The 144,179-nt window shown below is 39.1% G+C and overlaps 2 protein-coding genes across 5 annotated transcripts; one reads left to right on the forward strand and one right to left on the reverse strand.

The window, feature by feature from the left end:
- Positions 1–29,346: 29,346 nt before the first annotated feature.
- RALY (RALY heterogeneous nuclear ribonucleoprotein) lies at positions 29,347–89,602 on the forward strand. Of its 4 annotated transcripts, XM_031953875.1 has the most exons (9): positions 29,347–29,445; positions 77,352–77,616; positions 78,589–78,661; positions 80,764–80,925; positions 81,793–81,950; positions 83,129–83,242; positions 83,741–83,880; positions 86,534–86,581; positions 88,151–89,602. In XM_031953875.1, exons 2-8 carry the CDS (start codon positions 77,361–77,363, stop codon positions 86,576–86,578), a joined length of 948 nt encoding a protein of 315 aa, XP_031809735.1. In that variant the 5' UTR covers positions 29,347–29,445; positions 77,352–77,360; the 3' UTR covers positions 86,579–86,581; positions 88,151–89,602. The 4 variants fall into 4 exon arrangements, with proteins under 4 accessions (XP_031809735.1, XP_031809736.1, XP_031809733.1 ...); XM_031953876.1 differs by lacking the exon at positions 80,764–80,925; XM_031953873.1 differs by lacking the exons at positions 29,347–29,445; positions 88,151–89,602 and adding an exon at positions 86,927–87,314.
- Positions 89,603–101,368: 11,766 nt separating this feature from the next.
- Positions 101,369–120,370, reverse strand: EIF2S2 (eukaryotic translation initiation factor 2 subunit beta). The gene is made up of 9 exons (XM_031953877.1): positions 120,013–120,370; positions 114,134–114,311; positions 112,956–113,059; positions 109,480–109,615; positions 107,153–107,253; positions 106,541–106,689; positions 105,837–105,893; positions 104,369–104,454; positions 101,369–103,597 (listed from the first exon to the last, which is right to left on the reverse strand). The coding sequence occupies exons 1-9, from the start codon at positions 120,025–120,027 to the stop codon at positions 103,422–103,424; spliced, it is 1,002 nt and encodes a 333-aa protein (XP_031809737.1). The 5' UTR covers positions 120,028–120,370; the 3' UTR covers positions 101,369–103,421.
- Positions 120,371–144,179: the final 23,809 nt, after the last annotated feature.

Consider the following 144,179-nt stretch of genomic DNA (forward strand, 5'->3'; position numbering starts at 1 on the left):
TAGAAAAAAAGTTTATAACAGCTCTTTTATGGTGGCAAAGAATTGGAAATTGAGGGATATCCATAAATTGAGGAATGGCTGAACAAATTGTGGTATATATATTTAATGGAATAATATTGTTCTATAAAAAGTTGTTGAGTCATACAAAAATGATCTAAGTCATTATTGGTCAGAAATGCAGATTAAATCAACCTTGAGATAACCATTTTACATTTACCAGATTGGCTAAAATGATAGATTGGGGAAATGACAAATGTTGGAAAAGATAGGGGAAAATAAAGATCCAACCATTTTGGAGAGCAATCTGAAAATATGTCAAAATAGTTATTAAACTATCTATAACCTTTGACCAGTTATATTACTATTCGATCTATTTCCAAAGATGATTAGGGGAAAAGGAGAAGGACATATATGTTCTAAGAAATTCATAGAAACTTTCTTTTTGGTGACAAAGAATTGGAAATTGCAAGGATGCCCAACAACTGGGAAGTGGCTGAACAAGCTGTGGCATATAGTTGTGATAGAGTATTACTGTGGTATAAGAAATGATAAGCTCAATGATCCTAGAAAAGCATGTAAAGATTTAGATGAAACAATGAAGAGTGGAATGAGCAGAACCAAGAGAATACTGGATATAGTAACAACTATATACAGTATATATACTGTATATGTAACTGTTTTATATATATATATATATAGATAGATAGATAGATAGATAGATACATATAACCCAATATTGGGTTTTTTGTTTGTTTGTTTTTTTGCTGAGGCAATTGGGGTTAAGTGACTTGCCCAGGGTCACACAGTCAGGAAGTGTTAAGTGTCTAAGACCAGATTTGAACTCAGGTCCTCCTGACTTCAGAGCTGGTGCTCTATTCACTGCACCATCTAGCTGCCCCAACAATGTTGTTTTAAGAATTACTTTGAGTAAGTTTTTTTTCTATTATAAATACCCAAATTAACTATAAAAGATATATGAAGGCACATAGCATCCAGAGAAAGAAATGATGAATAGAAATATGTATAGAATACTTTTACACACACATTCGTGTGTGTGTGTGTGTGTGTGTGTGTGTGTGTGTGTGTGTGTATAGAGATGGTAGCCATCTCTAGGCCCAGAGGGAAGAAAAAAGGAAATTTACATGATGATTTTGATGTATATTGAAAGAAAAGCAATTTGTGTATAGGAGATTTGCAGTTGCATATATAATCATCTTTTATTGTGCTATATCGTAAAAATGCTTGTTTTATTTCATAAATCAAATTAAATCTAAAAAAGTAAAAACAAAAGAAATGATGAGCAGGCAGATTTCATAAAAGACTTACATGAACTGATGCTAAGCAGAACCAGAAGAACATTGTACACAGTAACAGCAACATTGTGTGATGATCAACTTTAATAGACTTAGCTCATCTCAGCAATATAATGATCTGAGACAATTCCAAAAGACTCACAATGGAAAATACTGTCCACATCGAGAGGAAAAACTATGGAGTCTGAATGCAGATTGAAGCACACTCTATTTTCACTTTTTTGGTTTTTTCCTTTCTTATGGTTTTTTCTTTTTATTCTGATTCTTCTTTCACAACATGACTAATGTGGATATATGCTTAATATAATTGTACATGTATGACCAGATTACATGCTGTCTTGAGGAGGGTGGAGAGGAAGGAGAAAAAACTGGAAATCAAAATCTTATAAAATTAATAAAAATTAAAATAAAAAGAAAGAAAATAAAATAGAAAAGGCTTCATGTTAGGAAATTGTATTTGAACTGAATTTTGAAAGATAGTAGTGATTCCAAGGAACAGGAATGTGAAAGAAAAAAATACATTGTTTTCCCCAAAAATGAAGGGCAGCCTGTCCAAAGACTTAGAGGTAAATGAACATGTACAGGGGGAAGCAATTAGACTAGCTAGGCTGGAACAAAGAGTGCACGATGGGGAATAAGTCCAAAAAGATGTTGAGTTGTTTTTTCAGTCATGTCCAACTTTTTGTGACTTCTTGTGGTGTTTTCTTGGCAGAGATACTGGAGTGGTTTGTAATTTCCTTCTCCAGCTAATTTCACAGATGAGGAAACTAAAGCAGATATCACTAAGTGACTTACCCAGGATCACATAATCAGTTCCTGAAGTCAGATTTGAACTCAGGAAGATGAGTCCCAAACCAGCCACTCTATCCACTATGCCATCTTTTGTTGTTGTACATTTTAAGTTCTAAACTGTCTTCTTTTCTCCTTCCCTCCTTCCACCTCTAGAAAAATGGTCTAGATTAGGGCTTTCTAAACTTTTTCCACTCATGACCCTTCTTTGCCTGAGAAATTTTTATATGACCCCAAGTATATATAATAGGTATACAAATCAAACATTTACTGATAAAAATTATAATTTCATGATCCCACATTCAGTTAAAGAGACCTCATATAGGGTCTCAAACTAGTTTAAAAAGCTAGGATTTAGAGAAGCCCATCATTTGGCACAGATTTATAAATATATGTAAAAACAATTATCATGTGTGCTTCTATTTATTGGTTCTTCTTCTAGAGGTGGATAGCATCTTCTTTCATAGGTTCTTTATATTTGGGTATTTATAATGTCAGAATGACTTGGTTGTTCACAATTGTGTTTTTTTTTTTAACAATATTGCTGTTACTTTATATAACGTTCCCTTGGTTTTGTTCATTTTACTTTTCATTATTTCATTCAAGTTTTTCCATTTTTCTATAATCAACCAGTTTATTTCTCACAGTCATTTTCTTCTCCAGTTTATTTTACAGATGAGGAAACTGAGGCAGACAAGGTTAAGTGACTTGCCCAGGATCATACAGCTAGTAAGGGTCTGCAGCCAGATTTAAACTCAGGAAAATGAGTCTTCTTGACATCAGGCTGGGCACTCTATTTAATGCACCATTTGGCTGCATTAGAAAGACAGGACAGTACCAGATTATGAAGAATTTTAAATACCATGCAGAGTAGTTCAAATTTTATCATAGAAACAGTAGGGAGCAACTAATGCTTCTTGATCAGGCAAGTTTACTTTACTTGTAGATACATATTTTATAGCTATTTGGATTTGTATTATAACCTCTCCATCTCCCATTGTGAACTCTGTGAGGCCAGAAACTGCATCTTAGCTAAGCTTTGTGTTTCCTCCCTTTCCAGTAATGGTTCTACATATGTTAGAGGCATTTAATAAATCTTTGCAAATTAAATTTATTTTTCTATTCCCTTCCAACAATATGTAAGCCTTTAGTCCCTGGGCATGGTAAGAGTGTGCTATTTTTGCTTTGGGGGGATATATGAGATGTATTAGGAAATTTTTATATAGCTTTTCAAGGAGGTATAGAGAAATTCCTAAAAGAACATGATGGGAATATAAGGCATTGACCATTGGACAGAGGTGTCTAATACTATATGGGGAATTTTTAGTGACTGGCTAGAAATATCCAAATTCCTTGATCTGGTTGATTCTGATGGTCAGGAAGAGAGCCAATTTTGGAGAAAAAACTCAGCTACTGAAGTTGGTCTTCACCTTTCCCTTTGAACCTCTTACCAAGAATTACAAGAAGGGAAGAAGAGATTCTTTCTTCTCTTGTCCCACACTGACAGTTATTTCTTGCAACAGAAGCTACAAAGGTTGCTTAGCTTCAGAGTTGAGTCACAGATTCAAAAAAATCATAGATTTAGTGAAAGCAGTCGAGTGCCTAGTAAATGGCACTAGAATTCCATTTGGAAGATGAGAAACTTCATAGTCAAGACTCTCACTGGTCTTAAAGTATGAGCCCCATTTAAAATGTATAGTGGTACCCTAGCCTGGGATGTAAGTTGGCCCCAAACCTGGAGGCATCACTGCATCAAGCAGTGATGCAGTATCCACAGGAAATCATCAGACCAAGGAAGCAATGCAAGAACATCAAGCATTCTATAGCACTAGCCGTATGAGTTACCCCTCCTCATAACTTTCCCCAGTCACTCTGTGGATATTTGTAGGAGGGTGTTTATGGAGGAGAGGTTGTATTGCTATTGTTTTTCCTCTGCCTGAGTTGATAACATCATTTGCCTAACTACTAGAGTAAACATAATGGTACTGGCTGGACTCATGAGTTATAGTTTTAGAAGAGAAGACTCTGAAGTATTTTGAATCTAGGTGTACTTATCCCCCAAGGGACCCAATTTGCAAATAAAAGTGATAGGGAAAGAAATAAAGACCAAAGCAAGTGATACAGTTAGATAGAAGGAAGAGGAAGAGAAGTAGGAGGAAGAGGAAAAGATTTTTCACCCTGAAGTAGGATGAACATACAAGTTAGTATTAATAAAGCCTTAAAAGCAAGAGTGTTGTGAGGCTCAAATTCAATAATAAATGTAAAGCACTTTGCAAACTTTCGAGCACTATATAAATGGCAGTCATCATCATCATCATCATCAATCATTAGCCTTGGCATCCATTGGGCTGATGGCATCATTCAAGTCTTCTACTGCACTTCTGCTGAGTTCAATGTTTATAGAGCAATATGCATAGTAACAACCAGGTTCTGGGTAAGGGGTGGGGAGAGGTGTGCACACTTTTTATTTTATTAATTTTATAAATTAATATATTTAAAATAAAATTTATAAATATCATTAATTAATTAATATTAATGTAATTAACAGTGTCTTAAGTAGACAAAGCAATAAATAAAGTCCTGATTTATAGCCATTGCTGACTTTTGAGGGGTAAATGCTCATACTAAATTTTAGTATTTTTTTTCCAATTACATATCAAGACAATTTTCAGTATTCATTTTTATAAGATTTAGAGTTCCAAAAAATTTCCCCCTTCCTCCTTTCACTCCCTTCTTTTTAAAATGGTAAACAATTTGATATAGATTACACATGTGCCACATATTAGTCATAGTTATGAAAGAAGAAACCATTCAAAAAGGAAAAAATGAAAAAAGATTAAAGTCAGTGAAAAAAAGTGCTCTTTGATCTACATTCAGAGTACATCAGTTCTTTATATGCTTGTGGATAGTTGTTTCCTTCTTGAGGTCTTTGTACTTATCTTGGATCACTGTATTGCTGAGGAGAACTAAGTCATTCATAGTTGATCATCACACAATGCTACTGATAATGCATACAATATTTTCCTGGTTCTTCTCATTTCACTTTGCCATCAGTTCGAATAAGTCTTTCCAAGTTTTTCTGAAATCTACCTGCTCATTAGTTCTTATTGCACAATAGTATTCCATTGGCTTGTTCACCATTCCCCAAGTGATGGACAAACTCTCAGTTTCCAATATTTTCCATCATGCAAAGGGCTTCTATAAATATTTCTTATACATGTAGGTTCTCCTTACTTTTTGATGATTTCTTTGGGTATTGCTGAATGAAACAACATACACAGTCTGGATGCTCTTTGGGCATAATTCCAAACTGCTCTTCAGAAAGGTTGGTTCAGTCCACAGTTCTACCAACAATGCATTAGTGTTCCAATTTTCCTACATCCTCTCCAATATTTATCCTTTCCCTTTTTTATCATATTAATCAAGCTTATAGCCATAAGGTGGTATCTCAGAGTTGTTTTATTTTTCATTTTTCTAATCAAAAGTGATTTAAAGCACTTCTTCATATTCTTATAGATAACTAATTTCTTCATCTGAAAACTGTCTGTTCATATATGTTGACCATTTATCAACTGGAGAATTCAGTTTTCTATGTATTTGAGAAATACTATATATTTATCAGAAGTACTGGCTGTAATAATTGCTTCTCAGCTTTCTGCTTTCCGTGTAATCTTGATTGCATTGGTTTTGTTTGGGCAAAAGTTTTTTAATTTAATATAATCAAAACTACCTATTTTATATTTTCATAATGTTCTCTCTATCTTGTTTGATGAACTGTAATTCACTTAACTTTCCCTTTAAGAATTTGAATGGGGGTAGCTAGGTGGTGCAGTAGATAGAGCACTAGCCCTGAAGTCAGAAGGACCTGAGTTCAAATCTGGTCTTAGACACTTAACACTTCTTAGGTGTGTGACCCTGGGCAAGTTACTTAACCCCAATTTCCTCAGGAAAAAAAAAGAATTTGGATGCTATGATGAATATGGACATACATTTAGAAGAACTGCACACATTTAACCTATAATAGATTGCTTGCTGTCTTGGGAAGGGAGAAGTGGGGAAGAGAAGGAGAAAAATCTGGAATACAAAGTTTTGTGAAGATGAATATTGAAAACTATCTTTGCATGTATTTGGAGAAATAAAATACAATTAAAAATTTAAGAAAAGAATTTGGATGCTGTACCACTAGGTGTATATATTTGTTTAGTATTGCTATTACTTCATTGTCCATAATATCTTTTAGCAAGATGTGATTTCTTTACTCATCTCTTTTAATTATGTCTATTTTTGCTTTTGCTTTGTCTGAGATCAAGATTGCTATCCCTGCTTTTAAAAAAAATTCAGCTGAAACATAATAGTTTCTACTCCAGTCCCTTACCTTGACCATGTGTGAGTCTCTGCCTCAAGTTTCTATTTAAAGTAAAAACAAAAACAAAACCAAAAACATATTATAGCATTCTGGGTTTTGATTCACTCTGCTATCCACTTCTGTTTTATGGAAGAGTTCATCCTTCTTAGGCTATTCTTGGATCTTTACATTGTAAATCAAATTTTTTGTTCAATTTTGATCTCCTTATGAAAGCTTGAAACCTTTCTATTTCATTGAATGACCATTTTCCCACTTGAAATATTATGATTTATTTCACCAGGTTGCAGTGGTTTGCTCTTCAAAGTATCTCACTGAAAGATTCCAAAGAATAGAAAAGATCACAGATTTGTGCTATTAGAGAAATAAAGTGACTGAGAAGTCATCAAAAGCTAAAAATGAATGACTGACTGACTGAATGAAAGAATTTGAGCTCTGCTTCTGGAGTGAAGGGGTCACTGTCTCAGGCTTCTTGTACCAAAGGTTTCAGGACCTGGAGGTTTACCTGGTGCTTATTTTACCCTGAGGCCTATGGGAGACCTAGGGCTGTGCTGAGGGGATAGGGTGGGGGATAGCTGGCATTGCTGCAGGCCATAGCAGTCTGGCAACTTACCTGGTATTGAGCTGGGTCCTAGCGCTGGTGTCTGGCATGTGCTGAAGCCAGTGAGGTATTTCTGCATTTTTCTGGGAGCTACACTAAAGTACACGGAGGTCTGGCCTATGGAGGTTGCCTTTTTTATCTAAGGCTATGCTGAAACATGTGAGGCTTCCTAGTGTTGGAATTTGCCTATTCCATTGTACTGAGTTTCAAGATCTTCCATGGGCTTGCTGAGATGGAACTTGCTATTGTCTTGCTGGGACACTTCCTATCCAGGACTGCATTTACCTTTTACCTGAGTGAGACAGATCTTTCTTGCCTTCTTTCCAAGTTTCTTGGACTAAAAGATTATTTCACCCTATCTTTTGCTTGTTCTACTGCTTTGTTTTGTGGTGATATTTTATGATTATTTTGGGGGGTGAATATGGGAGGATTACAACAATTTATTGCTTACTCTGCCATCTTGACTGCCTCACATTGAATATTAACAAGGGCTCTTCAAATCAGTTAGAGCTGACTTCAGCACATCCCAGCTATGTCTTCTGCTTTCAAGCTAATACAGCCTTTCAACAGGTGTCAAAATGTTCTATTGTGTCAAAATGTTACTAATTATAGGTATTTATGTAAATAGTTTTCCATATTTGCCTGAAAACATGTAGCTTGATAACAATTCATAAATTTACTTTGTTGTAAGTGTTATTTGGTTACAATATTAAACTGTTCCTGCTACAGATAACAATTGTCATTTGTTGCATGTTAGCCATCCTATGTTTCAGTCATCTCCCATCTCCATACCTTTTCACCAGCTGTCCTCATATTGCACCTTCTTGTTCCCTCTAACTTCCTTCAATCTCATCTCAAGAACCAACTCTTACAAGAATACTATCCTGATCCTCTTGATTGATAGTTCTCCCTCCCCCATTACTTTCTTTTAACTTATAGTTTTAGCTTTACATTTCCATTATACGATTCAACTTTATGTAAAGAATTCTGAAAGAAATCTGCGTAACTCCAACCCCCCCCAAAAAATCTATGTTTACTTTACTGGACAGTATTGTGCTTTCTCTCCATTCCTGCCCCATGGCTCAATGTTGTTCCACAGCATCTCTCCCTCTCCCCCCCCCCAAAAAAAACAAACAATTCATACCCTGCAAGTAAAAGAATGATTTCCCTTCTCTGTCCACATCCCCAATTTATCCTTCAATTGTGAGCTGGCTTCCACCCTCCAGAAGTGCAGGACTGCCTCCTTCTCTCCCTCCCTTCCCATGTAAGCTGTACAAAGAGAATGGCCCACTTATGTAAACAGGGAACTGTCTGTATATATTTTGCATTTATTTCTCTGTGGGCCTGTTGAACCTTCCTCTTTTTCCCTCTATACATTGTACAGTTCTTGAGGGTAAAGACCAGTAATATGCTGATAAATGTTTAATAACAGGCAATCCAAAAAAGTTTTTTTTATTAATCTATTACACACTTTTAAATTTAATCTGCATCATTAACTTCTCCATCACTTTCTTAAGTCTAGGAAAATCAGCTTAACATTAAAGCAACCCTCAATTTGTAGTGTTTGCTGATTTCTGAGTGTGAGTAGATGCTCACAGTAAAAATTGAACAGTTGACTATGGAGAGCTGATAAGAATTAGCTCCAGTATATCTCTGGCAATGTCTCTTCATTTGGGGGAGGAGTGTTAGATTGTTCATCATTGGACAACCTTAAAAAGTTTTTTATTTTTAATTTAAAAAAAACTTTAAACATTTTTATTTAATGTTTAAGTTTGAAATTCTATTCCTCTCTTCCCAGAACTCCCTTTCCTAGATGGCAAATAATAAGATATAGGTTATGCATGTGCAATTATGAAAAACATTTCCATATTAGAAATTTTGTACAAGAAGACTCAAAAAAAGACTCAAAAAAAAAAGAAAGAAAGAAAGTGAAAAATAGCATGTTTCAGTCTGTATTCAATCAATATCACTTCTTAGGAGATAGTATGCTTTATTATGTCTCTTTGTTTTTGTCTTCCTAATCCTAGAATCTAGCACTGTTCCTAGTCTCTCATAGACACTTAAGAGATGCTTATTAAATGATTGAATACATGAATTTTGTCCATACAAACTGATCATGGGATTATAGAATAAGAGTTGAAAGAGATTTTAGAGATAACATAGTCCAGTCTCCTCATTTTCAGTAGGGAAACCTGAGAATAGCAACATTAAGTGAATTGCCCAAAGTCATACAAATAGTTGGTAGCTAAGCCAATTATTTTACTTGAAGGGTTTGTTTTTGAGGCCAGGGTGGGAGATGCTATGGAGAACTGAGAAGATGTAGGTAGCTAAACTCTGTGGATCTGCCCTACTAATGCATATATAGAAAGGGAAAGAATAAAGAATAAGTGCCAGGAGTTGTGCTAAGCCTTTTACAAATATTTATTTGATATGAATTGGGAACATAAGGATATGCTCAGAGGGAACATTACTTCTCATTAAACATTGCATGTGGATTTAGACTGGGGACTAGCCAAAGAGGGACCAGTCCTAGGGCAGGCACAAGGGACCCACATGAATGGCAAGGTAACTCCTGGAATTTCATGATGACATGAAATGGAAACGTTCTACTCTACTTCAGAGCATGTACAGATATTCTCTGTCTATTTATTGAGGACATAGAAGGAACCATATCTGAAAATATAAACAAAAGGCTCTGATAAAGAAATTTTTTCTCTGTCCTTCCTGCTGACTATGTGGTATAAAAATGACTCTGAACCCTTTTCTTTCCCCGTCCAGGGATTATGTGAATGGCCTCTTAGGTGAGCCTGTGGGTGGGACAGGACACTGCCTGTTTTTTGTCTTCTTTCCTTTGGTTATTGGACCTAATTAAGATTTGGAGAGGTTGGAGGGCAGAGGTCCACTAATGAGTCCATACCAGAGTCTGCTGATAGCCAAGGCTAGATAAAGTACCTGGAGTGACTTGATTAACCCAGCCCAGGGATCAGTCAATCTGGAAGCCAAGATGTTAGTTCTTAAAGCAAAAGAGTAACTTAACTAGGGGGTCTGGGGAATCCAGAGGTAAACTTGGTGGGGGGGGGTATATGTGAGGGTTGCTTTGTAGCAACTACTTTAAGTTTGATCCCACTCTCTAGGAACTGAGATGGTAGAGGTAAGAATTTCCTACTGATTGGGGTGTTCTGTGTTTTTTTACTTTTTAAAAATTTTATTTATTTAATATTATTCTCATTACATTTAAAACAAAACAAATTTTTACATTTGGTTTTAAAATTTTTAGTTCTATGCTCTTTAGAGATTGTACCCCAACAGCAATTAAGAAACCATGTGTGAAGTATGCGAAATATTTCCATAAAAATCAAGTTGTGAAAGAAAACATATATTTCTCACCCTAATGAAAATAAAAGCCCTTGAAGAAAAATTAAGTTAAAAAGAAAGAGAATGCTTCAATCTTTATTCAGACAAAATACAGTTCCTGTATAAACAGGATTTTTCATCATAAGTCCTTCAGAATAGTCATGGATGATTGTACTACTGAGAATAGCAAAGTCATCTACAACTGGTCATCCCAGAACATTGCTATACTTTGTATATAGTACATTTCACTTTGATATTCTTTGGTTCTTATTGTACTTTCGTAGTAAATTATAATTTTGAAAAAGCTAAATGATTAAAAAAATTTTAAAAGCTAATTGAGATTGGTTGGTTGATAATATGGCAACAATTATTGGCTATTGCTAATGGGGGAACATGCTAGAATGAAAGTTTGAAGTAATAGGGCTAGAGCACCATGATGCATTGAGGTTACCCTTAGAACCCTGAAGAGAAGATGTAGCTAGTCAAACTCTCTGGATGTGTCCTTCTAATGCACATGTAGAAGGAGAAGGAATAAGGATTTATTATTTGCCTATTAAGTGGCAGGAACAGTGCTAAGCCCTTGACAAATATTTATTTGATATGGGTTGGGAACATAAGGCCAGAACTTTACTAGAGGAGTATTCCCAGACTAGTTGAAACCAGATTAAAGGATCATAGATCTAGAGCTGGAAAGGACTTCAAAAGCCTATGTAATCCAACCCACTTATTTTTCAGTTGGAGAAAAAGTCCTAGGAAGGTTAATTGATTTAGCCAAGATCCTAGAGATTGTAAATATCAGAGGGAGGATCTGAATGCAAGTCCTCTGACTCCATGTGAATTGCTTTTTCCATTGTACCATGCTTCCTTATATTTAAATTGTCGGTGTATTCGTAGTGTATAATAATGTTTGTCTCATAAGAAACCATGGCCAGGGGATGGGAAACTGGACAGGTGGCTTCCTGAAAAAGATTGGGGATTCAGGATGAGCTACTGAAAATCCCACTATAGTGATTCTAGGGAATGGAATCATGAAAGTTTTTAAATAATGGAGAGAGTCTATGGGGACATGGATTCATATGGTACAAAAACTGGTAGGACATTTTTTCCATCAACTATGGTTGAAAGAGAACTGTCTTAGAGTTGGAATACCTGGGCCTGCCACTTATTAGGTAAATTATTTTGGGCAAACTTTCTGGTCCTTACTTTTCTCATCTATAGAATAGAAATAATAATGTTCTGACTATTTGCCTTACAGGGCTGCTGTAATTATTACATAAAGTAGCAGTCTAGAAAGAAATTTATAATCACACAATGGAACCCAACTGTCAGGTCGGATTGTTGTTATCATTCCCTAACTCTCTATGCAAACTCCCAGGTTTTTGTGATTCTCCCTGACTCTGGCCACCAGGAATATAGCTCTTTGTGAGGAAAGAAAAAATGAGTAAATCCAGCTCTAGAAAACTTCTTGGAAGAAAAAAAAAGTATTATTAAATCTAGCTTCGAAGTCAGCTCAGGAGCTCTGGGAGCACCAAAAAGAAATATGTTACCCGCGCATCTGGCTTATAATGTATATGAATCCTTGACGTGTAATTTGAGTAATATATGTAAAGTAAAAAATCCAAGCCCTGATTTAGGAGCCTCATTATTACTCTGTCAGCAGAATTCATGTTCTCTTTGCAGAGCATGCTGGGTCCACCATCTTATCTACAGAGGCAGGAAAAGTACAGGCAGTTTCCTGACAACTAGCCTGATGGTTATGGAACCACAGTTGGCAAGCTAGTAGGGGATCCTGATTTCTGAGGAAATTGTGAGGGGCTCACAGCATCTTAGATCCAAAGTGAGAAGATCCCTCAGAGGTCATTTAATCCAGCTCCTTCATTTTACAGGACATATCAAAAGCCAGAGTAGTTATATAACTTGCCAAATATTTCAATGTCAGAGACACTTTATCACTATTATTACTTTATTATTTACTCTGTTACTATCTATTGCTTCATGCTTTCTTAGAGAGGATCACGGGAAGATTAAATCAGCTCATTCCCCAATCCCTAGACTCTAAGAGCAAAATTTCAAACAAGGGTCTTGTCATTCACATTCTGTCATTTGAAAATGTTGTGATCATAGGCCCTGTAATTTAAGATTTTAATTTCATTGAATTCTAAGATTTTAAAAATTCCTTTGTGATTTCGGAGATATAAGAAATTTTAGGTGATAAAAATATCTCTATTAATGTGTTACCTGCTCTGTCTGAGGCACTGTGTGCAAAGTTACACAGACATTAAATATCAGTGGTGGATTGGAATCTAGGTTTTCCTTGTATGGAGATCAGCTTTCTATTCAACACAAAGGACACACCATACAGCCTCTCACTATGTTATTTCAAAATTCTAAGACTTTTGTGATTCTAAGTTTAGTAGGTTGAACTGCTGTTCAGCATTTTGTACTAACTGCCAGAGGTGTGGGTGGCATTCCCACACATAGCACAGGGTTGAGAACCCAAGAAAGCCCACACAGCAGAATCCTTCTCTTCTCGGATAAATCCATTATTCTAAGATTCCAAGGCCCTTAACTTTCTTAATTCTAAGAGATAGTATGTGAGTCTAAGGCTCTGTGACAGTGACTAAGTTCTGAAAAATCCAGTGAATCTAGAGGAGGGAAAGAAGGCCCAGCTCTTTGCATTCACATCATCCCCCTACTCCCTGCTCCTCAATGCTCAGTGGTATAGGGACACTTGGTACAGGGCCACAAGAACCAAAGCACAGCTTTAAGCCCCACTCTCTGCATGGCTTTCAGATTGGCTCAAAAGGTGGAAGAGACTTTTCTCTCCTGATTGTGCAGGGACACGTGATTTATGTGCTTTACGGCATTTTTATGAGCTGCTTTAGCCAGTCACACAGTGTAATAACAGCACAGTAATTGTGTTGGCTGTGTGGCCTGGCGCTTAATTATCATCATGTCATCGTCGCTTGCCAGCCTCCCCCCCAGTAACCTTGCCATATGGCCCAGAGCCAATAGTTAAAAAAAAGATTAAAAATTAAAAGGGAGAGAGAATGAGAAGATTCTCCTCTTTGCCCTCCCAAGCATAATTTTGACATAAAAGTTACATGACATTAGTTGCTAGACAGGAAGTCAGGAGATCTGAGTTCAAGTTCAAGTTCTGCGACTTCTACAAGTAGCTTTCCCTTCCTAGGACTCACTATTTCAATCTGTGCAGATTACACTTAAAGTTATCTTCCGTCTTTTTTTTTATTATTTTATTTTAGTGATCTATAGTTATCTTCATTCTTAAACTTGAGTGTGAGTCTCAGGCTGTCTCCTGAGGGGGAGTATTTGAAAGAATTAAGGCAGAGATATAGCATCAAGATCAAAAGTAGAGAAAAGGCAAGGGGGGAATAAAATAGTAACCTACCTAGAATGGAGCGAACCAAAGGTCAATTGCACCTTTTCAAACCTTTTCTGAGGGCCAGAGTTGGTCAGAGGGGGAAGAAGGCAAGAGAATAAACCCATCCCGAAAACTGGACAGCTTGGGCACAGTGAGCAGAATGCCAATCCTGGAGTCAGGAAGATCTGAGTTCAAATATAGCCTCAGATACTTACTAGTTGTACCTCTCTAGACGAGTCACTTAATCTTGTTTGCCTCAATTTCCTCATCTGTAAAATGAGCCAGAGGAGATAGCAAACTACTCCAATATCTTTGCCAAAAAAAACCCCAATCAAACAAGCCCCAATAGGGTCACAGAGAATGACTGAAATGATTAAACCACAACAACAATCCCCATCATTAAAAGACAGCTCACATCCATGTTCTCCTGATGATGGAGTCATCAAAATTGGGCACTAAAAACCTCCAATACATCATTGATCTCTGATCTCATTAATATAGGTACTTCCATCAATAGTGCATACTGCGAAACATCCATACATTCTTGTCCTGTGTGAATTTCATCCATGTTTTCACATCAATCTTCCATAAAGGAGCTACCTGCTAGAAGCTGGATGCTTTCTTCTGGATCTTTTAATATTCCATTAAAAGTGCTCCACCCGGGCTGTCCATCTATTGTCCTTCACTGCTGATACATGACCTGCCCACCTCTATTTCCTGTCATCTAGCTCTTGAATGATGTCAGGTATACCTCTTCTTTTGTAACTTACTACCCTACATGTTTCTTCTCCACTATCTTTCAGCCCACTTATAAATTGGATTCTTTAGAGATGTGACATTCTATGACTCTTAGTTGAGTAGCATGGAAAGACTATTGGTGTTTTTAAAAAAATTTTAATTGATCATTAGCATAACTGACTTTAAACTTTTTAAACAATTTTAATATATTAACTTTGATTAATTAAATTAATTTTAAGCTTTATTTTTATTGATGTTTTATGTGTAGATATCACATTTGCTTTTGAAAATTTTCCTTCTCTCTGCTATTCAGACTGTCCATTCTTGCAATAAGAAGGGGGTGGGGAAGAAGAAAGAAGAAAAGCAATTTGGTAAGACAAATTTGTCAAACATGTTTGGCAGTATATGTAGTAACCCACCATACCCCCTCACCCCTGACATGAAGGGAGAGCAGCATATTGTCTCATTCCTTTTCCTTTGCAAAACTTAGCTAATTTCATGGGGTTGGGTTTGGCTTGGTTTTACCATTACTTTATCACATTCATTTATCTTTGCTATTTCCCTGATTCTGTGTAAGTACTACATCAGTTTGTATATGTCTTTCCAGGTTTCTCTTAATTCTTTATATTTTGTCATTTCTTATAGTGAAATAATATTCTATTATGTTCAGATACTATAATTTGTTTAGGTATTCCCCAATCAATAGACACTTATTTTGTGCCTAGTTCTTTCACATCATAATGAGTAGCATAACATTATTATATTTCCATGAGTGTGAATTTCTTACACATTCATCTCTCCACTTTGTAAATCCATTCAACAATTTTCAATAATTATTAAGCACTTACAGTGTACAGAGCACTCTGTCCCCTGAATTAGTCTCAGAACCAGGAAAGATAAGTCCTTATACCAATCCATATATCATAAGAGTCATGGATTTCAAGTTAGAAGAAAACTCAGGGATTGTTTGTCACTTTAAGCATGATGCTTGATACACAGTAAATATTTAACAAACTTTTCCTTCCTTAACATTTTGTTGTTCAGTCATGTCCAACTTTTCATTAACCAAGATAATGAAATGGTTTGTCCTTTTCTTCTCCAGTTCATTTTACAGATGAGGAAACTGAAGCAAACAGGGTTCAGTGGCTTATGGGTATCTGAAGTCAAATTTGAACTCAGGCTTTCCTGACTCTAGGTTCAGCACTCTACTCACTATGCCATCTAGCTGTCCTACTTCATTTGGGCTTCTCGGCAACCCTGGTGATAGATTTTATTGGTATTAACCCTATTTTATAAATGAAGAAACTGAGGCTATGGAAAGTTTCATCATCATATATATGGTAAGTATCACATATAAGTTTTCCTGTGTCTAGGTCCTATGTGTTCTAGCTCCATGGGACTCTTCCAATTCTGCTCCAAGCAAAGCCAAATTGTTAGCAGAGGGTTAAGAATCTCTAGGCCATTTTAATATCCAGTGTTACATAAATGCATTGAAGAAATGTAAAACAGAATGCTGGTGAGGTCTGAAAGGAAAGGATTACTATTGACTAGGGAAGGCTTCATGATAGAGAAGAAATTTGAATTGGACTTTAAGGGGTGGGTTAGAATTCACTAGAAGAAGAGGAAAAGAGCTCTAACTAGAGGAAATAGTAGGAGCAAAGGATGAAGGGAAGAAAGTACCTAAATGTATTTGGGGGACAAAGAATGGTCTAATTTGACCAAGACATTGAGTTCCAGAGTGGCGAAGTAATTTATCCAAGGTCACATATCAAATATCAGAGTTATGATTCTAACTCAGGATTCTTGTTCCCAATACAGAGGACAATGTCACCTAGTTCTGCCAAAAAGGCAAAGCATCCAGGCCTCTCAATAATTTAAACAGTGGGAGCATAGCAGATAGAGATTCTCTCTCAGTCTCTTTCTCTGTCTCTCTCTTTCTCTCTCTCTCTCCCTCCCCCCTCTCTGTCTCTCTTTCTTTTTCTCTCTCTTTCTTTCTCTGTCTCTGTCTCTCTCTCCCTCCCTTACCCTTTTCACCCTTGGCAGGATGGTAGGTGTGTTACCATTTCCAATAATTAGGGTGGGAAGCTGCAGGATGAGCCAAAACCCAGAGAAGGTCAGCCGAGCTGCATCTGTCCTTATCCGTCTGGCAGTGATGTCTGGGTGGTATTTTTAGCAGGGCAGGAAGATGTCCTTACTCACGTTCCCAGGAAGGTGGCTGCCTGATATCACTAAATTCTTTCACTGCCTAGTGGACAAGGGGAAACCTGCCCTTCAGGGAGTCTGAAAGTAGAGCTGGAGGAAAGGGGAACCAGAGCTGGGATAATAATGGTAATTCACTATTATGGAATATTACTGTTCTGTAAGAAATGACCAACAGGATGATTTCAGAAAGGCCTGGAGAGACTTACACGAACTGATGCTGAGTGAAATGAGCAGGATCAGGAGATCATTATATACTTCAACAACAATACTATATGATGACCAGTTCTGATGGACCAGGCCATCCTCAGCAACGAGATCAACCAAATCATTTCCAATGGAGCAGTAATGAACTGAACCAGCTATGCCCAGAAAAAGAACTCTGGGAGATGACTAAAAACCATTACATTGAATTCCCAATCCCTATATTTATGCACACCTGCATTTTTGATTTCCTTCACAAGCTAATTGTACAATATTTCAGAGTCTGATTCTTTTTGTACAGCAAAATAATGTTTTGGTCATGTATACTTATTGTGTATCTAATTTATATTTTAATATATTTAACATCTACTGGTCATCCTGCCATCTAGGGGAGGGGGTGGGGGGGTAAGAGGTAAAAAATTGGAACAAGAGGTTTGGCAATTGTTAATGCTGTAAAGTTACCCATGCATATATCCTGTAAATAAAAGGCTATTAAATAAAAACCAAAAAAAAATAATAATGGTAATTCACTTTTCTTTAGAGTCTAAGGTTTATACAACCCTATAATGAGGAAAGAAGTATAACGCAGCTTGGTCCAATAGCAAGAAAGATGAATTTAGATTTAGAGGACCTGGATTTGAACCTGACTTCACCCTTTGCCAACTGTGTAATCTCAGGCAAATCACTTAACATTCTCTCAGATTAAGTTTCTTCATCTGTAAAATGAGGGGGTTCGAATGTATGACCCCTGATGTGTCTTTCAGTTCTAAACCTGGGATTCTATGTTCATCCTTGCCTCCTCACAGATAAGGAAACTGAGACCCGTCTAGGAGAAGTATTGTCTAAAGTCCTGCAGATATCTGGATAGTAGCCACTGGAATATGAGTCAGATAAAGAGGTTAAGTTCTAGGTGAGTAAATCTTGGAATAACCTCTCTAGCAAGGTTGGAATGGAAAACCAAATGGGATAATGTGTGTAAAAGGAGGCAGTGTGGTCATTGAAGCAAACACTGATACTGGCATTAAGGACCTGGCCTTAACTACCACCTCTGTCACTCTTTACCTGTGTAACTTTGAGCAAATCATTTAACCCTTCTGTGTTTCAGTTTCCTTGTCTAGAAAATGAGGGAGTTGGATTAAATGGCCATTAAGATCTCTTCTAAATTTATGTACCATGTAAACTCTAAATATATGTGTATATGTATGTGTAAATGTAACCTAAAAACTATTATTTCCCATTGAGTTTGAGTAGCAGATTCAGTACCTCTCTTTGCTCATCTCCCAATAGGTAGACTACATAATAAAACAGATTCCAGATCTCAAGGAGCTTGAGGCATTGAACAATGTAACAATATAGGACCACATAGTGCTAGGGGTTCAGATAATGTGGTTTCCATCTTTCTAGAGAGGCAGTGTGAGAAAGAGTAGATGAAGTGCTGCATATGCAGTCTGGAGGGCTGAAATTAATAAAACAGGGATAATGATACTAATCTCACCTCCAACATTTACTAGGAGAATGTCATTTAACCTCAAGTTCTCTGATCTGTAAAATGGGGTTAATAATAAAACCTATCACATAGGGTTGTTGCGAAAATCACACGAGATAATGGATGTAAAGTGCCTTGCAAATTTTTGGATTCCGTGTAAATGTGAGCTATTATCATTGTTATTATTGTTGGTCTTATTTGCAGGGGAGGTGGAGTCATTGGCAGTGGGAATGGAAATAGGGTCTTTGCACAGTTGAGGTACTAACACTGTCCTGGAAATTAATTTTCCGTAGAACTGTTTTCTTTTAACTGGGCCCCCATGGAGGAGACTTACTCTGTATCTTTCTTGGCTTTTTAGATTCAGCCTAAGCCTCTCTCTTTCCCAGAGTAAATCTTCTCCCTTAAAAAACACTGAAATGGTTTGTCTAAGAGCGGTTCTGGGACTTAGCTATTTGACAGCCAAGGATCAAACTCCTGATTTATTTCTCATCCTTTCTAAACTGTTTTTTTTGATGATGAGGGTCATCTATAAAGAGATGATCAGAGACTCATTGCCATTTCCTTTTAGAAACATTGTGGAACTTCTTCAAAGTTCCCTCTCCAAAGGGGCATGCCCTCTCCAGACCTCTTTTTCTTAAAAAAAATTTTAAAAATTGTTTTTATTCTGAATTTGATAAGCATTAAAAATGAGTGTTTCCTCATACAGAGAACATAAGAGGATTGTACATAAAACTATAAATCTCATTATGTATGGCTTATTTTTGTCAAAATACATAATTTAAAAAATAAAAATATTTAATATATTCATCACAATAGTTTCAAAGCTATCATGCTCTTTTCTGTTTCCTTCTGAAATTCCTTCTGTTCTGTTCTGAGCCCCCTTTTAAATGCTTCATTAACATTCTTATTATTTTTTCTTTATCACTATCACTACCTTCCTCTGCCTAATTCTCTCCCATCCAATATTTTTTGAAACCTTGTTTTATGACTAAAAAGTATAGTCAATAAAATAAACCCATATATTGCCTACATCTGAAAATATGTGTTTCAGTCTTTGCCTCTGGTTCATTATTTTTTTGTCAAGAGAAGGGAAGCATGCTTACTCATTTGTCATCTGGATCATGGTTGGTCTTGCATTGATCAGAATTCTTAATTGGACTTTCTCCAAAGGGAAATGGCTAAACAGTAGAAACTAGGTCGCTTTCTTTCCCTCTTCCTCACAACTATACCTTTTAACTGTAGAGAATATCACTGAGTATCCATGGGTATAGGTGTATGATTTTCCATTCTTTCTCTGATACCATCTTTGCTTGGGACAGGAGTTGTAGATGATAAAAAAAAGTTCCCATGCTGCCTGGCAGTTCCATGGTTTTGTGGCTCTAGAGTTGGTTGATTGGCTGGGCGGGGGTGGGGAATCATTAAGACTGAACTTTCTTGGGATTTTATGAAGGTGATGCCAAGAGCTCTGCTGAGAGTGGGGGCTATTATGAGCCTAGCTTATGGGCACTGTCCTAGCTTTAGATTTCAGCACCAAGGCCAGAGGTGTATTTTCTTGTGATGGAAAGGAACATACATATGGAGTAGAAGGAATCTTAGAGGTCACAGAGTCAGGAAAGATTAAGTGACCTGGGTCACAGAGTTTTTGACAAAGTCATGTTTTGAATCTGGGTCCTCTGCTCCTTTTGTGACACAGGACTCTGAAAGATTAAACTTTTTAGACTGGGTTTCCAAAATAGATGATCTCATCCCTGCTTGTTGGGAGTTCAGGGTTTTGTACAGTGCAGAACACAATGAAGATACCAGTAATCATAATCTTAATCTGTAGGGCTCCTGGTAGAGTTAGGAAGAAAACTATGTGCTCCCTGGAAACATCAATGGCTTTGGGATATGCTACTGTTTTAGAAACTTGCCAGTCTGACCAAAGGGACATTAAGTTAAACCAGAACAGGTAAAAGAAAACTGCCCACAGATAATGGAAAGCCAAGATCCAGTGAAAGATGTTGGATATTATAAAGAAATAGTAGGATCATAGAAATTAGGTCTATAGTTAGAAGGGATCTAGCCATCTAGTATACCATTCCTTTTTCTTTTCTTTCTTTCTTTCTTTCTTTTTTTTTTTTTTTTTTTTTTTTTTTTTTTACAGAAAGGAAGAAACATACCTAAGGTGGCATAGCTAACAAGTAGAAGATTTGGGACTCAACTTTAGGTCTTCTGATTCCAAATCCAGTGAAGTTTTGTTCTCTCTGCATTACCCTACACTGCCTCTGAGTGTAGGGTAACAGCTGAACTCATTAAGGATAAAAGATGAGGTGAAATGCCTATGGTCTCAGATGTCCATCATCAAAAGCCTAATATATGGTTATTAAAAAGAGTAAACTAGAGATCTCAAGGCAGAATGGTTTAGTGAAAAGAACACTACATTTAAAGACAGAGGATTTGGGTTCAAATTCTAGCCTTGCTATTTTCTAGTTGTTGGAGTTGGACAAATCACTTAATTTTTCTGAGCCTCAGGTTCCTTTTCTGTAAAATGGGTATCAGTTGACCTTTGAGATTTTTTCTAGCTCTAAATATTACAACGAAATTTTGGTTCAGTTTTCACTGAAAGTTGGATTATGAGACTTATGATTCAAACAGGATAATAGAAGGGTACAATTGGTTCAAAAGGAAGCTATTAGATAGAAGGGGAACAATAGAGGATTGTGTGTTAAGGAGAGACTCACTTAAGAGAAAAATCACAAATAAAATTAGGGAAACTTGGTGAAGAGAATTTGGAGAAGGATCAAAAGAAGAATAAATACTGTATTGTCACAGAAATATACAATAGAGCAAGACTTCTTAAACTTCTTCCACTTGTGGCCTCTTTTTGCCTGAGAAATCTTTACATGATCCTGCTATATACATATATAAAATAGGTAACACAAACCAAACATTTACTGATAACAAATCACAATTTTGTAACCATTACATTCAGTTACAAGACCCCAAATGGGATCATGAACCACAGTTCAAAAATCTGGGCTATAGACCACTTGACCAGAGCCAGTAAATGGATGATGGGTTATTGATATAAATCACAAAACTAGTACAAAGGGTTGCTATAGCTGGATAAAGAAGGATAACTTCACATAGGGTATTCTTTTCTAAAAGTACAGTAGCTTATAAATATTTGATTTGCCTTATTGATAATTTAATTTCTCATGAGAGGAACTGCTCAAATGGACTTGATTTTGATCAATTAAAAGGTTAATGAATCAGGGAAGTAAGAGGCCTATGAGAAAAGAAAGTGACCTTTTCATTTTAGAGTTTATAATAGTCAAGGAAGGCCAAATCAAGTTAATGAACATTTATGTTCATTTTACTTGGCATTGTTCTAAGTTACAAAGTGAGATAAAAGATAGTCACTGCTCTAAAGAACCTCATAGACCAAGGGGAGAGAAGAAAACATACAAAGAGCTATGTACAAACAGGATATAGACAGGATAAATTAGAGAAAATTAATAAAAGGCAGACACTAAAATTAAGGGAAAGAGAAACAAACATTTAATAAGCATCTACTATGTGTAAGGCACTGTGCTAAATGCTTTACAAGTACTCCATTTCATCCTCATAATAACTCTGGAAGGAAGGTACTATTATTATTTCCATTTTACAGAAAAGAAAATTGAAGCAGACAGGAGTTAAGTGCCTTGCCTTGGGTCAAAAAGCTAGTAAGCATCTGAGACTGGATTTGAATTAAGGTCTTCTTGAATCCAGGTCTAGTACTCTGTATATCTACCTCCCACAATGAAAAGGCTTTTTGTTTTAATTGGAATTTGAAGGCAGTTAGAAGGCAGAAATAAGAAAGAAGCAATTTCAGATATGGAGGACAGTCACTGAAAATGCCTAGACTAAGAGATGTAGGAGCTTATTCAAGAAACAGCAAGGAGGCCAATTCACATGAGATTGCAGAATACACAAAAGTGGAATGAGGTGTAATACTGAAAAGATAGGAGGGGCTAGGTTATGAAGAACTTTAAATGTCAAATAGAAGATTTTATATTTAATCCTGGAGGTGACAGGGAACCACTTAAGTTTGCTAAATAGAGGGGGTGAAGTGGACATAGTCAGACCTGTGCTTTAAGGATCTCAATTTGACAACTAAGTGAAGGACTAGAGTGAGGAAAGATTTGAGGCAGGAAGACCAACTAGCAGAAATTGTAATAGTCTAGGCATTAGATAATGAGGATTTAAATCAGGATGGTGACAATGTTAGAAGAGAGAAGGGAGTGTATATGAGAGATAAGTGATACAATGAAATTTCTCTCATCTGGAAAACTTGAATACATTCACAGATACCACTTTCTCTTACTATTGCTTTACTTATTGTGAGTTTCAGGTTCCTTTGAGCATTTTTGGTCCTTCTGCTATCCGAAAATCATTTTCACTGACAGAGAAGATAGATGGAAAGAAAATAAAAAAGAATATTTTTTTCTTTTTCACTATGGGTTATTAACATCATCTCACCTACAATGAGTTATTCCATGTTACAATCACAGTCACAATGATTACATGCTACTAGAAAAAATATATTTTTTCAATATCACCTCATTCAAGAGCACCCTATGTAGTCAAATCAATCTCTTCATATGCATCCTCCATTTTCTCTAATTGAAATCATTCACAACTGCATCCGCAGAATTTCTGATTCCTTTGGAACCAACTTTCCTTTTATAATTTCACGATGGAAGAAAAATTTATCCTTTCTCTGAATTCCTTAAAATTCACCCTTCACTTAAAGTATAGGGTTCTCCTTAGCCTTATGCTAATCTCTGCTAAATTCTTTCTTCTTCCTAATTGTTCTATTGTAGTGGAAGACACCACCATCCTCCCAGGTTTGCATCCTTAGTGTCATCAATAATTGCTCATAATTCCTCACCCCACAATCCAATCTAACATCAAATCCTGCCATTTCTACCTTCAAAACACTTCTTGTATATAGATCTCCTTTTCCCCACTAGTATCTACTATCCTAGGATCTCTCTTTATCACTTCTCAGTTCGTCTATTGCCACCTTTTAATTGATTTCAATATTTCATGTATCTTTCCACTCTGATCCATCCATGATTCAAATATTTTTCCTAAAGCACAAAATTGACGACATCAGATCCCTTCCCTCAATTCCTAATTTAATAAACTTCAATGACTCTTTATTAGCTCCAAGACCAAATATAAAGTTGTCTGTTAGGCATTTAAAGTTCTGCATAGCTTGTCACTTTCCTACCATTCCAGTCTCACACTTTTTTCCTCTCCTTGCACTCTATAATCAAACTACACTGGCCTGCTTGTTGTTCCTCAAATGCAATACTCCTGGGCCTTTTCACTAGCTGTCTCTCATTCTTGGAATGCTCTTCCTCATCACTCTGACTTCTGGCTTCCTTTAAATGTTAGCTTAAATCTTACTTTCTGCAGCAAGCCATTCTTGGCCCTATTTCCCCACCCATTCATCCATCCAAATACCTTCTTTCTCAGATTATTTTCCATTTATACCATTTTTTATCATGTATATTCATGATTATTTGCCTCCCCATTAGAATGTAATTCTAGAGGACAGGGACTATCTTTCTAAGCACAGATTCTTATCTTTTTGATTTTGCCATCATCCATGTTCATGAGCTCCAAAATTGCCCTATTTGATCATGATCGGTTGACTTTCTACTTTCCCTTCTGCCTTTCAATATTAAATCCTTCTTTTCATCTATTTTATGATCTCTAATCCCTCTACTTCTCAGGTCTCTCCCAGACCATCTGAATAAGTCACTCTCTTTGTCTTTTCCCATTTTGACACCTTGGTGAACTATATTAATTCTGCATTGTGTTTTTCTTTAAACTCCTTGCCCCATTATTATGTTGGCAATTGTATACTTCCAAGACTCAACCTTGGATTAACCACTATTCCTTGCCTTTATTCCTACACATATGCTATTAAATGGAGGGGGAGAAAAATCATTCAATCCTTCTAACTAGACCTACAAATTTATGTTACATAACCTCAACTGAACTATCATTGCTATTAGGCAATCCTTCTATACTTACCTAATTAATTCATTATCCCATTCACCATAGCACTTTTCCAAACTTTTTCATCTCTCCTCAAATCTTCCATGGCTTGCTCTCCTCCTAACCTCTCAGCTAAGACTCCTTCTTTTATTTTAATGAAAAAAAAATGAGAGCATTCACTAGGAACTCAGTCTTCTCTCTTCTTCTTTCTACTCAAATGTCTTCTGCCACCATCATCTCCTTCTATCTTCATAAATGGTACAATTCTATCTTGTCTGTTCCAGAAGATTGTTCGTCTCTATCATTTCTACTGTCTCACTTATCTTTAATCTCTCCTTGTCTACTGGCAGCTTCCCTACAACCTAAAACATGCCCACATGTCCTTCACCCTTAAAAAAAATTCCTTATTTAATCTTTCCAGATCCACTAAATATCATCCCATATCTCTCTTGCCTTTTGTGGCTTCCTTTAGAAGGGATGCCTCCATTTCCTTTTCTCTTGTTCTCTCTACAACCTGGCTTCTAACCTCATCATTCAATTGAAACTGCTCTCTGAAAAGATACCAATGATCTCTTAATTTCCAAATCCAATGGCCTTTTCTCCATCCTCAGCCTTCTTGATCTCTCTGTAGCCTATAATACTGTTAATCATCCTCTTCTCTTTGATACTTTTCTTTTCTCTGACACAGGCCCTCATTTCCTCATATCTGGACTATTGTAATCATGAGCTGGTTGGTCTGCCTACAACAGGTCTCTGCCCACTCCAGTTTATCCTCCACGAAGTCAATAATATTTCTCCTAGAACTTAACATGTGATTCCTTCCCCAACTTAATAAACTCCAGTGGCTCCCTATCATATGGTCAAATATAAAATCTTTTGGTTTACATTCAAAGCCTTTATAACCTTTTCCTCTCTTCTAGTCTTCCTATAATTTATAACTGCTCTCTCCAGTACATATTTTTGGACCTAGTAATAGATCCTTGTTGTTTCCTGAATGAAACGCTCCATGCCCCCAAGTTCTCTGCCTCCTGGTTTACCAGGATTACTTCAAGTCCCAGATAATATTCCACATTCAATAGGAAGCCATTCCTAATCTCTCTTAGTTCTGGCACTTTCTTTCTGTTAATTATTTCCAATTTAATCTGTATATAGCTTGTCAGTTGTGTGCATGTTGTCTCTCCCATTAATTTGCGAATGAATTAAAAGTAAAGACTATATCTTGGCTTTCTGAAAATTCCTAGACCTCAGCACGGTGCCCATCACATAGTAGGTGATTAATAAATGCATACTGACTGATTGAAATTGCTCAATGAATAGATGGTCCTAAATAGTCTTGTGTTGTTTATCATTATTTCCTTCAGTCAACAAACACATTGAGCATCTGCTATCTATAATGTACTATGTTAAGTTCTGGATACAACAGCACACTTATATAGCACTTTACAATCACCAAAAAATTTAAAAAGTCTGATTTCATCCTCCCAGCACCCCTATGAGGGGCATGATCAACAATAATAATGCTGCTGATGATAACAATTCCTTTTCTTGTAGTGTTTTTTTCCTTCCTGAAACAATCTTTTAAGGACCATAAATATCACTCCCATTTAATGTATTTTTATTTATATTAATTTGTTTGTTTATAAAGGCCATTTTTTAATTCAAACTTTCGATATTGATGAAATCACAGATCCAATAAAAGAAATGTGTTTTTTTGGTTTTGATTTTACTATAAATTTAGTAACTATAGACACGGAGGTAAGCCTCAAGGGATTGGGAATTAGGGAGAAAGGCTTCTTCTCACTTGGACATGATCCAGGAAATACTATGTTGGTTCCTCCAAGCATAGCAGAAAAAATTGTAGACAGTTTTCCATCTCCTTGTGTCACAGTCAAATCCAAGTTGATTTGGATGGCCTCATGAAAAAAAAGATTAATCTTCATGACCAAAATCTTTGACATTTTCCCTATTTTGATCATCTAGACATTCATATAACTCTTTAAATAAATTACTTAATATCCTAGGGTCTCAATTCTCTTATCTGTAAAATGAGGGGGTTGAAAGAGATGGTCTCTGAAGTCCCTTCCAGCTAGGGAATTGTGATCTTATGATTCTGTGGCCCCTCTAGAAGTATAGCAAATAAGGGTGTTTGACAACTTCTGTTTTTTCCCCTCTCCCAGCTTCTATTTTCCTTTTTAAGCAGTTGTATATACTTTTCTCTGCCAATAGAGTGGAGAAATCTGTTCTGTTGGTGTCTGGATTTATCAGGTTTATCTAATAGTGTGTTATCCTGAGGATTCTTGCAGCCTTGGCCCCCTACTGGTCAATACTCTGCTCTTTCCTCCCTTTCAGTGTCCTTTTTATTCCTCTAGTCGGGATTTAGTCCTGGATTTTAAATTAAGCAGAAAGGACTAAACTCCTAAACTGGATTTCAGTGGGGCCACCCCTAAATTACAAGGTATTTAGGTACTCTGGGTTATTATTTAGTCATTTTCAGCCACTTTCAACTCTTTGTGACCCCATTTAGGAGTTTTGGGTTTGTTTGTTTTTTTTTTTTTTTTTGGCAAATATACTGGAGTGGTTTGGCATTTCCTTCTCCAGTATATTTTACATATGAAGAAACTGAGGGAAACAGGATTGAGTGGCTTGGTCAGGGTCACTAGGAAGTATCTGAGACCTGATTTGAATTCAGGACCGTTAGTCTTCTTTAACACCTGGAGTCAAAGTATCCATTCGACACCTAGCTGCTTTTCAAAGATGAGTCTTGGCTGGCAACATTTTGAGGAGTCAATTGGGAATGTGTCTGAGAACATATTGGGGAAAACATGGAAGGCAGAGAGGTATAAATGGCCAAGAACATGTGTAGTAATGTTACTTGAGAACATCTGGAAGGAATGTTATAGACAGGGAACAGGCCACAACAAAGTTAATTACAGGTTTAGGAGGAGGTGGGGAGGGAGGGTACATCTGTTATTTGCCTGGGATTCAATTAATTTGAATAGGCTGCAGTAGAAAAGGTTTCCTCATTAGAACAAATGCCACACATCTACAAACCACCTCATTTATATTTCTGTTAATGGTATTCTCCTCCAGCAAGTGAACCCTTAATGTCAGCTTTAATTAAAGCATTTGCCTCTGATTGTGGACTTCCACCCAATGAATAGACTGGGAGGTCACCATAGAGTGGGGGACCCTGCTCTTGTTGATGGGAATTCTGAGGACTTGCAGCCATGTAGGCTGGGCCAATTTGATAACTCTTTAATGAAGATCATACTTTAAAAATGCCAACACATCCTTTGTTTAATAATAATAATAATAACTAATTAGGGACCTCAAGTGAAATCTCAGAAGGAGAGACTTGTGTTAAAGGACCTTTGTTCTTAGCCAGTGCTGTCTAAGCTGGCAGCATTGTTTATTGAGATGAATTTAGGAGAGCAGTGTGAGGATTCTAGATTGGGTCAGGAACGGAAGACTGGGGTCAACTCTGAGGCAAGTGAGTTAGGAATGCTGAGATGGAAAGATTACTACACCTGGATTAAGAGAAGGTGCTCAATTTGGAGTTGAAGAACATAAGGTTTAAATTTCGGCTCTGCTCTTTTTCTAAAATGAAAGAGTCAGACTCTACAGACTTCTAAGGTCCTGTGTACCTTCAATTCTTTGCTCTCATACACTGGGCCTGAGTCTTCAGATACATACTTGGTATGTGTGTTGATATCTTGGGTAAGCCATTCTTTTCTTAGGCTTGCAGGTTTGGGGTTTTTGTTTTGTTTTTCAATCTGCCAAATGAAGATAATCATAAAACCTGGTCTTGCCTCATTCAGAAGGCTGCTGGGAGGATCAAATGAGATAACGGAAGGGGAATTGTTTTGTAAGCTACTGCATGGGGCTCAGTTACATACACAGAATTATTATGGTTACAGGCCTATTGTCTTCCTCTTCAACCTTAGTCAAGTTACTTCCCCTTAGTTTCCCTATCTGCAAAATTGAGGATAAGTGTAAAGAAAATCTCCGCTCTTCCTTCTGGTCCCATATATGATCCTTTCACCTCGGGATTCATAAGGTGCCTGTCTCCAGGGTAAAGGAAGTTTAAATTAGTGTTGGGAGACCTGCCTCTTCCGATCCGGAGCATTCAGGTGCAACGAGAGCAGGGCAGGCAGGGCCCAGGACTAAGCTGTCTCCTCCACTCGCAGCGTCCGGCCTCTCGAAGAGCAGGCGGAGGCGGAGAGCCGAAATGCTTGGGGGATGGGGTCTCCCTCACCCGCTCAGCTCCGCAGCAATCCGCCCATAAACGAGGGCGGGGCGGCTTTGCTCAGGGGAGCCCCATCCCCATCCCCATCCCCAGAGAAGGTGGGGCTTGCACCAGAGGGATGCCCCCTCCCGAAGGCCCTCCCGGGCTGCTCGCGCCCCGCCCCTGGCCCCGCCTTCCCCCGCGAGACCGAGAGCCTTTCCCAAGTCGAACTGAGAGAAGGGGTACCGGGAAGCTTACCCTGGCCCGGCCGCCTCCCGGCCCGGCTGCAACCTCCCTCACCGGGACGCTAACACGCTACAGAACGGAATGCGCTGCGTGGGCGGGGGCGCAGAGGGGTCGAACAGCGAAAGTGCGACTCCTCCTCATCCTTCCCGTCAGTGCTCCCCCTTCTCCTCTCGCTTCAGTGGTGTGGACCGCTAGAACGACTAGCCACAGCCCGACTGGCGCCGCTGTCAGTGCGTCCGGGCTCCCCAGCGGTGTGCGCGGGGGGCCTGCTGGAGGCGGCAGCGGCGGCAACGACGACGACGACAACGGGGGCCGCCAATCTTCTCTGGCCCCCACCCCTGCATTAGTTCCCCCAACAGCCCCCGCCCCTGGGCTTCAGCTGCAGCCTGTGCGAGACTCGCGGGTGCTCCCGCCTCTTGGTCCCCTCCTCCACCCGGCCCTCGCTCCTCCCCGCCTCCGCCTCTCGTTGTTTCTCGGAACCTTTTTTGCTCCTGACCTTTCCTCGCTGGGTGAGTGGGGCTCGGGCGTGGAGCGGTCTCGGGTGGGTCTCGTTTCCTTTTTTCTGGGTGGTTTTCCTTCTTAGATTGCTAAGCCACCCCCCAACCCCCACCCCCACCCCCTCCTATTTTTAGAAACACTTTCAGCTCCTGGAGGGAACCACGTGCTGGCCCGGGACAGAGTAAATACATAAATAAGTAGAGGCGCTCGCGGGGCAGGGGCCCCGAGGCCTCGGCGGGCCCCGAGCTGGCTGCTGGAAACCCTCCACCGAGCGCGGCTCCGGGGCGCCCCTCTCGGGCCTCGGTCCCGAGAGCCGCCGCCCCAGGCTCCGGCTCGCTGCGGGCGACGATAGTGGCCCCTGGGGCTGCTCTCGTGGCCGGGCCTGGGAGTTGGGGGAGGGAGGAGGGAGCGAGCTGGAAGGAGGGGAGGTGGCGATGGCGCCTGGGCTGCTCCGCAGGGACGCTGCTGGCCTCGGACCCTACGGCGGACTGGAGAGGCCCCCCCGGGCCCCGATCCTTCCCCTCGGCCTGCAGCCGCGCGGGCAGACCTCCCCGCAGTGAGACGCGCCCTCCCCGGCTCTTCCGGACTGAGGTTGGGAGGCCGCTCTTGCAGGACGGGGCCCAGCGTGGTGGGGCTGGCGGGAACCGGGCCGCAGGTAGTCAGCTCTCCCGCCTGGGCGAGGACCGAGGCTGCTGCTTCGGGAGAAGTTGTTTCCTACTTCAGAGCCCGCGGAGCCTTTGCTAGGGTGATGCTCCTCCAGTTTTGTTTTGTTTTTCCTTTGCAGTACCCTTGCACCGAAAAAGTAATTTCTGTAATTTAATGCGAGTTATACAAAACTTAAAAGAGGTCACCGGTCCAAGCCCCCAGTCTTAGGTGGCCAAGGAATTATTTCCCCCAGGCCATCGAAAACGCAAAGAGAACATTAAATTAATTTATTTTCAGACTTTTTGTTCCTCCCACTGCCTCCACTGGTTACTCTGGGCTCGGAAAAGGGAACAATAGGGAAGGAGGGATATTTCAGGAGGAGGGAAAAGACAACAATTCTTTCCTAAACCCAACTTGGGGAACTCTGGGGAATTCCTGTCCAAGAGATCGCATCTGGAGACCTGAGGTGGAAAGTAATCTAGCTCTAAATTTACCATCCCGTAGAATGTAAGATCCTTGAGGGCTGGCGTTGTGTTTCCTTTTGTCTCCAGCACTTGGGTAGGCTTGCTGAATGGGATTGTTGGATTGCTGCCATCCTGTTAGTTCTTTGAACTCTCTGGGGAAATTCCTGGCAGGGTGTCCCTCCTGATATGTTTGGAGTTAGGATTGAATGAAAACTCTGGTCCCTTACAGTTCTAGCATCCTGTGTGAAACCGGTTTGGGAGCTGGCTAAACAACTAGAAGGGCCTCTCAGTCCTTAAGAGGTCTCAGCTGGAGATCCTGGAGAGCTGGATGAGAAAAGGGGGCTGGGCGGACTGAGGAATCTATCAGAAGGGAGGATCTGGCGTTTCTTTGGTTAAAGGAGTTGAATAGGAAAGCCGGGTTGGTGGGAGAATAAGGTATCCAAGTTTGGACTTTCAACTCAAATCTTCCCTCTGCCTTTGAAACTCCCAGAAATTATTAGCGTCTCAGACTAGTGAGTGTGACTCAAAGCCTCTCCTGAATTGGATGCAAAGAGCATTAAATATTGCTTTCTCTATGTGTGTGGGGGAAAGAACTCCCAAGTAAGCTGCTTATTCCTGAGGAGTCAGCTGGTAGCGTTCTTCTAGTCCAGTCAGCTTCATTGTATTGAGCAGAATGCATAGTCAGAGGGGAAGTGACAAACCCAAGTAAAGTAGCTAAGATCTGAACCCAGTTTTCTTGACCTTTTAGTCCAGATCTTTTCCTCAGATTGCTTGGGGCCCTGTCTAGAGGAGAGTGAGATCTGAATTAAAAACTCCCTATGGTAGATAGATCAAGAGGATTGCTTAGGTGGATCACCTTTCTAAAATATTGTTCCCCTGACCGTGCTGACCCTGGAGATGGATTAGCTGGGGAGAGGGAAGGATTAGTTCTTGGCAGCTGCAGGAATCCTGATCCAGGATGCTAGAACCCAGTTAGGGGCAGCATTTGGCTGAAAGCCTGGGCCTGTGAAAAGTTCCTCACATTCTTATTTGATATAAACAGGGATTCTAAGGGTGAAGAAAGAAGATAGAAGAAGGGTGGGGGGGAGGCAGCTGATATTAGATGCCTTGCTCTGGGTGACTGAAGATAAGAGACAGGGACAAAGGGAGTTAGTATGACAGTGAACTCCTGGGGCCTTCGGTGACCCAAATAACTGCTCAGGGATGGAGAAACGAGATCAAGATTTAGATAATGAGGATGTTGTGTGATCACCAGAAGAACCTAACAATACTAGTCTTATCATAATGATCTGTGTTGCTAAAAAGGCAGTCTGGCATATTGTCTCACTTTGGACTCACTTTGAGTCCAGAGTTTAAGCTCATACTGTTCTAGTGTTTTGACTATTGGCAAGTCATTTAACATTCCTGAGACTTAGTTTCTTCTGTAAAATGGAAATAATGGAGAATCAAAAAAGTAACTGTAAAGATTTGCAAACCTCTACGAGCTATATAAATACCTGTTATTTATTATTCTTTGGGGCTTTTCTTTAGGTTTCTGGGATAAAATGACAGGAAACTGGGTGTGCAATGACTTAATATGGTAAAGGTCTTTATAATGCAGTAAAAGGACAGGGAAGAAGGTCTGGCCAGGGGATACTCTACAACTGTTTTTCCTCTATGAACTTCAGATTCACTATCTGTAAAATGAAAGGATTCAACCAAAGCATCTTCTATTGCCTTTTTTGTTCAGTCTGATTCTGTGATTATATAAGGATTGGACTAGAAGAATTGGAAGTAAAGAAAAGATTGGTGTTTCTTCCTCCTCCATCACTTTTCCTATCATTACTAATGGCAACTCCTAGGTAGTTTCTGTGTCCCTTTCCCAGAATATTTCCAAGCTTCCCTGTCTACTCAGTTGAATTAAAAGCAGCCTTTATGGGGGCAAAAAGTGACATCCATGGTGTCATATCAGGAATAAATTTGTGGGCCTAATTTCTGGTAATGCTGTTTACTTACTGCAATCTTGAGTAAAGCCCTTCTGAATTACACTTTTCTTACCTGTAGAATAAGAGGGCTAGAATTCCTCCAAATTCCCTCTATATTCTAAATTCTGCAATTTAGGAGATGACCATAGATCTAGAATTGAAAGGGACAAACCATTTCAATCCTTTCATTTTGCAAATGAGGAAACAGGGTCAGGGGAGAGATCAAGGTCTTAGAGATAGTGTCAGAGATGGAAACACGGGTTTTTTGACTCCTGAGATGTTGCGTTGGTTTTTTTCTCCCATCATCCCACAATACCTCCTGAAGGCATGACTAGACAAAAGTGCTTTGTGTCAAAAATCTTGGATTTACAGTGGACTGCAAGCCCCAAATGAGTTGTGTGATAGGGCATTCAGAAAAGCTAATTCAGTAGTGTGCTGCATTAATAGAGGCATAGTATCCTGAATGAGGATGGTGATAGTCCCCTGGCACTTTGCCCAGGTCAGACCACATCTGAGATATTGTGTTCAGTTTTAGGCACCATATTTTTAGGAAGGATTTAACAATCTGGAGCCTGCCTGAAGGAAGACAGCCATGTTGATGAATGGACTGCAGACCATGCTATTTGATGATAAGATGTGGAAAATGGAAGTGTTTTTGCCTAGAAAGAGAAGTCTTAGGTAGAATGTGATCACTGTCTTTATGTATCTGAGAGGCTGTCACATAATTTTATTTTTCTTTGTCCCAGAAAACAGAGCAATAGATAGAAATAGCATACTTAGGTTTGTAAGGGGAAAATTTCCTAACAATTACAACTGCCCCAAATTAAAATGATTGCTCTTCAGTGACTATCATTTGCCACTGATCTAGAAGAGATTCTTGTTAAGGTTAGCTAGATTAGAAGAGCTCTGAGATTCCTTAAAAAAAAGTTTTATTGATGTTCTTATTGTTTTTTACATTACTGTCACTTCTCAGTGACATCTTCTCTTTGTAATAAATGTATTCAGTCAAGGGGGGAAAAAATTGGCCACATTTAAAAATGTGTACCTCATTCTATAGTCTGCTACTTCTCTGCTTAGAGGCAGAACATCTATTTCACTATTGTTCTTGTGAAAACTTGATAGGTCACATCTTGATTTGATCAGTGTTTTGAAGTTTTTCTTTGACAATATTGTGATTGTGAAAATGAGACACATAGTTAACTGAGACCCAGAGATGGGAAGGAACTTGATCAAGCTAACATGTAAAATTCATCTCAGAGCTAGGAGTAGCTTCCAAGATTCCTGGGCTCCTAGAGCTCTTGTTTGAAGCTCTTTCCACCACATTTTTCATTGTTCTCTGAGTAGGAGAATGATCCAGCTAGTCCCACTGATTCACATTGTATTTGGTCTCATTGATGTTTTTAAAATTTACATTTGCTTTAAAGTATTATGAAGTTAGTCTTTTAAGCAGACTCTTTCCTTAGGTCCCAGTGAATCCTGAGCTTCCCAGTTCTTGCTCCATGGCCAGGATTGAACATTGTGAAGTAAGATCTCAAGGAGTTTACAATCTAAGAAGTGAAGAAGACCCCTAGATTTATAGGCAGATGACCAGAGTTTGAATTCATATTCCATATAAGACGTGATGAAATTTTTTCTAGTTCGGACAATTGAAGATTCCACAGACTCCATTTGTGAAGACAAAAACCCTACTAGTTACCTGTCAAGATAAATTCATTACTTCACTCTCACTAAGTATTCTATTAAAAGTTCAAATTTATAAGTCTGCTTATTCATTTGCTGCTGTCTGCTAATAATGTTTATCCTAAAGGAGTTTGTTCCTTGTTTTCTAGTTTCTTGTTTAGATTTTTTTTTTACTGTGGGCTTTTATTTGTATCTGTTAATCTATTTATTTACTTTCCTTTGTAACTTGTAGGGATCAAAAGGGTTCGTTTCTCTTATTCACCTCTATCGGGGAAGGGTTTCTCTAAGCAAGATTTGCCCAGACTATAGTGGAAAAAAAAAAAAAAAAAGCAAAACCATATAGTGCAAATAAGCCAGTTCTGTATTTTGGGACTTTTAAAAGAATATCCTGAGGAGGCTCTAGTTATTTAATTGAACCTCATATCATAAAGACTCACTCTAAAGAGATTTTTCATAACTTTTTGTTCCCTTCAGGCCATGACATGCATTAAAATTACTGTTCAGTCATTTCAGTCTATTCAGCTCTTTGTGATCCCATTTGTTGCTTTCTTGGCAAAGGTCAGGAGGGGTTTGCCATTTCTTTCTCTAGTTCACTTTACAAATGAGGAAACTGAGGCAAACAGGGTTAAGTGACTTGCCCAGAGACTTGGACAGCTACTAAGTGAGGACAGATTGGAACTCTGGAAGCTGTCTTCTTGATGCCAGCTTCAGTACTCTATTCACCGCGCCACCTAGCTGCTTTGCACTAAAAATTAGCTTCTCAGATTCTGTTCCTAGCTGAAAGAAACTTTTAAAATACATTATTTAATTTTGTTCAGCCTTTCCTCTCCTTCCCAAGTAAAGCTCATTCATTTATCAATACTTGGGCCCAGTATTAGGCTGTTCACTATAACAATAACTCATTTATATAATGACTTAGTTTACAAACATGCCTTATTGGTGCTATCTCATTCAGTACAATAGATCTGTGAAATAGGTACTAAAAGTATATCATACTTGTTCAGAGAGAGGTTTACACAAGCTTATAAGTATCAGAGGCTTCTGATTCAATGTCTGTTTACCTGTATCACACTATCATTCTAAAAACAACTCACATTGATTTAGCCTTCTGTGATTTAAAGAGTACATTGTCTCATTTGATATGCTATATAAATGAAATTTAGTCCCTGCCTTCAAGGATATCACAAAAACTGTCATGTTAGGGGATTGGGGGGAGGGGAAGCAGATCACTTTAGGCTTAAGGAGATCCTGGAAGGCTTCCTGGAGGTAGAATTTTAGCATTTGAATTTTGAAGGAAAAAAAAAATCTATACCTGGAATCAGGTCTTCTAAGTTCTGTCTCAGGCATTTGTTTGTTTTATGATTGTGCCCCAGTAAGTCACTTAACCAGAGACCCAGTTTCTTCTTCTGTAAAATGGGCATAAAGAATATTTGTATTGCCTGTCTCAAAAGGTTTTGAGGGGAGAGCATTTTATATACTTTGTAGTGAAATGTGAGATGGTTTGCTCATATCATTCCCATCTATTGAGATAAAGTATTGTCAGGATAGCATGAGATTTATATGAAGGACAAAGAGTAATCTTTTGAGGCCAGACAATTTAGGGTGCATGAGAAGGAAAAGTAAAATATGAGACTCCTGAAAAGTTGGAGCAAAACTATGGGGTCTTTGAATGTCAGCTTTTAAGGTTGGACTTTATGTTCTAGGCAGTGAGGTGGACCATGGAAGGTTTCTGAGCAAGTTAGAGATGTGGCTAGGGCAGGGTATATTGGGAAGATTAATCTAGTGACATATGCTGGATTGATTGGAGACTAGGAGACCAGTTTGCAGCTTGGCCTCTGTTAATGACACTCATTCTAAAAAATAAATTTGTCTCAAGAATGGCCAGTTATCCAACATGTATATTGCAGGAGGATTTCTGCTCTACTTAAAAACAAACAACAACAGTTAGGGTCTATCAGGGCTTCTCCATTAGTTGTATATTTGCTCAGGAGAAAAAAATGCAATTTCTTTGCCTGCTTTTATCCACCTTATGGACTTGACTATCTGTTTATGTTCTGCAGTTTTACCAAATCACTTTGAAGACTGAAGGGAACATGGGTCATATCTTATAGCTTTTCTCTCCTCTTTGTTCTGTCAGTGAATATTAGAAAATGTGCCTTAAATTATCCAGTTTGGAGAAATAAAGCAGGTCTGCCTGCTCTCTGGTACACTTTCATGTTTTACCGAATTCAGGTCAGCTCCTGCTCAATTTGGCCAGGCCAGAGCCTCTTCATATGTATGGGCCCACAACTGTTGTCTGTAAAACTGACTGGTAGATCATAGCTGCAGAGCTGGAAGGGACTTTAGAGGACATCCAGTCCGAACTCCTTACCTTATAGAGAAGGAAATTGAGGCTCATTAAGGTTTTGCTGAAGGTCATACAGGTAAAAAGTGATCGGGCTGGGATTCTAATCATTCTTTCCACTGTACCACAGTGCCCTTTCAGGGAACCAGGACTGACCAGGCACAGAATGCAGCACAATATATATTATATCTTCATCTGATCACTCAGCAATAAATTCTCAACCAACTGCTCTGTGCATGGCTTTGAGCACAGATGAATAAGACTAGGGATCTGTCCTGTAGGGACAGTGATGACACACAGATAAAGGAAAACTCCTATTTCTATAGGACTATAACCAAAGCACTTCCCTTGCAGCAACTCTGAGAAGCCTGCTGCACAAGTATGATTATCATTTTATAGATATAGTGATGCTTAAAGAAATTAATTTTCTTGCTTGAGGTCACAGAGTTATTATTGGAGTCAGGATTTGAACCCAGATCCCTGACTCAGAGGTGAGTGCTTCTTCCTTTACACTGTGCTGCCTCATAGATAAGTGTAATACAAGGTTGCACAGGATAGGTCCAGAACCAAAGCAAAGTACTGAGAAAGCTTATTTTCAGCCAATGATCTGGAAAGGCTTCACAAGGAAGGTGCCATTGAGCAGGGATTTGAACATTGGATAGGTTACTAATAGGCAGAAGAAAGATCCTAGCCAGTCTTCCATCAGTCAGTCAATAAACTTTAACAGCTTATTATGTATGGCACTGGGAGTACAAAGAAAAGCAAAAGTAGAATGTAAGCTCTGCCATCCGAAAGCTTGCATCCAAATTGTTTTTGTATATAATTAGAAAAAAAAGCTTACATTCTAAAAGAAATTCTAAATTCTAAAAGAAATGACCTATAAACAAGCATATATAGAATATATACACAATATCTTTGGTTTCATTTACTCTCATACTGTAGTCAGACTACAGAATGAAAACAGAATATTCTGTTTTCAGAGGCTCTGCTAAGGTAGAGTTGAATCTATTGTTCCAGGCTTACTTCTTGGGTTTCTCTCAGTCTATACTGTTTCTTCATTATGTTTGGCAGTTTTTTCCTGTTTACTTAAGTCTCCAGTCTTAGTTTCTGAACTGGAATTTTGTGCTTGGGTCACACTGTGCTCCCTTATGCACTCGCCTTAGTAGATGAGAATAACCTCTTAAATGTGTTTGCCAAGACTAGTCACCACATTCCGTAAGACTTCTTGGATTTGGGCTCAGTCTTCTAGTGGTACAGTTTGGGCTTCGGTCTTGGACAGCTCTCTTAGTCTCCCTCCCCTTGTGCTGAGCCGAGTTAGTTGGCTCTGTTGCTTGCTGACAAGCCGGGACCATTGTGCTAGTATCAGGCCTCCTGCAGGGCCCCCAGATGCTTTTCTTCTCAAGTGCAATGCTGGTCCTTTGTTCTTTTGCGGCTCAAGCTATGGACTCCCTAGGTGTTGGTCTGGCCTTGTCTCCTGCTGAGCCTTGGGAAGGGCTGCCTATTCCCTGGCCATGTCTCTCATGGTAACTGAGATGTGAACTGCAGGGCCCAACTCTGTTGGGTTTGATGCTTCATTTTCCACCCATCCTGGCTTTTTTCTGCTTAAAGCTTCCATGAAATTTTTGCAGGATTTTGCATTGTGTGGAAGAGCTTATAGGTATGGCTAAGTATTTTTTAAACTTTAAATTATTCCTTTTGGGTATATTTATAGGCGATCTAGGTCCAAAAAAGCTGCCATTTCCCCACAATTCCATACATACAGAGTAGATGGAAGTTTCTAGCAGATTCAAGAAAGAGGGGGGACAAGAAAATCATCCTGCAAAAGGTGACAATTGAGTTGACTTTTGAAGGAAGTCAGGGATTCTGAGAGGCAGAGGTCAGGAGGGAGAATGTTCTAGGCACTGATACAAGTTGGAGTATTTTCTTCATGGGGCAGCAGAGACCATTGTGCCTAGATTGCAGAGTGTGGAAGGGAATAAAGTGTAAGAAGAATTTTCAGTGCCAAATAAATGGTCTTTGCTCTTGAAGAGCCATTGGAGTTAGGAACCGAGGTAGGACATATCCTAAACTTGCGGAAAATCAGATTGGCAGCTGAGTGGAGAAGTGCTTGGAGTCAGGAGAGATGCAAAATGGGAAGACCAAACAGGCTACTATTGTGGTACAGGCAAGAGGTAACGAGGGCCTGAACTAGAGTGGTGGCTATGTGAGCGGAGAGGAAATCATTTATAAAAGAAATGATGTGTAGATAGAATGACAAACTTTGGGAAATGGAAAGGACATGTGGAGTAAGTATTAAAACTGAATGATTGAGAAGATGGTGGTGGTAATAAGGAAGCTCAGAAGAGGGGGGAGCGTTTGAGGGGTGATGAAATGACTTACTCATAGATGGAATAGGAATCTACCTTCCTATAGGGAGTGAATTGCACCAACTCGGCAGAAAGCTTCCATAGTGAATGGCAAGAATAAGTTTGGAATTAGAGGACCTGAGTTCAGATCTTCACTTTTTTTTTTTTTTTAATAGCCTTTTATTTACAGGTTATATGTATGGGTAACTTTACAGCATTCACAATTGCCAAATCTCTTGTTCCAATTTTTCCCCTCCCCCCAGATGGCAAGATGACCAGTAGATCATATTAATATTAATTATTAAATTATATTAAATATTAAATATATTAAAATATAAATTAGATACACAATAAGTATACATGCGGGTCTTCACTCTGACATTTATCACTCATGTGATATTGGTCTAGTTCTTTTTCCTTTCTGGGCCTAAAGTTTTCTCCTTTTAAAACCTCTAGGTTCCTTTTCAACAATTAATCTTATGATGGAATTGTACTACTAGGAGTTTTATTCTGTTGAAATCCTTTTCTTTAAGACCTCAGATGCTGTAGCTCCTTTGTAGCAACTTCCGTAATCTCCCTGCCTTTCTGAGGTAACTTCTTACCCTTCTCCCCTCAACCCCAAATGTCACCAAGTGTTTTGCCTGGACCTCACTTTTCCCCTTCTCTCTTTTTGTATTATGAATATGCTTTTTACTTATTCTCCACCCCACATAAGATCCATTCGACATAAATTTCTTATATATAAATAGAATTTGTTATAGCTACCTTTGTAACCCTAACTTTAGTCACAGTAGTATGTGCCCTGTACATGGGAAGTGCTTAATAAATATTAAATGAATTGATTACTTTATCTTTTGTTCTTATGATTTCTGAATTTTTTTTTAACTTTTTGGCAATTGTAGTTCAGTATAATAGGTTTCCTTTGCAATCCAGTTTATTTTATGTATTTAAAAAGCATTCTTCTGAGAAGTCACATAAAAACTTTTGTTTGTCAAAGTGGTCAAAAAAAAAAAAACCCAACTACAACAAACCAGATTGAGAATCCTTCACTAGATTGAGATCTCTCAATTTGATCCTTGTTAAAAGCCTGATTCCTTCAGGGAGAAAGCCATCCTTTGAATAAATTTTGGGCTCCTCCTGAGAGCCAGTTTGGATTTGGAAAAACTAGCAGGGAGCATAGTGGATAGAGCATGGAACAATGAGTTAGGAAGACTTGAGTTTGCCTTAGACATTTGCTAGCTGTATGACTTTGGACAAGTCACTTAAATGCTGTGTGCCTCAATTTTCTTATGTGGGGATAATAGCACCTACCTCCCAGGATTGTTTTGAAGATCAAATGAGGTAATATATGTAGAGTGCTTGAAGCATTATGTAAATTCTATTAGTTATTATTGTTAGGTAACAGCAGGATTCTGTTATCTGAAGGGGAAGAGAGAACCTAGTAGGCCTAGGAACTGAATTCAGAGGATGCCAATGGGCACCTTTAGAATTTTGACTCTGGAATGATGGACATGGAGCTAAACCAATCTTGTCCAGCTCTACCTGGATTCCCCTCCCTTGAGGGGGCAGAAGTACAGTGATCTGACTACTTTGGGAAATGGCAGAAAAAAAAAATTAAGCCTGCTTGAAAAACCTTCCTGCAAAGTGCTAAGCCAGGGCATTACATCATCAGAGTTTCTCTTCCTCTAAGACCACATGTCTTGACTTTTCCTCCTTAAAGCTCTAAGGACTCATTTCTCCTGAACTGATTTCTTTAGGGACATGCTGCTTCAAGTCACAGGTTCGGAGAGTAGGTTCAGAGTGTAGCTTTTAGAATTTTTGTCTGACTTGGTGGACTTGGTCTGTTCGTGATCTACGATCCTTTTGCTTATCTCTCCTGCCTTTTTGTGCAATTTGTCCCATTGTAGTGAATTAAAGTTTATTCCTTTAACCTCTTTGTAACATAAATCTGGTGAGATTTCTTTCTTTTTGATTTTTCTTTCAACTTTATTTCTCTAGCCCCAGAAATCTGACTCCCGGTAGCCTTCCTTGTATCTGTTTCCCCATCTATAAAATGAAAATTAAAACCTGGATAATAATTCCTGTTCTGCCTCCCTTATGTGGGATGCTATTGGGATGAAATGAGATCATTCATGGATGTGTTTTTCCAGTGCAAAGCTATTGCAGATGTGAGGAATAATTATACCAGACAACCAGAAGGAATCCTTTCTCACTTTGCCACTTTTGAGCTTTGTACCCAGACAAGTTGCTTTACTTTTTCCTCTTTGGATCTCAGTTTCCCCCTCTGTAAAATGAGAGATAGGACTATGTATCCTTGAGCTCCTCTCCAATTGTGAATTCTAATAATCCTATGATGATGGTTATTACTTAATGACTTGGGGAATGGAATCTGAGGAACTGAGAAACACTCAAGTGATTTTTTTCCAACTCCTTCACTCAGGTAATTGCCCCCCCCCCTTTTTTTTTTTTTTTAAGACTAAAGGTATTTTTGTATTTGTAGGACTGAGACCTGTTTCCTTAGAGGAGCTAACAATACTGCCTCCGGCAAACCTCCCTCTCTTCCTACTTATTATTCATACCTCCTTGAAAATGTGTCACTCACTCACAGTGACCTCTAGGCACAAAAAGATCATTTTTAAACAGTACACACCTTTCTGTATGGATGTTCTGTAACCAAATAAAAATTGTTTTCTTCTATACTGAGCCACATAGCCAGGTCAAGAATAGCTCTAGCCCAATGAATTCTAACATCTCAATATCTTTCCTTAGGGTTCCTTCTCTGCCAGGCTTTCAATTGGATTTTGTCCTGTCATCACATTTCCTGCATTGGCTCCAAGTTCCTTGTACTTGGCATATACATTCTTTATTTCCATATGTTGGAAGTCCTTCCTTCTCTTCTTCCTTTAAGGAAAGTCTGACTCAAGTGCTGTTCCCTCTTCCTTCACCTTTCTAGGTAAAAGTGGCCTTTTCTGTCTTTTTTTCCTAGAGTATGTTTGTATATAATCCCCTCCTAATAATCTCTCCTTTCCCCTGTCCCCCCAATAGTTTGTTAATGCTTTGAGTGTGTTAATGCTCTTTGGGTCCTGAGTAGTTTTGGGTCCTGAGATGCTTAACCAACTTGCTGGGAAAGGAAGTGGTAGATTGATGAGAGCTAATGCTCAAAGTTCAGCTTCTGCTCCCACCCTTCATCCTGTGGATTCTATCCGAGTTGTATAATTCTACCTGACTGGTCTTTTAACTCATCAACTAGATCTTGCCTTTGACAATCTTATACATATGTACCTTCTTAAGCCTACACCCCTGTCTTTATGTCCCTTCCTCTCCTAATATTTACATGTTCCTGTCTGATCAGCCCTGGATCAACTTTTGGGTTAATTCAGAGGGTCATAGACTTAGAGCAAGGAGAGGTCTTAGAGGTGATCAAACCCTTCATTTTACATATGAAGAAACAGGCACTGAGAATTCTCTGGGATGATGGTCAGGGAAAAAACTGATGCTTTTTCCCTCTGGAAAGAGGACTGGAAAGATGTCCTGGAAGCCTAAAGGACCTTAGATGTTTACTATAGTTTCTCCTCATCCCTGTAATTTTGATTTCTTTTGTTTTTTATTTTTAATTTTTTTTTCATTCCCTTTTTAAACCTCTCCTCCTTATTAATGGCCTGGAACTCCCTCTGGAATCAAGATCTAAGGCAGGCCATAGTTCATTGCTTCCTTGTTTCCATTCTTTAAATCCTCCAAGCCACAGGCTTAACACCATTAACATCCACTCCATTTTGTGATTAGATACAAAATGTTAACATCAGCCCTTGCATTGTAAATATTAAACTCTGGTAGGACACTGCAGAATAATTCAACATTGTTAATCTCAAACCAATTGACTGGCTAGAAGATGCTTACATTAGTACTATCTCCACTGTTACAAAGTGTCATAGTGCTGGATTTCTAAACTTCTCAGACTGCTGAAGCCCCTACTTGGTCATCACCAAGGATTGATTTTGACCCTGTGTTCCAGAATCTTTTTTAGCTAGATAGCTCGCCTTCCACTTGAATAGTAAGGCAAAAATATTTTTTATTTCCGACTTGTCTTAGTCTCAAAGTTCTGTGTTTCATTCCAGTTGTACTTCTTTCTTTTTCCAATAGAACATAGGCCTTAATAAAAGTATCTTAGATTTAGAATCCTGAAACCTAGATTTGAGCTCTGGCTCAATCACTTATTAGATATATAACCTCAATTCTTTCCCCTCTGGGTTTTATTCCTTCACCTACACAATGGGAATAATTACACCTATGATATCTGTCTTCCAAGGTTGCTTGCTGTGAGAATGAAATGAAATGAAGGATGAGAAAGAGCTCTATCATTGGAAGATACTATGCAAATGAGTTATCTCTATTTCAATTTCACTTGTCCTTTCCCTTCCTCCCACCACAGTAGAGGTGGAGATAAGCATTTATTAAATACCTGTTATGTGCCAGATCCTGTGCTAAGCACTTCATAGATATTATCTTATTTGATACAATAACTCTGGGAAGTAGATACAATTATTATACCTATTTAACAGATGAGGAAACTGAAACAAACATGTTAAATGACTTGTGCAGGATCAAAAAGCTATAAGTGTCTGCAGCTGATATTCCTGACTCCAGACCAAGTTGCCTAAGTGGCATCAGAGAGAATGCTAGTTTTGGTGTTAAGAACTGAATTCAGCCCCTTCCTCAGTCACTATCTTGGCAAAACTCTGATTTCTTGGAGTCTCAGTTTTCTTATCTATAAAATAAGGAGGATGGTCTGGATACTTTCTAAAGCTCTTTTTAGATCCTAATCATACTCTTACCATTCTTCCACATCTAATACCTCTCAATTTAACTTCCTTTTTACATATCTTTTTCTATCAGCCCACAGCTGCTGCTAGATTAACCACAAGCAAGGTCAGCAATGCTTATATCCATTGTTCTTATGAGAAGTGAACCCCATTTAGACTGGCAATCCCCTACCAGAGTACTACAGATGGGATCAAAAGACTTTTTCATTCCTATGGGTCCCAGGTGACTATTCTTTTTCCCCAGGAGAGAGGGCAGAAAGAAATTTTCTCCTTCACCCTGTCTCAGGTTATCATACTTCCTTCTTTCTATAGTAAGTATGAGGTGTTATTCTGTTTCCTTCAAGATTCTGTTATTTTGTTTTTGTGAATGCTTTTTTCAGTAATGCATATCCATTTACTAAGCCAGGGGTCCCCAAACTATGGCCCGCAGCCCAGATGTGGCAGCTGAGGACGATTATCCCCCTCACCCAGGGCTATGAAGTTTCTTTATTTAAAGGGCCACAAAACAAAGTTTTTGTTTTTACAGTAGTCTGGCCCTCCAACAGTCTGAGGGACAGTGAACTGGCCCCCTATTTAAAAAGTTTGAGGACCCCTGAATTAAGCAGTCAGAGGCTGGGGATTGTAAGGAATTGCGTCTTATTTCCAACTTCCTGATTTTACCAAGGAGAAAAAAGTCCTTAGGCTGAGATGATTAGCCTGAGATCACACAGGTAGGAAGCAGCAAAGTCAAAATTCAATTCCAGATCCTCTAACTGCAAATGGTAAAAGTTATAATTTTAGAGTTGCTTTAATTTACATTTTCCTAATTAAGTGATTTGAAATATTTCTAATGGGGTTGTTGATAATATAGATTTCTTTATTTGAGGACTTTTTGTTCATATCTTTATTTGTTTATTATTTTTTGTTCCTATCTTTATTGGGAATGACTCTTTGTCATCTTCCCTACTTAAAGGATCATTTCTTGGAACCAAGAAGGAAAAAGGAAAAACCACTTCACAACTTACACATATGTCAAAAGAGATTGACAATATATGTAACTCTTCTCTATAGTCCCTGATCTCTGTGAGAAAGGGAAAGTGCATTTATTGACTCTTCTATAGGATCAAGTGTCTTGATCATAACATAATTATAACCATATAAAGTATTCAGTTTTTGTTTTTTTTGTTGTTGTTGTTCTGTTATGTGTGTATACATATATATGCTTATATATATATACATAGATTTTACTTTAGTATATATTAGTCTGTATATCTTTTAATGCTTCTCTGAATTCTGAATATTCATTTTTTTCTTACATCACAGAAATATACCACAACTTATTTAATGATGCCTCAGTAGACATCTACTTTCTAAATCTTTGCTACCCCCCAAAAGTGATGCCACAGTATTTTGATGTACATGGGACTTTTCTTTGTGTCTTTGACTTCCACTGATTATATTCCTGGCTGTGAGACCTCTGTATCAGAGTATGAGCACAGTCGTCACTTTTCTTAAAGTTCAGATTGCTTTCTAGAATGGTTAGACTAGTTCACAGAATACCAGCAGTTTATTAGCTAATCTCCCTGGTAGCTAGTGCCTTCCAATTAAGGTTGCCTTCCTTCTGCAATGTTTTTTGTCTTGTTGTGTTTTCCCCCTTATGATGTAAACTCCTTGAGGGCAGGGACTATTTTTGCTTGTTTCTTTGTATCCTAGGTGCTTAGCACAATGTCTGGCACATAACAAGCCCTTAATATATTCTTATGATTGGTTGTCTTTACACAGCCAATTCTCCATCATTGACTGTCCTTATATTTTGTCTTTTTTGTTTATTTGTTGGATATGATTATAGCTTCTGACCCAACGTAGGCCTCTGCTAAGGGGATATGTACTTTTCAGCATCCACTCTGCAATGTAACCGCTGGATGCTGAGAGTTGGTCCAGTGGGTCTGTGTGGCTTTGGACTTTAAAAGTTCTTCTCTTGGGCCCCCTATCTCATCCAGGAAAGACAGCATCAGGGTCTGGGGAAAGAAATTATTAAAAACAATTTAAAATCAAGCTAATTTTACTTTCCAAGTTAGTCCCTGGTCTGTTTCCTGTCTCACCTCCAGAAACTGGGCAGTCATTCAAAAACAAAAACAAAAACAAAAAAATAGCTCTTACTTTCTGAAAGTATTTGCTGAATGAAAAGCTTTTCTTGATTACTGTGTTCCACATAGTATTCATGTGTGAAGCATCACAGTGATCTTCATAATAACTGGTTCCAATTTCCAAGATAAAAATGGGAGGCTCATAATCTTGAAAAAGGCATGACTGAATGAATCTTCTCTCGTGACACCAGTAGAATCACAGAATGTTCCCTTTAGAAGGGACTTTAGAACAAAGCATGCCCTCCTACCTTACTCAGTGTCTTAGAAGCCTTATCTAATTCTTTTAAAACTGACCCTTCAGTCCCCATCAGAAGGAGGCTTAGCCTTGATGGCCAACTCCAAAAAATACCTTATAATAATGTAAGCTCCTTGGGGGCAAGGATTTTTATTCTTTGTTTCTCTAGCACCAGACCGGTACATACTCTTAATAATATTTAATAGATGCTTATTGGTTAGTTGATAGAATTTCAAAACTGAGAAAGACTTCACAATGCCACTGTCCTTGATAAATAAAATATTATCTAATCTAATCGCATGATTTTATAGATAAGAAAACAGGCTTAGGAAAGAAAATGACTTGCTCATTGTCACAGATTAAAAAAATGTCAGCTGGAATTTGAGCTTTGACATTTATTAGGCTACTTTTTTCTTTATACTACATTGACTTCAGTTTCTCTCTTAGTTCACAAGTTCAAAAAGAGACCATGATAGTTTTTTTTTTAATTTTAATAGCCTTTTATTTATAGGTTATATGTATGGGTAACTTTACAGCATTGACAATTGCCAAACCTCTTGTTCCAATTTTTCCCCTCCTTCCCCCCACCCCCTCCCCCAGATGGCAGGATGACCAGTAGATGTTAAATATATTAAAATATAAATTAGATACACAATAAGTATACATGACTAAGCCATTATTTTGCTGTACAGAAAGAATCGGACTCTGAAATATTGTACAATTAGCCTGTGGAGGAAATCAAAAATGCCAGTGGGCAAAAGTATAGGGATTGGGAATTCAATGTAATGGAGACCATGATAGTTGCAGAAGGTTACATGTCTCCTGCTTCCTGTGTCTAAAGCTGATGATGTGGATCCTAAATTTGAGTTAAGAGAGTTCTCTATTACTAGAAAACACAAGCCTTCTGGCTACTCAGTCTTCTGCTAACCCCATGTGTGAGACATCACCTAGCTCAGTATTTTCTCCTACTTCCCTGTGTATTTACACAGTAGTATATTTTCTTTTTTAAAAAAATCATTTTCTTCTCACTGATTCCCTCTTTTCCTCCCAAATAATTTTCTCATGTAACAAAAGAAATGCAATTGAGGAAAAAACAAACCAATCAACAAAAATCCAAACCAATTGTCCATTTTGGAAAATGTGCTGCTTTCCACACCTATAGTCCACTGTCTCTGAGAGAGAGTGATTTGAGAAGAGAGAGCCTTGAAGTTATAGTTGGTAAATGTTATATCCATTGTCTTAGCTCATCCAAATAGTCCTATGAAGAAGAGAGGGACAATGATCTTTATCCCCATCTTATAGACAAAAAAACTCCAAGGCCTAGAGAGGCAGAGATGGGATGAGGGGGTAGACAGCTGCCTGAGGCACAGTATTTAGGCAGTGTATCCAGAGATTTTTTAAGAGGATTCTTATAAATGCACATATTTTTAACACCAGAAAATCCTACTCTCCTATGCCTGGAGAAATTTATTTTGTGATAAGTCAAGTCGCATATGTTACTGTGAAGGCTCAAGGTCCCTGGTGAGCAGTAACACACTATTGCTTGTACACTCCAGTGAAAGAGAACATGCTTTATCCCACCATTCTCTTTGTCTTTCATTGTTGGGTGCTTAAGTGGGAAGACCACTCACCTGGTTTAAAACCTGGTTACAGCAGTGCCTTGCCTCCTGAAAGGAGGTTATGGTTTCTCACACATCTAGCACTTAATTCTGCACTGGCTAGTCTGGACTGAGCTAGAGACCTCAAGTAGCTGAGGAAGGACTGGATTGAGAAAAGAGGCTATATTTATAGAGCCAGAAACCCAGCCCAAGTCTCAACACAACAAACCAGCTGAGCTTGTGCCTACTCTTTTGCTGCCTGATTGTAAATAGCCTGCCCCTGTGGAATTCAGTCTCTGCACTTTGTATAGTGACATCTCAGGGGCTCTCAGGAAACAAGTTTGAGAGTGTTACTGACACAAGAGCTCTTTCTGGGGGGTAGGAAGGGACAGAGAGCTATAGTCCCAAGACCAGAGTTCAAATCTTAGAGAAGCAGTAGCCAAGTGTGTCTCTTCAGACTGCAATTAATCTGCACTTCTGATAGTTGAGTAGTTCAGGGTGATGTCTGCCACAAGCAATAGCAGGCCCAAGTTATTTACTATCCATACTAGAACAGCTTCCTCTGCTCTTTGGGGCTTGGATGGCTAGGATGACAAGAAACCTCGGGTCCCAAGTCATTTGATTGGCCCCTGTCTAGTTTTATCTTTGATGGGGTCCCGAATGCATAGGAGAGGCTGGGAAATTAGAACCCTTCTCTCAGCTTTGCCAGATAAAATATGCCTCAAATACTAGTGCCTGTTGAAGCTTCTTGTTCTAAGGACTTTCTGTCTAGAATGCAGGAAGTCTTCCATGTATACAATGCAAGAGTTGAGACAGCCTCCTTGGTCCTAGAAAGGATGAGAATGTTTTTTAGTTTCACTTGGCACAATTGGCTGTACTAAGCCTAAGTCTTAATACGTAGGAGTTATTTCTGGAACATGCATGAAGGTGACCTTATTCCTTTGCCTAGAGAGATACTGAAGACTGACCCAGTCCCTAGGAATCTTAATGCTGAGTCTGTCTCCTTCCTGTCTCCCTCTTTGCTTCTTCCTCTCAAAAAATCCAGAATTGAAGGGTTGGAAGGAACCTTTAGCTATCTAATTCAATCCATACCTGAAAAAGAATCCTTTTTGCAATATGTTTAACAAATGGTCATTTAACCTTTGCTTGAAGACCTCCAGAGAGGGAACCCACTATCTCCAAACATTCTTTTCCATCCTCCTCCTTCCCTTCTCCCAAATCAATTCTTTTTTCCCTTCTCTCTCTTCTTCCATTTGTCTCATTATACTCTTTTCATTCTCATCCTTCTTTCTCCCTTCCTGTCTCCATCACATTCCTTCTGTTTCCTACTTCCCTCATTTTTACTCGTGTCTCTACTCTTCCTACTTTTCTTACCTTTTCTCTTCTCTCCTTTCCTTTTCTCTTTTTTCCTTATTTGCTGTGCGTGCTTGCTCATAGAACTAGACTTCTCTAGTGTTAGAACCAGAAGAACCTTAAAAAAATATGTTCAGTCCCTTCATTTTACAGAAGAATTCTATGATGCCCAAGCAAAAGAACATGACTTGCTTAATGTCAAGAGTTGGAGGCCCTTGAGAGTCAACTAAAATGCTAGTGAAAATAATCAACAACTTTATCTAAGTTGCAGGCTATGAAATAAACCCACACAAATCATTAGCATTTCTATATATTATCAACAAAACCCAGCAGGAGGGGATAGAAAAAGAAATTCTATTTAAGTTAACTGAAGACTTGAGAGTATAAAATACTTGGGAGTCTGCTTGCCAAGACATGCACAAGGAATTATATGAACATAATTTAAAAACACTCATTATATAAAGACAGAACTAAATAATTGAAGAAATATTAATTGCTCACAGATATTCCAAGCCAATATAATAAAAATAACAATACATACCTAAATTAATTTACTTAATCAGTGCCATCCTAATCAAACTCCTAAAGAATTACTTGATAGATCTGTTAAAAAGGAATAACAGAATTCAACTATGAGAACAGAAGGTTAAATATCAAAAGAATCAATGAAAAAAAGTAAAAGAAGGCAGCATAACAGTCCAGTTCAAAGTGATATCAAAATAGTTTGGTACTAGATAAGAAATAAATTCACCAGTGGAATGCATTAGGTACACAATATAGAAAAGGAAATGGGCCTACTACCCTAAGAATTTGATAAACCCAAAGATCCCCAACTATTAGCACAAGAACTCACTATTTAACAAAACCCGCTGGGAAAACTGGAAAGTAGTCTGTCAAAAAAAATAAGCATGGACCAATATCTCACACCAAATACCAAGAGAGAATACAAAATTGATACATGATTTTGATATTAGATTGATACAAGTAAATCAGAAAAGCATGGAAGAAATTACCTGTCAGATTTATTGAAAAGGAAAGAATAAATGTCCAAACAAAAGATAAGTTCTCAGGAGGTAAAATGGATGATTTTGATTACATAAAATGTCTAAGTTTGAAATCACGTTTTTCTGATAAAGGGCTAATTTCTCAACTATACATAAAGCTGAATCAAATTTATAAAAGTGGAATAATTCCCCAATTGATATGTGGTCAAATGATATGAGCAGGTAGTTTTCAGAGGAAAGAATCAAAGCTATTACCCAAACAAACAAATACTTAGAGAACTGGGCCTCAAAACCACTTAGAGGCACCACCTTAAACCCCTTTAGATTGACAAAGATGACAGGAAAGGAAAGGTGCAAATGTGTGATGTGTGAAAGTAGATAACTAATGCACTATTGGTGGAAGTTAAGCCATTCCGAAGAATTTTGTAAAGATGCCCAAAGAGTTATAAAACTTCATACCCTTTGATTCAGCAATACCACTACTAAATCTATACCTCTGGGAGATAAAAGGAAAAGGACCCATATATCAAAAGTACTTATAGCTACTCATAGTGATATTGAAAAACTAGAATCTTAGGGGATGCCCATCAATTGGGGAATGGCTGAACAAGTTATGTTATATAAATATGATGGAATACTGCTATACTATAAGAAATAATGAAGGAGATGACTTCAGAGAAACTTAGGAAGACCTATTGAACTGATACCAAGTGAAGTCAATGAAACCAGAACAGTCTACACAATGACAGCAATATTGTAAAAAAAAATAAATTTGAAAATTGAAAAGAAAATACTTAATAAGTGATCAGTACAGTGACCCACCACGATTTCAAAAGATTCATGTTATCTATATTTCTAAGTAAAAACTGATGAACTCAGAATACAGATTAAAGCATTTTTTCTTCTTTATTTTTCTTGCCTTTTTCCCCCTTTTTCAGTAGGTGACTAATGAGGAAATGTGCATATATATGTATATAGTATGTGTATAATGGGTGTCATATTTCTTACCTTCTTAATGGGGTTTGAGGAGGAAAAGAGAGAGAAAATGTTCAACTGAAAATAAAAATAAAATTTAAATTAAAAAAAAAAAAAACTTAAATCTTCTAACTCAAGTCGAAGGCTTTCTTCTGCACAGAATTTCTTGTTAGTCCTTATGCTATCACAGCAATATATTAGATCAGGATGGAGAATAGGCTTGGAATTTCTGGTGGCACACTAATGGACTGGAGGGAGAGAACCACAAAATTTGGAATCCTCTGATGGTAGGGGAGTGGAAAAACTCCAGTCCTGGGGCTCCTACCAGTCTCTTGGTTTTATATTATCCTGATTCTGAGTAATATTGCTCTGGTTACTGTAGTTATAGGAGATAGAGGATCCTTTCACCTTGGTAGACTCCTGTGAGCCTTCAGGTTCAGCGATAAAGAGCAATCGACAGAATGTGAATCCTGGTTAATCAGCTAATTAAGCTTTCCCAGTCTGATAGCTGAGCTCCGGAAGCTCAAATGATCAACAGGCTCCAACTAATTGTGTGGTTTGGAGTCCATGCAATAGAAGGGAATGTTGAATTTGGAGTTATCAGGCAAATCAGTTACCAATTGAAATTTTTAGATGAAACTTAGTAGCTGTGTGATCTTAGACAAATTGCCTAACTTCCCTGAGCCTCCATAGAGATGATCAGTCTTGTACATGCTTCCTTCCCAGTGGTATAAAGGGTAAAGCAGACTGAACCTTACAGGATTATGGGCCTAGAAGTGGTTTTTGGCTATTCTCTTTCACTCCTCACTCTCGTCTCTCTTTGCTTAACTCCTTTCCTTCCATCCCTCCATTTCCTCAATCTACTTCATTGAAAAAATTGTACATTGACTATGTGTAGTTCCCTCAGTTTCCATTTTTCTTGTCTCTTTGTGAACCAATAGAATTCAGTAGTTGCCCTGACCTCACAGTTACCTGCTGTTCTTAGGAAAGAGCAGGCTCTAAATAGCTTAGCCCTGTTTCTGGGCCTACCTGCTAATCAAGTATGGACAGAATTATTCTTTTTACCTCAGGCCACACCATAAAGCAACCTTAAAGACACTCCTGCCAGCCTTCCTTCCCCTGCCCTATGCCTTACTGTTTTGTCTGTTTTGGAGTCCTTGATTTTGAGCTACCTCTTTCAGGACTAAGGGGGGCCACGGCCAACCCTAGGAACTCGGGAGTTCTGTCCCTTGGCCTCAAGCCTTAGAGGAGATAAAAAAACAAATAATGCAATTCAATATACATTTTCTAGGACTTTACTATTTCTTAAATGTTATGTTAGGAACTAGGAATACAATGACAACAATTAATCTCATTTTATGGAGTCAATTAGGGTCTCATATCCTTCAGTTTAGCACCTGAAGCTCACAACATCTAAAGGATCCAAGGCCGGCAAATCCAACTGCTAGTTGATATCTCTGTGTTGTTAAACACAAAACTTTATGTAACAAGCAACTTTCATTTGAAGACCTCAAATGGTGGGAGACTAACAGACTGCTTTTGGAGTCAGATGAGACTGGGGGAACCTGAGTTCAGATGTTCCTGTATTTATATAACTATGTCACTTTTAGCAAGTCACATCCTCCCAAATTCTCATCTTCCTCATCTATCAAAGGAGGCATTGGATGAGATGGCCTTTAAAGTTCCTTCTAGTTGTAAATATATTATCCTGTGGACTCACTCCTCCTGAGAGCCTCATCCTTTTTTGACCAGCTGTAGTTTGTTAGGAAGTTTTTTCTTAAACTTTTAATTTATACTTTTGCAGCTTCCAACTGTTGTGCATAAGTCTGCCCTCTAGGACCAAACATTAGGTTCTAGAATGATAGACTTAGAGCTGGAGGAACTGGAGAGATCATCCCGACCCTTTCTTTTGCAGATAAGATAACTGAGGCCCAAAGAGTTTAACTGCTTTGCCTGGGGTCACAAAGCTTTGGTAAGTATTTGAGGCTAGATATTCTTGGCTTCAAGCTAGCCCTCACTCTATTATACCTCAGTTTCTTTTAACTGAATGAGAGCACTTGTTATACCCCTTCTAATCCTAAAACACAACTATCTTGTCTCCTACCCTTCCCCCAATCAGTTTTTCTCCAGACTTTGGCATCCCTTCTGCCTCCTGCCTCACCAAAAGCAGTGGATGAGGGTAGGAACGGGCCCATGTAGTAGGTATTAGATTAATTCATTCAACAAACATTGAGCAGTACTTGCTCTTGTAGGGCTAATGAAGATCTAAAAGTGAGTAAGATTCAGTCACTGTCTTCAGGGAGCTGACTGTCTAGTTAGGGGAGGGTCTGGTGAAACATTGGCAAAGATCTAATAGAAAAGAGAGTGTGATCCAGGGAATAAAGACTAAAGTGCTCTAAGATTAGAAGGGAGAGGCTACGGAAGCACTTGAGATAGGCTTTGTATGGACTGTGTGAATCTGGATTTAAGGTCAGGATAGGCTTTGAGCTTCATCCAGGCTTTTTCGCTGCTCTGCCCATGGTTAAGACTCGGTATCTATACCCAGTAGGTCTGCATTGTCCCCCGCTGCTCCCAGAAACTGGACTCTTCAGCACTTGCTCTGTGTCCCACACTGTTGTGTCAGATTTATCTAACACAAGCTGTTTAAGTCAAGATGTCTCCTTTCTATACACATATAGATCCATGCCTTTCTCTCATTAGGCTTATCTCCTCCTCTCAGTATCCTCTTGCTCTTTCTTCCTCTCCCCTAGGTATTTCAACCTTTCTGAAGGTTGGAGTAAAAATACTGTTCCTGAAACAATACTGAAACAAACACCATCTTGTGAAACTGATGGATAAATAGGAGCATCTGCCTTACCAATAGCAGTGTTTTCTTTGATTTTCTGCTGCAGTGGGTTCATCTCTTTTTCTGTCTGTCTGTCTACACAATGTTTGTAGACATTTTGGTCCAACTTCCTCATTCATTGAGGCTCAGTAACGGAGCTCTGTCACAGCCAGGCCTTCAAGTCCAGGGCTCTTTTGCCTTGACAAGGTTTTTCCCTTTCTCCTGCTTTGCTTCTCTGGCTCTCCTGCATGTGTTTTTCTCTGTGTATCTCTTTGCCTGTCTCTATCGCTTTAGATGTGCTTTTTCTTTTTTTAAATAAGTGTCAAAGTGCCGGTTCTAATGAGAAATATTTCCAGACAGGTTTGCCCCTCAGTGGTAGGTAGGAGCCTCCTGGCAAAGCTGGAGCAGGATGAGTCAGAAATGTGCCCAGCTTCCTCTGCCTTCTGTACACCTCCGCATAGCTCTCTCTCTCAGACACACACAACCCATTTTCCCTCACATACCTACACAAGGGCACATGCTGCTTCTCCCCATACCCCATAGCTGCATCTCCAAAACTTGAGATAATAGGGCTCTTTCCTCAATGAGGAGTAGGCTGGGAGTCTGGAGACCCTTTTTTCTAGGCCCTTTTTCACTTTGTTAGAAACATCACCCAGTAAACAGATTTAGTGCCTAGAATCCGGGACACTTGACACTTGTTTAGATGTGATGGGACCCTGGGCAAGTCATGTAAACTTTGTACCTTAGTTTCCTCACTTGTAAAATGGGGATAATAATAATACCGACTTCCCAGGGCTGTTGTGAGATCTAAAGGACAAAATATTTGTAAAAATTGCTTAGGGCAGTTCCTGGTATGTAGTAGATGTTATGTAAATGATTAGTCCCTTTCTCCCTCTGTGATCACTACCCATGGCCTACCCCCTCTTTGGGCTTCAATTTTCCCCGGCTATAAAAATAAGGGATTTGGGCTTGATAATCAATAAAGTTCTTTCCAACTCTTGACAGCCGAGAATTCTAAGCGACTAGAATCCCAATTTTCCATCAGGGGATTGTTCTATTCTGCAATAGAATTGGAGTTTCCATCTTCCTTTTCTGGTTGGGAAGCTTTTGCAGTTTAGAGGGCTCCCAGAGAAAAGCTCTGTCTTGCTGTTTTTTTCTGATCTCATCCCCCTCTGCCGATCCTTGTTCACAGAAACCATCAGTCCTTTCTGTTGATCAATGGGAAAACTCTCCTTCAGTTAAGGATACAGAACGAGGATTCCAAAGAGAAGCCTGTTTCAGGGAAGGGTTACTGTTTCAGTAACTTTCAGATTCAAGATAATGGAGAGAATAAGCTTTAGGAGACCTCTAGCAGTCATGGCTGTGTGAAGCCCCTTCAGGGTCAGGGCCTACTCAGTGGGAGGTTGTAGGGGAATGGATTTCAAAGCCTTTGTTATTAACCCTTAGGGTTAATGATCCTGGATTGGAAAAGGGAAATCTTGAAACTGTTTCCTGAGATGTAAAGAGGTAGGAGAATCAAAATGAAAAAGAAATGTAAATATAAAAGAAAATCATAAACTCCAAAATAAAACACTAATTAACATAACCAAGTTTGGCTCTGAAAAAAGAGGAGAAGGCACCTCTCTTAATGTTTTTGTTTGAATGGTTTTTTCACAATTCTCGGTTTTTCATATCCTGTCAGTCAGTTGATATCTTGGTAAGTTTTACTGAACTACTTTTTTTCCCCTTTTGTTACAAGAAATGGCCTTAGTAGTATTAGGAATATTATATGTGAAAAAGAAGGTGCTGTAAAAGCAAAGAATTTCAATGAAATAAAACTAAGAATTAATAATGATGAATTTGAGCTTTTTGTGATTAAAGGGAGGGAAGTTATCAGGACTTCATCTGGGGTAGGAGAAGGGAGAAGGGAAGAGTATAGACCTAAGGGAGGGTCACAGTCTGAAGATCACTGACAAACATGTACCAAACATATCCTGTGCCCATTTCCCAGCCACTAGTTTAAGCCTCAGATATCTTATTTGGCTGAATTCCATGATTTTACTTTGTGATTTCTTAATTATTGCCACCCATGGACATGAATGGTAGGCTTGAGGTTCTTTATCCTAGGAAGATCAAAGAGGATTTGAAATACCTTTTATTTGGGAGATTTTGGTTTCTGCCTTTACTTTAGGCAGTAGGCAACCTAGGGTCAGGGGGAAATTCTTTGTTGCATTGTAGGTTGAGGCACATTTTGACCTTAGAACTACAGTCTTAACACTACTTTGATTCCGATCAAATCCCAAGGAAAATGAATCTGAAAGATAGCAGGGTCCAACCCCAGCCTCTAGGCCTAGAATCATGGAACCTAGGGACAGTGGGGCAGAAGTTGCAGAGACAGATTTAGACTGGATTAAAGGAAAAACTTCCAAATAATTACTTATCTGTAAATGTGATTGGCTATTTTGGAAAGAAATGAGTTCCCCATCATTTTTTTTTTTCCAGCAGAGGCTAGATGACCTATACTTACATTCACTTTTTCTTTCTCTCTCTCTCCCTCCTTCCCCCTTTCCTTTCTCCCCCTCTTTCCTCTCCCTTTCTCCTTTCCTTCTCTCTTCCCTTTCTGTCCCACCTCCTCCCCTCCCCCCTTAAGCTAGATGTTCTTTGTTTAGCTGTTCTTGCTCCGTTGGGATCAGGTCTGCTTGAGAAACTGAGAGGTGCCAGGCTCCTAAGTGGAATAGGCTTTAGTGAAAAAAGCAAAAAATTAAAAAAAAATAAATAAACATAAAATTAGGAATTCTGAAAACAAAAGGAGATAAAATTGAAAATGAAGCAAAAACCCAAACCCATATAGTTTGAATAATGAATAAAACTAGGATCTGGTCTTACAAAAAAGCTAATAAAATATACAAACACCATTACCTAATCCAAGTCGTTAAAAGAGAGCAGAAAACCAAATTACCAAAATCCGAAATGAAAAAGGAGAATTCACAATAGATGAGGAGTCGAGCACAGCTGAGAGGACGGCTCATTAGTACATCTGATAATACAAGCCCTTCTCTGTTTAGAGCCCTTCATAACCTGACTTCAGGTACCTTTTCAGCCTTATTAAATATTACTTCTCATGGTGAGTGTGCTGATGATTTCCATCTCCTCTCTCTCTTTGTGCCTTTCCTTGATCCCCATGACTAGAATGTCCTCTCATCTTCTCCTCTTAGAGTCACAAGTTTCCTTAGCTTCAGTGCCAATTTCCACATACAGCCTTTCCCTGGGCCCATCCCCCAGCCACTAGTTCCTCCCTTCATCCCCAAATTACCCCATGTATATACTTTGTTTACACTCATGTTTCTCTTTGAGAGGAGATGTTGTTTCACTTTTGTTTTAGTATAAGTGGCTGGCATCAGATAGGGTATTAAGAAATGCTTGATAGTTTGGTTGACAGATTGTCTGACATAGTAAACCTTCATAAATTCTTGTTGATAGATACACTGCCTCTGACAGTTACAAACCTATGTGATGTGATGTGAGACTTCCTTGGGCCTCAGTTTTCTCATCTGTAAAATGAGAGGGTTAGACTAGATGGCTTATTAACCTGTGATCTCAATGACTGACTGAGAAGGTGGCCCATATGTCACAAGGAGGCTGGACTGGATTGCATTAAAGACCGGAGGAGAGAAAGGCAGCATTTCCATCTGCCCCTAAAGAGGCCTTTACTGGAATCCAGGAACCCCAGATGTGGGGATGTGTCCCCTGAGCTTTCAGCCTCCATGTTCCAAGTCTTATCTGAGTGAACAGGAGGGCTGCTAGGCGCCTGCACGCCAGGCCCCATAACCAGGCCCCCAGCTGCTGAACAAAAGGCTTCTCTCAGCTCCCAATAAATTGGTCCTCTGGGAACTGGCTCCGAGATTCTAATTGACGAAGGGAAGGAAAAGATTCATTAGTCTACAGACTCATTAAAATGCTCTGCTGTTCACCTACAATTTATTCTTGGCCCTTCATCAAGAAGAATTAAACAAGTTGGTGCCTGGGGAGGCAGTTTGTGCAGCATACATCCCACCATACCCCTTGCTGCTAAGGGTCTTTGACTGTCCCACCAGGCTGGGTGTGGGACCCATGCTTTCCCTAGATCTGGAAGAAGCCATAGAATTTCAGAGATGGAAGATTTCTTAAAGGGCTGAAGACTATAATGTATAAAAGGAAGTCTGATGGAGTTGGAGTCTCAGAACTGAACTTCAGATCCCAGCTCTGCCATGTATTATTATATCTCTAAAATATCTAGTAAGGCACCTAACCTCTCTGGATTTCACGTCCTCATTTGTTAAATGCAGGGATCTATGATGGAATGATCTAGTTCCGCTCCCTTTATGCAAACAAGAAAACTGAGGCTCACCATAGGAAAGGGATCTTCCTCCTGGGTCACACATCAGCCACTTATTGACAGAGCTGGGACTAGAATATGGGTGTCTTGGCTCTTAGTCCTATGATTGGAGAGGAAGAATTTGTTTTCAAGTCCCAAAGGAATAATTGATATACAAAATGTTGACCCTATAGCCCTGTGACAGTCTGGGGATCATTGGGGAAAGATTTAATCGTGCTCATTATACTTTTACTGATCCCTTGCATCTGGGTATTGTGATTTATATAGTTCAAAGCACTTCCCAGTCCATTCCTTCATTTGATTTTCTCAGTAATGAGCAAGGTGAAGGGAGAAGAGACTTGGATGGGGGAATCGGGTGACCTGGGTTTTAGATTCACCTCTCCTTTCACTTACTGGGTGAGTTGGACAAGCTGCTTCTTTCTGAGTCGCATTTTCTTCCTCTTTTAAAAGATGATTCCTAAGACTAGTTCTGATATTATCCCTATTTGTTGGCTGGGGAAGTTGAGTTCCAGAGAAGTTAAATCTCTCTCTCTCTCTCTCTTTGTGTCTGTCTTTCAACTTTTTCTCTTTCCTCCCAAAATTTTTAACATTCATTTAAAAAATTTTGAGATCCCACATTTTTGCCCTCCCTACAGCCTTTCCCCTACCCATTGAGAAGATAAACAATATGGTGCCCCTCATACACGTGAAGTCATGTAAACCATTTTCATATTACCCATGTTGGGGGAAAAAAAGGAAAGAAAAATAGAATGAAGAGCAGTATGCTTCAGCCTGCTAAGTCACACAGTTTAATGGCAAAACCAGGGCTAATCTCCAAGAGTATTTAATTATATTCTTTAGAATTATTTCTCTAATTTGTTAGAAATCAGTAATCTCTCAGTGATGCATAGATCATCCCTAATAAGCATTAGGGGAGGTTATTAGCAACAGATGAAATATAAAGAATGAAGAATATCCTAGCAATTAGAACTATTCAGGTATGAACTGTCAATCATCAAAACATTGATTTTTTTTTTAAATTAAAGCTTTTTATTTGCAGAATTATACATGGATAATTTTCAAATCTTTTGTTCTAAATTTTTCCCTCCCTTCTCCCCACCCCCTTCCCTAGATAGCAAGTAATCCAATATGTGTTAATCATGTGTAATTCTTCTATACATATTTCCACAATTATCTTTCTGCACAAGAAAAATCAGATCAAAAAAGAAAAAAATGAGAAAGAAAACACAATACAAAGCAAACAACAACAAAAAGAGTGAAAATGCTATGAAAACTGAGTTCCCTCAGTCCTCTCTCTGGGTGTAGGTGGCTCTCTTTCATCAGAAGATCATTGGAACTGGCCTAAATCATCTCATTGTTGAAAAGAGCCATGCCCATCAGAATTGATCATCATACAATGATCTCCTGGTTCTACTCATTTCACTTAGCATCAGTTCATGTAAGTGTCTCCAGGCCTCTCTGAAATCAGCCTGTTGATCATTTCTTATATAACAATAATATCCCCTAACATTCATATACCACAGTTTATTCAGCCATTCTCCAGTTGATGGGCATCCACTCAGTTTCCAGTTTCAGCAAAACATTGGTTTAATAGTTACTATGAACAAGGAACTTGTTAGTCACTGAGGTTACAGAGACCAAAAAATCAAAATCCCTGTCCTCAGGGAGCTTAAATTTTATTGGTGAAAGCATGTACACATGTAAATGTACATAATATAAATACAAGTTTAAGTGGGGTGAGGAGGACACCTCCTCACTTATTGATGGAGAATAAGGGCTTCCTATAGATGGAGTTGTCTGAAAAGAATTTTGAAGGAAACACTTGGTTTTTCAAAAGTAAGTTGTTATTCATATTTTCTGTTTCTTACATTACTACAGTACCCATATATCCTTCTCCCTCTCCTTCTGAAGAGTCATCCCATGTGACCAAGAAACATTTTTTTTTCAGAGAAGGGAAAAAAGTCAACATAGTTGATTGATATATTGAAAAAAGCCCTAAAAATGTGTGCAGTGTGTAATACCTATGTACTTCTTACTTCCTTGAAGGAGTAGATTGGGGATATCTTCTCATATCGTTTCAATAGAATCTTGTTTGGGCCTTATAATTTTGTTACATTTATTGTGTGATCTGGGCAGATCATCCTTTCTATTTATATTGTTGTAGTTCCTGTGTAGAAATATTAAATTCTTAGTGTGAAGACCGAGTTTCTCATTACTAGTAGTATTTAAGTTGAGGTGATAATACCACATGAAACAGAAGCTATATAGAGGCAATCCATGCCTTGGCCAGAGAATTGAATTCTAACTCAGAGATCTTATGATTCTATTGAAAAGACTATTCAGTTAATTGAAATGCTCCCCCTTTCCTGTATTGTTAATTGGAGGCTAACAGAGCTGGAAGAAGCAAGGTAAGAATTCTGGCAGCAGGTCTTCAGTGATGGGGCTTCTGGGAAGCACTAATCAGCCAGCATTGTTACAGCTTTCAGGCCCTCCTGTGGATGTGCTTACTTCCAGAGAGAGAAAATGAAGAAGTCACAGAATGTTTGTAAACAGCCAGGGAAACAGAGATGGGACCAGATGGTTTTGGGAAAGTTGACTTCAGGCCTAGGAAGTTTTTCTATTTCTTCTCTTAGGAATCAGAGTTATCCTGAGGTAGTTGAAGTTGAGGTATGACTATGAAGGGCAAGTCAGGGCTGGGTTGTAGTCAAGAATTCAGTTTGATCAAGCATAGTGATATTGGGACTTAGTTGGAAAATAGTTTTATATGCTCTTCGGGCCATCGGGAGATTTAGGTTCAGTCTCAACTTAATGCTTCATTTTGTTTCAGTTCAGTTTTCCTATTTCCTCTGTGTTCTTCTACTCTTGACTCTTCTCCTTAGTTTTTTCATCTGCTAAATCCAGGTAAAAACAGCCTTGCCAACCTCATAGAAAAGATCATGGGTGTGAAAACCATGCAGTGTTGTCAATCAGCAGCAGCAGCAGGTTCAGATTGGAGTGAGCCAGGTCAGGGTGTACCTAAAATATAGGTTCCTAAGAACACAGTTGTTTCAGTAGCTGGTACTTGCATGACTCTGGCAGATATTCCATGACAAAGCCCAGAGGTAATTGGCAGATGAAAGAAGAGGGCAGGATTTGGATAAGGGCCAGTTCTCCCATGTAATGGTGAGCCCAGCATAAAACCAGAGGAGTAGATTGAAGTAAAGCAAGGACAGAGGAACTTAGTCATTCGGAAAGATTGGAAGGCAAGGTCTGATTGGAGCTATCTGAGGTTCATTCTCTTTGAATCTTTACACATGGCTTTTCTCCCTCTCCCCCGTTTAATTTTTAATTAATTAATTTTTGACATTTATTTTAAAATTTTTGAATTTCAAATTCTTTTCTTCCTTCCTGGTCTTTCTGTATCCCTTGAGAAGGTAAGTAATATGATATCAGATATACATGTGAAGTCATGCAAAATATTTCCACATTAACCATGTTGTAAAAACAAACAAACAAACATGATAAATAAAGTAGGGGAAAAAAGTATGCTTCTCTCTGCATTGAGAGTTCATCAGGTTTCTCTCTGAAAGTGGAAAGCATTTTTCATCATGGGTCCTTAGAAATTCATATGGCTTTTCTTACAAATGATACTTTTTTTCTGGACTAGGACTTCTACCTTCTTACCATAATATCATATCATAGCTCTAGAGCTGGATGTGATCTCCGAGAAGGCTAGGCCAGCCTCTTAATTTACATACAAGAAGATTGGGACCCAGGGAGGTTTACCCCTTGGTTGTACTAGCACTAAACAGGAGAAACCAGCTGAACCTAGGTACTCTGACTTCAGAACCAGTATTCTTTCCTATGCTATTTTCTCTGCTTTCCCTATTCTCCCCATAGGCTTTCCTAGTTTACTGTGCCCCATTGCACAGTATCAGAACCCTTCCAGGTTTGTATTATGGATTCACAAGCCAACCCCAGTGTGCTTTATTCCACATGGGTGATTTTGAGCAAGTTACAAAATCTCTCTGGGTCTCAATTTCCTTATCTGTAAATTTAGAGGATTGAACTAAGTGGCCTCTGACATCTTACCTGTCACCTCTGTTGCCATCTGGATAGGTGGCTTATTTCAATGAGAGAGGGAGGTAGGGGTGGGGACCTTCTTTGGGATTTTTCTTTCAGCTTTTACCATAACTGTCAGTGGAATGATTCCCAGCAGTCTATCTTAGCCTCGGTTATTTAGTAAATAATAGGGGAAGAGAAACAGATAACTGGAGAAAAGGGCTAAGAATTTCAGGGTCTGATGAGAACTTAGGACTTCTAGCATGACCTATTAAGATCCATTCGATGTTAGGTTCTAGTATTGTCAAAAGAACACTGGACTTGGAAATCAAGAGACCTGAGTTTGATATTGATGAGCTCTACTTAGGACTGTTAGCAAAGTTTAGAGCCTAAGCTCTTTCATTTGTGACAGGGAGGTGATTTTTCTTACTGCCTGCCTCATAAGATTTGTAGTCAAGATGCTTTTGTACGATTCACAGAGCTTCAGAAATGGACATTTTCTTTCTGTAAACTTTAAAATAGATGAGCTTTTTTTTTTCCCTTCTCTTTGTCCTTCTATAAATCATCCAGCATTTGTCAAGTTTGGGATTGTGTGTCCAGCATAGAAGAGAATATATACAAAGCAGAGTCATTGCCTGTAGAGCTTAGAGAGCTTGAAGAGAAAGAAACAAATGGAGAATATTACAATATGTAATGTAATCCAGCAAAATAATGTTTTGGTCATGTATACTTATTGTGTATCTAATTTATATTTTAATGTATTTAACATCTACTGGTCATCCTGCCATCTAGGGGAGGGGGTGGGGGGTAAGAGGTGAAAAATTGGAACAAGAGGTTTGGCAATTGTTAACGCTGTAAAGTTACCCATGCATATAACCTGTAAATAAAAGGCTATTAAATTAAAAAAAATATATGTAATGTGATCAAAATGACTTGTAAGGTCAGGAGCATTTGTCTTTTATAAAGAAAATTAATTGTTACTAGTATATTTTGTTTTTATATTATGTTCATTTATTAATATATCCATCTCCCACTCCCCAGAGAGCCATTTTCTTTTTTTTAAATAATAAAAGCTTATTTTTCAAACCACAGGCAAAGATAGTTTTCAACATTCACCCTTGCAAAATGTTTCTTCTTCCCTCCTCACCTTCCCCTTCCCCTACACAGCAAGTCATCCAGTATGGGTTAAATATGTTCATTTCTTCTAAACATATTTCCACATTTTATCATGCTGCATAAGAAAAATCAGATCAAAATGGGGGGGGGGGGGAGGAATGAGAGAGAAAAAACAAGTATGCCAACAACAATTTAAAAAAGGTGAAAATATTTATGTTGAATCCATATTCAGTCCCCACAGCCTTCTCAGAGAACCATTTCTAATAGTAAAGGAAAAAGGAAGAGTATTGGGAAGCAGTTCAATAAAATTAATCAATATATCAGTCAAATATAACAATATATACAAGGTTTTATAGACATAGCATCTTGGCTCCTTAACTCTTCTACCTACCTCTTGTGTATAAAGAAGGGAGGGAGATATATTCTCTGTATTTTTTTTTTTGAGGTAACCAAGATTGGTCATTGTAAATTACAAAATGTTCTTCTTCCATTTTTTCCCCATTTGCATTATTGTCATTATATATATTTTCCTTGATTTGCTTTCTTCATTTTGCTTTAGTTCATATATCTCTTCCCCTTAGGTCATTGTCATTTTTCATGGCATAATTCATGGCATTTTCTCCCCATTTATGCACCATAATTTGTTTGGCCATTTTCCAATGGGCATCTATTTTTGTTCTTTGCTACTACAGAAAGTGCTTCTGGAATTGTTTTGGTATATGTAGAGAAAGTTTCTATCCTCTAGGAACTGACATTTTATTGGGGTTGAAAGATGTACACATGTAAAACAAAATATATATAATACATAGTGAATTGGAATGAGAAAAACAGTAGTAGCTAAGGAAATAAACTTTTTACATAAAATCTTTATTTCTCGCTTTGATCTTTTTAGTAGTAGGATCTCTGGGGTAAAATGGGGATTTTACTCACTTACTTTGAATAATTCCTTTTTTGGGGAAGGGGGTGGACCAGTCCATAGCTCCATTAGTGTGCCTGTCTTGCTGTAACCCCTGCAACATTAACTGTTCCCATTTTTGTCATCTTTGACAATTTGCTGAGTGTGGGCTGGAACCTTAGAGTTATTTCCAGTTCTCTTATTAGTCATTTGGAACAGTCTTTCATATGGTTGTTAATAGTTGGCAGTTCTTGTGAGAACTGTTTGTTCATCTCCTTTGACCACTTATCCTTTGGGGAATGTATTTGGGCTTTTGGTTTTCAGGGGGTTTTTTGTTTGTTTTTTTTACTGTTTGGAGTGTTGTCTTAATAACTCTAATTTGCTTGCATAGCCCTTTCATTTTCATTATTTTAAAGAGTTCTTACAATAACCCTAGGAAACAGACACAGCTTCCATTATCACTCTTATTTTACAAAGAAAGAAACATGTTTAAATAGATCTCCTGCCCTCAAAGTGGCTTTTTCACTATATTTTGCTGCTTCTCCCTTTTAAAAGAAGAAATATTTAGAGAGTAAAGTGTTCTGCTCAGATCCCGAAGTGTCGAACTAGTAGCAATGGATGGAGGTTACAGGGAGGTAGATTTAGGCTTTGCTAGTAAAGAAATACTTCCTAACAGAACTGTCTGTGAGTGCAGTATGTTACTCTGGAAAGTAAAAGGCTCCCCTCTCACTAGAGATCTTCAGAGGACTCCTGCTGCAGTATGGGTTGGTTTTTAATACCCTTCCCTTTCTCAAATTTACCTAAGATGGGAGCCCACACACATACACCTTTTTTTGGTTTACAAAACACTTTGTTGTCATTATCTCTTCCTGATCACAGCTCATGTTCCCCACAGCTCTAGACTCACACAGGGGGAATTCTCTTCCATAAATCATCTATGGTTCATTTGTCCCCATTTGGAACCAGCAACTTCTGAAACTAACTCAGGGCTAAATTAGCCATTTCCGGGCCATCTAGCAATCTAGAAGTTATCAATACGTTTAGAATCTGCAACATCTATTTAGGACAAAAATGAATAGTAGAGTTTCAATTCTGCATTTCTTCCTTGTCTAGAATAATTTGAGGCTTGTATCCTTCAAATAATCATGCCTCTAATGTGGAAGGCTTGGACAAATTTTCTGCAGCTAGAAATAAGGAAAGATGGGATTTGGAAGCTTGGCATGTCTTCATCCAATTTGATTCATTTCTGCCACTTTTTTGCTTTCAACAGCAAATATGTCTCCTGTACCTGCCCTGCTTGCCTTGGGATCGGTCCACTGTTGGTTACATATCTAAATTCTTGCTGTTGTAGCTCTCACTTTCCTAGACATCCTCACATCTTGTAGCTATTCTACTTTTGAGAAACTTCTGTCTCCAGTCAAAGGGAGACACAGCAGCCTGGTTGGGAGAGAGTAGAAAGGTCTTCAGCATGTAAAAGAGCCAGGAGAACTCTGGTCAATGGAGACCTTGCTCTTTGCTAATAAACACTTGTATTTTCTTCTTCTCCACTATCCATTCATGTACCCCGGAAAATGTAGTCCTTTCCCTTTTGGGCATGCTCTTCATTTGTTTATATAGTATTTCTTGATTTATATAGTATTGCTTGGTTAAAGCATTTCATATTCATCATCTCTTTGCAAAAGCCCTACAAGGTAGTAGGGCAAAGAATGTTCCCATTGTACAGATGAAGAAATTGAGATTCAGAGAGTCTTGAGTTCAGTTTTTAGTGCAAGCAGAACCTTAACTAGAAATCTGTTTTTTTTTATTACTCAATTCAGTATTCTTTCATGACATCATCTTAAGTACTTTAGGCACCTTTCTTACTGATCTTTAGTAATATGAGTCTTAATCCTTTCTATCTTTTTTCATTTAGTTTTTAAGAGAATTTTTTAAGAGCGTGGGATAGATAAATTAAAAAAAAAAATCCTAAGTTAAAATACAGTTTGTTTCTATCCCTAACTTCTGTATGTTTTTGGACAGGTTACCTCTTTTCTCAAGATTTTGTTTTCCTCATTCCTAAAAATGAAGAGATTGGACTGTGTGGACTCCAAGGTCAATTAGAAGTGACTAACTTGGGTCCTTCTAATTCCAAGTCGTCTTCTTTCTACAGCATCAAACTCTCGCCCTAAGTCAACATACATGGTTGAATCGAACCCAAACCCCCATAGAAGATATTTTTTGAACAGGGGGTCCCTGTAGCACTGTTTTCTATCTAGTAACACTCCACAGTCATTCTAAGGGGTGTCTTACTCCTGAGAAAAGACTGAGTCTTGAAAGATGAATAGAATTTCAGTTGATAATCTATCCAGAATGATAGTGTGAACAAAAGACAGGGAAGGGAAGTATCAAGAGACAAGGATGAAAATGAAAAGATCCTCAAATGGGGAACTACTAAGCCAGTACACTAGAAGTCTTCACTTCTACCCCCTAGTGAAGAGTAATACATGGGAACGGAGCCTGATTTTGCCCCCAAATTTTGATATTTTGCTCCTTTAAAAAAAAAAAAAAATTTGATGACCTCTATCAAGGCTAATCCTAATGGGTAGTGGGATGAGATCTGGGAATTGTGGGTATTCGTTTCACAGACTCCTTTTCTAGAATGATCCCAGCTCAAAGCACTTAACTTCTTAGTTAAATCAGTATTAGAATCCCCAGTGTGCCACTAACTCTGGGTGACCTTGAAGTACTTTGCCTCTCTGATTCTGCACAATGATGGGCTGGATCCAGTGGTCTCTGAAGGCCCTTTTAGCTCTGACACTGAATTTCCAAATTTATGGCTTTGAGATCACAGGAGGCACTTTGGGAATTCTCCTGAATGAAAATCAGCTAAAGGATTGCAGAGGAACTAGTTCTACCTTTACAAACTGAGAGATAGTATGTATGGGCTATCCACCAAATGTTGAACACCACTAAAATGCATTTACTATTCAGAGAGAATCATAGATTTTAATCTGGAAGGGAGTTTAGCCTGTTTGAGTTAAAGTTAGGTTAAGTGATTTGCCCAAGACTACATAGGTAGGATTTGAACTCAGGTCCTCTTGACTCTAGAGTCAGTGCTCACTTTTCTGTTTTCATGCTGCCTTCTCCCTCTGTGGGAGGTCACTTTAACCTTAGTCTCCTTCATCTGTAATATGAAAGAAAAAGATGATCTTTAAGATCCTTCCACTTCTCTCAGGCTTTGAATATTGATGAAAGCCACTGTAGGGAAGGACTCAGAATAAGAAAATGGGCCTGCCTTATCTTCACATGTTTTAGGGCTGTGATCATAACATATGGGTAGGGCCCCAGTGACCTTTGTTGCATGTCAGCCATGAGACAGGATGTGACAATCTGAGTTAGCTCCTGGGGTGAGATTTTTCCAAGCCATATTTATGAAATAAAATCAAACATGGCAGGCAGGGTAGAATCTGATGGATGCTGGCCTGGTGAGGAGGGCAGCCCCTTCAGGAACTTCCTGGTGTTTTTAGGGAGAAGGAGGAATGTTGTAATGAGGAAAATATTGATTTCCCCATAAAAAAGATTTTAATCAAATGCTCCAGCACCCCAGGGAATAACAGCTCAACCTCAGCACTAGATTCTTCCCCTTTCTCAAGATCTCACTGGCTGGAACCCTTTTGGAGGTTCCCACCCCTTATCCATCGCTGAGAGTGAGTTAAGTGAGATCCCAGAGGTGCCCAAATGGTCTCAGTCAGGATCCCAAGGTTTGGGGGTCAAACCCAAGCCTTTTCATGATGGGGCGGGGGGGAAACATTTGGTGTCTGAGAATATATGTAGACCTGACTAGAAAACCCGGAGCTCTCGAGTTTCAGTTTGCTTTTGAGGCTTCCCCTACCTCAAAGCCTCTCACCATATTTGCTGTCTGGTGAAAAGGATCTTAGCTTCCTCATCCAAAAAATGGGCTCCTTTTTTCCCATTCTGCTTAGTAAAAGGAATATCTGGTGGGCTTTGGCTGGAGGAGAGAACTGATGACCTAGTTACCACCTCCCATCTTGTAACCTTGCTCCATAGCATGACTGATTTTTAGAATATTAATGAGCTTAGGAGGGAGAGAGAGAAAATTAAAGGCTAAGAGGAAAAAAAGGAGAAAGAATATGTGGAAAAGAAGAAAGGTAATGATACTGAAAGGGAGATAAAGGAGGGAGAGAACAAATAGGAAATGCAGGAGAGAAAATGGAAGGGAGGTGGGGATAAAGGGAAAGAGGGAGGGAAATATTTGAAGAAAAAAGGAAAGAGAAAGGAAAAAAATAATGAATATAATAAAATACAAAATAAGTGAAAATTCTACTGAAGTTATGTTGGGGTCACAGTAGTAGCTAGAGGGCTGGCTTCTGAGCTACAAAGACCTGGATTCAGGTTAACACCTCTGACAGATTCTAGTTGTATAACTGTGCAAAGCACTTAACTTCTTGGTGCTCTGGGTCAGGAGTGTCAGTTTTGATTAAAAACAGGAATCATTAATCCATATATAAGGATCCATGAGGATCACAAATTGACTTATATTTTGAAATGTAATATTATCTATTTTTTTTCTTTGTGTTTTTATTTTGTTAAAAAGTTCCTTTTTGATACCTCTACTTTTGCCTAGAGCCCAGATATGGTGGTCACCTACCTAGAGGAAGAAGGAGTGTCCTCACATTTGTCAATATTAATAAAATCATAGCTTCAGTTTTCAACTCTGTGATGTATAGAAGGCCTTGTGTTGGGAGAGATACAAAGTTTAGAGAAGTCAAGTGCTCAGAGTGAATCTGGAAGGAAAACATATGATATATGTTATCTGATAAATGCATTTTTTTTTACATTCCTATGATTTCCTCATTATAGGAATCCTTTAACATTCCCTCTGCCACTACAGATTGGCATCATTGCTCCAATTTAGGGTCTTAGAGTTGCTACAGTGCCAAGCGTACTGAGAGAGGTGAGGTCACTGGCCCACAGTCTCAGAGCCAGTACATGTTAGAAGCAGGCCTTGAACTCAGGTCTTCCTAATTACAAAGCCAATCACATTGCTTATAAATTGCCATGCTGAGGGACCAAAAATGCCTTTGGGAATCTCAGGGAAGAGCTCATTACCTGCTGATGGATCAGGGAAGGCAATGAGGAAGAAATGGCTTTCAGGTTGGGCTCTAAAGGGTGGGGTTTACCTAAAAAGGGGGGAAGAGAGGAAGTTAACCCTATTCCTCCTATCCTCAATTATCAGCTCAAAATCAGACATTCAGGATCCTGGTAGGTGAGTTCCTGAAGTTCTAGAGACTGGAATGATTATGGAAGAGATACAGCAAGGACTCCAGCTTGCTACTGCATAGTCAAGCTCCCTTCTGGACTGGAGACATCCTGGGAGGAGGGAGGTGCCTGAGGATCAGTAAATGAGTTATGTTAAAACAGGGTGGATTTTTGTTGTTGTTATTTTCACCCTCTGTAATTGGAACTGGGCACCTCCTGGCCACATGACAGATGAGGGGCCTAGTGGGGCATTTGTCAATGCCCAGCTTCCTAGTGGGAACGAGGCTCATAAGTCACAACTGACAAATCTTTTAATGACTTTTAAACATCATTTGCAGGGAAGAATGGCTGTGATCAAGAAGGGATGCTTTGTGACTAATCATGCCTGGGATCCCTGGCATTCGCTCCTGGGGAGCAGCAACCTCAAGAGTAGGGATTTCAGAGGATAGTATTTCCAATGGGGATAGAGCTGGGACAGTCCTTAGCAGATCTCTTTGTATACAGACCCTCAGAGCTTCCCCTATCTGAAATGCCCTCCCTCCACACTTGAACCCTTAGAATTTTTAGCTTCCTTCAACGCTCAGCTTTGAAGAAAAATTTTTTCTCATCCCCTTAATTATAGATAATTTCTCTCCAAATATGCTAGTCTGTGTTCCATCTTTCTCCCACCCCATTCCTCACTCCCTAATTACAGAAGGTAAGCTCTTGGAGAGCAGGGACTATTTCATTTCTGTTTTTGTATTCCCAGTATCTAGCATAGTGCCAGGTACACAGTAGGTCTTTAATAAATGCTTATTAATCAGATTGGCTTAGAGAGGTAGGGCAGGTAATGTGTAGCAGGAAAGGTAGAAAGGGGATAGGAGAACCTAGAAGTAGAGCCCTGGGGTTAGCACCTCACTGAATAAATATAGTGGAGAATAAAAAAGCTTTTTGGGAAAATTGGCTGATAATGATCATCTGGGCATCACTAATAAGATGACTGAGTCCTGCACTACCAGAGGATTTGAATGAGATTAATAGATGCTCCATTAGCCACAGTTTTGGTAACCAGGCACCTTTCTACCAAGATGCCTCCAGTGACTGAACTACCTAATTGCCTCATTTTCCTTCTAAAATATTTCCTACCACAGAAAACAGTTACTTTTCCAACATCACCCATTTAGGCTTAATGGCCTGGGCTGGTCACACTCTGCTGACCTTGAACTTCTGGCCTTGAGTTCTGAGCCAGGCCAGAAAACCAGAGAGGAAAACATCTCAAACTGAGAGTTAGAAGCCCTGGGTATGAATGCTGTGTCTGCTACTGCTGTATTACGCTATGTGACTTCAGGCAAGTCATGTTCTCTCTATAGACTTCAGTTCTTCCCTCTCTAAAAATAAGGGAGTGGTGTGGTGATGGAGTGTGCCTGTCTGTCATGTATTTCGTCTAACTACCAGCTAAGTGTGACAGACTCATCAACAGAGGTCTGTCTACTGATGACTGGGTTTAAATTTTTTCAGCTATGGCAACTTCTAAATGGATATACAAGACATAAAGGGCCCTAGGTCTCTACTGATAGAAAGATCAGCCACAGTGGTACATGGTCAAAGTATTGATGTAAATTAAAGTGACTGGATGTGTTTAAGGAAAGAAGATGTGTCCAAAAAAATCCTGAATTTAAGTCCCAGTTCTGATGCTTATTAGCCATATGACCCTGGTCAAATCATTTTCCTCTGTTGATTTCATTTCTTCATATTTGAAATGGGGGTGATGGCCTGATTCAGTAAACTTTAAGGGTTTATTAAAAAGATGGTACTGTGCAAGGGGCTGGAGATGCAAAGACCAAAATAAAACCGGCCCTACTCCTAGAAGAGCTTATATCCTAGGAGGGAGATAAAGCCAATACAGCACTCACACGGGGAAGCTAACAGAATGCAGTATGAGGAGGAAGTGATAGCTGAGCTTACCTTGAAAGGAAGGCAGGAGAGGAGGAGGAAGGGGGGGAGGGGAGAGCCCTCCAGGCAAGGGGGAAGATAACAGATACGTGGAGACTGGGAATAGATTTGAGTTCAGGAAATAGCTCTTGTCCAGTTTGCCCTTAAGAGTACATGAGGGAAAGTCATGTGAAATAAGCCACAAAGGTAAGTGGAGGCCAAATTATGGCAAGCCATAAACAGCAGACTGAGTGGGTTGGGATATTACTTAGAGGCAATATAAAGCTACTTGAAGGCTCTTGAGGAAAGGAGGCTTGTGAACAGAGAGCCATATCTTAAGAAGTTTATTTTGGCAGCAGTGAAAAATGGATCAGAGATGGGGGAGAGACTAGAAGCAGGGAGGTCAGTTATCCAGGGAAGGCTATTGTAGGAAAAGCTATAGATAGATGTGTTAGATGTTATTAGCCTTAAAAGGCCTTTCCTGTTCTAACACATTAAGGTGTCCCACTCCATTATGGCTTCAGGTAGGTTGGGTCATTTTAGCCGTGTCTGACTCTTCCTGACCCCGTTGAGAGTTTTCTTGGCAAAAATCTGTAGTAGTTCTCTATTTCCTTCTCCAACTCATTTTACAGATGAGGAAACTGAGGCAAACAAAGTTAAGTGACTTGTCCAGGGTTATCACACAACTAGGAAGTATCTGAGGCTGCATTAGAACTCAGGCCAGCACTCTATCCACAGTACCACCTAGCTTCCCTAGGAGTTGCAGATAAAGGCTATTTTAGGGGGGAGCTGCTACCTTTGCAAGAATACAGTCCAAGTTGTGGAGGTCCTGTGAGATGAATTTGGGGGTTACACTGGGAAGTGTGAAGGATTTAGAATTGATTCTGCAGATATTAGAGAGCTATAGAAGATTTTTAAGGTATCTGACAACAAGGAATAGAAGTAATCGCAAAAGGTAAAATAGATACAAAGTAAAGCAATACAACTAGAATTAGAAAGAAAATAATTGGGGAAATCATAAGGGTCTGATATCCAAGATATACCTTTAGGGACTAATATCCTCAAAACCCATTCCTCAGTGGATTATCAAAGGATACAAAGAGTACTCCTAAGAATTATATACCATTAGCAACCTTGTAAAAGATAACTCCCAGATAGCTAACAATGAGAAAAATAGACTCAAAACAATGCTGATCTCCCACTTTGCACGTGACCAATTGATTGGCAAAGATAGAAATAATGTTGGCAGGGTTTGGGGAATGTATGTAGATTGCTATATTGTTGGTGAAACTATAAATTAGTTTAACAATTATGAAAATTTGGAATTAAATTGAGAGTAACTAAAGCCTTCATTCCCTTTTACCTACCAATCCCATTGCTAGGAGTCCACCCCAGGCTGGTGAAAGATTAAAAAAGAAAGACCCTTTTCCTTAGACACCAGAATACTCACAGCAGCATTTTTTTGTGGAAACAAAGTAGGTGGCTACCTATTGGGGAGTAGCTAAGTAAACTGTAGTGATCAAATGGTGTTGAGATGTTTTAAAAAAAAAAAAAAAAGAAAGAAAGAAAGAAAGAATATGAAGAATACAAAGAAGTGTAAGAAAGGCATGGACCAACTAATAAAAAGTAGAGTAAGCAGAACTAAGAAAACAGTACACAAAAACTACAGTAGTGTAAATGGAAAGAACAAGAATTGGGGGAGGGGAGCAATTGAAACTAAGTGCTTGTGTAACTCTAGTGAGCAAGCTTTGACCCAAAGAAGAGCTATGAAACTAAATCTCCTACATTCTTGGGAGGGGGGATCTATGGGTGTAGAATACTTCATAGAACACCAGACTTGATAAGGTTTTACTGAATAGCATTTTCTCTTCTTTTTGTTCTTATTATAAAGTGGGGATGGAGGAATAAAAGATGAAAATAGAAATAGTAATAACTTTTTTTCAAGAAGGTATAGGAATCTAGAAGAGAGAAAATTAAAGAATGTGAGGCGTGATGTCTCTGGATAGAAAGAATTGGCCCTTTTAGGAGCTTTGTTTTATAGCTCATTGGATTGGGGTGGAGGAAGGACAGAAGAGCCAATATAAAGTGAATCATACAAAGTGATCCCCGTGGGCCCCATATTGACTTGGAAAATCATAGATTAACATAATATATGTTGTACTATTTTGTCTTAAATATTTCGGAGTTATGTTTTAATCCGGATCTGCAGTGGTTCTGGCCAAATGAGTGTGCCATCTCTGCCCTCCCTGAGAGCATCACTGGAATCCTGTGTACCCAGGGTTTCACGTTACTCTGCTACTTCTCTGACTTAGTAAATCCCATTCATTTTTCTCAAGCTGGGTGCTTGTTGCCATCAAAATGGCTAAAATTTCGACTGAGGAAATGGGTTTGTTGGGGGGGGGGGGGTTGTAGCAAAAATGGGCTGTGTCCTATGAACTATAAATTATATTTCAGATTATTCGTCCTATGGGAGTGTCAATCAGCTTAGTTCAGCCAAACTGGTCTAATGGCTGCCCCTACAAGGACACTGACTCCCATCTCTAGGCCTTTGTACAATTCAGTTCCTGTGTCTGGAATGGACTCTCCTCATCCTTAAGAATCACTTGTAGAATCACTGTCTCCATTTCAGTGCTCCCTCCTCCACGGACCTCTCCCTCCTACCCCTCCCAGAGCTCTGTAAGGATGCCTCCCAGTGTGCCGGAAAGGCGCTTCACTGGCCCAGCCCAGGCGCTCAGCCCAAGCTCAAGCCCTGGCTCTGCCAGCAGGAGGCACGTGGGCTGGGTGGGTCTCTGGGAAAGCCTGGCCTTGAAGGTGGTCCCGGACACTGGCTGTGTGCTCAGGCGCCCCTCACAGCCTCTCTGGGCGCCATTCTGCTCATTTATGTTATGGAAAGAATAAAAGTAGTGGAGGGCAGTGCAGTGTGGTGAAGAGGGGGCCAGCCTTGCAGTCAGGAAGACCTGGATTCAAGTTTGCCTCTGACACATCAGCACTTCCTCACTACAGCCCGGTCTGTTAACCTCTCTGTGCCCCAAGGCAGCTCTCCAAGCTCCCTAAGTGGCAGAGGTGGCATTGATCTGTGGAGTTTCCATGCCTGGAGTTCCCAACATTGATGAGATCACCTCCCCCAAAATAGCATTTACCTCACTGGGAGCTTGAAAGGATCAGATGAGATAATGTATGTAAATCCCTTATAAACTCAACTGATGGCAATTCTCAATATGGGGTGGAGGGAAAGAACTTCAAATTTGGAGTAAAAGGACTTCGTTTCCATTCTTGATGTTGACCCTTATAAAACCTGTGCATCTCTGTGTCTCAGGTTCTTTTTTGGTAAAAGAAGGGGATAGAAAATAGATACCTCTAAGATCCCTTATATCTCTAAATCTATAATCCTATGAGCCTATTTTTGTCTGTGTCTCTAGCTCTTCATCTAATTCTGTTTTGACAGTTCTGTTTCATCTCTGACATATTAGAGGTTTAATATGTCTCTGATTCTATTTGTCTCTGTTTTTCAGATTGTGCTCCAAGTTTTATTTGGGTTCCATTCCCTGCTTTAACAAACCAGCTCCTTCTTGCTCATTCTTGCAGACAGGGTGAAGTGACTTGCCCAAAGTTACACAGCTAGTAACCTGAGGCTGGATTTGAATTGTAGAGGGCAGAATTTCACCCAGACTTCTGAGCTTCCCTTCAGATTGTACAAGGCCCCAAAATCTGAAGACCCCCATTAGTCTGAGACCCTGTAGCTTATCTAAAAGTTTTTTTCCCCCCCTGGCTCATCTGACTGCCAAGAACCAGTTGAAGGTTAAAGGTTGCAAACCTCCAGGGATCTGATAGTGTCCTATGAGCACCAGGGAGTTCTCCCAAAGTTCCATTCAGTGTAAGGAGATGTTGGCCTAGAACCAGAGCAGACCTAACTCATAGAGGTGTTCCTTGGCACACACATCCATCTCCCTTTTGGGAGAAGCAGAGGGCATTGTGGTGGTGGCAGTTCTGGGCTAAGGGTGGGCCCTCACCTTAGCCTCCAAGTGAAAGGCAGCATGGCACAATGGAAAAAAACAGCAGCCCTGGATTCCAATCCTAGCTCCACTTCTTAAGGTGTAATTTCAGGGAAGTCAGTCCACCTCCCTGTGAAATGGGGATCCAGCTGTCAGTATGTGTTTATTAAGTACTGCTGTGTATCAGCACAAGAATCAGGGAGAAGAATGAAGGCCTCAGGAGCTTTCTTTTGTTGCAAGAGGCATGTATGTGTGTAAACATATACAGAATATGTATGATAGCTTTTGGGGGCTGGGGGAGGGGCAGCAAGGTACCCTGGGGAGTCATTATCATCTTGGGGTTTCAAGAAAGATTTACTTTCCTCACAGAGGTGATTTCCAGGAAAGTTGTGATTAAAGAAATTAATTAGGTAGCAGACTCTATTGTGGCCTCCCTTTCTTTCTTTCTTTTTTTTTTTTTTTATTATTATTTTTATTTATTTAATAGCCTTTTATTTACAGGGTAAGTAACTTTACAGCATTAACACTTGCCAAACCTCTTGTTCCAATTTTTCACCTCTTACTGCCCACCCCGTCCCCCAGATGGCAGGATAACCAGTAGATGTTAAATATATAAAAATATAAATTAGATACACAATAAGTATACATGACCAAACCGTTATTTTGCTGTACAAAAAGAATCAGACTCTGAAATATTGTACAATTAGCTTGTGAAGGAAATCAAAAATGCAGGTGGGCATAAATATAGGGATTGGGAATTCAATGTAATGGTTTTTAGTCATCTCCCAGAGTTCTTTCTCTGGGCGTAGCTGATTCAGTTCATTACTGCTCCATTGGAAAGGATTTGGTTGATCTCATTGATGAGGACGGCCAGGTCCATCAGAACTGGTCATCATATAGTATTGTTGTTGAAATATATAATGATCTCCTGGTCCTGCTCATTTCACTTGGCATCAGTTTGTGTAAGTCTCTCCAGGCCTTTCTGAAATCATCCTGTTGGTCATTTCTTATAGAACAATAATATTCCATAACATTCATATACCACAATTTACCCACCTATTCTCCAATTGATGGGCATCCATTCAATTTCCAGTTTGTAGCCACTACAAAAAGGGCTGCCACAAACATTCGTACACAAACAGGTCCCTTTCCCTTCTTTATGATCTCTTTGGGGTATAAGCCCAGTAGTAACCCTGCTGGATCAAAGGGTATGCACAGTTTGATAACTTTTGGGGCATAATTCCAGATTGCTCTCCAGAATGGTTGGATTCGTTCACAACTCTACCAACAATGCATCAGTGTCCCAGTTTTCCTGCATTCCCTCCAACAATCATCATTATTTTTTCCTGTCATCTTAGCCAATCTGACAGGTGTGTAGTGGTATCTTAGAGTTGTCTTAATTTGCATTTCTCTGATTAATAATGACTTGGAGCATCTTTTCATATGACTAGAAATAGTTTCAATTTCTTCATCTGAGAATTGTCTGTTCATATCCTTTGACCATTTTTCAATTGGAGAATGGCTTGATTTTTTATAAATTAGAGTTAATTCTCTATATATTTTGGAAATGAGGCCTTTATCAGAACCTTTGACTGTAAAAATATTTTCCCAGTTTATTGCTTCCCTTCTAATCTTGTTTGCATTAGTTTTGTTTGTACAAAAACTTTCCAGTTTGGTATAATCGAAATTTTCTATTTTGTGATCAGTAATGATCTCTAGTTCTTCTTTGGTCATAAAGTCCTTCCCCTTCCACAGGTCTGAGAGGTAAACTATCCTGTGTTCCTCTAATTTATTAATAATTTCATTCTTTATGCCTAGGTCATGAACCCATTTTGACCTTATCTTGGTGTACGGTATTAAGTGTGGATCAATGCCTAGTTTCTGTGGCCTCCCTTTCTTACTCTGCCAGAGAAGTGTGTAAACTTAGACTAGCCTGTGGGTTGTGACCTCACTGAGTTTTCTGTCTTTCTAGGTCATCGCCATGTCTCTGAAAGTACACACGAGCAACATCACCAACAAGAATGACCCCAAGTCCCTCAACTCTCGGGTCTTCATTGGGAACTTAAACACAGCCATGGTGAAGAAGGCAGATGTAGAGACGATCTTCTCCAAGTATGGCCGTGTAGCCGGCTGCTCCGTGCACAAGGGCTACGCCTTCGTCCAGTATGCTAGCGAGCGCCATGCCCGGGCCGCCGTGCTGGGCGAGAACGGGCGGGTGCTGGCAGGGCAGACTCTGGGTAAGGACCAGACTCCTGCCCCCACAGTGTCAGGGTTCTGGCAGACCCTTACTCAACCGCAAAGCTGATCTTACCATAGGTGAAATAGGCAAAAACTACTTGTGGTAGTTGCAATTTTGAGGACTTCTGAGAGGCCTTTCCCTTCGATTCCCACAGTGCCCAAAGTCCTTTAAGAGACTCAACCTTTAATTGCCCAATTTAAAATGTGAAATATTCTTGAAAGGAACAGCTAGTGACTACTTCTATGCACCCTCAGGTGCAGGGGAGGGGGACCCTGAGAATCTGAGGGTGAGTATATCAGAGCAGACAGAGACACCTGCCAGCCTCACACCTGTGTCCAGGTGATGGGGCCCTCTCCCAGCCCTACCCTGATCCGCCTGTGAGATGCCCTTGCCCAGAATGTCTTTTTGGCATGGGAATGTGCGTACCTAGCCGCCCAGTCACCCAGAGTGAACATTAGTGCCAGTTACGGCACGGGAAGCCCGGAACCTGGTGGTGTGAGGGGTGCCTCCCCAGGGAGTGGGGAGGATAGGGGGAGGAACGCCCGGCAGAACCCTTTTTCTGCTAGGCTGGGGAGGGGGAGAGCAGGTACCTTGCCAAGCCCTGCAGTGCCACCTAGTGTTAGAAAAGGCACTCTGGCTATGTGCCTCTCCGTGGGGGACTTAAATCTGAGAGCCCCTGCTTGTGGAGATGAGTCGGGTGTGTGAGCACAGGGTCAGGAATGGGCCCAGCGTGTGTCTGTCTGTCTCTCGGTGAAGGAAACCACGGGCTGTGTTTTGGATGTCTGTGTGTAGGAGGGGGAGGCCTGGGAACCCGAGGCTTTGGGCAAGAGGAGTCTCATTGGGGCATCTCTGACCCTGAGCCCCGTTAGTGTGTGCGGGCGAGCTGTGCCTGTGAGTGCGGGCGCTCCTGCATGCCCGCGTGAGCGTGTGCTATCAGTCCGTCACCCTCCTTGACCTCTTCTTTGTGTAGACATCAACATGGCTGGAGAACCTAAACCCAATAGACCAAAAGGACTCAAGAGAGCAGCTTCTGCCTCCTATGGGTATGTCTGTTTGCCCTTTCTCCTGTAGAGGGCCAGGCCCTGAAGGCAGAGGGACTCTCTGCCTGCTGGTGCTGTGTCCCAAGTCAAGAAGTGGGGAACATGTCTGGGGCCGAAGGTCCAAGAGTTGGGGGGGCTTGGGTAGTTGGGGCTTGGGGGGGCTTGGGCCCCTGGTCCTGTCTGACCTCTTACAGGGGTCAGTGCCTTCTTCAATTCAATCCAACAAGCATCTGTCGGGAGGCAGTGTGGCCCGAAAGAAAAGAGATTTGGCCTTAAAGAACTGGGCCCTGGGCCTGTCTCTAACATAAATTAGCTCTGGTGACTCTAGGAAAATCCCTCATCTCATTGTTCCCCAGTAACTTTCTCAGGCTGCTTGTTGCACTGCAGTTGCTAGACTGTATCCTGGGGCTTTCCTTATGTATGCAGTGAAACTGCCCATTGAAGGGCCCTTCCTCTGCCCACAGCACTCACGAAGTACCCGCTTAGGGCACCTTGCTGCCCTTGTCCCCTCTCCTCCCTGAGACCCCTGGCTTGGATTCTGCCACACCCAGAAGAGTCTCGGGGAGGAGGAAGAGGGGGCTCTGCAGTGAGAAAGGGACTGATTCCAGCATGACCGGAAGCGAGAGGTAGTTCCCAGAGAGAAGAGAGTGACAGTCCTGGTCAGGGCCATGCAGGGAGTGGAAGTAGGCCACCCGCGGGGGGGCAGCTGTGAGCCTGCAGGCGGTTAGCTCTCAGAGGAGTCCCGGGCACCGCCAAGTGCTCGTTGCCCTGTCCTGGAAGGGCTGTTCGGCAGAGGCAGGAAGCCACCTGTATCGTACTCTTGAGGTTTGGCATAGGTGATTTCACAGTACGCTTGGACGTCAGGGATAAACAAATAGCGTTACCCCCATTTTACAGAAGAAGAAACAGTCTCACGGAGGTTAGATGGTCTGTCAAAGACCCCACGGTCGGCAGCACCAGCGTTACCCTCATTTCATGGATAAGGCTCAGACGAGGGGCTAGCAGAAATGGTACAAGTGAATGGAGGCCAGGTTCTTCGTTGCACCCGCCTCCACCACGGGTGGCATCCCAGCTAGGCTGGCATAAGATCCCCCTACCCCCCATGAGGCCCATCAGGACTGGGAGAAAGCTGTGGTTCATTGCAGGGTGTGAGCTGAGCTAATAAGAAAGAAGTGGCTGCTCTGGGTGGTGAAGGAGGATCCTGCCATTAGTAGGAAAACCCTGAAGAAGACGGAGCCTCAGTTTCCCCATGGCTTTTGTTGGGTGAAGGAAGGGACTTAAATCCCCAAATAAGCTTTGAAGACCCGGTGGAAAGAGGTTGGGGCGCGGCTGCCCCTTCTGACTCCTCTCTGCGGTTCCTAAGCCACAGCCCCTAGCTAGGAGACACGAACGGGACTCTTCTTCTTCCCTTGGATGCCATGAGCTTTTAGTGGAGGGGACGAGGCTCCGCGGGGCCAGCGTTTGGACTTGGGCCCTAGGACACCTGCTCCCCATATGACCTTGGGAATATTCATGGCTCCCCGAGGACTTGTTCCTTCCTTGCTTTCCTCCTCTGGGCTGGGAGTGACAGTCCTGTCCTTCCTGCCTCGGGTTGAGTTGATCTCAGGGGAGCTCACTCGGCTGCCATTGTCAGGCAGGAGGGAGCCCTCAAGTTCGGGGGCCTCCCCTGCGTCTCGCCAGGGCCATGACCTCAGCCGTGATTACCGCAGGGAAGCCTTGGGTGAGCGGAGCTGAGGAACAGTGGGCTGCTCTCGGCTAGGAGAACAGGGAAAGCGGGAGGGGAGCCTGCAACTGGCTCTAGGCCCCCAGCTGTGAACCCAGGCTCTGCACACAAGAGGCACCTGATGGATGTTTGTTGGATTAAATTGACAGTTGGGATGTTATGACTGGAAGGCACTTTGACCTGGGGCTGGGAGAGTGCCAGGGCTGCTCAGAAGCCCTCTGAAGACCTTTCCCATCCTCCTCTCTCCAGCCCCGCCCCCACACAAAGCCCAGCAGGCTCTGCCCCCAGACACTGGGGTTACTGACCAGAGATCTTCATGCTTGGCCTGAAGTTCTGTCCTCTCCCCTGTTTCTCTTTCCTCCCCTTCCTTCCCCTGCCCCAGCCCCAGCCCCAGCCTCAGCCTCAGCCTACTCTTGGCTGCCCGGGAGAAGGGGTTTCCGGCTCCCAGCTCAGGAGTGCAGTCAGGACCACTGTCCGAGGGAAGGCATGTGAACCCTGGGTTCTTAGTCCCCAGATCCACCACGGAGCCACTGTGTGGCCTGAGGCAAGTTGCTTGCCCTCTCTGTGCCTCAGTTTCTCTATCTGTAGACCGGAGGGAGTGGGGGAATGGAGGGTGGGCAGGTGGGTCAGGGTGGGTAAAGAGAACAGGTTGTAAGGCCCCTAACTTCCTCCCTTCTCCAGGTGGGTGTCCTCAGGTGACCCTTTTACCTTTCAAAATAATTTTTTCACTGGGTCCTTACCACAGCCCCTGTGAAATAGATGGAACAGGCCTCGCTCTCCCCATTTGTTGTATGGAAAAAACCAAAGCTTCAAGGCTTTGTCACACAGCCGGTTCAACAACACTCCCCTCTACTCCGCCAAATGTCCCTTTTTTTCTTCACCTGAGAGCCCTGCTCTGTCATAAAATCTGCCTTTCATTTTATTGGCCACTCTTCAGTCTGTTTTTGAGGGGCTGCAAATTGTCCAGAGGTTGGAGTTCTTGGGCCTGATTCAGGGGTTGGGAGGAATTGGGGGGAAGAGGCTGGAGAGGGAGGAGGTGTGGAAGAAACTATTGCTTGGGAATAATCAGAGAGAGAAAGAGAAAGGAGTTCAGCATGAGGTTTGGCCTTAGCCACCCTGCAGGCCATCCAGCCTCCTGTGGAGCTTCTGAGAAGCAGGAGCAGCCCTTGGTGGCCATAGTCCTTCCCCAGCTTCCCCAGGCTCTCTGTCCATCCCTCATGCCATTTCCATCACTATAGATACACACAGTTCCTCTCCTTCCATCTACCCTCTCTTGCTTATCCACATTCTGTCCACTCCCCACCCCTCCGGTCCTCCCTACATCCTCTATCTCTGGTTTGGCCATTGGATCCTGGGGCCATGCTGCCTGGGACACCCAGTCTGCAAGTCTGTGTCCTGTTTTGAAATTCAGGCTTTTCGAGCCCCGGGGCCGGCTCTCCCCAGTCCCCAGGGTGGTTCCTGTGAAGCGGCCACGGGTCACCATCCCTCTTGTTCGTCGCATCAAAGCAACTCTGCCCGTCAGACTTTTCGCCCGCTCCTCCTCCTCCAACAGTTCAACTAAGTTAAAGTGTGAGTGGTCTGGGCTTGGGATGGGAGGGGAGGGCAGCAGCTCTTAGAGCCTTAAAGTTCTCTCCAAGTCTTTTAAAACCTCGAAAACCTCTTTGCAGCCCTGGGATCTCTGAGTCCCCCCCCAGCCCTCAATGCCAGGCTGCTCCCTGGGCACCCTTTCCCCACCCAGCTCGAAGCTTTGCCCTGGAGTGCTCTGGGTTCCTTCATGACCCACCAGATCTAGGCACTTCCACCTGTGCCTGAGCTCGAGCACCTGTCCTGAAACAAGATCTGAAAGGGACAGAAGAGAGTGAGGGTTCTCCAGCCAAAACTCGGCCCCAGGGTGGCCAGCCCTGGGAGGCCTGGACGGGGAGGCAGGAAGCCTTCGATGGGTTTGAGTTCGTTGCTCCCACGGAGCTTTCTACCTTGAAAAACCACTTCCCTTAGAAAAGTCTCGGTTTCCCTTCTGCAGAATGGGCGTGTGCCTCCCTGCATTCCCTGCTTCACATGGTTATTGTGAGAAAGGTGCTTTTTAAGCTTAGAGGCATCATGGAAATGGGAGCTTATGATTGTGCTGATGCTGATTATAGGATTTAGAGATTGAGTTAAATATAAGCAATAACTTAAATGCTTTAATGACAGGGCATGTAGTCTTGTGTTCTTACTTACCCATAAAGATTTAGTTAGGTGAGCTAAATAGGAGAAGCCTGAGGGGGCTGAGGCAGGAATCCTTAATGCAGGCGGGTTCCACTCTTCCATATCCAAAAGCTCCAAAGGAGCTACTGGAATCCTTGTCTCAAACAGAGGAGACAGTGTAAGATCTGGCCTGGGGCCCAAGGGAAAGGCAAATCCTGGCCCTGGCAACCGGGGGTGGGGGGATTAGCCTTTGCCTGGTCTCATTCTAGGAGCTAGCCCCAGACGGAGCTCAATTTCCCCCCCAACTTATGACCCATAACCAGGGTGTGCCCGGATGGGAAGTTCATAGCTTAGTACCCTTTTCTCCTCTGCCAGATCTTACTCCCAGCAGCAGTGGGGTCCCAGGACTGTCCCCTCGCACAACTGAGAGACTTTGTGGTCCCCTGGGTTGGATTTCTTCCTCTAGGGGAGCCCCTGACCCCACTTGCCCTAAGAGCAGAAACTGCTGGTTACAGTTCTGATAGCCTCATCCTGGTACTTATTGATCCTCCCTGTACTTCCAGTGAAATGCACCGAGCTGCAGACCATCAAGACAGAGCTTACCCAGATCAAGTACAACATTGAGGCCCTGCTGGGGCGGCTGGACCAGATCTCGGAGGAGCAGAGTCCTAGCACAGGTCAGAGCCCGCTTCCTAGGGGCTCGTTCCCTCAGGCAGCCCAAGGGAAGAGGAGGGGAGGAGGGAGACCGGAGGAAGCTGGAGCCCGAGGATCAGGGGGCTAGCCAGGCACAATAGAACGAATGCCTGCCTGTGAAGTCGGAGCACCTGGTTCAGGTTCCACCTCTGCCATTTACTCTCCTGGTGACCATGGACAAGCCAATTCCCTTTCAGTTCATAAGTCTGTGATCTAATGTTTACAGACACACAAGGTGAGGGGCTTTAAGCCTCAAGGCAGCTCCTAGACCAGGTTAGTTCTGAAACTGCAGGGCTGGCTTCAGTTCAGGCTGGCCATATTTTTTTAAGTGCCTGTTGTGTGTGGGGCAGGAAGGGGACCTTTTAAGGGGTCTGAGCAGGTGCCTGAGGGCTCCTTTGGGGGCCAGGCTCCTGCTCACAATGCCCAGAGGGTGCCACCCTGCCCTGAGCCTTTTCTCCTCCCCTCTCCCTCCACTCCCCAAGATGGCAAGAAGAAGAGTGACAGCAAGAAAAGTGAGGCCCCTCAGGAAGACACGGCTTCTGAGGCAGAGACACCCTTGGAAGAGTTGTTGCCTGGGGATGAAGGTGATGAGGTGCTGGCCCAGGACGACTTCGAAGACCTGGTGAGGGTTGGGGGGACAAAGACTGGGCTCCCAAGTGTCTAACCTCCAGTCCCAGGGGTTGTCCCTGGGACACAGGGACACAGGCTCCCTTATCAAGACACCTCTGGATGGGTGGCTTGGGTGTTTTGTTGGATCTAACATGGGCAAGAAGGGGTTCGCTTCAGAGACTTCTCCCTGTTCCTCCATTGGTTCCTGCTTCCTTCTGCATGCCCCTGCCCCTATCTCCCAGCTCCTGGACCTGGCCTGTGCCTTTGGCCCTTGCCTCTTTTCCGGCTCAAAAACCAAAAAAAACCCAGTCCCAGCTTTTTGCATAGCTGTGTTTTATCTAGCATATCTAGGAATGTAGATAATTATATGCAAAATTAAAAAGTGAATTTTTCTTTGTGGGAGGGGAATATACTGGCAGCTTCGGGGCTCGAGAGCCATAGAGTCCACCAGTCAGGCAGGGATACATACAGATCACCCAAAAGACACTGTCCAACCGCATGTACCCAAAGATACAAATGGGCATGGAACCCGCCTGCATGGAAACTGTTTGATGTTTTGGAGGAGCTCAGGTGCCCTTATGGTGTCCTCTCCTTTCCTTTTTCTTCTTGTCTGTGCTTTATTAAAAGTTTAACATTGTACTTCAGTACAACCAATGAAACTTGCTTAGTATAGATTTATGTTTAAATTAATTCCAGGGCCTAGTTTCCAATAGCATTTCCTTTTAGAAATCATGGAACATTTGAACAGGATAGACTTAATTCAAAAAAGCTGAGCTATAAGAACTCAAAAAAAACAACAACTTATAAATAGCTTTAATAATAATTCTGGCCATGCTGAAAATAACAGTTCCTACTAAGAGAAATACTTTCAAGATGGTATGTCATGTGACCTTGAGCACTTTCCCCATTCTCTCCATGTCCCTCACCTCCCCTTCAAACTTAAAACTCTGAACAATCAGGATTGGAAGTTTTAGAGACTGCTCAAACTTTGGTTTGAGCCTTTATTTCCAGAGAAAGAAACTGAGCTTCATAGAGGAAAGGAATTTACTTTCCCAGTGTCACATAAGGCAGCTCCAGAATTCTCCCCATAGTTTTCCCCTGTTTCTCCTCAAAGTTTGAAGCTGCCCCCCAGGTGTCCAGTACAATGTACATTGGTAGCATGAGCTGCCTTTGTGAGTGTAGCAGAAACTGGATGAACATTTCCCCCTCCTGCCCAATCAGTGATATAAAGAAGATGACTGGATTAGATGAGATCTTCAAGACTACTTCTAGTTCTGAGATTTTTATGAAATGTTTATTGAGAACTTACTATGTCCAAGGCACTCTGCTAGCCATGAGGGCATTGCATCTTATGTCCAGCTGATTTTTCCTGTTTTCATTTAAACCCCTCTCCCCTTGCCTGACTATCCATAGCTAACGTGGATAGCAGAACACCATTGCCCTTGGGCAGTTCCTTTGCTAGAAGGCTATATAATAGTATGCACCCCACATAACCTCCCAAAGCTAGAAGGGCTTCAGAAGTCTCTGTGCTCTCTAGCCTCTCCTTGAATACTTGTAGTGATAAAAGGCTTAGTATCTTTCCTTTCCCTTTTTTTCTTCCTTTCTGTTTATTAAAAGCTTAACATTAATACAACTAACTAGACTTGGTTTAATGACTATTGACATTTAAATTAATTTCAGCACCTAAAATACCATCATTTTTCAGTCACTGCCTCATCAAGATTCTTTGTCCATTTGTTCTCATCTACTTTTTCTCTTTTATGGCTATAAAGTTCCTATGTGCACTCTTCTTCTGGTACTGTTGATTTTTCTAATTTTGTATTATTGTGTAAAGATCTTTCCAGAGTTCCTTGGATTCTTACCATGTGTGTCAACTGCATTATGGTATTCCATTATATCAATGGGACACTTCTTATTTAATTTTTCTCTCATTCTTAGCCACTTCCAGTTTTTTTTACAATTTCATATAATATGACTATAAAAATCTTTAAACAGATATAGCCTTTTTATTTTTGGTAAGACTCATAGGATATACTCCCAGTAGTGGGATTAATTTTACAGCTTCTGTATTACTACACAGCACTCAAAAGATTCTGCATTGTCTGCATTTCTACCAGCAGTGAATAAGGGGAGGAGTGAATAACCCTCCCAGCATTAGTTTTCTTCGCTTTTAGTTAATTTTTCTAGTTTGAAGCATGCGAAGTCTGATAAAACAACAGAAGACTTGTTTTAATTTGTGTCTTTTTGATTTTTGATAATATTGAGAAGGTAGTCCCTCCCTTTGTGGGAAAGCTCTTAGTGTTTTATATATTGAGCCAAAATCCACATCCCTTTTACCTCTCTTCCCTCCCACCATCCCCAGCAGTACACCATAATCCTGTTTTTGCCTTTTGAAGTACAAATTAACCCTTCTTTGTGATAACTCTTCAGATTGTTGGAAGACAGAGATCTCTACTAAGGTCTTCACTTTTCAGACTAAAAGACCTAGGATATCTCAGTGAATCATATGGCCTGGTCTCCACTGTTTATCCTGATTACTTTCTTCTGGAAATTCCATCTTATTAGTGCCTCTCACAAAAATATGAACACAGAATTGAACACAGCCCTTCATATGTGTTAACCTTTTGTCTCCTTCCCTCCATTGTCCTCTCTCCTCTTTTTCTCAGGACAACAGCCGATACACAGAGCTGGATGAATTGACTCTACAGTAAATGGTATGAGGCTTTGGAGGGACTGAGGATTGGGAGGAGGGATGGGTCAACTGGGCTTAGGGTTCGTAGTTTTTTCCCCGTCAAAGGACCTCTAGTTTGAGATCAGTTTTCCTAACACTGACCAGGGCAAACTAATGAGAGCTCTTCCCTCTCCATTCAGCTTCTCCCCAGTCACGGGCTTCCTAAAATGACTATTAAGGTGGGTTGGGGCCTGGCCTCCCCCCTACTCCCTAATCTGACCTTGTTCTACAGGCCTGAAATGATGTCTAGGACCTCTTAAGCCCAAGAATACTCCTTTTCTTTCCCCAAGACATTAACCCTCCCCATCCACTACCTATCCTTCCCTAGGCAACCCAGGATTCTCCCCAAGGATGAAATGTCCTCAGCATCTTGCATCCAACTAAAGAAGCTCTAAATTGCACCAGGAGAAGCCCATTAAGTCTCATCTTAAAGCTAATGGAGAGTCCCGCCCCCCCACCCCCCCTCTATCTCTGGCCTACTGGACAGGAAGGGATCATAGATTCAGAGCATTTCTCATATGAGGAAACTGAACCTCAGAGAGGATAAGTTATACAAGTCTCCAGCAGAATTTGACCCTAGCTCTTCCCGTGTCTAAGTTCAGCTCCGTCCACTGCCTCATGCCTTATTGTCAATGTTCCCTCCCCAGTACTCAGCTGTGCCACTAGGCCACCATTATTATTATTAATAAATAATCGCTGTCATTTATAAAATGCTTGATATAGATTCTCTCATTTGATCTGACGATACCCCTGTATGATGCTATTATTATCTTCTTTTTTTTTTCTGATGAAGAAATTGAGACCAAGCCTAACAAGTTAAATGACTTGCTTGGAGGTCCAAAAAGCCAGTTAAGTGTCTGAGGCTGGATTTGAACTTGGTTCTTCCTGACTCTGCTTGGGGGACACTTAGGTCCTATCTCAGCTGATTCTGGCATCTCGCTTTCCCTTCATTGTAGCAAAACTATGGAGAGAAAGAGAAAATAAACTCCAGCCACCATTTGATTAGGAATAATAGCTGACATGTGCTGTACAGTTTTTAAGTGTTTCAGAGCTCCTTACCCCTGGTCTCACTTGATCCTCTTTAGGTATTTTGTCATCACCCCCAAGTTACAGATTAAATCCAGACATTAAGTGGCTGTCCTGATTGTGTAACTAGTGAGTATCAGAGAGAGGATTTGATTCCAGCTTTCTACTTTCAAATCCCACAGCGCTGATTCCTAACATTGGAGGCTTTACTAGCTGTTTGTGAGATAGGTAGTCTATGAACGATTATCCCCACTTTGCAAAGACGGTGACTGAGGCTCCGAGTGGGAAAGTGACATGCACCAGAGCTCGGACCCAGCTTTCTGGGAGTTCCCAGGCCCAGGCTTTTCCCTTTACTGCATGGCTCCTCAGTGAGATGCAACCTCCTGGTGCTCCCGGTTTCAATCACGTTTTTCTCTCTACAATCAGTGACAAACCCTGGGCAGGATCTGACTCATTCGTATCCTCCAAACACACTGCTCTGTTGTGTTTCAAACCAGTGTTTCTTCCTTATCTCCCATTCTCACAGCGGGATAGGAGGGACTGCAGGCTGACCCGAGGAGGACGGTATGAGGGCAAACCCTGACTCTGGCCCCCCTGAGCCAGGCACCACCCATCACTCCCCAACCCCCCAGGTGCCATCATCCCCAGCTGGGCAGCGGAGGAGAACTGTGGGTCCGACGGCTTCTACCCACCTGTCACCCATCAGTGCCAAATCCAGCCAGCCCCTTCTCCAGATGGACCTGGTACCCTCAGCAACTCACCTGGGCACCTTCCTGCTGCAGCAGATAGCAGGAAATCTCTCCCTATCCTCCCACCCCCTGAACTCCCCAACTAACTGCCTGCCTTCCTGCCTGGGACTGGCCCGGGAAGAGCACAGAAGTTGTATTGTATCCTGGACCAGGACACTGCAGGGCTTTGGGATTTTCTAGGGGTTTGGGGAGGGCAATCCATAAGGAGGGGACTTCACGATGACCCTGATAATAAAGAGTTTGGATCCTGGATGCTCAGGCAGATTGGACGATGCATTTGTCTTCAGAGCTATCTTTCCTACCATTGGCATTAAAGCAGAGGGCTGCTTACCAATCAAATTATTCAAAGCTAGGAGAGAGTCGTTAACGTGCTGGACAATAGAATTTAGTTCCCTGAAAGAGCTCAGCAGGCTGGAATTGTGGACCTGCATAATAAAATGAAATTGAATAGGGATAAATTTAAAGTCCTGATATTGGTTTCAAAAGACTAGTTGCCTGAGGTCTCTAAGGTCCCTTTCCAGATCTATTCCTATGATCCCAAGTACAGGACTGGGGGAAGATGTGATTAATGTGGAAAAACCCAGGTGTCAGACGGGATCACTAGGCTATAAGGGTGACAGGGCAGCCCAAAGTGTTATCGTGACTTTAGGCCCCAGATGTGTATGATAGCAATGCAACATCTAGAGAGAGGTCATGTCCATGTTGTTCCTGTCCTGGTTAGGTCCCACCCTGCTCATTGTGCCCAGGACTAGGACCACATTTTAAAAGAACACTGACAGTGGATCATGTCCAAATCATAAGGACGGAGAGAGGGCCGCAAACTGCCCCATGCAGGGCCTCTGAAAGAACTGGGGAGGTTCAGGCTGAAAACTTCGAGGAACATGGCAGGTGTCTTCAGGTACCAGAGGGAGCTGGGTTTGTTCTACTTGGCCCTAGAGGGCCAAACTAGGACCGACAGTGAGGAGGGGTAGGGGCAGCATCCTAGGAAGCGGTCTGTGGCTCCATTGGAGAAACAGCCGATGGAATGGTTAGTGGCACAGTAGTGGAATGGGCTGCCTTGGTAGGGAGTGAGTTCTCTGTCACGAGGTCTGCGAGCATCAGCCGGACTTGTTAGGGATGTGTGCTGTAAGAGCTTATTGATGCATCGGGCAGGGGATTTGACTTTATTCTTCCAACTTTGGGACTCTATGATTCCTCTTTATTAAAACGCTTATCTTTTGTTAACCCTCTGCTTGACTCCTTTCCTCCATCCCTGGTCAGCTGTTCCCTCTGCCGGGTCATTTTACCCTTGTTCTCCAGTGAGGCTTGAGGACACACACCCTGAGTGAGGCCCTGGCCATGGTAATTGCCTGCGCTCGGCTCCCGCTGTGGGCCAGCAGCATATCTGGGAGTAGTGTGGGGCTGAGGGCTGGTTCACCGTGGCCAACATACTTATTTTCACTTGCATGCGTCGATGCCATCAGCTTTACAGAAGCCAGCAGAGGGGGCGGGGTAGAGAATAGAGTGTGGTAAGGGGGAAAGAGCTTTGGACTTGGAGGTCACTCCCTGGAGCCAGAGGTGGTCAGTGCTTAGAAGACCTTAGAAATTTTCACTTTACCAATAAGGAAATTAGCCCAGAGAGAAGCACGCAATCTGGGACCGGGTTGATCCTTCCCTTTTCTGGGCTGGAGTTTTCCCAGCTGAATGAGAAGGGGGATGGACTAGTTGATCTTGAAGTTCCTTCCAGAACTAGGATTCTGTGAAAAATACTGAGCTGAAATAACAGGGTATCTCCACCAATGCTCCTTGTGAAATCCATAGGGTCAGGGGAGGGTTGACATCTGAGGAAGTTCCTGGACCACAGGCTCACCCTATCTAGGAGCTAGTCCGCCCTGGACCAAACACCACTCATTTGTCAAACTCTGCGGGTGGTCCTTGACTTGTCTCCAGATACTCAGGTAGGTTCACGGGCTGGAGTCACTGGCTCACCAGGACGCTGTTATCTCTCTCCCCCTTCCCCCAAAGTCCAATCAATAACAAGGTGATTCCAATTCAGAACCTGGCACTAGGTTGTAGTGGAGAGTTCTGGGTCTGGCACCAGATCATCAGGTTGTGAATTCTTCTTGTCCCCTTGTGACCTCAGGCAAGTGACTTTGCCATTTTGGGCCTCAGTTGCCTTAGCTTCAAAACTGAAGCGGCTGGACCAGATGACCCTGGAACTTGAGTGCCTTCCAGCTCTAGATTTATGATGTGTTCTCTAGGTGCCTGGGGGGAGCAGAGTGGAGTTGGGAATGATTCGTTGTCTCTTAAAAACATTTTGTTAAAAATTATAGCTTTTTTACTTTGAAAATATATATGTGAATAATTTTTGACATTCACCCCCAATGAATCCTGTGTTCTAATTTTTTCCCTCCTTTGCCCCTCTCCCCCAATCAGCAAGTAATCCAGTATGTTAAACATGTGCAATTCTTCTATATATTCCCACAAATATGCTGCACAAGAAAAATCTCTTTTAAAAACTTGAACCAGAAAACTGGGAAGGGGTTCCCAACCAGAGACCAAGGAATACCAGTGGAAAATGTCATTTTTATGTGACATGTGTGTTTCCCAGGAAGAAGAATTTATCTTTAAAGAATGATTGAAAGCCCTGTTCTGGAAAGAGTTTAAAGGTAATTGTATTAGGTGATTTGTTGTCCTTTCCAAATTCACATTTCTCAATTCTGCCCACCCCACAACTAAAACAAAACATTAATAAAATACTCTTAGTGTTAGTCTTAGTGGAGTGAATGCATAAAAGGAAAAAAGAGAATGTCTGGAGAATGGGAGACCTGGATCCTAGTGCTGCCTCTCCTGACTGACTATGTTCCTCTAAGAAAGTCTTTTCTTCCTCCCTTGTAAAATGGAAGTAATACCTGAATTATCAACTTTATGGATTATGATAAGGCAACTAATGCAAACCTTCAAATTGATATGGAAACTTAATAGGGAAGGAGGGAATAAGCATTTCTAGCATGCCTACTATGTACCAGGCACTATGCTTTCACAAATATTTTCTCATTTGGTCCCCATAACAACCTGAGAGTTAGGCTCCAATAATCCCATTTTATAGTTGAGGAAACTGAGGCAGAAGTCATGGCTTGCCAGGGTTGCACTGTCTCTAAGGCTGTATTTAATCTCAGCCCCTTTTGACTCAAGACTCATTGTTCCGTCCACTGCCTCAAATAATATGGTTATTATTAATTTTCCATTGGTCACACTATTCATCTAACTCCTTTGGGATTAATTAAAAGAAAAAAGAAAAAGCTTTTTGTTTCCCTATAGTACCTAGTGTAAAGTCTGCACGCAGTAGGTTAACATTTGCAGGAAGAGGGCTAGCTTTGGGAGAAATTTCACTGCCATCTTCCACCAGTTGTATCAAGCCTGTTAGACTTCAAATCTGAAGCATGTGATTTTCTGGGTATTGGCTGTAAGAGTAATCTGGAAGCAGAACCCCATAGAATATGGCAGTTTTGCTAGGTGGAGAAAGGTGCGCTGTGAAGCACATAAACCGTAACTCGGGAACAACCATTTGAATTCAGTATATACTGAGCACATGGAAGACCTGGAGAAACTTCTAACTCAGTGTAAACATGCCAATCTACTTTATTTTAAATGCTTCTGTATTGAAAATAGAATTCTTAACAGTAATTCTAGAAATGAGACACAATTATTCCTGAAAAGAAGATGGCAATGGATTAACAATTGATGGATGTTCTAAGCACAAAGAGATCTCCCTTCATAAATCCCACAGAGGAGTCAAAGGTAAGACAGGGTAAAGAAAAGAGCTTCTCGGTCCATTGCCTGCTAGGAAAGTAGCCCTCTATTCCTGTCCATACAGATATTAAAGACATTAATGCCTCCTACAACTAGCTCCATCCTCCCCAAGAGAGGGCACCCCTCCCGTGTGCCCAGGAAGGAAGTGAATAAAAGACTGGAAGTCCCCCGCGGCAACAAGCCAAGCCACATCACATGCTGTTAGGGCCCTTACCGTTTACCTATGGTCTAAGTTCTTAGCTCGAAGGCCCTGAAATGGTCCGGGCCACTTCCAAGGAAAGAGGTTTGAATCCAGGAGGTCCTCCCTGTTCACAACAGAATTTAGGTGTGGGAACCACACCATCGGCGGCCAGGGTGGGCTTGAGGAATGGAACCATCTGAAACTGTGAAGACCGTGTATTTTAAAATCAGCCGGAGTCAGGAATTCAGGTTAGGGGAAAATTGTGAGTCTTTATTCTCAGTGAAGATCAGAGGTGGAAGAGAATGGGCAATAGCAATGTGTATAGCTGAGTCAAGAAGCTAGCTAGACCAGCAGCCACATGACCAACAGCTAGGAGTATAGAACCCAGGCCCAATCTCTCCCAGCTTTTCTTCCTGTCTCTCTGCCTCCACCCACCAAAATCGTCATTTCCTATACAACACATCAGGACTTGCACAGAGAGTGGGTGGGTGCCATTCTTTATCCAAGCATGTATATTAATAGAGTATAGTCCAATTACTATCTAGCCTCACGTGCTTGGGACCTCAGTGCATCAACTATTATATTACATTGTAAGCCTCAGCCCATTACATGAAACAACTAGAAGATAGTGGTTCTTAGCTATGACCAAGGCCATGTGGTACCTTGGGAAGAGCACTGCCCTAGAATCTAGATGTTCAGTTGTTTCAGTCGCTCTAACTCTCTGTGACCCCATTTGTAATTTTCTCCGCAGAGATACTGGAACGGTGGTTTGCTATATCCTTCTCCAGCTCATTTTACAGATAAGGGAACTGAGGCAAGCAGGGATAAGTGACTTGTCCAGGGTCACACAGAAAGATGAATCATCCTGGCTTTAGGCCTAGCACTCTATCTCCTGCACTACCTCACTGTCTAGGATCTAGGTGACCTGAATTCAAATTTTGTCTGCTCCTATGAATCTTGGTTTTCTCAGAAAAGTTGGATTGTTTGGCCTCCAAGGGCCCTTCAGCTATGAATGTTATTCTATGATCCTGTAATGCCAAGAATGGCTAGGCTGAGGAAATCATAAAATAATGTTAATGGAATAAAAATAATTTCATTTTTATTGTCAATGTATTTAATCCTGGGGGGGAGGGGGACAAAAAAAAAAAAAAAAGATAGTCTGGCTTCAGATATTAATTGTATGACTCCCCAGCAAGTCCCTTTACTGTGTTTGCTGTTTTCTCACCTGTAAAATGAGCTGGAGAAGGAAATGGTAAAACATACCATTGTCTTTGTTAAGAAAACCCCAAACAGGGTCATAAAGACTTGGAACAACTAAAATGACTCCACAATAATAGGAAATATATGGATGTGTATATAGACATACGTTTGGAGAGTTTGGCTGTATAAAGAGGTAGCATGAAAGATGGCAGGGATTGTCATCTCTTTGAATGCAAGGCATAGTTCTTAACTGCTGTCTTCCACTGGGCCTAATGGCTTTTAGCATAAGATTTAGAACTGCATTTTGGAGATTATCTGGTCCCAGCTTTTTTTTTTACCTCTGGTTCACAACTTTTTATGGAGTCTCATAAACTGAATGTGAGGATCACAAAATTTATCAGCAAATGTTTGATTAGTATACCTATTTTATATCCAGGGTCATGTATAAATTTCTTGGGCAAAAAAGGTTACAAGTGGAAAAAATTACACAAAGTGGAAAAAGCTCTGGTCCAGTCCAGCCTTTTTATTGTCCAGATGAGGAAACATGTTTGGAAAGTGGGTGATTTACCCAAGGTAATAGGAAAATAAATGAATGGAAAGGCTTTTATTTGCCAAACACTGTGAAGGCCTTACCCTCAGGGAGCTTATATTTTAATAGGAAGAGATAGTAGCCAGGGATGGGCCTGGATCACAGGGATGAGTGCAGCCATAATAGGGACATGAATGACACTCCCTTTCCAGCAGCAAAGGTAATATTGATTTGATTGTGGTTCCAAAGCTAGGAGAGTGGGGCCAAGGATGGGGTAAAATGAGGCTAACTGAGACATCAAAATTATCACTATCACATTCCTGACCAAAAGTTGTCCAGCTTCTGCTCAAAGACCTCCAAAGTGGTGGGGGTGGGGGGTGGGGACTCATCAGTGATCCAGCTGATTGCAACGTTTCCCCTGATATTAGAGCTTTCTACCCTTTGTAGCCCAGCAAACCAATTAGAACCTCTCCTCTACAGGGCAGCCTTTCCAATACTTGAAAGCAACTATCATGCCCACTCCCCTACTCCCTAATCATGGTGCAATGTCAAGGTGGATGGCCAGCTAGCCAGGGTAGAATATAAAACATGTCTATCATCGGCTAGAGTGGGATGCAGGACACTCAATCAGGACAATGCAGGGGAGGGAGAGGGCAATGTGGTATCAAAGCATGAGAGCCAGAGCTGAGAAAAAGTCCAAGAGAGGGAAGTAGATGGTCCTTACTATAGTCTAGTAAATAGTAAATATATAACAAACAGATATGTTTGAAGCCTCTCTATGGTATGGGATAGATGAAAGGAGAATGTTGGAAAATAACCCTTACTTCTATACTTTATAAAGTAGACCTGAATCACAATTTCTGCATTAAAAGAAAAAGCATAAGAATCTTTTTTTTTTAACCATGATCTCAAAAAAAGAGTGCAATGAAGTTCCATTAATATTGTTGATTGTTTGATTAGAGTAACCAGAAAAGAAGATGGGCTGGTTCTATGGAAAGTATAGATAGAATAGGTGATCAGCTGAGTTCTACCAACTATTTAAAATAAAACCAGCAGCTAATGTTGACTGAACCCACTGTGGATGATTTACAGAAAGATATGGAGCACTTCTAGCACCCATCCCAGTGACGATAAGGATCCTCTGGACTACTGGTCCTGCGAATGTGAGAAGAGAGGCTCTCAGCTGGGTAGAAAAGGCCCAAATCCCAGTTAGTTCTTTTAACGCTCTCCTTCTTACTATAAAACTGACTCAGGAAGAGAGAGAGAGAATTAAGAGTTCAGAAAAGCAGTTATGAGCGGGGGTGTAAGTCTCAGGGTCATTATCTAGGAGTCAAGGCAAGCTTTGAAGTATTTGGTTTCAACATGTAATGAATGCCCTTTGCTGGCATTCCAAATCAGGCAATATCTTAGTTAAGCCAGCTTAGAGTTAGAGTACATAGCAAATTCTAGTAAAAACAGCAAACGGACTAAGAGCTAGGGTTCAACTGCCTCTACCACTATAAAATGCAGTTAATAATGCTCCTACCTAGTCTGCTTTAGGGGAAGCTAGGAAGTACGTAAAGCATCACGTCTGGAGTCAGGAAGACTCATCTTCCTAAATTCAAATCTAATGGACACTAGCTATGTGACTCTGGGCGAGTCACTTAGTCCCATTTGCCTCAGTTTCCTTATCTATAAAATGAGTTGAGAGAAGGGCAAAACACTATTTGCCACCAAAAACCCAAAATGGGAGTCAAACAAAATGACTAAAAGTAACCGAACAACCATCACCTATCTGCTTTACTAGGACATCAGTAGGATAACATGACAAAAAATATAAGCTTTATAACCCAGATCATTTATAATCCAAAGAAAAAACAAAAGATCCAAAAGGATTTCATATGCAAAAATATAAAATAAAATTAAAATAACAGCTCTTTTCATTGTAGCCAAATTAAGAGGTTGTCTTCCTATTAGAGAATAGCTAACCAAATGGTGCATATGAATGTAGCAGGTTACTGTCCCATAAAAAAATGATAAAAAGGACAAATTTCTGAGTAAACTGGGAAGAGTCCTCTGTACTATTGCAAGATGAACAGAAGTAGGATGTATATGGTGACAGCATTATAGGGCAAAATAACTGATAGATAAAATACTTTTTAAAGTATTTAAAGGAATTAAAAAAAAAAAAGCACTAGCCAGAAATTGTCTACAGATACAAAAATTAAACAAGTGACATGTGTATATACACATCTGCATGTACATATACATGTCCCAAAAATCATAATAGGATGTCCCAAAAATCTTAGTTTTAAATAATAGTTTTACACTACACTGAGACTTTTGGGACTCCTTGTCTTTGTGTATAGTATGTATGTATACACACATATATGTAGGTATGTGTAAATGTTGATACATAGCTACGTGTGTGTATGTATATTAACTCCCCTCCTCCCCCATTTATGATTCTGTAAGGAAGAATCTTTCAGTGTTAAAATTCCTTCCACTAGTGCAGTTTGGCAATTAATTTAATTTATCATCTTAGGAAATTCAGAAGAGGGATATAAATGACAATTAGTTATTGCCTTGTTAATATACATTAAAATACTCCATATGATAAAAGTCATGGTCTCATATAGTTTTTGTTCTTTGCATATTGAAATGTTGATGTTTGTTGATTATTAAGTTCACATTTTTAAAAAAATTTAAAACATTTGTAAACTATTTTGCAAAAACTTGAATAAAACCCCCTCTTAAAAGTTTTAGAGTTTCCTAGGAAAATAAACAGTTAACTGATTTACCCATGATAATCATATACCTCTGGGTATTAGAGGTAGAGCCTGACTTAAAGACCATCCTGCCTCTTAGTAGTGATGATGATAATAATTTCTAGAAGGGATTAGATCCATGATTTCATTAGTATAGGGAACAAGCTGGTACCTGTTCTGAAATTCATAGTCTTTGAGTTATCTAAGGCCATTAAGACAGGATCATACTGTCAATAGATATCAGAATTCTTGACAACCAATTTGAACCCAAATCTCTGGATTTAAGATTAATTTTTGATACTCTAGCCATGCTAGTTGACTGACACTGTCTTTTAAAAAATAATAGTTAATTAACACATATTAAGCACCAACAACATTCTGAGTATATAAAGAAAGATCAACAGTCCTTGCAGTCACAGAAACTCACTATATACAAACAGGATGTATGTAGGACAAATTAGGGTTAGTTTCCAGAGAAAGTTACTAAGATTTAGGAAGATTGGGAAAGGTTTCTTGTTGAAGATAGGATTAATAATAATAATAATAAGTTTGCAAAGTGACAGTGCCATATGATCAGATATGGTTATCTACTACAATATGCTAGTAGATATAGAATGCTATTATTCACCATTACTAATGAAATATAATTTAAAGTTTGTCATGGAAGCTGGTAAAACAGGTATTAGAAGGCTAGTTTAGGGAGAGTTTTGATCTGTACATACCTAAGAAAGAAAAGGAGGCTCATAGCAAAATGATAAATATTGGTCAACATTCCCAGGTGTGGTGGCTAATTGGCTCTGGGAGGCGCTAGGGAGCCCGATCCTCTAACATGCCCCATAGACACACACATCAGTCCAGGTAAGCCATAGCCTCAGAACTGTAACAAGCAGGGGTTTGCTGAGGACCCTGTCTGTTCAAGAGGCCTCTAGCAGGCTTAGGTTGCCCTCTGGTGGCCAACAGGTGTTTGCTTTTCACAGAGATTCCTAAATTTAAGGAAAAGAAATGAGGCAGTTTTCAGTCCTGCATTACATAAGCCTTCTTCCCTACCTCAAAGGGTGACATCTCGGCTGCCCCAGGGCCTGACACGGCTGTGCTCTCTCCATCATTCCCCCATCCTTTTTCAAACACACAATTTAGGAGGAATTGTGACATGAAAAAATTCCTATGTAAAGACTCTAACTCCCCTTAGCAAGGACCTTTTGCATATTCCTTCTCAGTTTTCCATTTAATTCCCTCTCTCTTGCCACTGCTCTGTAATCAGAACTCTTTATTACAGCATGCCTTGGCTATTGCAATTACTTCCTAGTAGTTCTCACAACTCCTCTCACCAACCCTTGAAAGCTATTTCATGGTTGCTGATTGCCTGTCAATAAAGTTTGAGCTTCATCACATAAGGCTTTTCCAACATGTATCCCCCCACCCCACACTGCAACCTTGCTTCTATTTCCTTGTGATCTGGCCCAAGACCCTCCTTCCCCTACTTTAGCATGTGAACTCAACACATCCAGTTAACGCCTAACTCAAAACACCACCTTCTCTATGAAGGCTGCTCTGAACCATGACTGTTCAAAGGTCATCCAGTCCAACTCTTTCATTTCACAGGTGAGGAAACTGAGGTTCAGAGAAAGATTAAGCTCACTTTTATATAATGCCTTACCAAACCTTCTCTTCACAATTCTTTGAGTTAGATGCGATATTAATTCCCATTTTTCAGATGAGGAAACTGAAGCCCACTGTCTCAGGTTAAGTGATTTGTCCAGGATTCACACAATCAGAAGTAGGATTCAAACCCAGATTTTCTAGACTCCAAATTCAACCCTTCCTTATCCATTATTCCTACCTCTCAAAGCTATTCAATTCATACAGCTGGTATGGAGAACGATGATTTCAATCTACTTCCCATGATTCCAAATCCAGTGCTCTTCCATAGCATTACACTGTCTTTTCTGATCGCATTTGGTCATTTGCATCTAATATATCTCTATCAGTTATCCTGATACTGTGTGCTTATAAAGGCATTTACAAATCCACTTGCAAATCACATATTAATTATACCTTCCTCAGCATCTAGTACAATTTTGCATATGCTGTAGTCACTAAACATCTACAAGTTATAGTTATCCAGTGTTTTGCCTGGAGCAATAATCACCCATACCGTATCTGATCAGTTATTTTGGTGTCAGTCCTTTGCCCCACTTAGCAGTTCCCCAGTGCTTTGTTCTGAACCTTAAAGGCTACTGTGTGGGCGATCATTCATTGAGTAGGCATTCTATTAAGTACCTTCCATGCAACAGGCACTGTACTAGGCACCGGGGGTAAGACAACCATGGAAGTTTGTATCAAGGAACTTGCATTCTAGATAAGGGGTGGAGGGGGGAGAGAGAAAAAATTTCAATATAAAAAAGTAAATACTACAAAATACATACAAAGTAAATACATTTGGTGTGGAGGTTGCAAAGATGGGAGGAAGGAATTTGATTAGGTAGCATGAGCTGAGCTTTTAAAGCAGCTAGGGATTTTATGGGATAAGGAGAAGAGTACACTGCTAGTGTGAGACCCACCTTCAAGACGCGAAAAGAGAGCAGTTTGGCTGGAACAAAGGAGTGTGATTGGGCAATAAACAGACTAGAATGGATAGTTTGTTATATTTTCTTCTACCAACAGGAACAAGTTACTGAAACTTCCCTCCTGATGTGATCAGACAGAACTGTATTTTAAGAAAATCAATTTTGGAGCTGAGGAAAATTGCCTGGAGAAGAGGAAGTCTGACCAGGAGTAATGGTGATGTGAAAGGAAAGAAAAGAAATGATTCCAGACATATCATGGGGGTAAAAAAGCAGTAAAACTTGGCAAACTGATTGGATGTGTAAGGGGTGACAGACAGCAGTCATAAGTCAAAGACCTGAGATTATAACCCTGGGTACCTGAAATGATAGTAGAACCTTCAGCGGATATAGGAAAATTAGTGGTTTGAGAGAGGGTAATGAAGTCTGTTCCAGATGTCTATAGGGCATCCAGGTGATGTCCAGGATAGATAGTGATGTAGGGTTAGAGTTCAGGAGACACTATGGCTAGATAAATTCATCTGCATAGAATTAAGTGAACCCACAGAAAGTGAAATCATCAACAACCCTTTGAGCCTATTTCCCAAAATGGAGTTTAAAACTGATACTTAACTGAGTTTAAAAACCTTAAATCCAGATAGAAGTTGGAAGAACTCTAAATTCAGGCCTGCCTGGGATTCGAGCTGACATTTACTTGTACATACATCTCCAGGGCAGCCAAGATAGGGAAGAAACTATTTCCCTAGCTGATTCTAACCATCTCTATCCACCCTGACATAATTACTAACCTTTCTTTAGTTACGCCACAGCTAAAGGAGGAATAAGCCCTAAAAGACTGACATTGCTCTTACGTTAGCCATTTGCAGACCTGTAGAGCTGACTATCTAGGCTCTCTCTGCCAGTAACATCTATTAGCTCCATAGCAAACATAGCAGGACTTATTTTGCCTGTGACAAATGATGTTAACTATTACTATTTCCCAGGAAGCTCACTGCCCTTGAGTAACAAAGTCCTTTTCAATGTTTAATTATCCCCAGCTCTTTGAAATTGTTGCAAAGCATACTTCTTTTACCAAAAGAAATCACTAACCATAATAAACTGTCACTGGAGCCTGACAGGTAAATCATGGAATAAAAGAATTAAGAGATCTTAGAGGTAATCGACTCACTCATTTATAGATGAGCAAACTAAGGGACCCAGAGGGAAATTAGGTGACTTGCCTGAAGTCAAGAGATGGGATTGGACCCAGGTCCTGTCTTTAGCGCTCTTTCCACAGTATCAAGTTGTTTTGTTTCTTCATCTATATAAAATGGAGATACTTACCTTAAAACAAATATGTCATCTCATTTCGTCCTTCCAAGAACCAACCATGTATTGTCAAGCCTATAAGCTCTTACGTAATTACATAGGACAAGTGTTATAATCTGAAGTGCAGTGGCCACAACATCTCCATCAGCATTTCATGTGACCTGTAAAATATGCTGGAAGGCGAGGTACAGAAGGCTGGATTTGGGGTCAAATCCTGCTCTGCCTCTTCCTAGCTAAGAAACTTTAGCCAAGTTACTACCTACCTCTCTGGGTCTCAATTCCCTCATGTATAAATTAGGAGATGAGAATAGTTAATCCTAGAAGATTCCTACTTCTAAATACAAAATTTCCAAGTCTTCTAGCCCCCCAACTTCCGTCTGACACTTACTAGGCCTTCCTGACAGTGAACATATGGAAATACTGGATTGGAAGATTTCTAAGGACATTCTCTAGCTCTTAAATTCTAGAATGAACCAATTGCCATAAGATTAGCAGACATTCGTGTTCATCATAGACATGAATGAAGCAGAAATGTGGATCATGGAAGTCGTGGAAGGGACCTACCAGATTTAGTCCACCACCCCACCCCAACTTTCTATTTTACAGATGTGTCCCAGAGTCCAACTATATTTCATAGAACATAGGTAAACATAATTACAATAATTTTCAGTTGATTTTTATTGTTCAGAAGAGATTAAAATCAGCAGTGATTTTGCTTTAAAAAAAAAAAATCTCAACACATTTGGGTGATTTGCACTCAGTTCTTAATGAGTCACTGTGGTCCAAGGCTCAAGGTTCGCCCCTGAGGGTCATGCAAGGATTTCAGTCAAGACTTGGATCAAGACTTCTAACCTACCCCGACAAGGGGAAGGTAGTTCTAGTTCTTTTCCAGTCTTCCTGACCCTTTGGAATACAGAAGCGTGCTAAACAAAACAAGACAAAAAAAAAAAAAAAAAAAATACCAACCAAACCAAAAAACCCCCGAAACAAAACAATACAGTCCTAGGTGTTACACAAGAGGCACTGATCCTGGCTTTATTCACTCAAAAGTTACATCCAACATTTGTTACAGCTCTTTCTTCAAATTCCAAAATGCTTTTAGAATCTCAAACCTGAATTCAAACTGTTGATTTCAAATTGCAATCAAAAATTCCAAATAAAAAAAATGACTTGCTAGTAAAATTGGAAACTGTTAGTGCAGATACAAAAAAAGTAAAATCCAAATAGAAACTTGTTGAGTTCAAAAATCAGTATAGTCAGCAGCTGTCGTATTAGGCTACCGAGGGTCTAGACACTGTGGGTACATGCCCAACAAACCATCCACCCACTAACTCTTAGTCAAGCTTCCTTCCCTCTTGGCTTATACTTTAAAATGAAGGGTCACAGTGATTTAAAAATAACATAGCTAAGTCATTTGAGAGCCAATCCAACCTTATACAGAACACATGCTCAGTAACTTATTTAGATGGGTTTCCAAAACCCTTGGTCATGAAAAGTAGAGTGTGCCCTTCTAAATTAGCTTGTGTCAGACGATATAAATGTGGCCAGTGAGAACAGGTACACATGTTTTATTTTAATTATTCCTTTTGGTTCCTAGAGGTAGAATAATTACTTCATAATCAAATCCACTGGAGGTGGCATGGCACATTCATTTTCTACTGCTAGAAACCTGGAATACTAGTTCCTGGCTTGCTGGCAACAATCTCTCTCCTTTGAAGGGCACTCTGCTTTCAAAATATACAAAAACAATTGTTCACATTGGGATGTTTTGGAACATAGGCTATAAGCTGAAGGGAAAAAATGCTTTCTCAACACCACCATCCAGATACTGTTCAATGCCATATACCATACAATCACTTTTACATTGACCTAGTGTCCCACGGATGCCAGGTTGAGTTAAAGTAGTAGCAAAAAGTTCAATATTGCTAAGACAACCCCGAGTTGCAGGGAAGAGAGAGCTCTAAATAGTCAGGGTATTAACCAGCTTATCCTTCCATTTTCCACATGATCATAGTTAGAGGACACATGCATGAGGTGGAAGTGAGGTAGAAAGTAAACAATTCTCACATCTTAAAAAATATAGTTCAAACTAACATGATCATCCCACAAAAATTGGGAATGTCTTGCTAAGTAAATAGCTCCTCCTGGATTTACCACTCTTCCTATCCCTTTAATGTACTTCTTTGCCCATATGAATCAGTGCTGCTTCTTATGTTTCTCATGAGGAGCTGAGAAGCTATATCTCCAAAGTATACACTAAAAAGCTCCAGTCCTCAACACTAGGAATGGACAGATATTCAGAGTCTGCACATAATCACAGTAAAACTGTTTTCACTGCATTTGTCAGTTATGGGTTGGGTTTTTTTTTTTTGTTTGTTTATATATGTTTATAAAAAGGAAACTGAAGGACAAGCCGGCATGAAAGAGTCACTGTTAGAATAACTTTAATTTATCTTGCATTTTACAGAAGTCTAGGAACGGTTTTTAAAAAGCACCTCCTCCTTTCCCCATCATGTTTCTCTGACAGTTGTTAAAATATCAATGAGCATCAAACAGCTTGAGGATCTGCACCTTGCAAGGATTTCACAGACCAACCAACCCAATGCCAAATGAGAACTCGGCAGCTTTTATATCTTGCTTTTAATACAATGGTAAATCCATTCTGATTGTAAACCTGTCCAGCCACATCTCCAAAACACTTTGCAAAATCCAGTGTCGATTAGCAAATTAGTTAGCTTTGGCACGGAGCTGTGCTCGCTTGCCTGTGACGGCCTGGAACCCAGTTTTGATGCTGGCAACGGAGCAGCGAGAATGGCAGGTCTCACACTGTAAGAAATAGAGTCGTGTGTCCTTCTGCAGGATTGTGTCTGGTGACCGACATGTATGGCAGGTGACATACTCCTCTGTGAAAAAGCAACATAGTGTCAATAGTGTACTGCTCATAAGAGACATAAGGAAAGTGACTTGAGCTTTGGGTCAATCACAGTTACGTTTGGGCAAATTTGTAAACTACTAATATAAAGGCACAAAACAGCCAAGCCTGTTGGTCTAGCACCAGAAAACACAACCTGTCTCTTCTAAAGCTTTGGGCATCTGGGTACCAAAAAAAAGCTGTTGTTGAAAAAAGGTCAGACCTCTCCAAAACGTATAATGGTCATATTCCCCAGAGAGAACCTCTCCAGGTGCTAATTACCATCTGAAAAGAGTTCATACTGTTTCTGGCCAGGTGGAAGGACAATCATCTGACACTTTATCTAACTTGGTAAAAATGACAAATAAGCCACCATATGCTTTATTATGTAAAAGTGAGTCTTTAGGAAGACAGTTTAATCAGCCACATCATGTTACTCTGTTCAGTTGACCTCTGGAACCAAATACTAGCTTTTGATTGATATAAAAGCTAATAATAATCATAATACCAGCTACCATTTTTATACATAAGAACTAAGGCAGGCAGAGCTAAATGACTTGCCTGTGATCTCATATCTAATATGTTTATGGGACAATAGTTGAATTCCTATTTTCCTTATTCCAGACCTACACTCTATCCTTTCATAAGGCCAAGTCGAGCAGCAATCCTTTAAATACTTCTATTTCCCATGGTCCCAAATTTTAAGTCCATTCCAACTCTGTTTTATGATGAGTTACAGTATAAAATCAAATACTATACTTACTGATATATCTTCTCAAAACGTTTTCTATCTGTTTCTGTTGAAATCTTCCTTTGATTACAAGTTGGTTATTACCATCTATGGAACCACTATTGAGGAAAAAAAATTCATCATGAAAAACATTTAATAAAGACAATCAAATCACAATGCCTAGAACAGAGTTAACTGATGTCTAGAATACAAAGTTTTCTAAGAGCATACTGTTTCATTCATGTTAGAAGGGAAGTAACTCTGGTAGAACAGAGAGAACACCTAGGCTAGAAAACTAAGATTTCGCATTCAACATTACTCTTTCCTGTGACTTCAGGCAAATTACTTAAACCTTCTAGGTTCCAATTTCCTCATCAGAAAAATCAGGATGGTAATATTTGCACTGCCTACTTCAGAGAGTCAGAAATGAGTTATGAGTTATATTTATGTATAAAAGTCATATTACAAACTATTAAATTAGTTAATCTTATTTCAAACAGAATTTTTTGGTAACAGGGAACTTTATTGGTTTCAAGTTCAAAATAACCAACCTTTGGGGAAAATAGAATGTTATTTTAAGAGAATGAAAGGAAGGTCTCCATTGCATTAAGTTGATCCTTCTAGGAGGTTCAATGGAAAGGCTTATGAACACCACTGTACAGGAGAATAAAGACAAAACTGCAGACTACTCTCCCTTTAGGTGATCAAATCAGATTATCCACTGATTTGCCAAAGACAGCTTTAATTTTACTGTCCACATACATTTAGTGGGCCTTTAATGTTTGTGGGGAACAGTGCTAGGTACTATGGAAGGCAAAATAATGCCTAACACTAGTCACAAGGGGCTTTCTGCTGCAGCTGAAATTGCCTCTCACACTGAGACAATGATGGTTAACAGTGGCTTCATTCTGAATGCAACCCAACTCCCCAGACTTCACAGAGAGGGGGCACTATGGATATAGAAGACTACATAGAATAAGATTCTCTCTCACCCCCTTTCCCCCCATCCACCCAGCTTAAATGTTTTTGTTAAAAGGGATGGCTGTCTGGAAGGAGAAAGAAAATAAGTGATATTAAAAGCAGAAAATGTTTTTTTAAAAAAATTCTGTAGAAGCCTCCCTAAGTTAACTTCTATAATAGGCTAATTGGCCATTTTATTAGGTAGAAATTTAAAAGATGAAGGAACATGCTATATTTAACCATTTGTCCAAAAAGGATAAACCCAATGTGGTTAAACTCTAATGTGAGGCACTTGGGAATGCACCAAGATCACTTTAATCCTTCTGTTTGAAAGCCTGGACTCTCTTCAAATGAGGTACTTTTTTCAGAATGACTAGTCTCATATTTAATGAAGTCATATTGTTCTTAACATTTCTTTCTCTGGTAATACTTTACCAGTGTTTCCAAAATGTATTTCAAGTTTTTAAAGTCAAGTGAAGTTCTAACTAAACTTTTTAAATTGTCCATAAATGCAAACTAATAAAACAAAATGTTCATTTACCTTGTACCCAATTCAGCCAATAAAAATGCCAGGAGATGTTTGGGTTGACGATGTAATCTAAAAGGAAAATACCATATTCAACATTCACAGTCTAAGGAAATAATTTATCCATACTCCTCCCCCAAAAAATTCTAACTATAAAAAATGCAAAATACTATATATATGTAGATAGTTTTAATATTCTGGTTTTATTAATTAGACCCTAATTGTTGTTAGGAAGCAACACCTGTAACTAGTAATTTAAAGACAAAACTTTTTAGAAATGTTTAAATTGTTCAGTTGGTGACTACAGATAAAAGTCACAAGAGAATATATATATGTAAGAACTCAGTTGGAGATGGAAAGGTGGGTGAGGAAATCAGAGAAACAAAAATATTAATAGTTGCTGATTAATGATCAAAATGGAGAATAGTCTTATAGTTCAACATTCATAAAGAAGTAATTGAGCCTAGATGACAAGTTACTAAGTACCTGTTTTTTTAAAAGGTCCATGACAGAAAAAATTGGCCAGATTTATGGAAAGAGATGTTGCACGACATTTTCTAGCTTTCCAACTCTACTATTTATAGAAGGAATGTTTCTTCAGAAAAACATTTCCAACCTTACTAAGCTATGCCAAATTCAATAGTTATTAAGAGTGAAGGATCTGTTTTGACAAACTGTATTCAAATTCAAACTTAAGAAGTTTCTCAAGCAGTACTTACAGTTTACAGATATCTGTGAAGTTGACAAAAGAAGTTTTCTTGGTTCCTACTCTAACAACTTGTGGAGGTTTCATGACAAATTTCCTTTTTTCTCCAGCAACCATATCTGGATTCTTTTCCCGCATTATATTGAATACTCGATTCAGCAACTACAAAGGTAGTTACAAAGGTAAAGGCAATTAGTGTACCCATTTAGTAAGACAAGTTCTTATTCTTTAATTTCACAGATCAGAAGTAACATTTAACAGTTGCCCACTGTGTATAGAGTACTGGGTGCTGAATGTCACAAGATTCATTTGGGAGTATAAAAATTGACAAAATCTTCAATAAGAAGGGCGTAGGTGTTAATATAGATCCTAGTGGGAACTAATCTTCAGGTCCTCTTAAACTCCTAACAACATGTTGATGAGAACATGATCTGACTCAATCCAGTATGGATCAGATCAGATTTTCTCAAGATGCTGGCGCTTATAATGTGCTTAAAGAGACTACAGTAAGTGTTGGCAGTGGAAAGGCTGAACATGATTGCCTGTTGAACAGGCATTTGAGTACTGTTTATATAGCTGAATAACAGATGTTCAGGTATTTTTAAAACAAAAAGAAATATTTTACCTCATCATAAGTATAATCTCTTTCTGAGCCTGCCCATGCGGGGCCAGTCTGATTGCTGAAGGAAATTCCATCATCCTTTTTGTTGTCTTCATCTTCTAAAGCTAGAGATAAAACCAAAATAGATTCCCAAGAGAATTAAAGGTTCTTATTTATACCCATTATAATTTAATTCATACATTAAGGCAGCTTAAAGCACACAGGCTACTTGAAATAACTTCCACATAACTGTTTAAAAAAAAAAATCTGAAATGTATCTTACATTTACACAATGCTATGAGATTGAGCAACTGATATATAATCAATACTCAGAACAATCCTTAAGGTAATATCATTGCAGGAATACCATATGTAACAATGAGCCAGTCATTAATATGCTAAAATAAAACCTATCCTATAATGTCGCTTAGTTCATTTGCAACAAATTATTTCCAGAACAAAAGATATGTCTATAATGCTATTCCACCTAACTTCAAATTTTCCTAGAATTAGTTATGGATCACATGACTGTGTTCTGAGATGACAGAGTTTTAAAACTTGAAACTAGGTATCTTCTCTGAGGTTACACATGGTTAGTGAAGACTAATGACATAAGGACACAAATGCTCCCTTAGCTAGACCAGATGTGGATAGAAAGCCTTGAGGGTATGAAATGTCTGTCAACAGGATAAGGGCAATAGATGGTCAATATAGATTTTATCCTATTAAATACCCACTAGAATAGAAGCAAATGGTAAGGAAGAGACAGAGGCAGGAGGGAGTATCATAGAGTATCTGAAAAATGGCAAAAAGGCAGATGAAGGAATCATTTCTATGAACGAAACCAAATTAATAAAGTTTTGGATACAAAACACTTTTTCACACAAAACTAAAGAATATCAAGAAAAACAACTCAGTAACTGACAGGCTAATTGATCTACCCATCAACCAGAAATTCCAAATTGATTTCTAATTAATGAAAGGACAAAATTCTGGGGATACTGTTGGAGAAGTACAAGCTACTTTTTACTAAAAATGTGATCAAAAGCTTTTTTTTAATAACAACTTAGTCCTGTTCTCAATCAAATCCAAAACAAAAAACAAACCAGAGGGTGAACATGACATAAAGTATCTTTTTCGAAAACTATACCAAGGATAAACTTGTTGGTTAACTAGAAATTAGTCTCAAAAGCCTTATTGACAATGTTCTGATACCCATTCAATTTCATGATAAAGCCAGTTCTCACGTGCCCTACACAGTCCACCCACCAAAGAATTGAAATAATGCAAACTTACATAAAGTGAGAACTGTCTGTACTAAAAAAACTTCACATTTAATAAAAAATTAATCTCTTTTTATCAATTTCTTATTTGTACATATAGAGTAAACTTGAGAATTTATTTCCTTTCATTCTGATTGAGGGCACAGGAAAGTTGACTGAAAGATAAGGATCATGGAGGATCAAACAGACTGAGGATTCTTGCATTATACAATTCTGCCTCTTTATGGCATCCAAAGTAAGGCAAATCCTCTCATTCTCTGAAGCAGGAGCTAACGGTACAAAAGATTAAAGAAAAAATTTCTAATTTATCATGCCATAAAGTTCTTCAGGCATACCCAAGAATCCAGGCAGTTTAGTTAGCAAAAAACAAACCAAAAAAACACCCGAATGTACTTTTCTGGTATTTAAATATACTTCTAAAGCATGTTGTCAAATGGTGTGTGTGTGTGTGTGTGCATACACACATGTAAGAGAGTCCACAAAATGCACATGAGCTCTCAGAAAAAGACAAAATATTGAAACTTAATACCTTATTTAATTTCACATAAAAATAAATCTTTTAAGCTCTTCTATAGAATATTGGCCATTTAAGAAATGAGCAACTTACTATTTAAAATTCACATTTGATTATGGTAAATGAATGATAATGCAGTGTGTAGAAAAAACTAACAGGAATATTAAGACAAAGCTGAACTGATTTTTTTCATTGTTTGGCCAAGGCCCTCATTAATAATGCAAATTAATAGTGATAATAAGTTTGTAGGAAAGTATTCATAGTATTTGATTTGAAGTAAAAATAAACTATATTTCTTTACTTTCTAATTTGGAATGACCCTATGATAATTCAGATTTAGCCAGTAATTCTCAAATCTTACTTTAAAGAAAAATCACCAATTTATTCCCCTACCATGTCAAGTAAAATCTGTCTGTCTTTCTTGTTCCTCTGCTTTCCTTTGTCCAGCTTATGGTAGAAGGACCAATGAACAAAGAACTGCTTTCAGAGGAAATGATAGATGGAAGTCAATAGTCCAAGAAGTTGCTGTCTAAACAAACAGGTAATATACCTACCTTCATCTTTCTCTAGGATTTCATCCTCATCTGGGAACTTTACATTCTTCTTTTTCTTCTTTTTATTGCCAAGCATGATATCAAGGTCATCTTCTGGTTCTGCTGGTTCTTGTACATCACTTTCAATCTTTAGATCCTTTAAAAAAAGAAAACCGAGGCCCATTTACAATATTTAATTTAAAAAAGTCATTCTAAAAGATTACAGTAGATCACCTTTTATCTGGCTTGCATGATTTGAAGGAAAAAGAGAAAATGTCAAAAATAAGTACATACATACATAATTATTAATTACTTCCTCTCAATCTTAGCCCAGTTAAAATATTACCTCCTTCCACAAAGCCTTTTCCCCAAATTGTCTAATCAGAAATCTCTCCCTTCTCCAAAAAAAGCATTTTCTTCGTACTTTTTGCTTCACTTTAAAATTTTACTTTGCATTATATATTTGTACATGTGTCTTATCTTACTACTTATACAGTATAGTGAAACTAGTAATCTTGATTCATTCAGGAATCCTCCGCAGAACTTACTGGGACAAAGCACCAAAATAGTCATATATTTGTTGAAGATGTGAATTTTAGAAAATAGATCGTAGTCAGAACACCCTATGGTCCAGGAGCCAAATCATGACTTATGGATCATAAATTAATTTTTCAGCGTACAGTCATTTTGCTTCATTCTTCTTTCCATGTCCAGTTTTCCCAAAACTTATCTTGGAGAGATGTAATAATTATATTGGTTGGCTTTTCTTACTCCTCAATTTTTTGTTCTTAATTCTTTGTTAGAAGAGATGACTTTTTGGGAGGAGGTAAGGGAAAGACAGAGAGGAAAATGGAGGTGATATAAAAACAAGATAGTAATATCAGTAGATATCTGAGTAGAAAGGTATGATGAAAAATAAGGCAATTTTAAAAAATGAATTAAGATCAGAACAGTCAGTTTATTCTTTTAATGCTTTCTGGAAACATCAAAATAACTCTCTTAAAGTTGTTTTCCCACACATTAAAAAAAAGCTTAATACTGAGTGACTAGTCATGAGACCCTGACTTTCAGATGTGACAATCACAAAACACTGATGGAAATCAGATCTTGTCACAACTTTGCTCACCAGTTTTCCTGGATTACTTTCCATTCTAGCTCCCTGTTCCTACCAATCCCAGAAGCCTAAGACTAATAAAGCATTTGTGGTAACCTTGGCAACTTTAATTTCAGAGATGTACTTATCTATTAAAGATAAGAATGTCAGTGAAAAGATATACGTACACACATACATTCATGTATATACATATATGTATATATATGTATGTATTCATAGTAGAACATGTCTGGAAGCTACTTAACACCAATGTATCACTATCAGGATCAAGTTTGGTCATCCCCGATTTATCTGTTCATACTATTGGCTAAATACCATAGTATAAACATAGTCTCAGATAAAAACCTGACCTTCAGAGAAGACACTGGCCATTCATGTTAAACTTAGAAAAGAACAGTGTGATCTTTTATTCCTATACTAGTTTTAAGTTTTAAGAACAAAAGACTTTGGTTCATTTGTTCTACATTGAAGGTATTAGCTTTCAAACTATGGCCAATCTATGGTGAAGGGTAGAAGTGAAGGGAGGACACGGATCAGTGGGAAGTAAGTAAAGAGAAGGAAGATAGGAGAGAAGCCAGAGGAGAGTTAGTAGTCATAAAAGAAATCTACCAGCCATTATTTAAGTCGCCACAAAAACTTTTCCAATTCTAAAAAATTCAGCTAAAGAGAAAATATAATTCTCAGTCTCTTAATAGGGGTCTAAGCCAAAGTCCCTAGAGTTTCAATATAAAATCAACTTAGAAGCTCAAGTCCAATTTAGGTCAAAGATGTATGGCAAGAAGCAACAGCCTAAGGCCTTAACCCACACACTTTAGCCTAGTTTTTGCTTAAAAGATATTAAAACCAGTCTCAAGATTTGCTGGCTCACCAGAATCAAGTCTGATCATTCATGTAACTTCCTAGTAGTCCAAGTACAAAAAGCTAGTGCCTGGATGGCCTAAGCAGCGACTAACAAGTATGTCCAACACAAACTAAGCTTAACTGAATCAATGCTGTATCCTTATTGAGTATCCTTTCCCTGTTTTGACTATAAATAAACCTATATGTATTAACACTTAAATGTTTTACAATTGTCTCATTTTGATCCAGCCTTATAACTAAACTACCTACAACACTGTGATACTTGTAACAACACCTTCTTAAGCTAGATACAACTAGCCTACCATGTAAAAAGAAATTTTTTCCAAACATTTACCGTCAGCAGAAACAGTTAAAAATGGATATTAATAGCAGATACAAAACAAACTGGAATTTTACATACTGTCTTCAGCCTTGAAGATTATTGTTTTCAGATATTATGCAGTAAGCTTAAACTCTTTCACCCATTTATCCAATATTTAAATATTATTACTATTACTATGACTATATGCTGTGAGTACATCGCTCTTTCTTACTATACTATACATGTATTTCTCCCTAATTTCCCTATAATAACAATACAATGATAAAGCAGCACTTTCCCATACTTAGTGAATTAATAATAATAACATGAATACAGGCAAAAATACATTATATCAAATCTCTCTAAGCTAAGAATATATAAAAACCAACAGTTGTGTTTTTGGTGATGGTGCAAAACAAATATTAGATACACACTACCAAGAAAAAAGAAAATGGAAGGAGATATAAAATGAGCTGTATATAGTTTCCAAAGTCTGCTGATCAATTTATGAGCTGAAACATTTCCCTGTTTGGTTGTGGGTTCTTTCTGGAGATGAAAAGAGATTATAAACCACCTTATGAAAGTTAAGCAATGTAAGTTATTTTGTGGGTTAACAAGTTAATTCAGTTCACTAATTCTGCAAAATCAACCAAGGGCTTTTAAATTTGTCTTTCTGCAATGTGGGTGGCCCAGAGTTAGATCATTCTACAGTTTGTAAGCCCAAGTTCTTCACCAAAACTCCACTGTTCACCAACACAAGACCACCTAAAATTTCGTCACCACTTCTGAGAATTGGATGAATTTTATTAATATTTATCATCATAGCTATTCAAATAGATACATCTTATTTAAGTTATTATACAGAAATACTTTAGCAAAAGTTAAGTAAAAAGAAGCATGACAGTATAAAACAATGACTGCAAATCTGTTATATTGAAGTAGACAGGATAAATCCCACTAACATGAAATTCTACCTATATTCTTCAAACCATTTTTCACACACCCTATATTCACAACCCCTTTAAGATGCCTATTTTGATACACTGCTAATAAGCTCTCCAAAAGAAGAGTTACTATCAGAAAGTATGAAATACAAATCTCCATTTTTTTCTTTACCTATCAATAAAGGACATGTTATCTGTAGGAAGGAACATTAGCAACTTGACTTCCAGAGAGCAAATTTTATTTTCAACAGATCACATGAGATATATGAATACTAACCTTTACACCTTCTTCAGCTTCATCAATATCAAATATCTTTTTTGTTTTTTTCTTCTTTTTCTTTTGATTGAAAAAGTTTAAGTCATCCAGGTCATCAGAAGCATCTGAAAAGGACAGCTTAGGGAATTAGCAATCAATGAATAAGCAAAAGTCAATGTTACTATTTTATCCAACCACTAAGTAGCTAAAAAGTTCCCTCTTGAAATTTGGGAATGGTTATGCCAAGGTCCAGTTAGAATAATTAACATCACAATTCAATTAAGTCAACCAAAAAGAATGGGATAAGTATTACTGCTAGCAAATTTCTGCTTTGCAGTGAACTGTACAGGAAAGAGATTCCCCTTTCTAAAACCAATCTACCAAAATCTTTTAGTCAAGCTTTAACAAATTTTTTCTCTCCAATCTGTTAAAAAGAAAAAGCAACTATTTCCAATCTGTCTTTCAGGGCTGATCAAATGTTACTCCCACATTCAAACATTAGGCCCATCCAAACTGGCCTATTTGTTGTTCTGCAATATTCTGTCTCCAAGACTTAATTCTCACAAGAAATACATTCTCTCTACAAATACCTCTAGGTGTTCCAATCTTCCAGAATAAGTTCAAGGACCACCTCCTATAAGGTGATTAAATTGGTAGTTCTTCCTAGATCTTTTTTACCCAAATTTAACTTGTACATATCTTGCATTTACTTATCTGTGTACATAGATCATATGTTGTTTCCCACCAGCACAATATAAATTACTTTAAAAACAGGACTGTTATTTTTATCTATATATTTTTTGGTGCTCTGTACATAATAAGCATTTAATAAATACTCAGTGAAATGAATTGAATTTTTTCCACTTTTTCTGTTCACTACAATTGCTACTATAAAAAGAGGCTGCCTAAATAATCAACTGAAAAACCAAGAATTAACTATAGTTTCCATGTGATTCCATATAGTTTCATCACTTATATGGCACACTGATTAATTGCATATTAACATAATTTAGCTTGAATAAGAACATAATAAATCTGGCAAGTATAAAACAAATTCTTGATGACTATTTCTGTAGGAACAACCCAATCAAATCGAGAAATGCCAAAACATGACACCCACAAAATCTAAATATTAAAAAAATATCAATGGCCATTAAATCTTAGTTTTACAATGATTTTTTTTCATGAAATTCTTTTACCTTTCTTTCTACCATCCTCCTCATCAGCTTCTACATCTCTGTCCTCTGCTGGTTCTGGTTCAGTTTCTTTTGTTTCTGAGGGTTGTGCTTCTTCTGTCTGTGTATCTCCTTCTTCATCCAGCATAAAAGGCTTCTTCTTCTTCTTCTTCTTCTTGCTCATAGTAGGGTCGAAAATCATCTGTTTTCAAAAGGGGAAAAAAAAATCAAACTTTGGGTTCATTTTATGACAAAAAGATACCAAACTCCAGTGATAACAATAGTTTGCTATAATAACATCTTTAAAATACAAGAGAAATTGCAAGAATACATCTGAAATTTGAGAAACACCAAACATGGTAAGCAATATGGTATTGTGGAAAGAACCCTGAATTTAAAATTCAAAAAAAGTCCTGAGTTCTAGTCTTAGCTCTCACTTAGGTATTTCCTCCTCCCTGGCTTTTTATCAGTTTCCTGGAGATGATTGGGCCAGATAAATCTTTGAAATTCTGTGATTATTTTATTTCTGAAGGTTATTTAATCACATCCCATCATCTTACATAAGGGTAGAAAAAAAAAAAATCAACTACCAAATAAAGTCCTATTCTGATGCCTCACTGGGGAATGGAGGTAACCCATTCTCTTACAAATTCTGCCAAACTGAGACTGCTCAAAAGTCTGAGGCTAGTATCAACTCTTTATCCCAGCCACCTATGTTTGGTAAAGCTCACCATGACACTGACCACCAGTTGATTTTTTTGGAGGGTAGGGAGTGTGACAGGGTTGGTAGGAAACAAAGCAATTCAAACCATTAGTTAAGGTGTTGAAAGGTTGAAATCTATAGGAAATATACTTATCTATGAAGCCAAGGATCATTTGGAATAGGATTAAATGAAAGTTAAAACAATAGAAATAGAATGATTTCCTTTTATGAAATCAACTCTAAAAATTAATTTGTTTCTAAATTTGAGCACTAAATTCACAATGTTTTGATCTTTAATTAAGGTCAAACTGTATTCCTTCTTGACTTTCTAAGTCTTAGAACTACTTTTTCCCAAAGGCGTTGAGTGATATTATGACTGACTGTTGAAACAAGGGGATATGCTGAAAGAGTCTGCTTCCTTGAAGATTTCTTTTTCGGTATTAGAAACTTTGAGGGTTTATTTTCCCAAGCCAGGAAAACAATTCCTTCTTCTGGCCTTAAGAGATCTTTTACCTTTCATTTTCAACTCAAAGGCTATATACTTCCCTGTCCACCTTCTGTTAAAGCCTTATTTAAAGACCTGGATTTTCATTAAATTAGTATACATCATCTCCTTCACCCCCCCAAGTAGTAGTCTAAAATTCTAAAAACCTTTTCAATGTGAAATTAACTTTTAATACATTTAATTTTTTAAAAAATACAGCACTACAGTTTGGGTAGGCAAATCATGAAATTAAACAGTGAAATTACCTCCAAAAGGGTTAGGAATTACTATCCTGATGCTACCTAATCAACCAAGAAGCACAGTAAGAGAATTGCATACAATGCAACAAACTAAATAAATAGATAAATGTGTAAAATTCTGTGAAATGATATATACTTCATTAAAAAAAAGCAATTAATATTTTCACATACATTAACTCATTTGAGCTTAAAACAATTCTGAGATAGGTAATGGGTGTTATCCAGTACAGATTTGTCCCAAGTTTTATAACATAGTATGTACTTGGATACTATTGAGATTCCAAACTCCTGATTCCACTATACCATCCTTGCCTTGCGGTGGTAACTATACTAATCTATAACCAACAGAGAGCAGTAAGAGAAACCAATCATGCACAGAAAGTACTTCTATAATCTCTTCAAGAGATTATGAGACAAAGATTTTTATAATAAACCTAGTTTATCTAGAAATTAACATAAAAATCTCTTTCCTATATATTTCCTGTTGCAAAAACTATTACAATGATACTTGGTAAAATTTGAACCAAGATGGAACCATCACAAGCTAGCAAAGTCTGATGATTTTTATCCACAAAGAATTTGAAGTACCATGTATTAGAAAAGTTGTTGAAAGATAATTCTTATTTTGTCAGAAATTACTTTAAAACAAAGCTGAAACATTAACACAACTGGCCATCTCCTATAACAAGGAGTTTATTTGTCCAAAAAAATTAAAATTTTCTGAACTTGTTATTTTAGCTGGTATAAGAAATTTCCTATGAACATTTTCTCCTGACAAATGCATACCAGTGATAGCTCTGCAATTTGGTCTTAGAAGAATTGCGCCCAGTTATTTAAAAGTAGTAATAAAGGTAGTATAGTGGAATAGAAAAAGAATATGACCTTAGGCTTTGGTGAGGAAAACCTGGATTCAAATCAAGCTTCAAATATATACTGGCTATATGACAACAAACAAGTCAAAACAAGAATTTCTGAATGGCATTCTTCATTCTAATGATAACCATTAGCCAATTTAAAGTAGCATTAGAGTAAACCCTGGCAAATAAATTGTTCTCATCAGTCTGCTCTTAAAAAAAAGTAGTCTGATGTAGCAAAGAGTAATATATAAGGGGCAAAATTTTTGGAATGACTTTTGATAAATATTATTGTATCTCTGAAGTATAAAACTCTCTAGAATATTACTAGCCTTTTAATCATTACAATAAGACATTAAAGATGTTAGGAATCCAGAACTACTCAAAATTCTCAATTTTACGTACTGGGGGAAAAATACTGTTCATTTTACAGGAAAATAGGATAGCTGGAATTTAACAAAAAGGGGACTAAATTATTTAAGAAGTAATCTAATCATTTGCATATATCCCTGGTATGCAACTTTCAGGGATAAATCTAGAGCAATCTTCAGCAAGCTTAGCAAATACTTATCGAACAGTGTGTGTGTGTGTGTGTGTATATATATATATATATATATATATATATATATATATATATAAAATTTAAAGTTTTTCAAACAGCTCAGATATAATTAAAATGATGAACTGTTCCTGTAAAGTTCTAGCTCAAATTCAGGAAGTTTTAAATTCATTAAGTTTTTCACTCAGTTTCTTAACCATTAAGAATAGCTACTGTATAAAAAAATTTTAAATGAGGTTCACTTTTACTTAAAACTATTTTATGTTAATTTTGTTTCTATTTAGTTGAATTCGTCCTAAATAGGGAACTCAAAATTTAATTTGCCTACATGGTTTAAGTCTAATGTCACTATTAATAACATGATGACTGACTCAAATAGAATTTCAAAAGTCTTCTCCAAGTTTCATTTTACTACACTTTTATTTTGTCTTCAAAGAAATAATCTGGATTTAAGCAGCTAATATTTGTGGAATATTAATATATTAATTTGACCTACATAAAAATAAAAAACAGGAATAAAACAATTTTAACTTTATTAGGAAATAAAGCTAACAAGGGAAGAGAAAGTTCAAAGCCCACTACCATATTACCTCTCCCAAAAGACAAAACTGTACTTCTTAAAAAAACAAACAAACAAACAAACAAACACCAATCTATTCTGTGGTTAAGTACCATAGGTATTGAAACTATGTTGTGTTTATTTAAGAACTAATACATAGACGATATGGTACTCATTTAAAACCTTTTTTACAAGGTATCCATGTCAGAGATCAACACTGGAGAATACCTTTGTTGTGACTGAAGACCAAAGCATTATGCTTTGTGAATGAGATCTAAGTTACAGAAAAAACTGGTCTAACAACTGATTATTTTTTCAAATAAAAGCATACTGGTTAACTTATGACAACTTTGGAACTTCTGATACATTTAGACCCCACATAAAATTATAGGTAAGGCAAGAAAAAAGGCCTTCTGAAGTTCCAGCGATAGGACTCTAAATAACTATGTACATGTAGTATATTCATTAATTTAAATATTGATTTTAAAAAATTTTTATTTGAAGTAGTTAAGATCTTTTTCCTTAAAAACAACAAAAAACCCCACCAAAAAACCCTCCCTGTTGTCTCTTAAATTCCAATCTCCTAAACCATACAATTCCCACCTAAAATTTATGTCTACTTTCTTTATGGATTTCCTTGCTGAGTTGGGGAGTTGAAAGTAATGGAACTGAAACTTAATAATTTGGTATAAGGAATTCCAAGGTAATCAACTCCCTCTCCTAATGCAAACCAGCACTTGCACTCCAACTTATAGTTTTAGAGAGTGCTTGGGACAGTGAGAGGTTAAGTGACTTGCCCAGGGTCACAAAGTCAGTACACTCAAGAGCCTTAAACCCAGGTCCTTCCTTAGAGTGGGGGCCAGATGTCTTCTATTCAAATTATTCTATGGACCCTTTCCATGCTTCAATCCAGACAGAAATAATCACTTTGGGAACTCTTCTTGTGCTTTCTTATGCTCTTCCTTAATTTTGAAATGTCCCTGTCTTCACCTCTCTCTCCTATAAGACACAAGTCACATGCTACCTCCCAAGGAAGCTAGTTTGCTAGTACTTCTTTTTGAAATGTCACAATCTCCTACCTGTGGCAATTATTAGTGTGCATGTCTCATTTCTTTTACTAGTCTACTGTCTTGTTCACTTTAACATTTTTGGATTATTAATTGCCTTTAATCGTAAAATGAAAAGAAAGAGATGAGAGAAATTCAGAGCTACCAGGAAGCAGTAGTACAACTAACTTGCTGACCTACTCAAAAACACTGTTCTTCATTTTACAGAAAAACATGATAGTTGTTACAACAAAAGATCTGTAAACCTGTAATGACTAATCTTAATATCTGCATATCCCAAAATATCATTGGGATTTCCATTAAAAAAGCATTCAATAAACTTTTTGCAAAATAGTGAAAAATCAGCTGAAAACAAAATATAGCACTATTATTTTCCAAGTTTTGATATCCGCCTTAGTAGTTTCTAAGTGCTGTATCAAAACAAACCTACTCCCCTTTCCATTTCAAGAGCTGACCAATAGAACGCAAGTGTCTACCTGGTTCTTCATAAGATGAAATTCTTCGCTACCTAGGAATATATCCATAATGTTATTTTTAACTTTACACTAGTTTTAGCCTTTGCTTAAAGTACTTTTAAAAACTATTAAAATTCCAGGAAATGTGTGCTCTCAAATTTTCCCCAAGTTCTTCCTAAATCAGATTAAATTCCTCGAGGGCTGGATCTCTATTGTTTTTCATCTACTTACCCAGCACCTAAGTCACTGCAGAACACCTACTAGAAGCTTTAAAATGAATTTCATTGATAACAAGTCATCCGGCAGTAGGTTACGGATAATTCACTTTACTGTAAAGGTGCAAAACCACATACTTAGGGAAAAAATCCTACTAAACTTTGGCCGGATCATCTGAGAAGGCTCGGGGGTGCAGAGGGAAGCCCTCCGGCTAAGTTTCAGGGCTCGTTCCTCTCCTTAGGGCTGGTACTACTTTCTCTGGCACTCGCAGACCTCTCATAGCCACGCACGCCGCCCAGCCCCTCCCAGGGGCAGCGGGGGCAGGTCTGGGGCCGGGTAATGGACAGACTTGAGACCACCCTGGCCAAGTTCCCTCCCTTCCGGTCTGTTTCCCAAGGGCCATGCCGCCACCCCCACCCCTGAGGCCTCGCTTTCCCCCACGACCCTTTCTTTAGCTCTAGCTCCAAGCAGCCCCCTAAATCTGCGTGACCCCGGCCCCGATCTCCCCCCCGACCAAGACGTGGGGGCCGGGCCAGAGTCCAGGGTTCTACAAGGAAACAGAGGGAAATTGGGCGGCTGCGATGCCGGGCAGGGATCCCCCGCGCCTAGGCCCCGGTCCCCACCCCCGGCTGGCCCCGCGTTCCCTCTCACATGGCGGCCGCGGGTAGGCCGCAAGCCCAGCCTGGCCGGCCCCTCGCACTGAGACGGCCGCTTCCCAGCCTCCGACGCCGGGATCGAGCCCTCACCTCGTCCCCGGACATGGTTGCGGCTCGAGAAGATTCGCTGCAGACGAAGTCAGAGGGCCCAGTCGCCGTTTCAAGTCCCGGTCCGGTAGGGCAGCTCCTACTACCGCCGCTCCCAGCACCGCACTCGCCTCTTGCATCAGCGAAAGGGGGTGGGAGTTTCCCCTTCGACCTCCCGGCGCCCGACCTGCGCCTGCGCCGAGTCCGCCCCCTTCTCCACGCGCGCGAGAAGCAGGACCCTACCGCCGCTCTTCTTCAGTCTTCCTGCTGCACGACGCCCTGTCTGTCATGCTGGGAGTTGTAGTCTGGACCAGGAAAAGGCCGTTGGAGAGAGGCGGGGAGAGGAAGCGGTCTGCTTGCGCATGCGTTCTAAGGACCCATGGAAACGTCCAAGTGGTACTTCTAGAAGGGTTGTTGTGGAAGGTTCTATGCTGCTGGCGTGAGGGGATTGTTGGAACGGAACGGGGAAGTGAATGCTTCGGGGAGGTTCGCTAGGCTCATCCGGAATGCCGGCCCGAGATCTGCCCCTCCTTAAAACTAAAGTTTCCTCCCGGGAGAGTGCCCCGGCAGCGTCCGCTCCCCAGCCTTTCCCACGTGTTTGTAGGGAAGTTGAGCCGGCCGCAAGCACCGTCACGCGGGGCTCCAGGTAGGAGCTAGAAGTCACGTTGGAAGTCGGCTAGCTCAGCTGGTTCCGGGAGGAGAGGCTCCTGCCGGGGGCGCACGGCGAGCCGAGGTGACCGCCGAAGTCGGATGACGTTAGCTCGGTGTGTGCACCGTGTAAGCAGAACTATTCGCGGAATAAAGTTGTTAAGTCATTGAAAGAAATGCTAAACTTCAGTTAGAAGTCAATGGGAGTAAAGATGTCGTCCCCCTCCCCCCAATACACCTATTCAGGTTCCTGACCCTCTGAATTCTCTAAGGGCGACCCCGGGCGAAGGAAGTCACATTTTCCATGCCCCCCCCCCCCCCCCCCCCCCCCCCCAAAAAAAAAAAAAAAAAAAAACTGCCACACTTTCCCCAAAATACTGGACTACAGAGCAACAACTGGAAGAAGCCTGGGTAGCACATACAAGTGTGGACTCCAACTGAGGAAGACCCGGCTTCCAAAGCAGCCTGAAAGCTGCTCACAGCCGTGAGTCTGTTCTCCCAATCTCAGTTGCTTCAACTGAGCAGGTTTTGAAGTCTGGAAGACAGGGAGGAGACCTGGGAGGAGCATGAAGGGAAGCCAGACTGGGCTTCTCCATGGAATGGGGGCTCCAAGAGCAATTGACACCGCCTGACATCCCTGCTTGAGTTCCCAGGCGCTAGGAAATGGGGGACTCCTTGGAGCAGCAGCAGCAGTGATTCCGCGTCTGGTGCAGGAAGGGAGAGCTAGTGGAGATCCCAGGATTGTTGATACCGTCTAGGTTGGGGCACTTTGTCTTTGCTCCTACAAGGTTCAGCATGACCAATCGGCAAAAGTCAATGGTAAGATACCTAATGGGGTCCCTTCTTTATCACCCAAGGTGTTTATTAACTACCCACGGTAGGTGATAAGCTATTAAATTTTCTACAGAAGTCTTCCTCTGATACCTTGTTAGAGCCTGAAGATGACAGTCTCTGAAAGACAATGCCGTCTAAGAGCAAACTTTGACAGGTCCCACTGGAAAGCTTTTTGAGTGCACCTTGGGCGTGGATCTTCCAGAGACCAATCTAAGTCTTCTCAGAAAGACTCATCTTCAGAAGATTGGCAGCGATCTTGTTAGAGTTGTTAACCCCAGGATCTGAATGAGGGTAGATGGTAGCTAAGGATGTGGTGATTCAGCTCTTCTGGTACCCCTTGTCTCTCTCTCAGGATGTCTTATTACTTCAACGGGACTGGCAGAATTAAATACTTGTTTTAACTTTGGCCGTTTGGTGTTCATAAGCTCACACGAGAGAATATTTGAAAATGACTCAAATGACTCTATCTTGGCTTAAATCCAACTGGGCCCTTACAGACTTCTTTGTACTTTATTAATTCACTCAATTTCAGTCTAAATCTAAACCCCACTACCACCATACATGCAATCCTACCTCATCCCTAGTTTATACTTATATTGGAGTGTAAGTTCTAGAAATTCTTTTAATAGCGGTTGGGAACTCTTCTGAGATCCCCCCCAATGTAGATTTGCTCAGGACACATGCAGAGTCATGAACAATCACCTTTTCTTCATAAACCAGGATTCATCTTCATGGCGCTAATTCTAAATCGATTTTCTTCTCCAGGACAAGAACTGCATTTCTACTTGCTTCTGGTACTGTATCTCTTTGTACTTATTCAAGTCATCGGATTTATACTTATAGAATTTATGCTATTATGTTGCTCAGTAGTTTTTTCTTTTTTTTTTTTTTTTTCCCCTCTTAGTGACTCTATTTGAGGTTTTCTTGGCAGAGATACTGGAGTGGTTTGCCATTTCCTTCTCCTGCTCATTTTACACATGAGAAAATTGAGGCCTTCTGTCCATTATACCGGGGCTTCTTAAACTTTTCACTCATGGCCACTTTTTGCCTGAGACACCTTTACATAAACCTGGGTATACGGGTTTATAAAATAAATATACAAATCAAACATTTGCTGATAGCAAATCATAATTTCATGATCCCCACATTTAGTTATATGACCTTATATGGAGTTGTGACCCATAGTTTAAGAAGCTTTGCACTAGCAAGGAACTGGAAATTGAGTGGATGCCCATCAGTTGGGGAATGGGTGAATAAGTTGTGGTATATGAATGTGAAGTAATATTATTGTTCTGTAAGAAACGGTCAGCAGAATGGTTTCAGAGAGTCCTGGAGAGCCTTACATGAACTGATGCTAAATGAAGTATGTAGAACCAAGAGAACATCATAAACAGCAATAACAAGATTATTTGATGAGTAATTGATGGATTTGGCTCTTTTCAACAATGAAGTGAGTCAGGCCAATTCCAATGGACTTATAGTGGAAAGAACCATCTGTATCCAGAGAGAGGACTGTAGGAACTGATGTGGATCACAGCATAGTATTTTTACCTTTTTGTTGTTGTTTACTTGCTTGTTTTTTTCTTTTTTTCTTCTTATTTTTCCTCCTTTTGATCTGTTTTTCTTGTGCAGCATGATAAATATGAAAATATGTTCAGAAGAATTTCATATATTTAGTCTAAATTAGATTACTTGCTATCTAGGGAAGGGGAGATGGAAGGAGAAAAATCTGGAAAACAAGGTTTTGCAAGACTGAATGTTGAAAACTATCTTTGCATGTCTTTTGAAAAATAAAAAGCTAATATTATTATAAAAGATTTTTTAAAGAAACTTTACACTACACTACTAGCTTCTCTAAAGGGAGACAAACAAAAAAAAGAAGCATAAGATGGGGAAAAGAAAGCTGTCAGTAATTTCTTGAAAGAAAGGGAGAAGGAAGTAGGAGACAGGCTTTTTGATGTTGAGTTTTAAGAGCTTAGAAGCCATCTAGTCCAGCCCTCTCATCTTATAGATGAGATTGTCATCCAAGGACTCACCTAAGATCACACAAGTGGTAGGAGGCAAAGCTGGCTAATGACACCCAGATCCCAAAATCTTAACATTTGGTACCTTGTTGTTTTTCTATTGTATTGCTGACAAGAAAAGGGGAAAAGATATAAATGAAAAGAAAGAAGGAAACCCTTCTTAAATTCTTTCTTTAGACATTCCTGTCAGACCTTCACTGAGATACATCAGAATGTTTCTGGTCACTCTTCTGGAAATGCTGTTCTCTCTATATAGAAAGGTCTCTGGATAGGTCAATTTTCTAGCTCTGGTGCCTTTTATTACAATGTGAATGGGGCTTACTTTGAAGTTGTAAGACCTGAGTTCTAATACCAACTATGTCATTTATTACCTATATACTTCTGAGCAAGTTACTTCACCTCTGTGGTCCTCATTTTCTTCATCTATAAAATGAGTGAGTCGAATTGCAGCAAAGCTTCTTAAACTGTAAGTCATGATTCCATGTGGGGGTTATATAATTGAGTATAAGGGTCACAAGAATTATTTTGTTGCTAGCACGTGTTTGAATTGTATACCTTTTTTAATATAACTATATACCTGGGGTTGTGTAAAAATTTCTCAGGTGAAAAGGGGTCACAAATGGAAAAAGTTTAAGAAACCCTCCAGTTTAACTGGAGGACCTCTAAGGTCCAAATATTTTGATCTGGTACTGTCTCTATCTAGGATCCCTTGGCTAAGGCAGCAAGAATGTATGAATCCCAGACTATGCATAATAATCAGTCATAGTAACTCATTTTAGAGGAAATCCTCAAGTTTCAATTGAAATTTCAAAACTCAAAGAATGATGATTTTGAGCTAGGCTGTACTTTCCCAGGTATCTCAGAAGATGGAAGCTCATTTAGACTAAACTAATAATAGCCTCGACCCAAATAGTCACTTGTGTTTTTTATAACCCCTTTCATCTAAGAATCTCTCCACATCTCATAAACATTAATTAGTGTTCTCCTCATACTATTAAAGGAAGTCATTGTCATTTTCCTGTTTTATAGGCTTAGAAGTTGTGATACAGCAAAGTAATGTTCCAAAAATCTTAGTTCAATTCTCAGCTTTAATAACTAAAGAAGTATGTGTGACATTTACATTAAAAACCCATCATTTTTGTGGCAGCCCTTTTTGTAGTGGCTAAAAACTGGAAACTGAATGGATGTCCATCAGTTGGAGAATGGCTGAATAAATTGTGGTATATGAATATTATGGAATATTACTGTTCTGTAAGAAATGACCAACAGGATGATTTCAGAAAGGCCTGGAGAGACTTACATGAACTGATGCTGAGTGAAATGAGCAGGACCAGGAGATCATTATATACTTCAACAACAATACTATATGATGACCAGTTCTGATGGACCAGGCCATCCTCAGCAACGAGATCAACCAAATCATTTCTAATGGAGCAGTAATGAACTGAACCAGCTATGCCCAGAAAAAGAACTCTGGGAGATGACTAAAAACCATTACATTGAATTCCCAATCCCTATATTTATGCACACCTGCATTTTTGATTTCCTTCACAAGCTAATTGTACAATATTTCAGAGTCCGATTCTTTTTGTACACCAAAATAACGTTTTGGTCATGTATACTTATTGTGTATCTAAGTTATATTTTAATATATTTAACATCTACTGGTCATCCTGCCATCTAAGGGAGGGGGTGGGGGGGTAAGAGGTGAAAAATTGGAACAAGAGGTTTGGCAATTGTTAATGCTGTAAAGTTACCCATGTATATATCCTGTAAATAAAAGGCTATTAAAAAAAAATAAAAATAAAAACCCATCATTTAAAAGTGTATTCACTTAAATTTTTTGCATTTATTTAATTTTATAAATTGTGACTGATAAATTTAAAATTTTAATTTTAATAATATAAACCACCTTGTGCATTGCCCTGTGTGACAATTTCTGGATGATACTTTCTCAGTCCAGTGTCTTCTTGCTTGGTCACCTCAGTTACCTGATCTATACCCATTCAACTTTTTCGCGTGTGATTATATCACATTGTCTTGTATGCATCAAAATTTCATTCTTTGAATGATCTTAAGGTTAGCATTACAAATGCTATCCTTTCAATCACTTGAGTAACAACTGATGAAAGTTTTTGCAAGGTTCATCTAGAGTGATGGATAGCTAAAGAGGGTGGTTATGTTAAATTTTAGTAACCTTTCATATGTCATTTTTGTATATTTGTAGCTCTTATATTTTTGAGTTAACTAAAAATAAAAACTGTACTAAAACTTCTGGGACATACTGTATAGTGAGAATCCAGAAAATGAACTCCTAGAACCTTGTAATATGAGTTAAAACTTAGAAAGGCAGTAAATTGAAGACACATTGTGAAGTGCCCAAGGAATTTGGATTTAATCCTTCCCTAATGGGGAACCATGGTAGGTTTTTGAGGAGAGTAATAATGTGATCAGAATAGTATATTAGAAGAGTAATCTGATGTGAATTATGGTATTGCAGAGGTGGAAAGTCTCAGAGTTCATCTAGCCCAAATCTTAGCTAAACAGACATCCTTTATACAACATAGCTATCAGATCATTATTGGCTTTAGCTAGAACATCCCTTCCACCCTCTTCAGGCAGTTCAGCCAACTAGTAAAAACTTGATTGCAATGTCTTTCCTTACACTGACCTGAAAGCTGTCATTCTGTCATCATCCCTTTTCCTTTGATCCTGATTCTCCCTGCTGAGGTCATCTAAAACAAGCCTAAACTAGTATCCAAAGGCCTTCCTGTCACAGACTGGGATTTTCTTTCAGATTCTCAGGTCCTGCTGTCATGAATTGGGGGTGAGAGATAATGTGGGGGAGTAGGGGCAGACTAAAGCCTCAGGAGGTCATCTGGTACATCTGTAATTTCAGAATCTTCACACTTCTAAGGCAATCTGGGAGATAATAGTTCTTCTAGGATTCCAGTGTCTCTGATCTTCTTTACACTTCATATAGATTTACTTATGTCACCATAAATGGTCCTTAAAGATGATGTGTGGCTACAGTAAGGCCAGCTCCATTTAGAAATTAGTTCAGTGAAGCTGGGTATGCTGGCCTAGCCCTTCTGGTCTGAGCTGTGAGGCATCAATTAGCCTTTTAAATTTTTTTAAAGGTAAACTATAGAACAAACCTGTATGAAGGCTACTGATGAACCAAGGGGATGATTATGGCACTTTGGTGCCTCCGGCGCTGACTCAATATGGAATCTAGCTGTGTAGAAGGAAGAAGTAGGTCCCAAACTCAGGTAGAATTCCATTCCTGTGAGCTGTTTGATGTTGACATATTCTCTGAGGACCAAGGAGTGCCCACTTCATATTACTTTCTGATTAATGAATATTTTTTGTTGTTCAGTCATTCTTGTGACCTTATATATGGTTTCCTTGGCAAAGACAGCAGAGTGGTTTGCCATTTCCTTCACCAGCTTATTTTACAGATGAGGAAATTGAGTTAAGTGACTTACTCAGCAAATGTCTGAAGCCAAATTTGAACTCAGGACAATGAGTCTTCTGACTCCAGGCCCCACTCTATTTACTGTGCTACTCAGCTAGGATTTAATAAATCTTTTTTTCTGGAGGATCCCAGTAAGAAAAGAGGTAGCCCTTACCATGGCAATCCTCAGGAAAAATAAAACCTAAATGATTAAGGTCTGCCTACCTCACTCCAAGAGAAAGAGAATAGGCACATAGACTACTTTATTAAGAAATACCAGAACTAGAACAGGCGCCTTAGACTTTAGAACATCAAGAACAAATGGGAATCTGTAGTCAGAGGACCTGGTTTGTTCCCATTCTGACTTTTATTATCTGTGTGATTCTGATCAGCTTGCAAACAAAAATCAAAAACCTTTTTGAGTTCCCCTTTCCTCATTTGTAAATGGAGATAATAATGCTTTTATTATGATTTTGAATAATCTTGCTAACCTTGGTTTTTAATCTATGTAAAATTAAAGCAGTGGTATAGGAATTATGAAGCCACAGCAAAATTGCATCTACATAGGCTCAGGCTCCATAACAAAGTTTGCTGTTGTTGTTTGTCCTTCGTTCTTGAAGAGGACTATGACATCAGGGAGGTGATGCCATGACAGGTAGATGAATTGGATTTAAATGGGGGAGAGATGTTCAAGGTCCCCTGCCTCACTTTCCCCTCCAGAGCTATCTGGGTCTAGTAGCCAAATATAGATCAAAATGACTGGAAATGGCCCTGGATGAAATGGGAGATCTTGGCCTTTTTAAGCTAAGGTCTTCAACAGCCCTCAGTTTGATTGAGGCTGCACCCATTCAGTGATTAAGGCTAGGTAGCAATTGAGGCAAAGAATCTTCTCTTTAGCCCAGTTTCCCCAAAATCTAAATAGACAAATGAATGAATCTGGGAGGGGAAGACCTTCAGGATTTACCACCACTAGTTCTATACTCCAAAAAGATTAAAGAAGAATTGTGTGGACAATATTTTCAGCAATATTTTTTATAGAAAAAAGCAAATGTCCATAAATTGGGAGATGACTAAATAGATAGATGAATGAAATGGAATACAATTATGTGATTAAAAAATGAAGGTGATAGTTTCAGAGAAACCTGGGAGGACCTATCTGGACTGATGCACGGTATAAACCAAACCAGGAGAACAATTTATATAGTAACAACAACACTATAGGCAATAATTTTAAAAATTTTGAAAACCAAGCTCAATGCACTAACCAATCATAATTCCAAAGCACTTATAGTGAAACCTGCTACCTACCTCTAAATAGAAATTATGGATATAGAGTACAGATTGAGACAGTTTTTAAGACATTAATGTGGGATTAATGTGGGAACTTTTTTTTTTTTTTTTTTTTTGCTTGACTATGAACATTTGTTAGAAGCGTTTTGTTTTTCTTTCCATTTTCATTGGGGGAAGATTTGGGGGAAATAAAATATATTTCTGCTAACTGAAAAATTTGTATTCTTCCAAGGCACATTATCAGGTATCATCTTATTCTCCTTCTTGAGGAGTTTCCTGATTCCTTGAGTTGATAGTGTTATTTCCTCTCAAAATTACTTTGTATAAAATTGTTATTATTTTGTTCTTTCTTATCTACTTGGGTGTCCCCAAGTCCTAAAACAAACCTAAGGCTTTTGGGATAAGGCATGTACACGTTGTATCCTCTCTGGCAAATATAAACTCCTTGTGGTCAGGAACTATTACTGTTTTGGCTTTTGGCTTGTATCCCCACCAAAGTGATTTGCATATAGTTGGTACTTAATTGGTCTTTGCGGAATTCCTTCCTACCAACTGCACAGTAATGGTGGAATCCAAATCTCCAGCATCAAAAAAATACTCCTCAAACCAGCCATCTCGGTTTTCAGTTGTTGAGATTTTTATTCATAATTCAGGCTCTGTGGGGCTGTTAACATTTTGTGAAATTTCAATGTTTCACTTTGGCAGCATACAATCTGTAAGTATTTGTTATAAAATATTATTGCCTAAATTTATTTTCTGTCACTCTTGCATTTCTAAAGTTACAAAAAGACCAAAGAATCATTGTTCAATGGGTTTCAGTATTCTCCCAGGAGCTTCTCACTTTCAGGAAACCAACATTTCACTGTAAGAATATTGGCATTAAAAGGATGGGACATCATCACCAGGAGACATCCGAGGTCACACAGGTGCTGTATAATTTCCCAAGAATTAGTTGAATGTCACCAAAAGGGCAGTGGGGAGACCCAATTAGGGCACTCCACATTACTAACCAAGGTCTGTTGAAAAGAAAAAGCATATAGGAAGGCTTGTAGATCTAAAAGAAACCTCAGAGTCCATCCTCTAAGGCCAAACCCTCTCATTTTTCAAATGGGAAAACTGAGGTCCAGAAAGTTTAAGTGACTTGCCCAAGTAGTAAACACTAGAGATTCAAACCCAGTCTTATGACTCCAGAATAATTTCCTTTCCATTATACTATACTGTGTAACCTAAAAAGAAGATAAGTTAGTCACTTAGGAAGAATGAGGGATAACTGTTAGACCACATTGTGTTGTATGATTGAGATCCTCTCCGCACTTTGGAGAGACCCTTCTTGGAGGTTATATGGGAGGACACCATTTAGACTACAGAGCCATGAAATATATTAATCATTCATTCTAATGCCCTAGGTCATATTGACAATGCTCCTTGCAAATCACCCTCACCCGTAATCTAATCTAATGGGGAGATAGCATACAAAGAAAACAGTTCAGAAGCAGAGAACCAATGTTGTTTCTTCCCAATGGATTATAAGCTCTTTGAAAGTAGGATCTCTGCCATTTTTTTTTCCATTTCTATTTCTCCATCTTAACACATGGCCTTCATGTTGTAGGCATTTAATAAATATTTGGTAAATTTCCTTGACACAGTCCTTGATCTTTCTATTTGAACATGATCTTTCCTTATTTAATCTCATAAGATTTGGCACTACTTTTAGGTACGTTAGTGTATTTTCATGTGTATACTACTGATATTTGTGTACATCACTTACCTCCTTTAGTAGACTGTAAAATGCTTGAATACAAAGGCTATCTTATGTCTTCTTTATCTTCATATGGCAGTACTTTAGACATGTGTAATAAATGCGGTTGTTATTTGTCCTTCATTCTCAAAGAGGACCGTGACATGCAAGTGAGTTGGATTTAAGTGAGGGAGGGCTTTGCCCCTGTAGGCATTTATTAACAACAAATATAGTTATATGAATAAATAAATGAATGCTTATCTATACATGTTTCTTTTAATTGGAGCAAAGCTTTTCATTCCACAATATGAAGTGAGAAGTAAAATGCAAATAATCTTTGGGGAGATAATGTGTTTTATATGAATTATATATCCATCTTCTCCATAACTGCCAAAGTGATATTCCTTGGGGTTCAAACCTAAATATTTTGTGTACAGCCATTGAGGGAATTTGTTTTGGTTGATTAAGCATATCTCTTTCTTACACAAAATTTGTGGATTTATTTTTATAAATAGGATCAGGAGGAAAAGAAAATTTCTATTAATTTTTTTAAATACAGGAGGTGCTACAGATGTGAAATATTATTTTCAAAGAAGGTCATGTATTAATTTTATATAACTATTTTACTTTGTTGCAAGAGGCCTCTCATAATCTACAAATGCTTGTAATATAAAAAAAATCAATAAAACTGAAAGTGTAAAAATGAAAGGAAAAAAAACACTGGCGGGTAGTAATGCAAGACAGTTCTCTCTGACCTGTGAAGAAGACTTCAACTATTCAAGAAGTAAAGTGTCATCAGCTTTTTTGGTAGCTCCTGATGTTCATGTTGCTGTTCTAACTGAGGGTCAGCTCTTTACATGATGAGACTGACTCACAGTAAATTACAAAGATTTGGTATCTCCCACCACATGAATTCAGGGGGTTAGAAGAGGGAAAGAAGGGAGGGAGGGAAGGAGAGAGGGAGGGAGGGAGGAAGAAAGGAAAGGGAAGGAAGGAAGGAAGGAAGGAAGGAAGGAAGGAAGGAAGGAAGGAAGGAAGGAAGGAAGGAAGAGAGGGAGGGAGGGAGGAAGGAAGGAAGGAAGGAAGAAAGGAAAGATGGAAGGAAGGAAGGAAGGAAGAAAGAAGGGAGGGAGGGAGAGAGGGAAAGAGGGAAGGAGAGAGGGAGAGAGGGAGGGAAAGAGGGAGGAAGGAAGAAAGGAAGGAAGGAGAGGAGGGAAGAAGGTTGGTTGGCTGGTTCAGGCTGTTGACAGCATGTGCTACTCACCTGAATATAAAATTACTATGGGGAGCCCTACAGGCAACCATATGCTTGGCTGTAGATCCACAATGAATTCAGACAAGGGAATTTCTCTCATTCAACTAAGTGGGTTCTCAAACGATATCCTTATTGAATAACTTCTTCCAGCTTCATCTAAGTAAATCTCCTTTAGTTAAATGACCAAGTCTTTTAAATTTACCTTTGTTTAATGGTCTATAAGTGTCTCATTTTGACAAGTCAGATAAATTACCAGAGGACTTGCCTTTTATCCAACATAGGACAATTGATGTGACTACATCATTCCCAAGGACAAGGCATGGTATATAAATTGCCAGGCTGGAGATGGGAAGACCTGAGTTTGAATTTGACCCCAAACATTAATTGTGTGACTCTGGGCAGGGCATTTAACTTTTTTGCCTCAATTTCCTCATCTGTAAGATGAACTAGAGAAAAATATACCAAACTACTCTAGTATTTCTACCAAGAAAACCCAAAAAAGAATCACGAAAAGTCCTAAACAACTAAAATGTCAATCCCCTGCTCAAACTCCTATCATCTCTAGGATTAAAATGATTTTACAGCCTTTTACCACCTGACCCCAACTAGTCTTTCTGGGCTTATTATACGTGTAGCCTATGTAAATTTAGAGCACCCTCATTTCAATTCCTACTCTTTTAAATAAATTGATTCTAAAGGTAGCCTGGTTCCATCTTTCCCTCAGAGTTCCAGGAGTACCTATGGGGGATCAGAGGGTGATTTTCTAATGCCTTTAGCTTAAACTCTTATCAGTGTGTAATTTCAAAGATTATCTGTTAAGAATCAGGTTAGTCAGTCAATTTTTGGTTGCTTTTTAAAAGGAGAATTTCATTAAATTAATTAAAAGGAAAAATTTAAAAGAGGATTTAAAAAGAGAATTCCTTTTGTACAATAGGAACAGTTGGCTTTGACATATTCTCCTACTAGTACACACAAAGTCCAGAAAAGAGTGCTCCAGTTCAAGTCCGTGTGGCAAAGGAATAACTCAGCTCTTCATTATTAGAAGTACTTTTCTCCCATTTGTAGTTTGCTTGAAAATGGGCATGGTATTGTCTCTTTGCTGAGCTCCTTGTAAAGTTATAAATCCTGTGAGGGGGTGGGGGAGGAAGGAGGTGGGAAGGGCAATGATGCTAAGACACTGATGGGAAAATGAGAAATTCTAAATCCTTAGTACTCTCCAAAACCAAAATCCTCCTCTCTCTCTCTCCAAAAAAGTGGGAAGGAAAGGAGTAAAAGAAGGTACAGAGAGGAGGGAGGACTTGGCTAAGACTGAAGCTAAAGTCTGTTTTCCCCCACTCACCATATAATTCTTCCTTAGTGCTATACTAAATAGTCACATTTCCTCTACTGTTTGACAATTTATAGATGATCCATCAGGCATGATTAAGGTGGTCTGTAGGAGCATTCTTGTACAACTTTATTCCATTTAAGAAAGTCGATAGTTGATTAATTCATTGACATGTGCTCTCACCTAATTAAGATAAGTGGGTTGGGGGGCAGCAAGAAGCTACAGTCTATAGAGCACTGGCCTTGAATTCAAGAAGACTTGAGTTCAAATCTGACCTCAGATAATTAATACTTACTAGCTGTGTGACCTTGCTAATCACTTAACCCCAACTGCCTCAGAGAGAGAGAGAGAGAGAGAGAGAGAGTGAGTGTGTGAGTGAGTTGGCATGGTTCCATTTCTATTCCTTACAAACTACCTTTCATCTCCCACCTTAGGAGCTTTGCACACTGCTGTCCCCACTGCCTAATATGCACCCCTTCTTCACTTCTATTCTTAGAATCCTAAGTTTCCATCACTTCCTTCAAAATTTAGCTCAAATGTAACCACCTACCTGAGATTTTTCCTAATCCTAACCACTTGTGCAAGTTATCTATGGGTGTACATGTTATTTCCCCCTACAGAATGCAAAGTCTTTAGGGTAGGCTCTGTTTCATTTTTTTTCTTTTTAACTCCAGTGTGTAGCACAGTGTCTGGCAGAGATTAAGCATTGAAGTACTTAACAACCAGTTTTGACAAACCATTGTTTGACTAAATGATATATCAGGGCAGGGGGAAAGTGTAGGTAAAGAGCATATAGTTGAGTCCTGAGCGGTTTAGGAGGAGGTTATGGGTTAAGAATGAAGGAAAGGTAGATTGAAGTTGCTTGACTCTCATGGTGTAATAAAGGTCTTCTCACTCTTTTTGTATTACAAACCAGTGAAGTATTTTATTCCTTTACAAAGGACTGCTCTCCCTAGCCTCAGTTCTGGGGCTCTAGGCATCTCTTTGTGAAGAAAGCAGAAGGAAAGGTATAGGATTCAGAAGAAGGAGGAAAAGGTGCTATTTTAAAAAGCAATACATGTAACAATGTTCTGAACTTGCTCTTCCAGACTGAGGAAGGCTGTATCTCCTCTTTAGGATACTAGGAGTTCCCCTTAGGAACTAATAGGGTGATTTCCTCTAATGCTATTCATCTCTAGGCCCCATTTTGGTGTGTTTCTCTCACTTTTATAGTAATAATAATAGTAATAAACCCTCATTTAAACAATAATCATGGAGCAGGTAGGTGGCACAATGGATAGAGCACCAAATCTGAAGTCAGGGGACCTGAGTTCAAATGTGGCCTCAGCTATTTAATACTTCCTAGTTGCATGATCCTGGGCAAGTCACTTAAACACAATTGCCTCAGGGGAAAAAAACCACCAATAATCATGGATTCAACTTTGTAAGAGAATTTATTTAGAAAATATAGCAAGGACAAAAGTACAAATATTTCCCCTCGACACTATAGACATACTCTCCCCTATACCTTCTCCGAAGGAGAAAACTGGAGAAAGTGGGCTCAGACTTAATGGAGTTTCTAGATAGCATTTGTCCCCACCAAGTTCACTTTCAGATGTGGCATGTCCAGTGGTTGGATGAGTCTGCATATTTCCTAGACTGAACCAGAAAGATTACTCAAAACCTTGCTCCTTACCATCTGGCTCCTAGCAAATCCTGGCATGAACTCTATCTCTTGGATTTCTGGTAGTTTACTCTCCTGAGGCCACAAAATCAATTCTGATCTCTTCGATCTAAACACTGTAATTTATGACTCAAACTCAATTTTTGCAAACTTCAGCAGAGGATATGACATGCTTGCTTCAAGTAAACAGTGTCAGGAAGCTGGTACTCCCAGAGTATAGTGCAGACTTTTTCTTAGCACATTGATAACAAGATCTATGAGCTAGAAATTCTTATCACATTAATAAACCCAAGTTACATGGAATAGAGATTAATTGTGTTAGATGCAATCTTTTTTTCTGCATGTCTTTTTATAATGAAATGTTCATGTTCATTGATATTCATAATAACAATAAAAAGTTTTGTTTAAAAAGATAAGTCTTGCTTTTGAAATCCCAAGGCTAACTAGTAGTTAAAACTCACATTTTCTTTTTTTCTTAGAAATAATTGTGTAGTTTCAATCATTTTCATTGTAAATGCCTTATTAGTTTACTTAGTAAGCTATGTTAATAAAACATTGATTTCCCCTCTTTTTATAATAATAACTTTATTTTTCAAAATACATGCAAAGTATTTTAACATGTTTAACATATATTGAATTGCTTACCATCTAGGAGAGAGGGCAGAGGGAAGAAAGAGAAAATATGAAACACAAGGCTATGCAAGGGTCCTTGTTGTCAAATTATCCTTGCATGTTTTGAAAATAAAAATGCTTTATAAAAAATAAAAAATTAAAAAACAAAAACAAAATACATGCAAAGAGAGTTTTCAACACTTACTCTTGCAAAACCTTGTGTTCCAAATTTTTCTCACTCTCTTCCCACTTCCCCTGCCCCCTAGAAGCAAGTAATTCAACATAGATTAAACATGTGAAATTGTTTTAAACATATTTCCACATTTATCATGCTACCAAGAAAAATCAAATCAAAAGGGAAAAAAGAGAAAGGAAAAAAACAAACAAGCAAACAACAACAACAACAAAAAGGTGAAAATACTATGTTGTGATTCACATTCAGTTCTCATTGTCTCTTGTTTGGGTGCAGATGGCTCTCTCTATCACAAGTCTATTAGAATTGGCTTGAATCACCTCATTGCTGAAAATGTTAATTAGAATTGATCATTGTATATAATCTTGTTGCCGTGTATAATGATCTCCTGGTTCTGCTCACTTCATTTAGCATCAGTTCATGTAAGTCTTTCCAGGCCTTTCTGAAATCACCCTGCTGATCATTTTTTTATAGAACAATAATATTCCATTGCATTCATTTACCATAACTTATTCAGCCATTCCTCAACTGATGAATATCCACTCAGTTTTCAGTTCCTTGACACTACAAAAAGAGCTGCTACAAACATTTTTGCACATGTGGGTTCTTTTACCTTTTTTTACAATCTTCTTGGGATATAGACCTAGTAGACATACTGCTGGATCAAAGGGTATGAACAGTTTGATAGCTTTTGGGCATAGTTTAAGATTATATATTATATTTCTGAGAATAACTAAGTCTATCAAAGTTGATCATTGCACAATGTTGCTTTTACTGTTACAATGTTCTGGTTCTGCTCCCTTTACTCAGCATCAGTTCATGAAATGCAAAATGGACAACTTTGATTACATTAAATTGAAAATATTCTGGCAAAAAGAATGTAATGGCATACTAAACTTGCTCTGCTTTATAAGGGTAATTTATTCCTTAAAAATTCCTCATAGAGACAATTTTATTTAACTTAATATTAATCAATATCCAAACTATTTCTGGTTTAAAGAGAAATGTTTAAAATGACATAGTTTCTGCATGTCCTCTAAAATGACTCTCCTCAAGATCATTTTAAATAACACTTTTTGGGATCCTAAACAAGAAAAATATCATAACGTTAAAATAGTCTTGGGTTAACATTATAAAATGCCCCTTCATTTCTGGACCAATCTCTTTAAGGACAGAATGAGAAGAATCCTTTTTCAGGGGAGAAGGATCAATAGAGATATGAAATAGATTAAGAGATAATTGACCTTAGAGGGATCACTTGTTCTTTTACTTCAGGAGTGAGAATTATAAAAGACAAAAGTTATTTTTTCATTCAATGATTAGCCCTTTCCTAAATCCCTTCCCTTCATCTTGGCCTAACTAACTTTCAAATAGGGAAGTTTGAAAAAAGTTTGGACCAAAGAAATATTATTTATTAATATTTCTAGAGAAACAAATTTTTTTTAAATTATGGTTCCATAGGTTATTATGTCCATAATAACTGTCAAAGTGTACTTTATAAGGAAGTTTGAAGAAAATTTTGCTAGTCTCTCTACAAAGAAGACTAGGATTCTTGTCTGGAGGGAAGCAGTAAAAGGGGCTATGAGGTTGGCTGTTCTCTTCTCCTCTGACAGAGGAGAGTATTTTAGGATTATATCTATCTGTTCCTCTAAAAAAATTTCTGATCTAGAAACTACTTCCTTGGCCATTATCTTTTAAAAGATTGGGGTAACTCAAGCTTATACATAACCTCAGACTTGACTCTTTCCCACCATGTGCTAATTTTTTAAAAAAGACTATCATAAAACATGATTAGTGATAAAATCATTTAACCAAGAAAATAGTGAACAAATTAGTCTAAACAAGAATATACATAAGAGTAAATGAGTATTTTAAATGAGAATAAGGTAAAATATTGCTTAAATAAGAAAGAAGTTCAAGTTTTATCCAAGAGGAAATTCCTAAAAGTCTTTATAGAGAAAAGTTGTAACTGAGAGACACTTTGAAGAGCCAGATGCCTCTTCATGTTTGCCACTTCTGTCTCTCTGTATCTCTTGTAGTGTTTGCCACCAAGAGAGCCTGGAATCATATGTATCCTCTCTTCAATGGGGGAATGAATATTAATTCTTGTTGGAATCCTAGTGTCAACTTAACTTGAAACAAGGTGAAAACTTAAGGGAGATGTCAGAATCCTAGTGTTAACTCAATTCCAACAAATTCTCTTTTCCAAAGCACTAAAATTAATCTTACCCTAAGCATTCTCACCACCAATCCAGAAACACAGCACAAAGCAGAACCTCCTTTGTCCAGATTTAGCTGGAAGTCAGGTTACATAGGATATCTTACCTAAGTATCTGATCTAAGAGCAGACCAAAAAAAGATAATTTAAGAATTATTGGACTACCTGAAAGCTATAACTATAATGTGTTCTAAATATCATATTTCAAGAAGCGATGAAAGAAGGCCGTCTATATCTCTTAGAACCAAATGACAAAATGAAAATAGAAAGAATCCACTAACTACTTCTTGAAAGAAACCCCAAAGTGAAAACTTTCAGGAGCATCATAGCCAAAATCTAGAGTTTCCAGATCAAAGAAGAAAAATTTCAAATATTCTGGGAGTAGGGGACAGAGAATAGTTCAAATACTGAGAAACCACAGTCAGGACCATACAACATTTAATAACTATTTCTATAAAGGAATAGATGATGATTATATCCCAAAGAGATTATAAAGAAGGGAAAGGGACCTGTATGTGCACGAATGTTTGTGGCAGCCCTTTTTGTAGTGGCTAGAAACTGGAAACTGAATGGATGTCCATCAGTTGGAGAATGGCTGAATAAATTGTGGTATATGAAAATTATGGAATATTACTGTTCTGTAAGAAATGACCAACAGGATGATTTCAGAAAGGCCTGGAGAGACTTACATGAACTGATGCTGAGTGAAATGAGCAGGACCAGGAGATCATTATATACTTCAACAACAATACTAGATGATGACCAGTTCTGATGGATCAGGCCATCCTCAGCAACGAGATCAACCAAATCATTTCTAATGGAGCAGTAATGAACTGAACTAGCTATGCCCAGAAAAATAACTCTGGGAGATGACTAAAAACCATTACATTAAATTCCCAATCCCTATATTTATGCACACATGCATTTTTGATTTCCTTCACAAGCTAATTGTACAATAATTCAGAGTCTGATTCTTTTTGTACAGCAAAATAATGTTTTGGTCATGTATACTTATTGTGTATCTAAGTTATATTTTAATATATTTAACATCTACTGGTCATCCTGCCATCTAGGGGAGGGGATGGGGGGGGGGTAAGAGGTGAAAAATTGGAACAAGAGGTTTGGCAATTGTTAATGCTGTAAAGTTACCCATGTAAATATCCTGTAAATAAAAGGCTATTAAATAAAAAAAAAAAGAGAGAGAGAGAAAAAAAAAGGAATAGATGATTTTGAAGACAATATTCCAAAAGTTAAGAAATAATAGGCTTACAAACATTCCCTTTCCTCCACCACCACCCCCCAAAAAAGAACTGAGTAAAGAAAGAAGAAAATGGATCTTTAATAAAAATAAATAATTTCTAAGCGTTCCTAATGAAAAGAGCAGCATTAAGTACAAATTCTGAAATTCAAACATAGGAATCAAATGATACATAAAAAGATAAATATGAGTGAGCAATCTTAAGGGAATAACAGGAAGGAATACTGATTATATTCTAACGGGCAAATGATACAGTGTCCTCTTGTAATCTTTAATGGAAAATACATCTTATTGAATGGTACCAGAGGTAATGAATTACAATATTTAACATATATGGACTGAATAACATGATATCTAAATACTTAAAGTAAAAGCCAAATGCATTACAAGGGGAAATAAAATTGTAGAACTATAATAGGGAGGGACATCAATGTATTCCTTTATAACCAAGGAAAATCTAACAAAATTTAAGCAAGAAAGAGATTCAAAATCTTCCTAGAATTTTACAAAACTTAGATATGATAGATCTCTGGCCATTATGAAATGGGAATAGCAAAATTTCAGAAAACTAGAAATAGTAAATATATTTTTATAGATTATAATGAGACCAAGATGTTATTAAATAAAGAGCTGCTGAAGAAATGATCAAAAAATAATTGAGAACTTACTAACTTACTTCTAAAGAATGGGAGGGTCAAAGAACAAATCACAGAAATAATAGATAATTACATTAGAGATAATTACAACAGTTAGACATCATAGAAACATTTTTAGAATTTAACCAAAGCATTCTTTAGAGGAAAATTTATATCTCTAAGTAAACACGTTCATTAATAAGAGAGAAATAAACTAATGAATTTACCATGTAACATTAAAAAAAACCCTAGAAAACAAAATTTAAAACACTCTAAATTTTTCAGAACTATTACTATAGAGAAGTCGATGATTTTGAATACAGTATTCCAAAAGCCAAGAAATATAGGCTTACAAACATTTCCTTTCCTTCAAAAAACCCTGCCCTCCCCTATCCCCCCAAAAAACTGAGTAAACTCATGGAAGGAAGAAAATAGATCTTTAATAACTTCTAAGCATTCTTAATGAAATAACTTCTAAGCATTCTTAATGAAAAGACCAGAGCTAAGTACCAATTCTGAAATACAAATATAGGAGTCAAGTAATACATAGAAAGATAAATATGAATAAACAATTTTTAGTGAATAACAGGAATAATTATTTTATTCTAATGGGGCAGATGATACAAAGTGTCCTCTTATAATGTGTTCTCCCCCCCCCCCAGTTTTTTAGAAATATTTTTATTTAAAGTGTTGATCCAAATTCTATTCATCACTCCTTCTTCCTCTTTCCCCGAGACAGTAAACAGATATAAGTTATACATATGCAATTATGTAAAACATTTTCATGGTGATCATTTTGTATAAGAAGACTTGAATAAAAGAAAAAATGAAAGAAAACAGTGAAAAATAGCATGCTTCAGTCTGTATTCAATTAATATCAATTCTTTCTCTGGAGGTAGAATAGCATTTTTCATCATAAGTCCTTTGGGATCATGGTGCACCTTTGTATTGCTGAGAATAGCTAAGTCATTCACAATTCTTCATTGAACAATGCCATTATTGTGTACAAAGTTCTCCTAGTTCTGTTTACTTCACTATGCATTACTTCATGTAGGTCTTCCCAGGTTTTTCTGGAATCATCCTGCTTATCATTTCTTTATTTTATTTTGTTTTATTTTTTCAAAGTTTTATGCATAGATCATTTTCAACATTCACCCTTGCAAAAACCTTGTGTTCCAGATTTTTTTTCATCCTCCCTTTCCCTCATCCCCTCCCTTTGATGGCAAGTAATCCAATATATGTTAAACATGTGCAATTCTGCTATACATATTTTCACAATTATCATGCTATACAAGAAAAGTTAGATCAAAAAGGGAAAAAATGAGAAAGAAAACAAAAAGCACTGTTTGTCATTTCTTATAGTGCAATAATTACAATTGTATACTATAGTTTGTTTAGCCATTCCCAACTGATAAGCATGTCTTTAATTTCCAATCTTAGCCACCACAAAAAGGCCTGCTATAAGTATTTTTGTATAAATGATCCTTCCCCCCTTTTTTGGATGTCTTTGGGGTATTATAGATTTAGCAGTGGTATTGCTTGATCGAAGGCTATACACAGTTTGATAGTCCTTTGGCTGTAATTCCAAATTGTTCTTCAAAATGATTTGATCAGTTCACAATCCCAATAACAGTGTATTAGTGTCCCAGTTTTCCCCCAACCTTTCCAACATCCAACATTTTCCTTTTTTGTCATGTCATTAACCACTCTGATAGGTGTGAGGTGGTACGTCAGAGTTGTTTAAATTCTGCATTTCTCTGATCAATAATTAAAGTGTTTTTTTTCATATGACTATGGATGATGAGTCTGCATCTTAGCTAATGGGGATAAATTAGAGGCCTTTCCAATAAGCTCAGAAGAAAATCAAGGATGTCCATTATAACCATTATTACTCGATATACTGCTAAGAGTGCTATCTATAGCAGTAAATCAAGAAAAAAAGAAAATGATGGGATAAGCTTAGGCAAAGCAGAAAAAAAAATATTGGTTTTTGCAGATGATATGATAAGTTTATCTATAATTTTTGAAAAACATTTAAAAATTAATTGAAGCTACAATTTCATTCAATTTTTATAAAATAAAATAAAGCCATATAAAGCATCAGCATTTTTGTATATTGCCAACAAAACCCAACAGGAAGAAAAGGAAAAATTCCTTTTAAAAATAATTGCTGTTAATCACTTCTCTCTTGAGAATGATATTGCCTGCCAAGGAAGTCTTTCTCTTGGTGCCTCTTAACAATAAAAGACTTTTTATCACAGAAAATAAATAAATAAATAAAATAATTGCTGTTGTGTAGTTGTTTCAGTTGTGTCTGATTATTTGTGATCTCATTTTGGGGATTATCTTGGTGAAGATACTGGAGTGCTTTGCCATTTTCCTTTCCAGTTCATTTTGCAGATGAAGTAATTGAAGCAAATAGGGTTAAATGATTTGTCCAGAGTCACATAGCTAGGAATCTGAAGGTAGATTTGAACTAGAGAGATGAATCTTCCTGAATCTAGACCCATCACTCTATCCATTGAACTATCTAGCTGCTTAAAATGCCCTAAAATAACTACAGAATGCATCGAATTTTTGATTATTTGCCTACTAAGACACATACGAATGATAGGAATAGAATTACAAAACACTTTATGGAAATACAGACCTAAATAATTGGAGAAATACTAATTGCTCATGGGAAGGCTAAGCCAATATTAAAAAGATGGCAATATTTAACTTACTTGATAGGTGTTGTACAATAACATTACAAAAGAATTATTTTAAAGTAATAAATATGAAAAAAAACTGAAGTTCATTTGGAGGGACAAAATGTAAAAAATTTTACAAGAAATTTTTAAAAGTAAAGCAATGCCAGATTAAAAAGAAACTATGCTACATAGCTCTTTTTGTGATGGAAAAGAATTGGCAAATGAGTAGATGTCCATCAACTGGGGAATGGCTGAATAAGTTATGGAATCTTATTGTTCTATAAAAAATGATGAACACACTGATTTTAGAAAAAGCCTGGAAAAACTTATGTGAACTGAAACTGTGAAGTTATAGAAAACTAGTGTCTTGGTATTGGTAGAGTTGTAATTTGGTTAAGACCTTCAGGAAAATGATTTGTAGCTCTATGATACAGATTTGTAGAAAAAGGAAAATGAAAAATATTTATAGCATCTCTTTTTTGTCATGGCAGAGCACTCAGAGCTAAGAGGGTACTTATCAATAACTGAATAAATTATGGAATAGGAATGTAATAGAATTCTATTGTGTTGTAAAAAATGATAATGGGGATAATTTTAAAGAATCCTGGAAAGACTTGTATGATTTAATGAAAAATGAGGGGAGCAGAACCTAGAGAATAATTTATGCAATAATATAATAACATTGTAAAAATAACACATTTTAAAATTTTTATTTTTTATTTACAAGTAAAGTTGGTTTTCACCATTTATTTTTGTAACAATTTGAGTTAACAATTTTTTTCTCTTTCTCCCTTAGCTCTCCCCAAGAGAGCAAGCAATCTGATAAAAATTGATTATACATGTAAAATCTGTATCATATTTCCATACGAATCATGTTGGAAAAGAAAAATCAGAAAAAAAGGGAAAAACCATGAGAAAGGAAAAAATAAAACAATAACATCAACAAAAAGGTGAAAATATATTCTTGGATTCACATTCAGTCTCCATAGTTCTTTCTCTCATTCTCTTACTAGCTGTGTGAACCTGGGCAAACCATTTAACTCTATTTGCCTTAGTTTCCTAATCTGTAAAATAAACTGGAGAAGGAAATAAAAGCCACTCCAGTACTTTGCCAAGAAAATCCCAAATGGGGGTCACAGAGTCAGACAGGATTGAAAATGACTCAATGATAAAAGAATTTTGATCAACACAATGACCAGCACAATTCCCATGTTTTCGGCTCATGACAGAGCAGGTTTCTCTGACAGAGAGGTAATGGGCTCAAAGTGCATAATGAGACACATGCACTGTGTCCCAAAAGTCTTGGTGCTGTTTAAAACTTTTAATAGCTCTGAACTTCATTAGCACTATATTTTTGGATATGGCTATTACCTTAAGAATTTGCTTTGATTGATTATACATATTACATTTTATAAGAGATAAGCATCTTACCAAGAACTCTATAGACCTGCTGATGAAGCCAGGGAAAGATTTTTATTCAGGGTCTTGCAAGACCTGGTGTCCAGAAACAAGCACAATTTAGAAACAGCCTTTTTATGCCCTGTTTCCCCACCCCTCACTTAAATCTCTCTCCTGATTCCTCATTGGCTGGTGTGTTTCTTAGTTTAATTTATAGCTTCCCTCTATAAATTTTGTTTCCTTTGTTCCACTTTTGTTCAGCCTAATCTTTAGGTTTCAGTTTCATTTCTCTGATTTGTTTCATTTCTCTGTACTTCTCTAGTTTAGGTTTTGTAACTGTGGAAACTAAATCCTCATCCAATTCTCACATATATTTGTTCTAAGAGTTTTCTTTTTCATTGTGAAATAACATGGGACAAAAAGAAAAAATATTTTTTGTTAAATGAATTTTTTTTAAATGAACCAGTCCTTTGCCCTCAAGGTGCACACATTCTACCATTGTACCCAACACATAAGTAAGTACAGAAGTAGACTGTCCAAAATGAAGGAGGCAGTGATGTCAATGTCTTCTGCCTTTGCTGGTCCCTATTTGGTACATTGTTTTGGGGGTCACATTTTAGAAAGGACAATAGCAAACTAGAGCTTCTCTAGAGAAGGGCAGTCAGGATCAGGAAGGTATTGGAAACTATGTCATATAAGGGTCAGAGAAGGAATTAGATTGACTTTGAATAGAGATAACTGAGGGTGGCTTGGGGAAAACAGGGTCAGGACTAATAACTATCTTTAGGTACTTAGAAGATCATTATGTGGAAGATTTTATCCCCAGAAGGACTGGGATGAAAACTACAAAAGACAGGTAATTAAAGCTGCCTCTGGAGCTAAACAGTTTCTGTCCTTAGAGGTCTTAAAGCAGAAATTGTTTGACCT

The sequence above is a fragment of the Sarcophilus harrisii genome, chromosome 2, assembly GCF_902635505.1.
Source record: "Sarcophilus harrisii chromosome 2, mSarHar1.11, whole genome shotgun sequence".
Classification (NCBI taxonomy): domain Eukaryota; kingdom Metazoa; phylum Chordata; class Mammalia; order Dasyuromorphia; family Dasyuridae; genus Sarcophilus; species Sarcophilus harrisii.

Excerpts from the sequence above, each read along its gene's own strand:
- RALY (XM_031953875.1), top strand. The coding sequence starts at position 77,361 with ATGTCTCTGAAAGTACACACGAGCAACATCACCAACAAGAATGACCCC. Across the intron at positions 77,617-78,588 it reads GCTGGCAGGGCAGACTCTGG|ACATCAACATGGCTGGAGAA; the intron begins GTAAGGACCAGA and ends TTCTTTGTGTAG. Across the intron at positions 83,243-83,740 it reads GGAGCAGAGTCCTAGCACAG|ATGGCAAGAAGAAGAGTGAC; the intron begins GTCAGAGCCCGC and ends CCACTCCCCAAG.
- EIF2S2 (XM_031953877.1), bottom strand. Across the intron at positions 105,894-106,540 it reads TTCACAGATATCTGTAAACT|ATTACATCGTCAACCCAAAC; the intron begins GTAAGTACTGCT and ends TTTTCCTTTTAG. Across the intron at positions 104,455-105,836 it reads TTGGCTGAATTGGGTACAAG|TGGTTCCATAGATGGTAATA; the intron begins GTAAATGAACAT and ends TTTCCTCAATAG.